The 121896-nt window shown below is 32.9% G+C and overlaps 1 protein-coding gene and 2 long non-coding RNA genes across 9 annotated transcripts; 2 read left to right on the top strand and 1 right to left on the bottom strand.

Annotated features, from left to right (window-relative positions):
* Window positions 1-934: 934 nt before the first annotated feature.
* On the bottom strand, window positions 935-98532 carry LOC143239893 (protein TANC2-like). 3 transcript variants are annotated; one of them, XM_076481513.1, is made up of 27 exons: window positions 98416-98515; window positions 91777-91835; window positions 80524-80645; window positions 52913-53089; window positions 50965-51126; window positions 39717-39848; window positions 39072-39305; window positions 27430-27588; window positions 27159-27251; window positions 25920-26041; window positions 25057-25183; window positions 22506-22755; window positions 20928-21159; window positions 20270-20472; window positions 19595-19781; window positions 18892-19148; window positions 16370-16610; window positions 15575-15811; window positions 15237-15416; window positions 13994-14321; window positions 12447-12622; window positions 10445-10577; window positions 10104-10195; window positions 9090-9239; window positions 8208-8308; window positions 6880-7059; window positions 935-6316 (listed from the first exon to the last, which is right to left on the bottom strand). In XM_076481513.1, exons 3-27 carry the CDS (start codon window positions 80573-80575, stop codon window positions 6205-6207), a joined length of 4317 nt encoding a protein of 1438 aa, XP_076337628.1. In that variant the 5' UTR covers window positions 80576-80645; window positions 91777-91835; window positions 98416-98515; the 3' UTR covers window positions 935-6204. The 3 variants fall into 3 exon arrangements, with proteins under 3 accessions (XP_076337628.1, XP_076337627.1, XP_076337629.1); XM_076481512.1 differs by lacking the exon at window positions 91777-91835 and having other exon boundaries at window positions 98416-98532; XM_076481514.1 differs by lacking the exon at window positions 91777-91835 and having other exon boundaries at window positions 6208-6316; window positions 6874-7059; window positions 98416-98532.
* On the top strand, window positions 3789-58886 carry LOC143239895 (uncharacterized). Of its 5 annotated transcripts, none has more exons than XR_013021430.1 (6): window positions 3789-3929; window positions 7265-7395; window positions 10467-10586; window positions 10953-10996; window positions 24267-24352; window positions 58425-58886. It is a non-coding gene; the product is annotated as an uncharacterized LOC143239895 (long non-coding RNA). The 5 variants fall into 5 exon arrangements; XR_013021428.1 differs by lacking the exon at window positions 58425-58886 and adding an exon at window positions 29143-36670; XR_013021431.1 differs by lacking the exon at window positions 58425-58886 and adding an exon at window positions 26474-27204.
* Window positions 67998-76907, top strand: LOC143239897 (uncharacterized). Its single transcript, XR_013021433.1, has 3 exons — window positions 67998-68150; window positions 70083-70191; window positions 76200-76907. It is a non-coding gene; the product is annotated as an uncharacterized LOC143239897 (long non-coding RNA).
* Window positions 98533-121896: the final 23364 nt, after the last annotated feature.

Here is a 121896-nt window from a genome sequence, read left to right as displayed (position 1 = left end):
AATTAACCGTCACATTATAACGCCCCCATGACTGAAAGGGCGAGCATGTTTGATGTGATGGGGATTCGAACCCGCGGCCCTCAGATTACGAGTCGAACGCCTTAACCCACTTGGCCATCCTGGGCCGTAATGCAAATACACTCTCTTAAACGTTTAATCACCATGATAGAGGAATTTTATTTACTTATTTGAAAAGCAATTAATCAACGAATGAATTTTTTTCTTCAATTCTTAAATTTTAATATTAATTGTTGTGTCTCTAAATAGTATTAGTTGTACCACGATAGCTAAGATACAGATATTTCAAAAATATATTCAATTTATAAAAGAGCGACTGCAATTTCTTTAATGTCATAATTAGAGAACTATAATGGATACTATGTGTAAATGGACACGAAAAGATTAACGTGTAAGATATTTTGATTGATAAAGATTCAATGTAAAAATAAATTTAGAAAATAGTTATGTTGAAAGGCTAAGTATAGTTTGTTTGTTTGTTTTGAATTTCACGCAAGGCTATTGGAGGATTATCTGCGCTAGCCGTCTCTAATTTAGCAGGAAGGCAGCTAGTCATCACCACCCACTGCCAACTCTTAGGCTACTCTTTTACAACGAATAGTGGGACTGATCGTAACATTATAATGTCCACACGGCTGAAAGAGCGAGCATGTTTGGTGTGACGGGGATTCAAATCCCCGACCCGCGGATTACGAGGCGAGCGCCTTAACCACTTAACCATGCTGGGCCGTAAAGCTAACTAACACAAGCAATTTAGCATACCTATGGTTGTTCTGCAGATAAAAACTAAATTTTATTAATTTTAAGTCAATTTTAAAACAATGTTTTTGTAAAGCAGCTCTGAGTGAGTGTATAACACAGACACCAAAGAAAATGACAGTACGTAGAATTTTTTTTCAATAAGTCAAAAGTGAGGTTTAAAGATTTTATTTGTTTAATTCAGAAATTAACTGCAACATCCGTAAATATTATAAACAAAACTATATAATACAACATCATAAAATATATCGTAAAAACCTTCAAAATATGATAAAGTAAGAGCATAAACACTGTACAGATTTTTACTGAATGTTTTATCGTAAAGTCACACAACAGGTTATTTGCACTTTGTCCACCCTAGAGAAATGAACTACAAATTTTAGCGTTGTAAGTACGTAAACTTACTTCTGATCCACTGGGGAACAATTGAATAAATAACCAAACTATTTTTAGCATTTCACTGTTACTCATTGTACTACAATATTTAAAAAAAATCAACAATAATTTATAAAAGACGCAAACGTACTAAAAATCGAGCACAGATTTTGTTTAACTGTTATTTTACAAAAATTGTAAAGAACTAATGCGCAAACCATCACCTTTTGCTCAACTTTTGTTTATATGTACATGTTAAATAAAAATTGAACTATTTATACATACGAATTGCCATTAAGCGAAAGCGTAGAATACTCTATACCAGCTTTCAGAAAAATACAAAGTAAAATTTACAATCAAGTAACCTGTTAACAGACTACAGTCATTTCAACAAGCGTAATTTTATTATGTGAAAACTAATTCTTTAAAAAAATGGTTTAGTTTATTCAACGTTTCCTTTCGTCAACCTCTACAGGAACGCAGCATTCAACCTTTTCAGCTCACGGTACTACCAGCCAAAATAAAAGTTAATTATTACTAAATTACATTAATTAATTAATTAATTATTTTTTCTGGAGAACGTAATTGTATAATCAGGTCTAATATTTACTGCCCATTTTGAGTCACTACGAAGTGAAATTTAATTAGAATTAAATTGTCATAAATAAGTTGATATACATGTGATCACTTGCGTTTGTATAAACTTTAACGTTCTAATCAAATAAGCAGTATATCACTCAGTGGAATAGTAATCAATTTGTTTAATACTGGTGGAAAAAAATTATAGCATCAATCATTTTTTTCTACAAAATCATTGTCTGATTTGAGGTCTTAATGTTTGTAGGTTCAAATGGGTTTCATGGATGATACAATACATTTTAATTATTACATACGTAGCTTTATAGTTGTGTAAGAATTGCATTAATTTTGTTTTTGGATATAAATATAGAGATTTTTACTGACAGTCAGTTTAGAAGCCTATCTCTTGCAATGTCCCTGTGATATTATCATGGCAAGATGCGAGTTAATTTCATGGGAAGAAAAAATAGTCATGGTTTGTTTGAGCATAGAGGAACTTTTGATAAGGCAGACTGTTAGAAGAACTAAATTTAACCAGTTTAATGTGAGTTGGTGGGTAAAGAGATATAGAAAGGTTGGTTATGGGGTCAGGAAAGGAGTAGGAAGAAAGCTTTTACTGTAGCTGACGATCGTGTTCTGAAATGCACGAGCTTGAAGAATCATCAGTTGTCATTTTCGGACCTAAAAGGACATGGCAGAAAACTTCAAAGGCTACTATCCTCGCGCTCGCTGTCTGATCTTGCCCGTGTTCAGCCGGTTTCCCTGCATGACAGCCAAGAAAAAAACAACAAACCTCTTCACAAACAAGATGAAGAAAATGAGGCTCATTTAGGTGATATTTTCAGGTGTGATGGTAAGAGTTTCATCCAGCGTATTTAAAGCATCGGCAGGGTCAGGTAATATGGGGATGTATATCCAGGAACGATAAAAGGCATTGTAAATGTAGACAGGCACATCAAAATTCTCGAGCTCCAGTTAAAACCATTAATTTAGTATCGTTTAGGTGGAACTGATAAGTACACATTCCAGGATGACTCTGCTCCATCCCACATGATTAAAAAAATTGGTAATATTCATACACTACGCAGCAGACATAAAATAAACAGAAAATTTTACTTTACGAGTATAGAAAGAAACATGTTAGATTCTAGTTCACTGCTTTAGGAAAAGGGCTATCTTTGAAAGGAGAAGATCAAAATACTACCGTGGCCAAGCATAGCCCTAAGTTCAACCTCATGGAAACCTGCTAGGAGGTAATGTGTAACAAAGTGCAAGAAAAGAAAGCAAGAATCACCTTGGAACTGCAGGAAGCTCTAATATGAGCGTTGAATCATGAACTCATCCCCAAATCCAATAAATACGTGGAAAAAATTGACTGATGCAATAATTTTTTTATAATATTCAACTTTTCCTCTCACTTTCTCTTGACTTCACTGGGTTCAACAAATATTTGAAATGCCTCGTTTCGTTAAAAATTGTCTTTTGTCGTATCGTCAAACATGGTAAATGAAAAGTTTGTTTTTTTAATTTCGCGCAAAGCTACACAAGGGCTATCTACGCTAAACGTCCCGAATTTAGTAGTGTAAGACTAGAGGGAAACAGCCAGTCATCATCACCCACCGCCAATTCTTGGGCTACTCTTTTATCAACGAATAGTGGTAACATTATAACGCCCCCACGACTGAAAGGGCGAGCCTGTTTGGTGCGACGGGGATTCGAACCCGCAGCTCTCAGATTACAACTCAAACGCCTTAACCTACCTAACGATGCTGGTTCATGAAAAGTGCAACTGTCACTTTGATTTAACATTATGTGAAGTAAGAACTGATAAATATTACGTTTTTTATGCAAAGATATAAAATCCTTTTATTCATCATAGAATAAAAATCTGCTTAAAATTTTTTATACATTCTTATTTACTTAGCAAATATTTATTTCAGCCAATTAAGAAAACAAATAATTTAACATTTGAATATTCGGTTTTTCATTCGGTATTAAATTGGAACCTTCCAAAAATGGTATCTCACTTATATGTTTTTATCTAATTTGACAAATAGTTGTTATTCATTTTCAAGTAAGGTAAGATATCACTAAAATATGAGTATTAGTTTTAACTATTAAGACAAATTATTTGACTAAGCCCTATGACTTCGAGCTAGTTGGTGTGTGTTTTAAACTTCACGTATTAAAGACATTAGGTAAATACTCCTATTTCTCCTTGTAATACGGTAACTTTGTTCATGTATTTTCTTTATTTACTAGTTATTCACGATTTATAAGAAAACTAAGCTATAAAAAGTGAGAACGCTTAAACAAATTAAAATAATATCGGTTTACTTCAGTTTGTCGTTTGAGTGCAGTATTAAGCCTATTATTATATCTTTGTATTTGCCTGTTAAGCGGGTCAACTCATTGAATATATCAACATATTTCTATGTTGTTTAGTCTTCTAAGATTTCGATCGACATCGAAGTTTAATAAAAAAGACAAAGACAGGTGGAGTTGGTTAATTTGTGTAACTGAAATTTCTGTAAAATTTCTGAATGTGCAAGTCAATGTCGATAGTTTGTTGTTTTTTAAGAGAAAATCGTTTTGTGAATGAGAAACAGATTGAAATAGGATTTCAGGTGTTTTATATGCTAGTGCTAACTTCTATAAATATAGGACAGAAAGGGCATTTGTAATAATAATTTAGATAAAAGAATTAAAACAATTCACTTGTAACTTTATATTTCATTTTTCTTCCATTGTCAATTTAGATTTTAAGTATAATTGTTTAGCTGTTCGTAATTGAATAAATTACTAAGTCAGGTAATAAGTGTGGGTTACAGTAACTTCCTACTAGAAAGATATACTATCCATATGTTTTTCTCTTTTGACATGAACATCAAAACTAACATAGTCACAAATATTATACGTAGAAATTTTTAAGTATTAATTATTTCTTAAGTTACAGATCTGGAATCAGAAACCCAAAACATTAATAAATTAACCCTTTTTTTACAGTGTGTCTATTATGTAGCAGGGTAAACACTTGTTGTCTCCATTACCCTCTTACAAACTAAATAGATTATCTTTTGTAACTTTTGTTTTATAAGCAAAACTAACTTTCTTTGTTCATTATTTCACTCACATCTTTAGTCCTAGTACCCTTAAAAGACTCAGAATTTAGTTTTGAATACAGAGAAAATGTTAAATGAACTGTATGCATAACTTTTAACATATCTAGCCTACTATTTAAAAGCTATCAAACAGATTAGTTATGTAGTAGAACTAGCACTAAAAGACTACACATAATTGTCTTGACTCTACAGAGATATTTTCATCTACAATATTTATATTTAAATTCAGCTGATCACAACATATGTTTAAAGACAACATGAAAAGAGCAGGACTATTCTAATACTTAGTCTTGAGGACTTGTTAAATATATAGTTATCATAATGTTCCTGCTGTTAATATTTTGTTAAAATTTTTTAACAGTTTTTTCTTGACGCTTTCTCGCTTATTTAAATAGCAACACTAAACTCTTATCATTCTAATACTTATTATGAACTTAACTTCATAAATATCAGAAGTCACTTATAAAACACAGAAAACACTTAGAAAACACAGAATAGTGAATTAGCTTAAAGTCAACACTAAACATTACACTACTTGACCATAGTATTGTCTGTTTAGTGATTCTTTCCACTGTAACATTCAAAAACAATACTTTCTGTTGCAATAATATTATCACGTACAACATTTCGTAGATGGTATTGTCCCAACATGATATCTTCTGATTAACAAATTTTATTCTTCTAACAATTGTGAACTGTTCCATATTATGGGGTTCATTTTACTATTGTAATTCAAATTTTACAGGAATATGTTTTAATCTTCAGACATCAGAAACTGCCATGCCTTTATTGTTAATTTGGCCAACACAAGATATATAACACTACATAGTATTAATCAGGCATTGTTTTTCTGTGGCAACACTGTAGTCCATGGTCACTTTCACCAACATTAAAACACATCTTAAAAAACATATCAGACATTGTCACTATGATGACACTCAAGTTCGTGGTGAATTTCACCAACAGAAGACTTTCATTACACAGTAGCTTCACATATCAAATATTGCCACAGTGTGACAGCACTGTACCATGTGGTTCTTTTCACTGTTATAAGAGACATCTTATAGCATTATGCTTTATCTCTAGGTGTCAAACATTGTTACCTTATGTCACAAGTCCAGATATTAAAAGTTTTTTGTGATATTACATTAGACTAGTCATTCAATTTGATAAGGAAGACAACAAACACTTATACCTCAGATTCTGTAATTGTACAAGTTGACAATGAGCTCTACACACACACACACAGATAAAATGATACATTTAAAGGTACATTGTTTGACTTCAGACTCATCATTACTTTCGATGATACAAACAAGTCTTTGATTTTTAACATTTCACCATTTCTGATCTATGGAACCTTTGAGTTGCTGTTGATGGGTGCTTCTGATTCCTTTATTAAACCATAGAACTGGTCAACAGTGTCTGTAGAAAAACTGGAGGATTTGGTTCTGTCCAGGATACTATGAGTGAAGGAAAAAAATCACTTTTTCATAATGAAATTTCATTTATTGATATAATGGGCTCATTCTATAAAATACTGAAATTAAACCAAATTTTGTGAAGAAATTCAAACAACTTAATAATGGCTACATGTTTTTATCATTATGTTACTGATTTTTTTATTTTCAATAAGAATAAAATTGAAAATATAATCTATGATATATAGTCTTGTATCACAGATTATATTTTCAATTCTACCTTTGGTGAAAAAAAAATTCTGTAGTATACTCATTAAACAATTTTTCAGCTGTATAATATTGAATAAGAAGTTATAAACAATGCCATAATATTGTTCACAAACCTAAATTAATTGCTTATTATATTCTATTATATTATAAAAGATTCCCAAATTCCATAAGCAATAAGCTTCAATACAATAAGTATTTCAAGTGCTGCAGTAAAATTATAACTCTTAATGTTTCTTGTTTGCTATTTGATTGCATTCAGACAGATATCTCAATAACATACATCTTTATGTCACTGATATATTACTTAATTAACTTCTAAAAGGTCATACAATTACCCTTCAGCATCCTCTGATACCTCACCAGTTGCATTACTCATCATCTCACTTTCTTGAGAGGTTGACTTTTGGCCATTATTGATTTCCTCTTTCAATTTGAGTAGAATTTTCCTAGCTTCCTGATTGACAGATACGAGACTAAGGGCCTCAGTAATATCTTGGAGGGCTGACTCACACTGTCTGGAATTGAAATGGGAAATAACTGATAAAAGTGATAACTATTATTATAGTTCATGCAACTTTTGTTTTAATTATTAGTTTAGACTTTAATTCACAAAAGGTACTTGGGTACCGTAATATATGTAACATTATTATTTAGTTAAAATGATAGAACTTAAATAATATGATATAACTGTTTATTTCTGTTTTTTGCATGTTTGTTAAGTACCACGCTACAGAGTGGACTATCTGTGCTCTGTCCACACCAGGTATCAAAACCCAGTTTCTAGCATTTTAAGTTTGAAGACATACTACTGTGTCACTGGAAGTATAAATTATTTACAGATCAGAATTAAGGTAAGGATTAATAACACAATATTTATTTACTCATCACTGGATAAAAAACTGGTGGATCAGCAAGCTAGTTGTATTGTTCCCAAAGCATGTGAAGTAACTGGAGCATTAATGGTGAAGACAAGATTAGGAATTTCAAAAAAACTTAAGACTGAAAGTAACAAAATGTATAATGATATGTCAACTACACAATATTGTATTTTCACCCAGTGCCAGTGATGCCTGTTGTCCAATACCAGAGATCATTAGGGTAGTTGGTGTACAGCAAACACAGTAAAGATTAAGACTTTATATTATCAACTTCTATGAACAACAACTATTTTTATGGAGTGAATTTGATTAAGCTGTTGAAGTGTAATTGCTTTGGGTATTATATGAATCATTGACTAATTAGAATTAAAGCAAAGATTAATAATGCACTATTATGTATTTATTCTATCATTATTGATTTGCCATCCTATAATGCCAAGAATACAAAGATTTTTACATAATTTTAGGTTCAAAATATAACTTTAAATAGTTCTCGACTACATATCTTAATAACAAGTTAGTGTTCTGATCAGAATTTTTCTCTGAAGAAAGCTTTATTTTAAGGTTATGAATGAGACAGTAAAATGCAGGTTATAATACTAACATCTGAGCAAAGAATGTTATTTACAAAAGACATTCCTAGGAAAATATTTATTCTTATAATCTCTGTTGAAGATCAAAAATCAATAATTGAAAGTGCCTGTGCTTTGTTTGCACTTTCTTTCACAGCTGTAAATATCTGTGATCAGAAATAACTAATATGCCCTAATATTTTGAAAACATACCCTGTCTCATGCTTGGCACATGCTCTTATGTAATAGACATCTGTTGACTTGGGTTTCAAAATAATAGCTTCATTCGCTGCTTCAATGGCTGCATCAAACTCCTAAAAAACCCAAAATATTGTTTTATGGCTCATCCTTTCTTGATACAGAAAGTGAAGTTAGCATTGCACTCTTTAATAATACTTTCTTAGAGATATTTATATTTCATTCAAGAAAGTATTCAATTGATAAAATCATGAAATTCCTCACAAATAACTAAGAATTTTGATTACAAAAATACTATGAATTACTTAAGACAATCAATAATGGTATGTTAAGTAAATGCATAGTTTTTACTGAAGACTATTTGAAAAGTCTTAAGAAAGTGTTTCATTGAATTTTTTTATATGATCTGAAGAGAAAAGAGAGAGAAAAAAACACATTACACAAATGAAGTATCATGAATTGGGATCTTTTAAAGTGTTTTATGGTAAAACATATCATTTACAGTTATTATAATTTTCCATCCTGGATGAAATGCAGGCCTTAACCATCCTAAGATCATCTAAACTAACACTAATTTTCTGAAAAGGATTTTCCTTTGAAACAAGTAAAACAGCAGAAGCAGTTAAATTTAGGCTGGTTACAATGCAGGAAAAACTGTCCAAAATATATCATGTTTTTCTACATGTAAGATACTGCCTGTTTTAATATGAGTGAGGTAGTGGAAAGTCATTTACAAGCTATAAACATGCCCTGTAGTATTCTTCAAATACTTTAGGGTTTGTTCGTTTTTTATGTATGCAGTATTTTAGAAAAAATATAAAATTTATTTAAAGTGAGTAAAACATAATATGATTTGAAAGAGAAAAACATTAAGTTGAAAAGGGATTTGACACTTACATTCATTTTTCGTTTACATTTCGAGAGGAACATATACAAGTGGAATTTGATATGCAGAAAAGCCTGTATATGATCTTTCATGGTGTTTTCATTGGGAAATTTCTTCAAGGCATACTGATAGCGATGGGCAGCTTCCTTTAAGCGACCTTTCTACAGAATGGAGAAATTAAAAGAAACATGGAACAACCAGGTTATACAAATTCAGCTATTGTAAACAGTCCTGCCATATTTTAATGCAAATTTGGAACATTATTGTGCATTTACTTGATTCTGTATTGTTGTTGGCTTTTACAAATGTGACAGTAAATTATATCAGTAAATGTAATAAATATATTTTCTGCAATTTGTAATTTCACTGGAATGAGTAGCATTTAATTTAAACGAGACTGGTTGAGCTACAGCCAGAAGTTTAACAATGAAGAAACACCTATCACACCTGTTTTCTACATAGGAACATTAGAATTAAAATATCGTAAGTGGCAGCTTAGGATCAATATACGTTTCTAAGCAATCTAACACAGTGTGTCAGGACTGATCTTACCTCTCTGCTTTATTGGGTATAAGATAGTAATTATGTTTGTAATAATTTTTGAAGAATTTTTGGGGCACAGTCCATGTAATATCAACAAATTATTTATTTTTCCCTTTATTGTAGTCCTGAAATAGTGGTCAACATTTGCCAGAAAGTACCTCTAGTTTGTTATGCAATCATGAGAATAAATATACATATCAGCATTTTAATTTCTGTGTACTAAAACTGCAAAAATGTGTTAATTAATTTACACAGTGGCATCTACCCAGTGGGTCAGTGGTAAAGTTTTATCCTGAAATGGACAAAGTGTTTGTAAATTGTTATGTAGCTTTAAGCTGAAACTAAAATGAGAACTTCTACAATAGCAAGTTTAAGATGTAATGAACAAAACATTTTTAATCTTTCTCAATTAGAATCTTGCCACTCGTTAATATATTCACATTTGAATAATCAGTTCAAACTGAAGGGAAAATATCTCTAACCTTATAAAGTGTTGTACCATCTTCGAGAAGTTTCTTTAGCAACACTAACAGCATGTTTGGCTTTCCATCAGTCATAGCCCATGTCTGAGGACCTATAAAGGAATGAGTAATAGGACATTTCAAAAAGTGAAATAGAAAAAACTACTTTAATATATCTGAAATCCCACACCAAAAATGAATTTCTCAATTGTTATTTGAAGCATGAGTCATATTCTTCAAGAATGCTTATTTCTTTCTGTTTATATTACTTGAAATTTCATATATTGACCTACAAGAAAATTTCCCAAATGAAGAAATAGTTTATAGTTTCTTGTTCTATTTAACTTATATTAATATTTTACCAATTTTTGCTCCTCTCTGAAGAAAACATTGAACTGCAGCCAAATTTTGACATCCAATGGCTCTGTCTAAAGGTCTCATACCAGTCAAGTCTACATGTTCTACAACTGCACCTTGGTCCATTAATAACTTAATCTGAAAGAAGTGAGTAATAGTGAATGTTTTGGGAATAATATATCAGAATTTAAATGTATAAAATTATAAAAAAAGAAATAGATTGCCTGAAATGATAACAACTATTCTCTTTGATCAAACTTTAAAAAAGTAACACTTTAGAAACAAAATCTTAATTATTTTTAGTTGAGTTACACCAGAAGTAGAAATATCCCAATAAATAATAATAATAAAGCTTTTTAGTTATTAAGTTGATTTTAAATAAGATCTGATTTAAGAAATCCATCCAGTATACTCCAGTTACCATCACTAATCTAAGAAATAAGATGAGCTTGACAACATTTTCTGATAATCACACCAAATTTCATAGATGTTAAACTAATGTTTTCTTTTCAGAATCGTTACTGAGAAAACTTTGTATTGCATCTATAAAGAGAAATGTAAGTGATTTGTTTGTTTGTCTTAAAGCAAAGTTACATTGGACTACCTGCTGCATCTCCCACAGGGAATTAAAACAAATTTTAGCATTGAAAGATTGTATAATTACTGCTGTCACACTGGGGTGTGAGGAACACATATAAAGTTAGTAAAATAAGCCAATATATCAGTTTTGTTTTATTCTTTTCTGAATCTTTGAAAGATTTTGAAATGAAAGTTCAGGACTTAAAATTTTTTTTTAATCTTAGGCTTAATCTGGTGACTACAATGTCATTCATGAAGTTTGATTCTCATATTTCAATTGTACTTTTTTATTATTCTCATTCATGTTCAGTGCAATCCGTTCCAACCAGAAGCCAGGAAATAGTTTTGAAGTCAAAATAACATGTTTCTGCATTATTGATGAAAATATTTCATAAAATGTGTTAGCAGCCTCCTACGGTATAAATGTGAATTAACTAATATCATACAATATTTCAATAGCATATCCTTGTGGATTACTTATTTGATATGGTTTGTTTCTTTGTTCTTGTCAAACACTCACACAAAGCAGTACAATGGCTATCTATACTAGCTGTTCCTAATTCTGAACTGATTGTTTGTAGTTAAGCATAAAGCTACACAATGAGCTATCTGTACTCTGCTCACCACATGTATCGAAATCTGGTTTCTAGAGGTGAAAATCCCCAGACATACTGCTGTGCTACTGGAAGGCTTGAATTCATAAGAGGAAAAGCAACTAGTTAACCAACATCCATGGCTTATTTCTGGGCCATTTGAATCAAACAGTCATCACCCTTGTAGCAACAGGGTAAAAACCATACATTCTAGAATATACATTTTGCATGCTGACCCATATAATAAAGGAACAAAACATTTCTCTTTGAAATGTTTTTCTTACAAACTTTTTATCACAAAAAAATGTACTAGAGCTTATTATAATATTATGTATTAATAATAGTATAATATTATCACAGTTTATTTATGTTCAGATTTGAGTGAAGCATAGCCTGTGGTGATTACATCATATCAAATTATAAAGCTAAAGATTCATGGTTTGTATTCCGTTATTATAAAAAATTTACTTCTCACTTTGGAGTCATGAGTATGTTATAATAAAGATTGTTAAATTTTGCTTAAAAATTAGAAGTAGCAAAAGAGTTGGCAGTGGATGATGCTGATAGCTGATTTTCCTGTATTCTACTAGTTCAAAGTTATTGATTGTTAGTGCAAACAGCTTTTGTGTGGCTTCGTGTGAATATTACAACAACGATGTAGATCTAAATGATCTGGTCAGTCATGAAATTTAGAGCACATCTCATCAAGACTTTTGTCAAAATCGTCAAAACTAGCATGAATGATGAGTCATTGTATTATGTATTGACCAAGTTGTGGGAATATTAAGGAAAAAATATTATTTCCAACACGTTTATAGCCATTCTGATGACTTACAATATTTGGGTTACCACTGGAAGCAGCCATATCTAAAGGGGTTCGTCCATTTGTGTCAGCATGGTTGATATCAGCTCCATAGTTGAGGAGACACTGGGTTGCCTGTAACTGTCCTTTGTAACATGCCCAGGATAGTGCTGTTAAATTATCTTTATCTTTGTTTTCAGGCTGAGCACCTAATAATAAAAAGATATTTTATACTAAATTTACAATTCAACAAATTAGGCAAACTTAAACTTGATACAGACACATGTTTATTTTAATAACAGGAACTGTTGAATCCCATTCTAATTAAAGTTTTGTATGTTTGTCCACTGATTGATATCACAGTTTTAGAATTAGCATGACCAAACTTGGCATTTAGATTCTGGGTGTGACCTTATATAATAAAAAAAAAAAAAAAAATTACCCAGGGATGGTGGAGGTATATGATTAAATTTTCAAGGTCATTTAATTAGAAATGTCTGTTCTTGGGCCAACCTCGGGATCTTGAGAGCACCATGTTTGAAACTATTTTCATATTCTCCACTACTATGGAAACAAAATAATAATTCCTGAGATGAAAATAAGAGGTCAATGCTGAACCTGACTATTTCTGGTTCAAAGCATGAATTGAATCCCGAGGAAGAAGAAATAACTTATCAGGACCACACTTAGTACATATATAGGTACAATGGGTGGGTGTCCTAATGAGTTTTTGTGTTGGATACAGACCAGCTTTGGATAGCAACAGAAGATTGTTTGTAATTAAGTACAAAGCTACACAATGGGCTATCTGTGCTCTACCCACCACGAGTATTGAAACCTAATTTCTGGCATTGCAAGTCCACAGACATACCGCTGTGCCACTGGGAGGAAAGCAATAGAAATAAAGGGAATAATGGAAAAGTATGATCATGAGGGGACCTTTATATCCAACAGAAGAGTGCAGTAATTTTGTGATAATTTCTATTAATGTTTAGTGTAAATTATATGTTCTTTTCGTGTGTTAACTTTCATTTTTGATTAGGTAGCTAACAGAAACATGTAACATGTTGGATAAGAGAGTTGGAGTAGTAAAGTTTATAGTAAGAGGAAGCTGAAATTTGCCATATTTATAACAACAGTATAGTAATTCATCAATATGTGGTAATATCTATTTCACATGCTTTTATGCATGTAATTATAAGCAACTGTGTATGTAGTATAAAAGTCACTAGTGCATTAATTTTGTTCTAAGTTGTTGAAAATATCTATTGCAGAATGTTCTGCATGTTTCCTGTACCTTTACATGCTACCAAAAAAAAGTATATTAAAATCATAAATTCCTTTTATAACAAAACCATTAAGATTAAAATAATGTCATTAAGAGTGTAATGACAGTCATTCAGAGTAAAAACTCTGCTAATAATAGGATTGTTGAGAGTTAATTATAATCATCCAGAATACAAACGCTGCTAATAATGAAATTGTTAAGACTTGAATGATGTTATTAAGTGTGTGTGTAAAACAACAGTCATCCATGTGAAAACTCTGCTAATTAGTGACGACAATGTTTTTTATTGTACCTTTAGCTAGTAAGAGTTCTAGAAGGCCTAGATGTCCTTCTCTTGCAGCCAACATGAGAGCAGTTCTGCCCTCACTGTCAGCTTGTTCTATGTCTGCTTTGTGGCTTAATAAGAGTTCTGCTATTTCCCAGTAACCTTCAATGACAGCACATGCTAGCGGTGGCTCTCCCTGTTGGTTGGAAATTGAAACATTTGCACCTCTTCTAAATAGTAAGTTGCAGACCTCTTTATGCCCACCTGCACATGCAGCTGTCAGTGCTGTGTAACCCATACCATCATCTGGTACATTGATTTTAACTTCTGGCAAGTCCAAAAGGTATTCACAAACCTGTGGCAGGAAACAAGTGATGCACTTAGTGTTAGGTGAGAACAAAAGAATCAAGTTCATATTTTACAGTAAAGTAACATTATATTTGTTTTGGAAATTGTTCATTATAAATTATCAATGAAAGCATACTAGAAGTGAATATTAAATTAAAATAATAACTTTTTCAAAACATATATAAAATACATTAAACTTTTAAAGCCTAGAAACTGGTGAAACATTTTGGTATCAGCAGATCATCTCACTTAACACAAAATTTAAAATTGCAAATCTCTACATCGCACTACGATCAAAGTTACCCAGCTCTTTGATAAAAGAAAAGGTTTCCTACTATGCTCTGTATATATCAGCTTACAAGTGCAATAAATACCCATTTTACATTTATCATGCTTGTTTCCAACTATTCAAGTGTATGACATTATTAATTCAGTATTCTTATGATAATTAATTTATACATTTGATCAGCTGATCATTGAGTCATTCTTAAGCACAGTCAATTACTTGTCCTTTGTATATGGTACAGTCTTTTGTTTATAACCCAATGGTTCTGTTAATCAGCCCTGAGGCCAATTCATTTATCATCTTTCTTTTCAAGCACTGATAGGCTACTTACTCATTTTTTCCTGTGTTTGTTGAACGAAATGGATTTTTCATGTTTGCTGTTTAGTCTTGTCTATAGCTAATTGACTAGCATTTTTTAATCCATCAGTCTCTTTCTCTTGAGCAGCTTCTCATTTTTACTTGTTATCTTTGTGTTGATTTATTGACCCCATGACAATAATACATTTTGAAGAATCATAGGACACAGTACTTTGAAGAAGGAACTTTTAAACGTTCTTCACTCAAAAGAATGAAACTTATTGGCTAGTCAGAACATCTAAGACTAAAAATGTAATAATGACATGGTTAATAACTTACCACTGAATGACCATTATAAGCTGCTGCAACAAGAGATTGCTGAGCTGCTTTTACTAGTCCGGGACCATCTTCACTGTCTACTGGCCAGTGACACTGAACTAGGTAACAGACCACTCTTAGATGTCCATGAGAAGCTGCATAGACCAGTGAACACTTACCATTTTTGTCAGTTTGATTCAGCTGTGAATTTAAAATGAAAAAAGTTGTTTATGACATAGTTTCCAGTAAAAATACAAGGCAATTTTTTTAAAGAGCAAACATCTCTACTAAACATAACCATGAAATAGAAAAAAAAAAGTTTGATACTGTATCATAATCAATTGTTTGGAATCACTTACTTTAGCACCTTTGGCAAGTAATAATTGAATGATTTCAAAATGACCCCTCTGAGTGGCTAAACAAAGTGAACTTTGTCCAAAATCGTTAACGACTGAAGGATTGGCTCCAAACTCCAGTAGCATTGCTACCATTTCCAATATCCCTTCATATGCACAAACCACAAGAAGTGGGGCATTTCCCATTTGGTCCGTTGTGCCATGTGGACTTGCCCCAGCCAAAAGCAATAATCGATTAACCTGAAATATGAAAAATGTCATTGAAGTTACCATTTTAACTTTCATGACATGGGCATAAGTAAACGAACCAGTGAAGTTGACTTATCATACACACAGAGAAAAAAGGAATAAAAGTCAACGCAAAGACTAGAAACAACAACACATGTAGCAGACGTTTATTGTACTAAACTCTACAAGGACTGATAATTAAGTAGCCTTGACTATTTGTTTGACATGAAAAATATATTAATGTTTCACATTCCATTTTTAGCTAAATTTGAAACAAAGAAAAAATTAATTATAAAAACATAAAATAGTAATGACTGACAATGTCTAGACTTCTCTATTCTTTTTCATTGGCACGATGCTCTTTTCTAAAAAGATGTAATGTATAAAGTTGCCGGAAGAGGGCATTAAAGTATTGGACACTGGTGAATTACAAACATTTAGAATATATTTTAGTTTCATAACTTTACATATGTTACGTTACTAGAAAAAATAAGAAAGTGTACGGATCTTAAAACAAATAGAAAAAGAGCTTTAATACTGTAAGAGTTTGAATTAAAATGAAATCAATACCTTTACATTTGGACTGTAAACGTTGCGTAATGATGTAAGAGCAGCTGTAACATCTCCAGTACTTTGTTGTATCCAATGGGCCTGAAGATCACGTGGAGCTATCACTTGTTCTAAATATTCCTTATCGATTGACTTATAGACATGAGCCATGAGCATATGATGACCCAGCTCAAGACAGAATTCAGAGGTTACTGGTGCTTTAAACCGGCAAAGCCGGAAACTAATCATTGCATGACCATTCCTATTGAAGATAATAACTCATTGGTATTAACTGTTTTATACGATAAACACTAATTCTTGTTAGGTGTTTTATAAAATAAATACTAATCCAATTAGATGTATTCTTGGAGTCATATAAAACAATAATTTCTGAACAGCTTGAAATGCCCTGACAAGACTGTGTGTGTGACACTAATAGCTGAAAAAAGAATTATTATTATTAAAAGTAATAACACCACCAGTTTTAACTGAAAATCTTATGTTCAATTTTTATACTTTATTACTATGAGTACAAACTGGCTCTGAAATAATAAATTACATTCAGCAGCCGGGCATGGCAACATGAGTTAAGGCGTTCGACTCGCAATCTGAGGGTTGCGGGGGCGTTATAATGGAATGGTCAATTTCACTATTCGGTGGTAAAAGAGTAACCCAAGAGTTGGCGGTGGGTGGTGATGACTAGCTGCCTTTCCTCTAGTCTTACACTACTAAATTAGGTACGGCTAGCGCAGATAGCCCTTGAGTAGCTTTGCGCGAAATTCAAACCAAACCAATACATTCAGCAAAATACAGGGTGTTCGGAAAGTCACTGTGCAGTTTTGAAAGCAGCGATAACAGTATTCATTCAGTCTATTTCAAGCCAGCAACTGATAGCGGTGTTTAGAAACAAAATAAGAAGGATCCATCCCTGTATTGATGCCAACGGGGGTCACTTTCAACATTGTTTATAATTGTCATTCATATTTACCTCCTGTATTCTATATTGAAACATGTCTGTTAATAAATATACAAGTGCACAGTGACTTTCCGAACACCCTGTTAATGGCATCACTAACATCTTTTGTTTTACGTGTTACACAGAATTTAATGACGTAGAAAAGAACAAGCCTTTGTCAAAAATATTTTAGTTAAATTTAAAATGAAACGTTTCAGACGATATAGCCTGATAATCTGTCACTATAGTTGTTTGTTCGTCCAAGCTTAATAAAAACGTTTCGGATGATAAAACCCGTTATTATAATTTTTTTAAAATCTAGACTGAATAATAAAATTGAGTTAATGAACATTTAAATTATATTAAGAACTAGTTAAAGTACCTATCCATTGGACGAATGAAATAAAAACTGGTTTGTAACAATGGATAGGAAATAGTACTTTCTTTTATTAATATAATAAACATTAAAAGTGCAAGAGAGATTCATAAAGTTACTAATACCGAAATTAAAAACATTGTTTTCAAGAATTCTATGAATATAAAGTTAGATGGAGTTCAACCTTCCCCCATTTGTGCTGATTGATCAGGAAATGTGTAAACGTATAAGGAACAGATAAACACACATATTGCTGTTTACTTATATTGATTATGACAATTTTAATAATTTAATTTGATGTTTTTGTGATAAGAAAAGTTTGCTTGATTTTTAATTTCGCTCAAAGCTACATGAGGGCTATTTGCGCTAGCTACCCCTAATTTAGCAGTGTAAAACGAGTCTAGGGAAGGCAGCTATTCACCACCACCCACCGCCAACTTTTGGATATTCTTATACCACTGACCGTCACATTATTACCTCCTCACGGATGAAAAGCATCCGTGGTTTGGTGCGACGGGGATTCGAGCCCAAGACCCTCAGATTACGAGTCGAGGGCCCTACCCACCTGGCCCATAGGAAAATGGGAGGGAAAAATCTGATAAGATGAAATATTTAAATCGGTTGTTGTGTTTTCTTATAGCAAAGCCACATTGGGCGATCTACTAAGCCCACCTAGGGGTTGTGTTTTGTAGCACAAAACTACACAGTGTGTTAATTGCGCTCTTTAAACGACTGGGAACTTAACCATTGTAAGTCCATAATTTTATCGCTGGCCGACGGTAAAACTGAAATTAAGGTCACATTTAGGTTATTTTGAATTGACATAATTAGAGAAGCAACAGATTTTGTAAACATTTTACCCAGTTTAAAAATGCTAAGGTGCTTTAGTATTCACAAATATTAGAAAAATCAACAGAAAACTATTGTGTTTTTTTCTGATGTTGGACGATTTATATTGGAATACAAGGAAAATATACTTCCTCATAGAGCAAACGTTTGCTTATTAAAAACTTTTATTCTTATCAGAGGCCTCCTGAGGGGACAGCGATAAGTGCAGAGTTACAACATTAAAATATGGAGGTCAATTCTCCGTGGTGTACACAACAGATAGCCCATTGTGGTTTGCCATAAAAACAAGCATACAAATAATTCTACCAAAAATATTTTAACATACACTAGTCTGTGATATGACTCGGTAGGTGGCCAACTTACTTAATATCGCATAAATACTTTGGGCTTTCATTTTCTTCTCTCTTCAGTAGCCATTCTCTTAAAGCTGGGTGTGAAAACATCAGACACTGGTCTTGACGTCTGACTAAAAAGTGATTAGTTATCAGTATGTCCAGTTGCTGACAGAAATCGTCCCATGTATAAGCTTTGTCAATAAATCCAGCGTTCACACTATTGAATAACTGAGATGGGTTAAGAGGACAAAGAGATGCCAGAACAACTTGTAGCAGGGGTTTTACCTACGTTATAAAAAAGAAATGAAAGAATTAAACAAGCTATGCTGAAGAAAAAAGTAATAAAGTATGTACCACATTCGGTTTTGTTAAGTTAGTGAAAATGTAGATGAAATTTAAAAGGTTTCACAAAAGGCTATGTCTTAAAAACATTACTTAAGAACTTCTATAACGCAGAATTTTTATTTTTGTTGTTAAGCGCAAAGTTACACAATTGTTTAACTTGCAAGTTTTCGGATTTACCTCTGAGCCACCGGGAGGTATAAGGGGGTTAAAATTTTTTAAAATTATTTTTAAACAAATTGACATTCAATAGCTGTTAGAAGCTCATATTTTATCTTTCAAAAATAATTATATTTTGGTGAGGGAAGCATTGACATAAATTCTAATTTCAATGAATCGTGACAAGTTAGTAGAACTGATATTGAAGCTGAAAGTGGCATTTAACTTACCCTTTCGTACGCCTTGATGGTTGTAAATCTGAGGTTAAATGATAATAGGTACACCTCATTCAAACTGACTGGCACCACATTATAGCTACTGCTTTTGACCACCAGATGGCCATTCTCAATAAGATCTAATGTCAATTTCAAATACAACATACAACCTTTGCTAAGAGACATCAGGTGATTCGCAAATCTATAAGAAAGAAGTGAAGAAACACACGTGTCAAAGAAGAAAACAACGCCCGAATTTGCAAACCAGTTGTAATGTTAGTAACTGTCACCGACTTCATCGTGTAAAATATTAAACACAGGCACGAATGTTAAAAACTTAAGTTTGGTAAATAACGTAACGTCCGTGAATGCATTAAACCTGTACAGACATCTAAACAATGTATGTGACGAAACAAGAGACGAAAACAACTTCAAAATTAGTTGCAGTTCTAACAACGAACAACACATCTCTTTCTTAACCTGAAGATTACTTAAGAAGGCCGAAACGTTGTTTTGTACTTTATTTTAATTAAAGTTCTGATACCCGTACCAGCCGTATTTAGAATACAATATAACTGCAAAGGGGGTTCTTGTGAAACTTTAGCTGTGAAGAAATTGAAACTAAAGCTCGACACTAATTCATCAGCAATCGAAACCTCTATAAGTATTGCAAAAAAATTTAAAACTCACCTTGTATGAGATGCAGCCTCCCCTTGTCCTTTATTTATAGTAATATTTTCTCGGATGGAAGGGCTGCACCCTAACCTATACAGAACATAGTCGTATACATCACGTTTGAGGTTATCGTTGCCCGAGAGTTTGTCCAATGAGATACGTTGAAAAGGCAGAAGTTTCGTAACTTCTTGAAAGGCTGTGCGTACAGTGACAATTACCTGGAAGAATCCAAGAACATGATTTAGTATAGAAAGAAGAGTTGAGTGTAAATATTGTAAAGATTAAACAAGATGGCGCGTTAGTTATAAGGAAAAAATGTACAAAGAAAACAACGTATAACTTCGAGAAAATTCTTGAAATCCAACATAGTTGTTTACTTAACAGAATAAACAATTACTTTACTGATAAAAATAAAATAGAAACCCTATATATAACTCCAGCGCTTTCGAAAGGTGGACCTTTCTTCTTCAGGGGCAAGCTGAGAGTTGTAGGGTTTCTATTTCATTTTTATCAATAATTTTACCAATGTTGCTGAGATAAGATACACAAGCTATACTAACCAGTAGCAATCAGAAAAAAACAGTTACACACGCTGAAACATACGTATGTGTGTGCGTGCTGTCAAGCGTACTACTCGCTCGAAGGATTGTGAGAAAAATAAATTTGTTCTTACCTTCAACCATGACGGAAAGTAGTTTATATGTCTAGCCAGAAAAGACGCAATTGTGTCACCAAAGTCCGGTTTGTGAAACTCGGCTTCGTTTAGCCCATCGATTATTAGAAGGCAGGTCGTGTTGGGAATCTTTCCAAATTTCCTCAACGTGTTCAGCGGCTCTAGGATGCCATGTACAAAGGCTGAGGTAGCATTGGTAATACAGGAGGCCATGCTTAACATCTGCTGGTACCTTAAAAGAAAGCAATGTTTCATTTTCCACGATAACCCTATGTACAATATTGTAACAATAAGCCTATATACTACAAGATACGTTTAATAAATTGAACATATGCTGTGAATAAGTTTTACTCTCTTAGTTCCACCCTCAAAAAAAGAACAAAAACGACGACATCAACTGTGTTTCTACCATATCTCTTAACCCTCTTCATCAACTTACATTACCATTCTTCATCACTAGCTTATTCTCAGAGAAGTGTTTGTGATAGTAAACCTTTGGTTCCTCAAACCGATGGTTAAACTTAATAGTTTCGACGATGTTCTTGGTAGCTTCTGTTCTTGGCCAGATTTTGAAATGCTGATATATTTAGCTGCACGCAACGTGGTTCAAAATACAAATCTCAAGATTTTGAAAATAACTTGATAACCTAATGTCACTTTAATCCTAAAAGATGCTAACAGGAGATGCTAAAAAAATTAATTACTAAAACATGACTTTAACTAACGTTTTTCCACAATTTAATTATAATTTTTTTTGTGTACTTTATATACATAAAGTAGTATATATAATTTTAGTGTTAAACTCATAGACTGCCAATTTTGACCAGACCTATTCATCCACTAATGTCTAATTATCAGTTTTAAGTTAAAAAAGGGGGAGGGTTAAGTAAATGTTGTTTCTGGAGTACTTTAGGCAGTGTACACAGGTTGAAGAGTTGATTTTAGTGGACTGAAAAGGGCCTCAGTATAGAAACCAAAACGTAGTTCTGTTCTTAAAAACAGGCAATACTTAAGGCAATGGACACAGAGTGAAGAACTGGTTTTAGTGAACTGAGAAAGGGGTAAATATATAAACCAAAATGTAGTTTTATTTTTAAAAAAACAGGTAATACTTGAGGCAGTGGACACAGAGTAAAGAACTGGTTTTAGTGAACTGAGAAAGGGGTAAATATAGAAACCAAAATGTAGTTTTATTTTTAAAAAAACAGGCAATACTTGAGGCAGTGGACACAGAGTGAAGAACTGGTTTTAGTGAATTGAGAAAGGGGTAAATATAAAAACCGAAACGTAGGGCTATTCTAGAAACAGACGAGAACATTCCATTAAAGCCAAATTTTTACTAAGTTAAAGATAGCTCACAAACAAACTGAACGTTATGGTATGGAATGCAACCTTGAGGTCATTAATATGAAATTTTGAAACTCATACTTGGCAAAGTAAGTGCTATCCTCAATTCAATACAAAGAGTTCCATAAACCGCGCCTTGCCTGTTTACAGATGAAGAAAACTTTAGCTTTTGTGCACGTGTCAGACCTGTTGGGCTTACAGGGCTGTAGAATAACATTACAAATTACAAACCTCGGTTCTTGAATTAAAAGTTCTCGGTAGGCTACTAGTTGTGGCGCTTGGCAAAGCTGAGCAGCTATGCTATGAACGAAATCGGGAACTAAGCAAGTAACGTTGTTGTCAACTTGGCAGAAATGATACGCCACCACATGTCCACCTAGAACGTGAGCTATCTCCTGTGTTAAATTGAGTCGAGACTGGTACAGGTAGGTACCACCTCCACTGCTGATTGACGTGTAGTTACTGTCACTGAAGATTATATCTGAATAAAGAGCGATAAATACAATAAAATTATCTCGTCATCTCAGAATTGGATTTTCTGAAAGTAAGCTATTGTAGAAGATTGACACTATTATGTGCACTCCTACCGAAAGTCAACAGTACATTTCTGTGGCTAACGATTATAATGAACACACAGTATTATGATTGAAAAGTTTATTACTCTGTTTGTTTCACTATGAATTATGTGAAATTATTTTATTTCAATACAATAACGTATAATGAGCACACGGTCCTTAAGAAAGTAAATGACCTGTAAAATAATATTAACACGTGAGTCTACTTGCAGTCGATTGAAATTAAAACATAAAACTTGTTTGGAAACAAATATAGATCATTAGAACTTTTTCTTTAATCAACTCAGCATTAAGACTGGTAATTATTTCCAATTTAATTTCTGCTTTTAAAACTCCAAACTCTGAAACAAAGGTGTGCAAGGATAGCCATAATTAAGTCTAATTTGTTCGAGAGCTTCGAAGATAGAGTGTGCTTTAACGACTTTTCATTTGTTTGTGTGTATACAGTATACACATTTTTTGAAGTACTTTTCTTATAGAAACAGAACATAAGTTCTTATTATGTCAATCGTCAACAAATATGAAAAATATTTATAATGTTCACAAACACAGACTCATCGGTGTTAGAAGTGACGGTGGGAGCAAATTGGTAATAACAATACAAGCGAAGAACTCTTCGGCTTATAATGGCCAGGTGGCTAAGGCATTCGACTTGTGATCTGAGAGTCGCGGGTTCGAATCCCCATCACACCAAACATGCTCGCCCTTTCAGCCGTGTAGGCGTTATAATGTTACGGTCAATCCCACTATTCGTTGGTAAAAGAGTAGCCCAAAAGTTGGCGGTGGATGGTGATGACTAGCTGCCTTCCCTCTAGTCTTACACTGCTAAATTAGGGACGGCTAGACCTTGAGTAGCTTTATGCGAAATTCAAAAACAAACAAACAAACAATAACTCTTCCCATTATATTTCAAAGTAACTTTTCGGCTACAGCCAATCGATTTTACGAGATAAGTTTGGTTTTGTTTCTGTATAGCTACATTTCATAAGCTGACGTTTGAAATCTTATACATGTACTGCGAATCGCGTTGTTTGTCCACTATTTAAAAAGTGACACACTTTTAAACTAACGGGAGAACAAACATGAATAATGTTCGTGCCAAATTTTGCTTCTCAAATAGGATATTCTACACTAAATTGTAGTTAATTAATCACACTATCATTCGCATTTCAAAACCTGACGTAATTTAACAAACAAAAACGTTAGTGTCGAGCGGCTTTTAGCATGAGTAAAATGCTCAACAATTACTTTTCATGGTGTGTATGTGTGTGTATGTGTTGGGGGTGTATAAGTAGCTCAGAGCTTTGGTTCTGAGAGAAACCATAAGTGAAAAAAAATAACCATTTTAAAGTCCAAGAAGTAATTTAAATTGATAGATTTAATCTTTTTTAACTTAATCTTTTTTTTTTTCCTTTAGGGATGGATACTTTTGCTTGTTAAAGATATATCGAAGTCTTTAAACTAGGATTTCAAGATAGATGTTAATTTTCCTGCAGAAATGAAGTAAGTAAAATAAAAGTTTATTATATAAACACTTAAGGTCCACTTATTTAAACGCTTTTAAATCATTACCCTCATGTAGTATTAATCAATCTACGTACGCGAATGGTTATATGATTCGACCAGTATCAGATTATCATATCTGTAAAACATACATATATTACTAAGGAAGATGGAGCCACATCCAATTCAATTAGAATTGACTATGAGATCGATAAAACTGATAGCACGTATTTAATAGATTAAACTTAACATTACAAGATTCGGGGTTATGTATTAATGACGTCCCCACTTCATAAGGTAAGGAAATAATGAACTGAGTTGAAACTGTCGATACGGATGGAGGGGGGCAGGCCTATGACCAGTCGTTTGTTTGTATATTTAATAAAGTGTCGTTTTTCTTCGTATTTTAACATTTTATGATATCTACCACTCTTTAATAAATACATAAATACATAATAGTAATTCATATAAGTGCATTTGCTAATGTAAACGTAAATTTTCTTTTACAAATACTGTGTAATGAGAAAAGGAAAGTAGAAATGTAATACTGTGTTATTACTCATTCAACAGGAAGTGTGGTATTATCTCGAATGGATAGTGGGGATATGGAGGAAAAAGTGGCTTATAAATTAGACATCATAACTGGACATTCCATACGTGAAATTTTAAATCATAAATACGTAGTGTAACTATTCGGAACAAACCATGATATATATGTTCGTCTTTCTTAGGACCGAATATACTGTGGTCAACAAGCTGTAATGCTATAGCTGTTTTCCCACTCCCTGGTCCGCCCGATATAACAATTCCAGCACGTTCGAAATTCAGCATCTGAAATTAAAAAATAAATAAAATAAAACTTCGGATATACAGGATGTATCACTAAATACATTCTAAACAGAAGTACATTTTAATAAGTCAAATTTAATTATTGTCTTGTTTTAAGCGTGAATAAGATTTACGAGTAACGTTCAAGAACCTAGTTTATTTAATTAACAACTACTATTTTTGGGCATGTTCATTGTTATAGTTTCAAACACATAACCCAACAAAACATCAAATTTTTGTATTCACTACTAGGTTGAGCATATGTGCAATATTCTGCAAGTTTATGTACACCTGCTTTGTGGAACGTGTAATTAATCTCTTACGTAATTCACTATTATACTGTTACAATTTACTCTAAGTAAAGTTCTAGACGGTAGTTACATCCACTCACTATATAGCGTGTGAAAATAAATATAAACGTAAAAACGCAATTTATCACACTGCTCTAAAGTTTACTTATAGTGAATTCATTAACCCAATGATCCAAACGCTCTGACCTGAAACAAAATAACAGTTGATCCTTACACTTCTTGATGATATAAACACCTGGCAATATTAACAGTAATATATCATTGACAGTGGACTATTACTGTGGCAAAGTATTTATGGATATGTTTTATCTTTTGTTTTTGTCTCTCAACATAAGACATTAATATGTATTATATTTGTGCTGCTTTATCTGTTTCTAATATGATAAAATCTCATATTTTATTACCAACTAATTTAAATTAAAACCTACTTGTTCAATTTCCCTTAGTAACCAATGTCTTCCAATAAATATAGGGTCAGGATCACTTTGTGGCACTTCAAAGAAGAGAGGTTGTAAGTTGATTATAGTGCCTTTGTAGCCTTGGTTGAGGCCTGTTTAAATAGTCAGTGTGTCATTAAGTTGTTTATTATATGTTAACAGAATTTTTTTCTGGTATAAAATACGACCAAAGAACTACTTTGGAACACGAAGCTGATAATGAGAAATGCCAACGACAATTAAAAAAAAAAATTATGGACCATTTCATTCAAAAATGGAGATGTTCACGATATTTTTGGAATTAGAACTTGCAAGTATTATCAAATATATGTATATAAATTCGTTTCGTATAAAATGTCTGACTGACTTCAATTTAAAGTATCTTATAGTTTAGGATATTTATATAAATAGTAAGTATGTTCTTAATTAAGAAGTATGCATATTATTAATAGACTAGATAGGTTGTGTGACCTCTTACTAAAGTAAGGAACTTATTTAAACTAAACATCTCCATTCCATGTTGAGTATTTTTTATGTACATTCAGGGCAGAGTCTGGCTTGGAGGCTAGCGTGCCAAACTACTTATTGGAAGGGCCAAGGTTTGAGCCACTACATACCACTCAATACCGTTTTCAACTTCAGTTGTGATAACAGTAGAACTGAGAGGCCAATTACGCTACTAGGTTAAGAGTACAGTGATATAGATCGCTAGTGCTGCCAGCTCTCTCACTGGTCAGCAGTTCTAAATAAGCGATGGTTGGCCTGAATACGTCTTTTTACCTAGTTGTTAAGCCCACATGCCGAATAAAGTGCCTTTTAGGTTGAAAACAGAAAGTGTCAACTATATTCAATTTAAATAAAGGCACCTAGCTGTGGGTGGGAAGGGGCTAGATAAGTGGCATTAGGGTCAGATTCGTAAGCCAACCATCTATGTTACTCATATGTGAGGATAAACATACACAGACTTTTGTCAAACAATGATTTATAAATTAAAAGCTAGTTTTATTCCTTAACCTAAACTTTATATATTTTTGGTACATTTTTTAGTGCAAACTTACACAATGGTCCATCTATGCTCTGTTCACTGCAGGGAATTGAACCCAGTCATGGTAGAGAACTTTGTACACCCAGATACACATAAAAATGAGATATTTTTAAGGTTAAATATGAGGTATATCCTGCTTGGTGAATGATTACAAATTTCTAACACACGTAATACTAACTGATTACCTTGGATATTCGAGTCAGCTGAGCAGCTGTCAATGATGTCACATCTTCGCATTGGTGATTTTTTTCTTGCAAAATTACCACAATCTCTTGCTTCTGGAAAAGACAAAACTGCTTAAGGAAAATTATATTTATATTAAAATATAGTGAAAAAGGCCTAGCAACTTATCAATATACCTAATATCAAGATACACATATATATTAAATTTGTTTTAAATTAAGTAAAAAAATAACGAAAGTAGATTAATTAATAACGAAATATTAAATTACTTACTTTTACAAAACTGTTGGGTAGAGCTATGACTCAGTGGAATAGGGGGTGAGCTAGGGCAGGTGCTTGTGCTCAGGAGAGACCCTAGACTATCATAACTTGGGTCACGACCGCTTGTTCGGTAACCACTTAAGCTGCTTAGACCTTCCGCCTCAGAAGATCCTAAAGCAAGTGAACAGTAAATCTATAGAAATGTTTGTTGTTTTTCAGAATTGCAGTGTACACTGGAGGAATGTACATATATTTTAAAATACAGTTAGGATAAAACAAAGAAAGACTTTCATAAAGAGAACTTTGATTTCAATCGACGTTTCATCGTTGCAAAACAACAGTAATATATATAGTAGAAGTGGCTGATATGGGTATTAAAAACTTTTATTGAAGAACACTAAACAACTAATAACGTTTTTAACCTGATAATGGCCCACAGCCGAGAGATGAGCTAACAGGTCACATGTTGTCCCATCTTCTAAACTGAACTAAAACTTCAAGTGGGTTTATAATCTTGAATATCACAAGCAGTTTAATAATTTAACGAATATTTTCATATCAAAAATGTTTATGTCCTAACATTGAAGAGGCGGCAAAGTCGAAACCTCGATTAACATAAAAGTTCTATTATGATTATCTGAGTGCAAAGTTTGTTTGTTTTTTCTAACTTTATTATCAACATTTTCGGAAACAAGGCGAATTTAACAAACATCATAATAACTTATGTACTTGGAATTTTAACACATCTTTTTGCATTTATGCAAATAAAAGTTAGAATTGTTATAATCTTAGTTTAATAATAATTATTGCTGAAATAATATTGTTCGAGCTATAAATAAACAGAATTGCATTCTTTGTGTTTCTTCGCTTGATGTCAAACAATAATCCCAAACGAGAAAAGGCTTTTGCCCAAAGGTAATTTATCAACGTCACAAGCACTTTCACAAGCCGAGACAAACGAGTAATCAATTCAGATTGCCCAGGAGGAGAAATCCGCGCTGCTTACCTGTTCACAATTGAGCAGGTTTTATTTCTAGAGGGACGTTTAATGTACACAGTTACTTTCCTTCTTATTATTAACCAGAACGAGAATTGTGAAAAAAAAATGTTACTGCTACACGCAATACTGTGACACGTTATTGAGAGTAATAAATCTTAGTTTAGAATCATGAGCTATGTCTCTAATATTTCTCTATATCATAGCTACGAAAAAAAAAGTTACAGGAAAGGCAACTATATAACATTTTTTATTTTTGACGACGTATGTGTTTTTTACTTATATTTTTGTTCCCTCACTGAGGACAGCGGTAAGTCTACAGATTCGGAACGTTAAAATCAGTGGTTTGATTTCCACTCAGCGGACACAGCAGACAGCCCGATATGGCTTCGATACATGAAAATACACACAGTTATATTTTCTGAACAGTGTAATCCGGAATGCGAACTCACGGCTCAACATTGTGATGTCTTTGTTGTGTGTTTTACGTAAATTCAAATGTTCGCCCAACTTACTCGTCAGTTCATTGGGCTGAGTTCGAACTGCGAGATTTAAATCATGATACTTTGATTTCTACTACCCAGAATTCACAGAAATCAGCTGTCTGATAATGGTTATTCTTTAAATTATTTGTAACTGTAGAAACTGACAGGGTGAAAGTCTAACCGATTTAGGGCAGTACTTAAAATCACATACTTTTTAGTTATTTCTGTTATCTCTCTCTATAGATAAAATCAGGGGTTCGATTCCTCTCGGTGGACTCAGCAGATAAACAGATAACTCGATGTGGCTTTGCTATGAGGAAACACACACTCTCTCTCTGTAGAAACATGGATACTTAAGGATTTTTTTCTCTCATTGTATAACCATATAATGTTTCTATCCTCTCTCTCTCCGGGGAATTCTATGAATTTTTTTTTTTTTTCGTTCCTCCCACTGACTCAGTGATAAATCTGAAGGCTAAAAACTGAGTTTAGAAACCGTGGTGGATATAGCACGGACAGCTTATTGTGTAGCTTTGTGCTTATCGACAAAGAAACACATTTTTTTTCTCTCTCTCTTTCCCTCTAAAAGCACGTTTTTTCTTTTTTTGTGTGTGTAGAACCATATGAAATCATTCATCTTTCCCTCCCACTGTACAGCTACATAAATTATTGTTTCATCTTCCCCTCTGCTTCTCTGATACTCCACAATTATCGTATCACCAATATTTCTTTTAGATTGCATAACATATCTTAATAAGTGCCTTATAACACGCTCTTTAATTAAATTATTGCGTAAAAACGCTATGAACACAAATCTTATGAAATCATGTACAAAGTTTATAATTACGTTATTCTGTACATTTTCAACGTAATAAGGTTAAATTTCTTAAGGCTAACACTCTTGAAAGAATAAATTATTTGCTGTAACTAGTGCTCAAGTTTTATTCTGCCATTTGTTTCAAGTCCTCCGAAGGGGACTTACTTTTTCTTCCCTGCTGGCGCTAATATGAATTGTTATAAAAGCTCCGGGTACACCATTCGAAGAGTAATTATTAGCGAAAACCAATGCTGAAAAACATAGCGGTTCAACTGCTTTCGTTCTGGATAATGTTATAACGGTTACCTAAAACATAACTGCGTTTTTAAGTTCGTAACTAATTTCCTTGGTTACTACCCTTGATATATGGAAACAGTAGGGCTGTTTATATAAAACCATAACTGAAATATGATTACTAGATTAAATTAATACAAAATAAAACACTTTAATAACATTTTGGACTGGTGATCATTCGTTGTACATTCTTCATTAAGAACACACTTATAATTAACATTAAATAATCAAAAACTTCATGTAATTGCATAACATTTATGATTTTACACAGTATGTTTTTAATATTATTTTATATACACGCACCATAAACCTAAACTTTCAAGATATTTGTGTATACACGTAAAGCACCATAGGCAGAAACTCGAAACGTTGTGCGGTAACTTGAATTTCTTATTGGTTTTTTTCCCTCAGCTTTTCAGCATTTTTAAAAATATTAATATGCTATTATTGAATATCGCTTTGAAAATTCATATTATGTTGACGAAGTTTGAGTTTCTTATAATTTAATGTTTCACTTGTTGTTGTTGTTTTGAATTAAGCACAAAGCTATACAATGGGCTATCTGTGCTCTGCCCACCACGGGTATTGAAACCCGGTTTTTAGCGTTGAAAATCCGCAGACATACCGCTGAGCCACTGGGAGGCCCTTTCACTTTCATTTTCCATAATACTATTAATTGTTTCGCAAAAGAAACTTTTATGATCTACACAGTTAATATTGGTCAAATTTTGATGCATGATTTACACGTGTTACTTCCTTTAATATGATTGGCTCTTTGTTGTTTGTATTTTTGGTGAACAGTCAATATATATGCATTTCTAGATCGGCTATGATTCTTATTATTAAAGATTTTATTGTTAAGATCTATATAAATGTACCCCCTTGTAACAGCTTAGCATCGACATGTATAGTAACTAATCTTGAGTTCAAGACAAAAGCAAAATTGTCAGTGACAGTTATAATCAACATCAGTATGTTATATAATTTCAACTTAATTATTAAAATCATCTAAAACCAAGCTCCGAGTTTTTAGTGCTAGTTAAAATAACTTCGATATATTAAGCATATCAAAAGAATTAGAATAATGTTGAAATGAAAAGGTAGAAGTTTACTCCTGCTTAGAAGTAATCCATTCTAATGGATGCTTATTAAATCATGGAATGTACAGCCAACATTTATGTAGCTTATTACCACTCAGACGGCAAAGACAAATGTCTGTGCAAAGGTCATACGTAACTGTAAACAGATCAGAATTATATGTCAAAAATGATCAATACAAATGCCGTGTCACTATCGAAGACAAGTTGAAAAATTAGTGTTAGTTTAAGGAATTTCAGTAAAACTGTGTGAAGTATGGATATTCATCTCAATATTACATTTAATGTAATTTTCAAGCCTTTTGCTTTCACTATATCACTTTTTTTTTAAAAACAAGACTACTGTTGATCTGTACTTGTTTCTGTGTCAATTGAAAGGCATAACAGTTCTGAATGACCATACACTCAGAAAACTAAGTTAGAAGCGTTTATGTTATTTTGTACAGTTGCAGTGTTTTCTCTTGTGTCTGATGTAGTCTAATATGGGGGAAATTATGAATGATAGGTTTGCAAAACAATAAGATATTACTCATTATGTATTTATTCGTATCTGTGTTACTGATGCATCATTGTGTGTCTCAGTTTTGTTTTTTAGCTTTTACAGCCTCTTATTTTCAATAATACAAATTATTATCGAATTAACAATAGCCTCGTACCTGAGAATTCAGAGTTCAGTTATTTCTTGTGATAATAAAAAAAATCCAAATCACTGAGTTCAGAATCAAGAAAATCATCACTAAACGAAAGGGAGTTGAATATAGCGTGTATTAATGTAATATATGAAACGAACAGATTTTTTGCTGAGTCAATGAGAGATGGTTATTGTTGTTTTTGTACTTTTCGAAAACGCATTTCAACGTTCTAACAACAATACGGGTTGTATTAGATCATATATCAGTAATCAGAAAATGTGTTTCTATGTTTACCTATTCTACAAAGTTACCTATGCTAACTATGTATCTCTTACAATGATATAGTTGTGCGTACTTCATCTTTCAGCAAGACATTTTTAGTATGCATAAAATATAGATTTCTCTAACCTCCATTTCCACCTCTCCAATAGGTCATCGATAAGTTTGAGGGCTTATAACGCTGAAAGTAAGGTTTCGATACTCGCTTTGGGTACTTCGCAGGTAGCTTTTTTTTTTAATATCTTTGTGCTTACTAACATATAAATAAAGTTCATTCCCAAACAAAGTTGTACATTTAAATATTTGTTTACTGTAAAATAAAGGTTATATTTAATGTTATCCTATCAAACATTACTCGACTTTTCAGCCGTCGGGGCGTTATATTGTATGACCAATCCTACTATTTATTGGTGGTGATGATTAGCTGCCTTACTTCCACTAGTCTGCCACTACTAAATTAAGGACTGCTAGTGCAGATAGCCCTCGTGTAGCTTTGCGCGAAATTAAAAAACAAACAAGCATCAAACCTTGTTATATTACCTTCAATAATTTTCATGTTGTGTACTTTAAATGTTGTATCATCCAGTTTTTACCAGTGTGTTACAGTAAAACTTTTCAAATTTAGTAATAAATGTAAAATGTAGCTATATTAATAATGAGCAGTAGTTCTTTTGTGATGTTAGTATGTACGCTGGTTTACAATGTGTGCATATGAAAGATCGAATCGAGAGTGACATGGCAATAGAACGTTATCACTATGGTGGTAAGATGACTTTTTCTAGTGAATGTTTTACCCATTTGATAAGACAGTCAAAAATTCATTGGTAAAACGCCAGTTTCTGTGTATTTTATGATAATGTGTAAAGACTGGAAGTATAAGAGTTACCTTTTATGGGAAACATGAACGGAACCAGATGGGAGTGCCTGCATAAACTAAAACACGTTTTAAGGTAAACTAAACGCACGTTTCAGATCTTTTAGAAAACTTAGGGAACAAAAATTTAGCTCAGAAAAACGTAGAATAATTTATTGTGTTTTACCACGAATTAGTCCTGAGAAAAACGCAGACTCGTTCATTTTTCTGAATGTCTTTAAATTTGCAGACTAAAGTATCGGTATTATTGTAACGACACAGTATTAAACAAATGTGCATTTCGTTAAGTAAGCTAGCATCAGTTAATACATTTCATAAGTTGTCAAGGGACTAATTAGTGTCAGCTTAATTTCTAAATGATAAAAGGTACTTATTTGAGCCATTTTTAATACTTCATAGTTTTTGAAAATAAGTAATCATAAACACACTATTCTGTTGAAATATATTTTGTTATGATAAATGCCCGTTTGTTAAAGTACAGTTAAAATGCCTAATACGTGTAATATAAATCACACTAGTTACAGGGACCTTGTGCTGTCAATTGGCTTCAGAGCTGGTATATTGAATTGTGAATTTGTTTTGAATTTCGCGCACAGCTGCTCGAGAGGTTTCTGCATAAGCGGTTTCTAAGTTAGTAGCGATAATACTAAAGGGAATGAAGCAAGTGAAAACCCAGTGGGATTCCTTTTTTATCAACGAATAATGGGGTTGACCGTTACATTATAATGCCCTTATCTTCCATTGAAAGGGCGAACAGGTTCGGTGACAGGGATTCAAACGCGCGACGTACACATTGTGCTGCTGTCTGCCTGCAAATATATTGCATATTCTTCGAATGTTTAATTGGTATTCCTATACCTATACGTTTTTAGTGTTTAAGGATGGACTGAAACAACACCGAAACGGGGTTACTCATCTATATAAATCATCAGTAATCATAGGTATTATCTGATTAAAATAATACTAATACAGATGCAAGTAAAATATCAAGTACACAGTAATTATGTCAGAATTAAGTATAAAATATAGAGCCAGCGTTTCAAGAACTTATTACCTTGAAAAGACGGTTTTTTTGGAATTAAGCTCAAAGCTACACAATGGGCTATTTGTGCTCCTCCACCAAGGGTATTGAAACCCGGTTTCTAACAGTGGGAGTCCTCAGATATACCGCTGTGCAACTTGTTGGCTTCTTCAGACAAGGATAAACAGATCAATCACTACATTTAGGAAAATCTTCATTTTTAAATCAGGTACAGCAGATATAATGTTTTTGTTTCTTTGAAGTTAGGCACAAAGCCACACAATGGGCTACATATACTCTGCTCATCAGGAGTGTCGAAGCCCGATTTATAGATTATAGCTTGACAAGTATACAGACATATCGTTGTGCCGTTGAAGGGCGTAGTTGTAAATATTATATTTAAAAAGACCATGGTCAAGAATTCCCGGTTATTTCTGCACCAATTTCGTTCAATGTTCTGTTGAACCTCATTGGTCCATCAGTTGTACGATACCTTTGCTACAAAAACTTACTTCCAGTATTAGTATCATTATTACTAGCGATAGTAGTTGTAGGCCTAAGCTGTCAATACTACGAACCACAGGCTTTTTTCTTTTTATTTCTATTGAAATTATTCCACAAGCTCCTTGGGATGTGATTTGTTTAAATAATGAAGACGAATTATAGTTTAAACTTATCAAATATGTTTGTTTTTACTTCTCTCTTATCTAAACAGACACATTCGACATGATTATACATGCAACCAATAATTAGTCAGTTTATATTTTTATTCAACTTTTGTCCTAGGCTTCGCTTGTCAAGAACGCTTCTTATACAGCCAGTCAACCGTACCGTCTGGATGATACCTCCGAACTGTTAAATAGCATTCTTTTAACTTTTTTGTTTTGAGAATATTAATGTATGATGTCAAAATCAAACGCTTAGTTTTGTTTCTTATTGTATTTTATCTTTGCAAGGCAATTTCATTATTAATCAAATCCATTAATACTACACAACATGAGAATCGATTCCAGGTTTAACAACACGTTTTTACATAGAATTTTATCAAGAGATCTGATCAACAGTTATTACAGCCAATTACTGCAACACAATTCTGAAGTTTCCTGCGCATGACAAGTTTTGCTAAACGTTAGAAGAAAAAAGTAGTCTTTAAACATAGCGGTCTTCATGTCAGAACATATGAGATTTAAATGTCTTATCTAAGTTACTATGCTAATTTAATGTATTGGTTCTGGTATTTTTTGAAACATTATTTCACTGTTTGTTCCCTTCCAGTGGCGCCATGATAAGCCTGTGAACTTATAACGTTAAAAACTGGGTTTCGATACTCGAAGGAGTCACAGCACAGGCAGCCCGCCAATTGTGTATCTTTGCGCTTAGCTACAAACAAACACTATTTGTGTTTGAACATTCGTATAAAGTTACTCAAAGACTATCTGCACTAACCGTCCCTAATCATAAACTGACAGACTAGAGACAAGGTCGCCAGTAAACATCACCCTTCGCCAATTCTTGAGTTACACTTTTCTGACCGAATTATGGGATTTTACTGTTATTCTTATAACACACCCACGGTCCCAAGGTTTCAACTGCGATTCTATATTTATTTCAACCCATTTTATTTCACATCAAGTTTTTATGGACGCAGTTTGTCGGAACTCCTTGAATGTGTACTTGTGAAACATAACAGTCATGTATTAGAGGAGTTTCAAGATTCCTTTTGCTGCTTTTATTTCCACTGCCGATATGCTGAAACTCTACCCTATTCGCTCATCAAGTGTGATAAAGTTACACACACAGGTTATATTTTATTTTACTCTCTTCATTTATCGTACATGAAAACTTTAAACAAATAAACTAAGTTAGCAAAACTGTCAAGCTTGAAATTAATATGACACAGTGCTAAGCCTGACGTGACAGGCCAAAGTCAAAGGGCATGTAAAAGGATTTAATGTTAGATCGGTTATGTTGTATATGAAAATAATATGTAGGATGATTATTTTGTTTGTTGAATTTTGTGCAAAGCTACTCGAGGGCTATCTGTGTCAGACGTCCGTAATGTAGAAATGATAAACTATAGGTAAGGCAACTAGTCAACACTATCCGCCACAAACTCGTGAGTTATACTTTTACTGATGAAAAGTGAGATTGACCGTACATTATAACAAACTTTTATCACATTTGAGTTTGTGTTTGATTGTTGTTAAGCATAAAGCTACACAATGGGGGGGAGCTTAAGCAAATAATTAAATTCGTAATTGTGTTAGAGCTACAGAAATCACTTAAATAAGATAACTTTTGTACATCTATAGTTATGAGGGTATTTTTAAAATTGAAATACACAACGGTAAGTCTGTAGATTTATGGTAGAAACCTGGTTTTGATACTCGTGGTGGACAGCACAGAAAAACTAATGTGTAACTTTGTGCTTAGCTACAAACAAACACAATCTGAAATATATTATTTCTAGATACTATTTGTAGATTAAAAAAAATTAGAAAACTACAACAACCAATAAAGAAATAAATGACTTAAATAACTTATGTTGATCCTAGTTTTCTAAAGTTGTGAGCAAGTTTATATGCAGAATAAAACGTGCATTTAGTGATTTAGTAATAGTGATAAAATGAAACGTTCTATCCAAATTGTTTTTTAAACGCATCTCGGAAGGCGCTAAGAAAATGTTCCCATACCTAAGTTTACTGTAATTATATTTTTATATAATTGTGTGATTAAAGTTAATGATAAAAACAAAAATTATTTTTTCGGGTCAATTTATTTAAACACGAAAAGGGCGCTCACATTTTCAACCGCGATAACTAAAGAATGTTTTAGTTTTGATTAGTATTTGCATACAAATGTCGCATTTAATTCACGTTTAGATTTAAAAAAAACTTGTTGAGGAATTTTAATTACTGACTTCTTTACGCATTTTGCTTCTAAGTTAGAAAAAAGTAACCGTTACTTTTAGGAATGAGACATTTCTTAAAAGCACGTTATTATAATATTAAAGAAATTAATAGATGTTGAACTGGTTTAATATGACATTGTGATAGGAATAGCTTATCTGAAAAAATGAGGAAAATATTAATGGCCGTAAAAAAATAACAAGAAAGAGTTTATTAAACATTTTGTTCTTTGTCCAAAGCGAAACTATGTTTAATTCTCCCTAACAATTAAAGAATATTAGCACTATTGGACTTTCAGCACACTTTATTTTAAAGTTATCGAACACGGGTATTATTTCCTGCTGCCTTTGTGATTCAATAAAAAATACTGGTGATCTAAAAACTTAATAAGAGATTTGAAACCTTATTTTTACTTAAACTATGTAAAAATAAAAACAGTGTAAGAAAACAACTAAAACAACAGCAATAAAGAAAACTTTCAAGGAAATTTGTGAATGTAATAAACCTTTGTCATTTGCAGCTCTGTTTCTTTTGTTAGTAAAGTTACGAAACTACCTCCATAACATTTCTGAATGACGATTCATATCAATTATTTAACTCTTGAGTAGTCGCCCCTTCCCAATGGCACAGTGGTATATCCGTAGACTTACAACGTTAAAAGCCGGGTTTTGATACCTGTGGTGGAAAGAGCACAGATAGTCCCCATTGGGTAGCTTTTTGTGTAACTTCACACAACGTTCAAACACCGCTCTCAGTAATCCTGTCATGAACGTAATGAAATATTTTTTGTATTATTTATTTTATTGGGAAGACGGCTAAAAGAATCTCATTTTAAATGTTGTGTTTCTATTAATAACAAACGTGAATATCAAGAAACAGAGTTCTGACTTGAGAAATTTCATTACCTATGAAACCATAAACTTCAACCTATGCTAAATTAAATGCTTTTGTTGTTATTTTTAAACACGTCAGTGTTGTCTCACATTTGCACTAGGCGTGGTTCAAAATCAGACCATCGTGTTATATCATTTCAAACCTATGTGCTTCTGATAAGAAACGAAAGAGAGCATGGCTAGCTTTTAAAAATATTTGCTTAAACGAACTACTGATAGATAAATGTAAAACTTTTCTGTTAATGCGGTATTTAGGAAAGTTCATTTACATATGAGGTGTAACATGATTGACAGTTTTCTCCAATTTTTTACTTCTCGGAATTTGTAAGAGTAAATTGTGCAAGTTTGGAAAAAAACAATAACAAACGTCTCGCCAAAAAACTTTAAAAAATTAAACACAACGACATCTACCTTTTCTTAGTTTATCTCGAATGAATTTTATAATAGCGGTATAATTTTCTCTCCCTTCCACTACAAAAAAATTAAAATTTAAAAGATTGATTTCAATCAATTAAAAGTTAAGCATTTTATAAATGAGATTAACACACAACTGCTTTAGTTAATTCTTTCATATATTTATACTGTTTTGTTTTACAAAATATCTATATTAAAGGAAGAAACAAAATTACAGAGGTAGGTGATCTCATTATGATTGGCAATAAGGGAACAAACAACTGGGTACTTTGTTTACACAAACAATAAGTGAAACAACTAGGTACTTTGTTAACAGAAACAATAAGTGGAATAATTGGATACTTAAAACACCACTTGTACATCACTAGACCTGAATGTATTTTAAAATTGAAATATCTAGTGTTATTTTTAGATTTCTAAAATATGAAGGAATGAAAAGAATAACGAAGAAACAAGTTAATAAAATGACTTATGTTAGATTTAGTTTCTTAAGTTTGCAAGAACGATTTGTTTTAGTTTATTGTAAGACACAAAGCTTCACAATGGGTTATCTGTACTGAATCCACCACAGGTATCGAAACTTGGTTTTTAGCAGCGTACATTCTTAGACTTATCACTGAATAACTGAAGTGGGGCTGTAAGAAGGGTTGTAAATAAACTAGGACGTATGTTTAATGATTTACTAATAGTATAACTATAAACTACTTTATCCAATATTGTTTGTTAAATCTCGGGTGAATTGAGAATGATTGCTACTTGATGGAACAACTGGGTGTTTTGTTTACAACTTATACCGAGAGGTGCAAGTTCAAATTGTGTTCATATTTGTTATAACATGAACAATAACAGTAGAAATATTCGCATGGCTGTAAAAGTTAATTTAAGAAACGTCCTGGAGAAGTGAAAACTTATTTACACAAGTGGAAGTTGAAATTGACATACCTGTAAGTGTTGAAGCTGGACTGGTGTCAGTGGAACAGGCGATGTTGGCTTCACTACTCGTCAGTGACGAAATGCTTGCATATGATTCGTGGCTACTATGGTTAGTTGATTCAGGAGGTGTAACCTTTATGTTAGTTTGTGTACTGTCACCAGGAAGCAAACCAAAACGTATGAACAAGTCTTTCTTTGCAGTGTTTTCGCTTCCTTTCACTGCATATGCTGAATTTTCTTCATCTGAAGATAACACAAAATAGCAAGACTTATGATTTCAAAGGATTGTGCGGTTTTATTATATTAAGAAAAGTAAAAAATTCAAACACTTTCATTTTAATTTGAAATAAATATGACATATCTTCATCTTGACATTATTTAGAGATGAATTAACGGTTAGCTTTTGCACACATAAAACATTACAAACTTTCGTATCTTCACATAAAGAACACTTGAGAGAAAATGAGCCTCACATTTATCAAATAACACGGTGTTTTTAAAATATATTAGGATCGTGGCCTGAAAAGTGGGTTAGCTAAGGATAATAAATGCATTCATTTCACTACTGTGCACTAAAGTAAAAATAATATGTTTATCTTAATAAAAGTACTAAGTTATTTAGAAGAAATGTGTAAAATGTGTTAAAACACACACCTGATAGTGATCTATGAACATCAACCTGAACATTAAATGTCTTCTCTCCATTATGCTGTTTGTGCCATGGAACAGGAAGACAGTCGAAGTTACGTACATTGGTCATGGAAATACCTTGACATGGATGGACACCTGAGGAAGTGTGAAACTCATTTTTACTATTATCTCGTGTCGTTTAAAATTAAATACAGGTATTTTTAGTAGTTATTTGAACGCAGGATCATATAAATAAATCAAAATTAACAATTAAAATTCATTCTGAGCGTTAAAACCAAACTCTTTGTTTTACTTTTTCCACCGTTAAAAATTTGTTTTACTGATGCTGAGTGAAGTGAAATGTTGTGTTTGTTTTTGAATTTCGCGCAAAGCTACACGAGAGCTATCTGCGCTAGCCGGCCCTAATTTAGCAGTGTAAGACTAGAGGGAAGGCAGCCAGTCATTACCACCTACCGTCAACTCTTTGAGCTACTCTTTAACCAACGAATAGTGGGATTGACCGCACATTATAACGCCCCCACGGCTGAAAGTACGAGCACGTTTGGTGTGATGGGGATCCGAACCCGCCACCCTCGGATTATGAGTCGAGTGCCTTAACCACCTGGCCATATTGGGCCTAAGTGAAATGTTACCGTTATCGTTCGTGTTAGATGCACAGAATTAGGAGATTGATTCCACTCACGATAAAATCATTCCAGAATAATATAATTACTTGCTAACTTAAGATTTTTTTGTGAACACAGGGATAATTAATGTTATAATTATTTCTTTGTCGACTCTAATGCACAGCATTTCTTCTTCCTTTAAGGACGATTAATATTTGGCATTGGACACCATTAAGGAAGTGGAAAAAATCGATTTTGGATATAAAATTGTTCAATAAACTCTTTCCTCAGACTGCCAAATTTGAAAGACCGTAAATCAAAATTCTAAAAAATTCCGAAATACTGCAATTTTTGTTGCATTAATTTTACAAATTTGTCTCATAAGGCGATTCTTTAGTAGCAAAGAAATCGGCCCCAATAGTAGTCTTGTAAATTATTTTTGATGTAAGAGCACTGATAAGTGGTTTTCCTGTAGGTTATACGCACTGCTAAAGCACCATCGATACAAAAATAATGGAAACCGAAAAAGCAAAAACAAGATATTAGGAATGTGTTCAACGATTTTGTTGAAGAAGGGCTTATTTGAGGACACATTCCAAGCCATACTATCCACGAAATGTAAATGCAATGTCTATTTAACATAAAACATCAAAAAGGTTAAGCCAGAATGCTCATGAACACTTCGTTCTTTGTCTTAGTTTCTATATAATATTAAAACCATTTTGATTTTTAAAATAACTTTTACATTTTTTGTGCTTGTAATAAAATTTAGAAATGTGCTATACAAAAGCCATTTATTGTACAAAATTTGATAGGACTTAAATGTAACTGTAGCCAAACCGGAGGGAAAAAAAGTTATTAAAAATAACGAAATATGCATTTTATCTTTCTGGCTACAAATGGTAATTTTTTTTATTCCTACTGGAGTTAGCATGACTGTAAAACCATAGAATTAAACTGCTTTTAAGTACAATGTATTTTAGATATAAAAGCACACACATACATATCCAAATACGAATGAGTAAGAAAAACATGTATAGTCACAAAATTACCGAGAAGCCAAAAACCTTATTTCGTGTCTGTAATATTTCAAAGTGCATTGAACCGAAAATGACACTTTAAGAAGAAAAACAATAATAAAAAAGCTAAAGCTTATGATTGTTTTATGGTCCCTTACTCTCTAACTTCAAGAGTATATCCTTGACCTCTTAATACCTTAATGTTAACTATTCAAACCAGTCGTAAAATTTAACTCTTCGGCTTGCATTTTAAATCCTTCCATTAAGATATAAGCCGTTCAGCTGATCACATTTTTTTCTCACCTAGTCATTTCATCTTATAAACAACAATATTAAATACAGCCTTAAAATTTTAATTAGATGAATAAAAAACAGATGTATGACGAAAAGTGGCGGTTCAGTAGGTGAGGGCAAGAATTCTTATTTTCAATAATACTAATATACTTATACTTGTATCTTATGTTTTTAGCGTAATTTTTTTGAAAACTGCATATATATTTGTACCAAAACATATCTTGGTATGAGACACTAGTCTGGTCCGGCATGGCCAGATGGTTAAGGCACTCGACTCGTAATTTAAAGGTCGCGGGTTCAAATCCCTGACATACCCAACATGCTCACTCTTTCAGCTGTGGGGGCGTTATAATGAGACAGTCAATCCAACTGTTCGTTGGTAAAAGAGTAGCCCAAGAGTTGGCGGTTGGTGGTGATGACTATCTTCCTTCTTTCTAGTCTTACACTGCAAAATTAAAAATGGCTAGCGCAGATAGCTCTCATCCATCTTTTCGCGAAATTCAAAGACTATAGTTTTGCCTCTTGGTTCATTTTTTTTTCTTTTAATCTGCACAGTATCTCTATACTTGTGACGGAGACAACCGAGAGGACACGAGCTTTGTTATTGGGTTTAACAAAGATTTTGAAGCTGGTTGCGCAGGTAATGGAGCCAACCAGAATTTGGGTTTAAACACAACCAGTAAAACTCCTTTAAGGAAAGTTAGCATTCGTAAGGAGAACGTAAGGTCACAGTGATCAGATTTGGTGGAAGTTTACTCATATCTAAGAGTATTCAACGTTTTTAAAAGTTTAAATAATTAAAACCAAATTATATTAAATGATGTGCAGCTACTTGGTTAAAAGAATGCAACAAGTTATTTTAATGTAGATTTTTTTAGAACTTTCAAACAATATTTAGGCTTTGTCTGACGTGGCGAGAACTAGTGGTTATTAACATGTTTACAGCTATGAAAGACCGATGCCTCGAGTTCTCGTATAAACATATCAAAACGCCTAAACTAAAACAAGTGCCTTTTTTATTTTTATATATTTTAGGGTGCTGGGTTATAATATTGCTAGTCTTTTTCTAAATATTGTCCCCCGCTCGTACAGCAGTAAGTATACGGATTTACAACGCTAAAATCATGAGCTCGATTCTCCACGGTGGACTCAGCAGATAGCCCGATGTGACTTTGTTATAAGAAAACACACACACACTCCTAAATATTAACTGGGACAAGTCGTACCCTAACTGTAGCATATGACTTCCTGTTATAAACAGGTCAGTGACAAAAGCAGTCCACCTGACTCATGCAACAGTATTTAACATAAACAAGAAGGACTTGTCTGAAAAACAAACATATGTCACGTGTACCTACTTCACTTCCACGACATAGACATATCCGCTTAACTGCAGCACCTATAAAACTATTATTCATGTTATTCTGTACGAAGATATACAGGTTATATTTCCAGACGCAGCACCTGTGGATTTCTATGTGACCGGATTATGAAGGTAAACAGAGAGAGAACGTAGTACTTCAGTTAGGACAGTTTTTTACCGGAGCTTTTCGCATGGAAACATGTTACAAGGTTATTGTAAAAAACTGTGGTCACTAGATAGAGCGTATTCGAGTTTGCCGACCTGAATTGTAACAACGTGGTGAGTTTCCAAAATCGTTCTAATATAACATACTCTATCTGTCTATTTTGTTTGTATAAAATGTATTATTTTACACTGATCCTTTCTTGAAATGTAGAGTTTAATCATTGTATGTGTGTATGTAAGACAATATTTGAACATTTGAACGACTGGAGTCACGTTACTTGATACCTGATTTAGTTACAGTATCAACTTCCACTCTTAACTGAAGTATTTTACCTCAAGTTATTTCAAAATAACCGAGTTTAATTTTGGACAAGTTACGACTTGATATGCATTCTGTTGCTGCAAAATCGCATTTCGTACTTTGGTATAGTGAGTACGTAATACTGGTTGGTTTTTGGAATTTCGCACAAAGCTACTCGAGGGCTATCTGTGCCAGCCGTCCCTAATTTAGCAGTGTAAGACTAGAGGGAAGGCAGCTAGTTGTCACCATTCACCGTCAACTTTTGGGTTACTCTTTTGCTAATGAATAGTGGGATTGACCATCATATTATAACGCCCCCTACAGCTGAAAGGGCGAGCATGTTTGGTGTGACGGGGATTCGAACCCGCGATCCTCAGATTACGGGTCGAGTGCCTTAACTACCTGGCTATGCCAGGTCTCGTTATACTGTGGACTATGTCTTCTTTCCAGTCCTTCAATGGAAAGTTAGGGACAACTACTACAGATAACTCTTTTGTAGCTTTGCCCGAATATCTGAAACAAAAAAATTAGATTCGAAGCACACAAAAAAGATGTTGTAACTCTGGTATATAATCGTTTAACTTGCAAGAGAATAACCCTCTGTGCCACTAGGGGGTTACTTACCATAAAAAAGTTATTATCAAACTACAGTAGGTATTTACGTTTCAGCGAATTATTATTATTCTAAAACTTTCTCAGTCTACTTACTTTCAAGTTTATTTCTTACACTGAAAAAAACAACACGAAAATACTGTTTTTTAGATAACAGGGTCTCAACGAAAGCCAATAGAACTCAAGGAATGTACAGTAAGTTTTATATAAGATGTTGTTTTAGAAAAACAAAAACAACTTTCATTTAAGCAATTAGACCAAGAAATAATTTGGTCAGAGACTCAGAAGGCTTCCTTGAGCTCTAAAGGTATAGAGTTGATGTTCTAGTGTCTAGATGACGAAATTGAAGTGCCTCCCAGTGGTACAGCCATATGTCCGCAGACTTAAAAAACTTATATAAAAACATGCAACACTAAATGTATTAAATGTTTCCTCATATTATTAACTTTTAAAATTACAGCTGAAAAATTAAGAAATGATATGCAGTACAATCATACATACGTTATCTAGTCATACTGAATGAACAAAGAAAATTTTAATAAAATACAATTTAATGCGCAATTTCTGACAACAATGAATAGCGAATTAAGAGTTGAAATATAGTACGTTTCTATATATATCATTTAGAGTGATAGTGAATGTCCTATAAAAAATTAAATATAATTCTTTATACCGTTTATGTGCTTCTTCTGTGGAAGTATTGGCCAGTAAGAAAGCAGTTGTAATAATGCAGTGAAAATAATCACACCGTAGTTTTGTGTTGTTTTCCGCGCTAAGAATTTGTTCAGCCTCATTATAAAACGTAAAGAAAACATTGAAATGTTATGTACTTTTAATTATGTGCTTTTGAATTGAAAAATATTTTGAAATTCCATTTTCTTGTTTTGAGAGCGCATTTGTAGTTTTTCTGTCAATGTGGCTGTTGTTTGTATTAAAATTCATTGAAATGTTTCCAAGAATCACATCACTGGAGACACGAGAATAAGTCTTTATAAGCACTCATGCTTCCGTTTGTTGTTGTTTACATTTAAACATGCTAACGGCTCTAAAGATTAGAAAAAGGATTATAGCATTATATGACATATGTTTAGATTGGTATAGAAGACGCACACAAAAATATGTTTACGTTTGTATTTTTAACAATGAACATTTTCACAGACAAATCATTCTTACATGAAAATATTAATATGCGATCGGGTCACACGATCATATTAGTAAGAAAATATAATTCAGTTTTCGACCACAATTAAGAGTTAAAGGAATATTTCGATAAATCTTTCTACGTGTTCATAACTATGAAATTGTGCAAAATATATTTTATCTAATGTGTATCACATTACAGATATGACTGATTTATCGTAGACATAGCCATGTTTAGTATGTTTACAAGTAACAAGTTTTGTGTGTGTTTGTTTTAAAGATGCGAAGCTGGTCATGTTTGTCTCGTACTGAAAAAAAAATTGAGTCATTTTAACGAAGGAGTGCGCTTCACACATGCTGTCTTTAGTGACGGATTATACTATTCAAACCGGACATTTAACGATAAGGTAAACATGTGCTGTTTTTAATATGACATTTCATAAACAGGAACGTTATATGTGGACTGCCTTTAACTAACGTCTCACATTTAGCAAAGATATGCGTTACACGTTTTGTTTTCAATGCTATATTTAATAAAGATTAAGGTAGATTAAAATTATTGATTTTATTTTAAAAAAGTAAATTAGAGCGTACTGTTTGAAAGAAAATATATTTAGTACGAAATATGAGCTATAGTATGCTAATGAAAAGATAAACTTAAATACATATGAGTTGTCAAACAGTAACTGGAATTAGTGCTTAAAATTTGATATTTTAGTTCCTCTGACAACCAATAGATTGCGCTTCGTGAAAGTTCCAAATTTATGGCACTTCGTTAGGTCTCAAAATGTTGTTGATGATTTAAATAATAACAACAATAAACCTAATTAGATTTTTTAACGTTAGTAAGTTTTTAAAGTAAAATATACTGGTATTTCCTTTCTGGAATTTTAAAAATTCATTGAAAGTCTCATGTCACAACTAATTCTTCATCACTAGTAAAATAAAAAAAAACAATAGTTTTACACTAATATATTAAGATGTACAACCCCAGATACAAAACTGAAACAATAACCTTCCACGATGGTTACACAAGTGTATTTTTTGTTCAAAGAGGCATTTCACTATTGGGTTAAAATTGGAAGGTCAAGTGTCGCACTCTAGTTCCACAGTCTATGTATGTTGTCTAGGTGTTGTGCTAAAATAACACTTTCAAACTTACTACTTAAGTAGATTGATGTACCATATACAATGGAGATATGAATTGACAATGCTAACGTCCGTCTATTTTCTGTCATTTAAATGAAGCTAAACACATACCAAAGTTCGCACATTCATGACAGAATATTTGTACGACTTATTGGTTCTATTCCACTGAAACAAATTTGTTTTTTTCCTTCTTCTTAAACACGTGTGTTTACTTACATTTATAAAAACTGAAATATTTTATCTAACTTCAACTGATATTTTTTAGCGTTCTTGACGATAGAATTTAAGTTAAAGAATTTAGTTATTTAACGATAACTTTTCTCTGTTTATATGTATACATACTACATTAACTGATTTTAGAAACAATGCGATATACGTTCACTGAGAATAACTGGCATACAAACCTTTTTCGCAGATTTTCAATTTAAGAAAGAAAAAATGAAACAGAAAACTATACTTGCTTTAAGTACTATTATGAATAAAACGTATATAGAATCAAATATGGGGTATTATAAACACATTCATATAAACATAATCTGCGCTTCACCAGTTTTAAAATTATGTAGGTAAACGTTAGTGGTTAGTTGAGCTTTTATTGTTATTATTATTTATTAATTAATCATTATTATTATCAAACTTGGTAGTCGTTTGGGTTTTGAAGACCTTTGAAGGGGAAACCTCAAAGACAAACCCGGTTTCCCTTTCTTTCGTATTAATCTTTCGCCTTTTACTAAATATTATAGATTTCCCTTCAACTCGTGTTAACGCGTACTATAAATTCATGATATTACCAAAAAGCGAAAACTATCAATATAAAATATCCAACTTTTAACAGATCTTATGGTGTGATCGTCATTTCAAGCTAGCGAACGATAACCACAATTAATTATATTTTTCATAACATGGCGATATTAGACTTGCTATATTTTAAACATTACAGTCTTTATTTAATCTCTTAGGATTTCGCAAGAAGGAAAATGTATAATAATATTTCGACAACACTATGTCCGCATTATTTATTACCTTGTTTCGCTCAATAAACAGAACTCCGCAAGACAGTTGGGATACAACAACCACGGTAAATGTCGGAAGGCTATTTGTATCAAATCTTTGTTGCATGAACACAATCGTAATGGTGTGATAGTTGTTTTGTTTAAGCTGATGAAATATAATTATAATTAATCATATTTGTCATAATTATTAAGCTTTTTTATATTTTTTATACTACATTCTTTATTAAGTCCCTAAATATTTTTCAGTTTCCTTTTGTTTTTCTTGAACAAAATGATAACAGACTGAATAAAGGATTTGTGTTGAAATTCTAATAACCATAATACTAACAAATTTCGAACAAAAGTTACTAGTTTTGAAGAAAAAACAAAGGAAAAGTGTGTATGATGAGTTCATTTAACTTTTGAAGCCAGTTGGTTCCACTTGTTATTCGTAATGGTCAGGCCCGGCATGGCCAGATGGTTAAGGCACTCTACTGGTAATATGAGGTTGGCGGGTTCGAATCCCCGTCACACCAAACATGCACACCCTTCAGTCGTGGGGCGTATAATGTTACGGTCGATTCCACTATTCGTTGGTAAAATTGCAGCCCAATAAGTGGCGGTGGGTGATGATGACTAACTATTTTCCTTTAGTCTTACACTGCTAAATTAGGGACGGTTAGCGCAGATATCCCTCGTGGAGTTTTGCAGGGAATTCAAAAACAAACCAAACCATAATGGTCATTCTTGACAAAATGGTTAGCCAATAGGAATGCGAATTATTAGATTTTAGACTTTTAGGCCCCCTAGTGTGCCGACGAACGTATTCCGCATTTTAATCTTCAAAATTACAGGCAATACTGATCTCCAATTAAGAGTACGCGGAGACTTTTGTGAGCTGGTTTCTCTTTCTAGTCAGCAGCTTAAAACCAAAGAAAGCTGTCTCTGAACCTCGAGATCTTTAACTTGGTCATTCAGCCCACGTATGACATGAGTTCCAACATATTTTTTTATCTTGAAATATTATAGTCATAAAATAAAAACAAAGACAACAATAGGTGCCATCCCCTATAACGCTAAATTCATAAGTCATATCAACCAACACCAGTAGCTCATTGTATAGGTTTGAGCTAAAGCAAACATAACCTTATCTAATAATCTCATAAATCTGAAATTTATGAAACATATTTTTCATTCCAAGACAACCGAGGTAAGTTACTAAGATGGCACGTCTTCAAAGGACAATTTTTAAAACGAAATAAATTCTGTTAACGTGGTTTAATTTTTCGAGAATGTTTGTTTGGCTGTTTTTAAGTACAAAGCTACTCAATGAGCGAATTGTACTGTGCCCGCTGCTCATAAGGAAACCCAGTTTTAAGCGTTATATATAAGCTTATAGTTGGTCTCCATTATGTGTGTATGTGTGGGGGGTTCTTTTGAGAATTTAGAATACGAGATCGTTTGCTAAGTTATAATTAATAAAACTAATGAAAAGTTATTAGTTAAACAAATGAAATGTAGAAAGTTCTAATCCATGACAAATCAACATAAGTACAGATTAATCTAATTCTTGTTAAACATAAAATGATAATAAGAACCAGATATCAACTGATTTAAATTTGTGCACGTGTGTCAAGTTAATACGATCCATAACTAAGTGGGAATTACCGATAAGGCTTAATTAATGTGACAGATAAGTAAAAAGGTCAATGGCTACTCCGTCCTCTTGCAGATAGCATAAACTGATTCCATTCCTCTCGCCAGTCAAGGACCTTGTAATGTTACTTTCGATATGTGTCTGTGCATAACATGCTTTATGATAAAGTCGTGTGTGTAGATGAAGCAAGAATCGTAAAGAAAAGGCTAGAATGCAAATACGCTAAACGTCGTGACTATCAAAGAATGGTTAGATGAACATAAATAGTTTTCAAGACGTTCGCATTTGCAACTAGCTTATAAACAGGTCGCTGGTTTAAATCACGTGCACATGAATAAACTTCTAGGAACTGTAATATGTTTATGAATGTATATTTACTTAACATTTCTAGCATAAACGTAGATGTTCTAGATTAATTTAGAAATAAAGCTAATAAAAATTACGTTAAAGTAGCGCTTTTAAGAATTTCGTTCATCCAAGTTGTGCATGAAATTTCTACATGAACTAAAAAGTCAACCTAAATTTGTAACGTAACTTGTAGATGTTCTTAGTAGTCCCGAATGTTGTTAGTACTAGACGTTTTGTCTCTGACAGCACTGTACGCTTCAATAGGTGTCTCGCTCTCTCGTGTGAAATGCTCTAAATATTTGCATATACAACAAAAATTGACCATGCTATATATATATATTTAGAAAGGATGATCGGATTAAATAATTAATACATCTTATTAAAATATCTTAAACATACTTTGGATTTAACAAATAAAATTGCACCTCACCAAGTTAATACAGTTATTATCGTAACGCTTGTTGTCTAGCGGTGGGCTAAAATAAATAGGGTCTGAATTACTACTGTGTCGGTCATATCTTAATCGCCATGAAGAGCCATAGTATTTGAAGAAAAAAAAAGAGTTCATCGGCACTGGATATGGTAGTTATTGTTCACATATTATATAATTTCTTTTTTATTTTCACTCAAAAATTCTTGCAGGCATTTATCATGACAGTCCCTTAGAAGTTTTAACTGGGTAATACAGACACTTTAATAAATATCTTATAACAATCTAAAACCAGTTCAAAACTTGCCTATCTTAAAATGCAGTAAAAATATGTACATGTTTTTGACAACGAATTATTGAGAATGAGTTCTGATGAGCAATCTTACACCATTTTTGGGATTTGAGTTGGAGTGTGAAGAAAAGCGTGAGACATTTTACACTACTTTTATTATCAACAGAGTAAATTGTTGAAGGTTATGAAATGGCATGGAAAAGGTTTTTGTAACATGAAAAGAAATTTTTCGATTTTTTTAAGAGTAACAATGGCATCCTGAGTTGACACTGAGCATGGCTACTTAGTATTGCTGTATTATTTGATCAATGATGGATAACGATTCTTTAAACATGATACTAAAACAATTTTCAACATTCTTGTTGTCCAAAACTGTATCCAAGGGCATGACCATGACTTCATATTGTTTAACCAATAATAATAAATTCATTTGAGCATTTTTTCATTGAGCTTGAACGTTACATTTGCTACCATTTTCATCTTCGAACTGCTGAAAACAGTTTCTTTCTATGGTCTTGGATGAATCAGCTACAATCAAAGAAAACATGTTCAAACATCTTTGGGTGTCTTTTCCATTTTAAGATGAAGCTTTCGTTTCTGAGAAAGGTGAGAATTCAGGGCAATGCTAATTGATGGTTCTTATAGAGTGGTCAGTTAGTACATATTAGTCAATTAAGCATAATATATTATACAGTATGTATGATGGATAATCTCCCATAACAGCTATGATTTGCAGGCTATCATAAAAGTTGTGACAAATTATCGTTAAATTAAATATTGCTATAAATTTCTCTTGATATGTATGTATTCGAGTTATATCGTGTGCCAAGTAAATAAATAACAGAATATGACAATTATATCCCAAACATTGGCATGAAACTTACTTTCGGGCACAATTTTATCTTTACTGGCGAAGGTTGCCTTTCCTGGGTCACTTCTTGTTTGCATAAAAGTTGTAAAGTGGCCATTAGTCTTAAGCCTTGGTCGAACAGATGCTGATGGTTGGCCATCGTAAAGATGTGGTTCAGTGTTTGAACCCAAATAACCTGGGTAAGATGAATAAAAATGTATTACACATAGTGGATTAATTTTCCGACTGTATAATTATTACACACGTTCACTTCTTCGTTTAAGAAAATATTCAAATACATGCATAGCTTACATTATAATTTTAATATTAATTTTACATATCACATTGTAAGTTAAGCTTGTTGTTAAGGTAATTCAGAAAATATTTCGAAATTCATTAATAAAGCTCGAAGTTCATTTTAGATGGCAATTATACAGATTATTGCAGTGAATTACGCTAACTCACAATACTGAATGCACTTGAGTATAAAAATAGAATAGGTTCTTAAAAAATGCAGTAAAAACTCACGATTACTAAATAGTTCAGTGGTTGAAATGATTAATAAAACAGGATATATAAATAAGAATATTAAAGTTGAATGTTAACTGTTGAATAAATAGCAGTATTGTTCTTAGGACTGCATAAGTATTGAAGTGTTTGTATATTTATTTCATTCACGACAAGGAGATTCGAAATGTATTATCAACGACACTTTAACACGTTAGTCCAGAAATAAAATCTACTGTTATCTTGCAAATCTTTACAAAAAGGAGTGAGATCATAAATTCAGTCTGGAATGAACGTGTTAACATTTTGTTGTATTCCTATTGTATCAGTTGTGCTATATAGTGAAGGTAAAGTAAGACATTAATTACATTTGTTTTAAAAATATTTTATTCTTATCATAAAAGATTAAAGTGACCTCCACAACCGTACAAAAGGCAGTAGTATGTAAAGCAATAGTTTTTATAATTTTATATATTGTATTTAAAAATAAAATTCCTAAATACAAGGGGGTGTATAAAGACCTAAAACGACACCTATCAGAATTCGGTGAAGAAGTATTCAAATGTAGTGTCAGGTATAACAGATCGATTATGATCTGTTACATTCTTACTACTACATAATAATTCCAAAGACAGCGGCCACTAACATGTCCTATTTGGTATTCATAATACATTTTCTTTGTCAGGGCTATTGGTTACGGTAGCTAACACGTCTAAGATTATTTACAGCTTTAAAACTACACGTAAGCTCTTTTTTATCGTTTTGGTGTGCGATAAACTATTTAAACAGTTAACAACAGACATTTTTTTAAAGATAAATCTTACAGATAAAAAAGTGTAAATGTTGTCTGTAAGCAAACTGTATGTAATTCGTATTCAAGCTTAAATAAGATAATTTCATCCCAATGCCAATCATCATATTATTTTAAACCAATTTCCCTGTATTTAGGATCATTACTGTACAGAGGTTTCAGTTTCGATTTTGATATGATTCTCTCATTCTATCTTCCAAAATCTAAAGAAACTGTTGAAAATCAAAAATCATCTTCTACCTGCGTTGAGACGTAGATTTGAATTATATGTCGATTTACTATCTTTCGTAAAAAATGCTTACTGGGTTTTGATAGAAACTTTTATACAAAACCCAAATATTCCTCTCACGTTTTAGAAATTTATAAACATTTAAAGTACGCAAGAAATAATCTTTTTAACTTACTGTCATTTAATACTACATTTCTCTTAATTACTTAAAACATTGGAATGAGATGTTTTATTTACTTTAACATTTTATGTTAATAAGTTACAAGTTAGTTCTAATGTTAAAACTTGATCTGTATATACCCAACAGATTGAACAAATTAAAATATACACTTACAATTATCAGGGAGTGATATGAAAGTCCCAAGTACCTCTGAATAACAAATGTAGTAAACTATGATTACTTAGTACAAGATAAGCAATCTATAAGATGGTTACCTTTCATTCTACATGTTGGACATCGGTCAGAGTTGAAGATACAAGAGTAGCAACGTTCATGGCCGCAAGTGTCAATGAGACGCCGTTTTTTCCCTTTGTCAAAGAACATGTGACATGAAGGACATCTGGGGATACTAAGATCTACAGTCATAATCATTTTCTTAACTGACTGTATATCTAAGAAGAAGAAAAAAAATTATGCAAACTGAATGTTGAAGAAAATAAGTTGTATAAATAATTGATGAAAAATAATATTTTTGCTAGCTTATTTTAGTGAAACGGTTGCCAAATTAATAGATAATTTAGTGAACATCAATACCAGTTACTTGATTTTGTTAACTTTCTTTTGTAAAAGGTCATTTACCCCAACATTTTTGTAAACATCTAGTAACTCCGAAAGGCGTCTTTTTTGCAAGAATATTGCCCAACAAAATCTACATGGTCATAAAAGCGAGAAACGTCTGCTTGCTAGACACGGTTGACAGAAGAGATAGCGCAAAATAAATGATGGCGAATTTGAACTACTTAGCAACACTAGAGTTAGATATGTAGGAATGCACATGTAATGACCTAACACTAGTCGATTCAATGCTTTGTAATGCTCCATCTTTATTGAAGACAACTGTTACCAAAATCCTTTCTAATCTAATGACCTACGATATCTTTCTTACTTTTCAGTGAAGTAGAACTCACGATAAACACGCCATGTTTAAAACAGTAAAGACACTACTTTTATCAACTACCAGGAGAACAAAACTTGAATAAAATCTTCAATTGTTTAGCTAAGCATTCATCGTGAACAAAAATTACAGAAACTAAGATAGAAAAGAAGTGTTCAGTTTTTTTGTTTATTGAAACTAAGTATTTCTGAGAATTATTATAATGAAGCAATAGAAAAATAAACGTAAACAGTTTTGTAAATTTTAAAATATTACTATTAGGCCATGTTGTCGATATAAATACACCACCATAAAGCTCATGTGTGTAAAAAATAGCTTAAAGTAGCTGTCCTATTTGTGACAATTCAATTTTAAATACAAAGTATGCTCCATATATATATTAAACACATATATTTAGTAATATTCGCTTTTGACTGAAAACGCCATGCAAAATGCACGAGCCAGTAGGACAACCTTACCTTTGACAACCGTACCCTTTTACTTGCTTCCAGCTGTTACCAGTCTCGCACACGACGCAGCTTGTGACGATATTAAACTTTCTATCACATACAGGAAATACCGCTTTAAATAAATGAAAAGAATAATTTACCTAAGTAAATAAAAACAGTTAATGAAACCCAATAAAAGTCCGCGTGGAAGCAGGTCCAGCGAATTCATGCTGGGGATAAGTCGTTCAAACTGACATCATAAATGTTTGATCCAGGACGTTGCGAACCTGAAGGGTTTCTTATGTAGCAAGCATATGTTTAAACATTTAATACACATCTACCATCACTACAAAATTGATGGAAATCACACACGCATTACATGTCTGAGACATACTGATGTAATATCTTTTGGATCCACATACTGTTCAGATTGTCTTAAAATAAGTTTGGATAAACACTACTAACCATAACCAGTTTGTTATAACAAAGCATAAATATGCTACAAAGGGCGTAGAACATGTGAAATAGATCCATCACGAGGTCATCAGTTGATTAATATTATTATTTTGTTGATTTTTAGGAAACATCAGTAAAGGGAACAACAAGGTTCTTTTTGCTGTCTTATTTACAAATTCATCGCCGTACTGGGAAACAATGATTCGTTATAAAGTACCTCGTTCACTACTGGCAATAATTTGTTGTCAAACTAATAATTATTTCCGTCTTAAGTCACATTTAACGCTTCATTGACAACAGAATGAAGCGCTAAGCTTGTTTTTTGTTTTTTTAATGAGTTTTACAAGCAACTAAATCATAGATTTTGTATATTACACAGTTCCAAAGCATTTCTTTATAAAAACTTTATAAGTTACACCTAAACTTTTATTTCACAATTCTGTGTGTATGTTTTCTTATAACTGGCGAACTGTTGGGCCGATTATCACCAAATCTTACGTGTACCCTTAGGGATCCCAGGGAGAGACAGAGGATGCCGAAGTTCTGAAATGATATCCTCATGTTATCCCACATGTCTATCCGTTAAACGAGTTATAATTTTGTGTGTGTAGATGCTGTTACTATTATTTTTAAATAAGACATTTAATATGGAATAATGATAATAAAAAACAACTTCATATTTTCCATTTCATTTCCATTTCATAAGCATACATTCACATATAAAACAAGCTATATTAATTACAGGATTAAGCAGTCAATCTCTTCTTCTCTTAAAATTGTACAAATACACACGTTTCAAAACATATCACGTAATGTACAAAAGACCCTAGCAACAGTTTGTGTTGAGAAAACGATCACATGTTAGTAACATAGGCACTTGTAAACCTGGCTTCTTTAGACAGAACTGAACTGTTCACACTGGAATCTGTATTCACACTTTAGAAGAGAAAATGGTTTATTTCTTACTTTGCAATGAAACTCTTAACCAATAGAAAATTCACGAACTATTAACAATATCAGTGTGATTCATGAAGCTATTAAAAGAAATGGTAAATTAGAATTACTTGAAACACGAAATTAGAAGAAAATCTTTTATTATAATGATTTTTCACTATCTGAGTGACTATATATTAAATAAATTGATAAGAATCTAATAATATTGGTATACAATGTTGTGTAAGTACAAGCTTAATCTGAATTTTTGAGAAATGATCAAATTTAGAAATATAAGCAGTTTACTCAAGGATAATCTGTATATTAAAGTTGTAGTGAAAACGCTCGAAAATGGACAGCTTTAAACGTGAACAGCTTGTGATGATTGTTATATAAAGTAAGTTTTCCTATATCATTAACTAAGCTAAATGTGTCTAACTTATAACTTCTACAGATCTTAAAAATTGTATCTAACTTGTCAGTTATGGTATATGTGATTTAACAATAAATTGAAAGCCATTCTTTTCTTTTTTTTTCTCTCTCTGTCACGTTTGATCTTTCATGAGTTTGTTATAATTAAGAACAAAGTTGCTCAATGAGCTATCCGTTCTGTGCCTACCGTGGTTGTCGAAACATATTGCTGTGCCACTGGGGGAGGGGAGAGAGGGTAACAACTAATATTTTTAATTTGTATGAGTGATGTATTTGTTTTAAAGCAAATCTACATTGGGTTGTCTAACGTTTCCACCACAGGAAATTGAAACCCAGATTTAACGTTGTAAGTCTTAGACGTCCTGCTGTTCCTTTAGTGAGAGAAAGTAAATCTGAGTTAATATTTGGATTGGTGTTGGGTATACGAAGTTTGTTTACATTTCATAGTGTTTTTTTTTTCAAGTTTTGGAAATTAGGCAGACTTGTTTTCTTGTAAAAAATTCAATGTTATAAAGAAAAATAGTTATTTTATGGAAACAATCTCCATATTAAAATAAAACAAAAAACTAGAACTCGGTATGTTAGGGGTGAACCTCTTTGCTCAACTATAGATCTGCGGACTCTAAAAAAAACTCGCTCATATTCTGTGGATATGGGAGGGTTATAAATGTGTCAGTTCTACTATTTAGTCACACAAAAGTAGCGCATGAGTTTAAAATTAGGAAATGGTAGCGCAGATAATCCTTAGGTAGCATGGCGTGAATATTCGAAAAACAACCAGAAAATAGAAACAGAGTGTGTGTAATATGATATTGCACACTCTGTTTCAATTAACTGCAGAATTTTGCAATGAACAGTCAGTTGCCACCAAGAAATTGGAGAATAGAAAAGTTAAAAAAGAGGTAGGAGACCAAAATGTACATTACAAGGTTCGGGCAGAATACTAGCCAGGATATCCAAACAAAACAAATGTATTATTGTTCCGGAACTTATGTAGTATTGGATTGAGATTTTTGGTTTCAATATGTGAAATAATACAACAAGAATGTAGCTGAAAGCAAAAGGTTTTGTGGGGAGAGTTGCAGCTAAGAAACTTCTTATGAGCTTCAGAAACATAAAAAAGAAGCTTCGTGAATGGGGTCGATGGAAGAGGACACTATCACTGATGAGTCTAAAATCTAGCTATTCAGCAATTTTCACAAAGGTTTGTACATAGGAGAATGAATGAGAAGTACAAAGCGCAATGTCTAGTCAGAACGGTGGAGACTCGATAATGGTTTATGGGTTGTCTCTATGTTACAAGTATCGGAGATATTGTAAAAAAAAACAAAAACAAAATAATGAATAAGGAGGGTCATCACTCCATCCTAGTACACTATGCCATCCATAGCAGGATAAAAGTATTTGCCAATAGGATATGACCCAAAACACGCTTCTCTCACAGTAAGTTTATGGAGAGGAAGGAGCGATCTAGAAACATTCAGCTGATGGAGTGGCCAACCAGAGTCCAATCGTGAACTCGATGGAAAACTCGATCACTATTTGGAAGGTTAGTGTGCAGAGTGGATGACCAGAATCGCTGACACGGCTGTGGAAAGTGGTCTTAAAAGTCTGTTTGTTTGCATTGTTGACTTCTGTGCAAAGATACTTGAGAGCTACCTTCACTAGCAGTCCTTAATTTAGCAGTAACAGATAAGAGAGAAAGCAGTTAGTCAACACCACTCACTGTCAACTTTTGGGTTACTCTTTAATAACGGATAATGGGATTTACCGTCAAATTATAACACTTCAAGGCTTAAAAGTTTCACAAAATATGAAATCGCAAATATGCGTGTATCTCTAAATGGATCAGACAGATATTTATGCCAAATTTTGTGAAGATCCATTAACAAGGGGTGCAGAAGTAGTAAGAAACTCAAAACACGTTCATTACAACCGCAAAGTGGAAAAACAAAAATTTCTATGATTTTCCCCCATACATCTAACGAACATTCATAACAAAAAGTAGTGAACATTATCTACTGGAGGTGAGGTAATGATAAAAAACGCAAAAACATTCATAAAAAATGCAAAATGTAAAGGTAAAAAAGGTGTGTAACCTCGCATGGACCTAATGAACCTCCAAACCAGTTTTGATAAAGATTCATCCACATTCTGCGAAGTAGTGACATGAACATACGACTATTTATATTTGTTTTTTAAGTGTCATTCATGCAGTGTTCATTGTGCTGTACATTTCACGATTGTTAAATTAAGTTTTTACAAAACAGATCATTTTGTTAAGGTTGACGGGCTTGAAATAAGATGAAAGCATCAGTTTCTTGAAAGCCTTAAGTTTTTGTTTTTTGGGGGGAATAATTCGAAACTGTCTCGAATAAGAAACGAACATGCTAATTACAGTACGAATTACAATATTTTGTATCGGTAATTGCATTCTTTTTTTTTTTACTATCTACATATTCTAGATTGTGTGTATCTTTGAAGTGAATAATTTTGGAGTTGTACGTACATGTAAGAAATTGATTTTCGATTTTTTTTAACGGATTGTTCTCACTTCTTCATTTATCTTGTTTTCTTTTATAGATTTTTCTAGACACTAAGTTTCCTTGATGCAATCCAGATGGCGTGACTTTAGTGCAAGAATGCATTTTTTTTAATGGTTAGATGTACATCAAACTTTCGATTGTTTGTTTTTTAACAATATATAGCATTCAGAACATATAATCATTTCTTTCTTTGAAATGTTACAGTATAAACGCCATGAAGAATAGATAAAACTGATGAATACAAGTTATAGTTTTGAACCTCATTTCTCCAAATCGCTAATATGTCGCACCTTAACAGCAGAAAAGAAAGAATCGTGTTTGTGTTCCTTCATATAGAAAAGCCACATCGGGCTATCTGCTGAGTTTACCGAGAAGAATCGAACCCCTGATTTTTGCGTTGTAGATCCGTAGACTTACCGTTGTACCAGTGGAGACGAAAAGAAAGGACAAAAATGGTTCTCTCTCTTATTTTATTAGGATTTTTATCGTGCATTTAGTCTGGTTGTAGTAATTTTTTATATTCTCATTAAATAAATCACGATAACTACCTAGGTGTTTATTTATTCAATAATTTTAATATTCTGATTAGTCGTTCTACTATATAACTCCTATTTTGCACCGAATTGCACTGAATTTGCTAGCAATAATACATATTCTGGTCAAGTACAGTTTCTCAGTATTGGGAATTTTTTCGTGTGTTGAATTATCATTTTATTTTACTGATTTGAGGTTGTTCACCTATCAAAAAATAAATTCACATTTTGGCTTAAAAATGAAAATATAAAACAAATATGTACAAGTATCAGAGACCGAATTAATTTTCACTGGCCATGAGCGAATCTATCTACACTTTATTGGTTTTTGAAAGTGAATAAATAGTTCACAGCACCTGACATGTCGTAATTCGTGACAAACATTCATGGCCCAGTTAAATATGTATGTAAAAACTGCTGGTATTGGTTGAAAAAAAATTTATGTAGAGGAGCGAACATCTAAGCACGTCCTCTACATTCCTACACTCAGTTACACAACCCCCTTCAAACATGTGGTCAGCTATCGGTCAGTTACCTCTTTCTTTCTTTGTGACCCTGACGATGATCGAAGAAGGTCGAAACGTTGTTCGCTTCTCTACATAAAAAAAAAAAAAACTCATACCAGCCGTTTTTACATATATATTTTTTTCCACACGTGGGTTTTCTCGTCATCACGGATCATAACCCAGTCACTGCACATCGGAACAATTGCGTAATGTTGCTTTATAATTCGAATAAGTCGTAAGTTTGGTTTGTTTTGAATTTCGCCCAGAGCTACACGAGGGCTATCTGCGCTAGCCGTCCCTAAGTTAATACTGTAAGACTAGAGGACAGGCAGCTAGTCACCATCACCCATGGCCAACTCTTGGACTACTCTTTTACTAATGACCGTCACATTATAACGCCCCCACGGCTGAAAGGGCAAGCATAATTGGTATGACGGGGATTCGAACCCGCGATCCTCAGAGTACTAATCAAGTGCCTTAACCACGTGGTCAAATTAAAAAAATAGTATTTTAGTTGTGACCCCATTATTAATAAGTTAACTAATAAACAACTTTAGAAATGAGTTAGAATAAATTTGAGAAGTTTAATAATATTATATTAAGTTAAAAAGAAGAACGTAACTAGCGAGTAACTATACTTTCAAATTATTTTTAAACAATTTGAATAAATTCGTGATTTCAAGTTGATTATACAATGTATCTGTGTAGTTGTTCGCAAACTTTCAAGACCTTGAAGTGAAAGATACTAAATTACTACTTGTTAAAAACCACCAAGCAATGTTGGTAATAAGTGCAGATTCTGGAAAAAGGCCAATTTTGTCTGTGAAATATTCAAAAATTTTAGAAGAAAAATTAATGACAAAAATGAGTCATCAAAATTGCTCATATAATAAAAAATATAGTTTTCAAAGGAAAGTTTGCTAGATATGATTAAGCAACACAGAGTGAAGTTATCACAGAAAAACACCAAAAACATTGGAAGTAAGTTACTTAAAGGTAAGTACTTAGAACCATTGCGATTAGAAGTCAACAGTAACCACATGACATTAATAGAAATGAGATATTTTGAGTTAAAATGTTTCATTTTGTGTGTTACTGTAGGTTCGATAGAATGAAGTTTGTACAGGGAAGCCCGTAAGTCCCTACCCATCCATATATCTTATGTATCTAGTGTATCTGTGTGCTGTCACCAGTATTCTTGCGCCCATGTACCCACGTACTTGTCACAATACGCTCTTCAGGTGTAAATGGTCTTACATCGGCCATATTTCTCTGAAGAAAAAAGAAACAAATTTATAATACATGCGTAATTGAATATAACATAATAACATATGGATGGGTAGGGACTTACGGGCCACTCTGTATTAACCTACATTCGCAGAATAATTAATACGAGAATCTAAAAAACTGTTAACTCGATTTACAAACTAAATCATATACTTCAAGCAGTTGTATGTGTGTGTGTATTGTAACAAAACTGTAGAAATTTCAAGTTTTAAGTACTGTTGACAGAAGCTTCTCGTTAAATTAATGTTTTAAGCTGGCTAGCCCTAATATTTTTTCCCTTTTTTTTGGTCTGACTATAAATATTGGTCACTTTGTAAACTTAAAGAGAACTTAAACTATAAAGCATCTCACAGCACTTCGTCTCCAGAAAAAAAAGTTAAGTATTTCATGAGTTTCATTAAGTTATGAAACTATTGATGTTTAGTTACTTATATATTGGTATTATTTCGCTATAATTGTACGTATACTTTGCACTACTTATTATTGATAATTACGAAACTTTGTTTCAAACATCTAATTATTGTTTGTGGCAGTTTTGTTTTCCTGTGTTGTAAGTGTCCAGCTATTTTTACTTAAATCAGTGATGACGAGAAAACCCACTTGTAGAGAAAAATATATATGTAAAAACGGCTGGTTTGTGAACCTGACGATGACCAAAGAAGGTCGAAACGTATTTCGCTCCTCTACATAAAAAAATTTTCTCATCGCAAACCAGCCGTTTTTACATATATATTTTTACTTAAAGCCTAATTTTCCCGCTATGGAAAGTGATTATTTTGAAAATTCGTTTCAATCCTGCATACAATTCAAAGAGTTCGTGGAAATCAGCTTACACGAAAACTTAAGAAAGTACCAACCCAACAACTATTACCAGCGTACTAAATCATAAGTGTAGGGTTTAAAGGGCTTCTCTATATATAGTAACGACGTTGTTCCGAACTTGAGTTTTTGTTAACGTGATTCCGGGAAGTTTAAAGCGCTGAAATGCCTCGGGTCAAAACCACTTGAGTCAACTGTGGAGATTACTAGCTGGTGTTGTACAGATGTCGGTTGTCAACTAAAGGGTCAACGAAGGGGAGGAAACGGGCTCTGCCATTTTGCACAGGGAGTGTCGTGAAACGATGAATCCACGTTTCAGTTTATAATTCTTACTAGTTCAGGGACCAGAATGAAACTAATTCCCACACTCCAGTTTACGTACCGTAGTTTATATATATGCGCTTACCATACTGTGATACTTCAAGTTCAAAAACATAACGAGAAACAGTAAAGCCAGAATCTACAAACAGATCACACTATAAATAATTGAAACACACGACCATTAACCGTATCAATAAAATTCAGGCAGTGATGGACCAGAGTATAATTTTGTATTAAGCCTTCAAACGGTGGTCATGATTTGTACAAAACGTGTTACAATTAAGTGATTATGTTGTAAATATTTATATTTATTTGCTGGTAGAAACAGCAGATCGCGCAAAATGTTCCAATCTTGCAGAATAGCTTACAAAAGATTTTAAGTAAAACAACAACAATAAAACATCTGACAGACTATATTAAAGATTCTAAACTGAAAACATGCACATTCGTAAAATAAATTGATAACTAGAATAAAAGTATTAAGAATAAAAACAACGGGAAGCATTTTCTGTGTTATTATATTAACATGTTTGTTTTATTGAATTAACTTTAAGTTTTAAAATCCTAACCATTGCATATAACCGTGAAATTAATTATTGATTGTGACCTATTTTGTCATAAGCAACTACGCTGTATCTCGTGGTACACAAACTGTGTACCACAACAAGACCGTCTGGGAAATTCTTCAATGTAAAAATATCCATGATCTTACATATTTATATTTCTGGGTGTTTTTTTTTTTTGTTGTTTAGTGTTATAATAACTGTAGAATTTTCAAATAAATTATAACTCATTCTATAGTTATGAGTTCAGAAACAGGAATGTTGTACAGAGTATTTGTTCAGCAACGAGAATGTCTTGTAGAGTATTTGGAAACTTGGAAAATTATTACAGTTTTATAACACATGTTCGAAAATTAAAAATCAAGTTAAGAATACCGTTTAATTATTGCATATTTCTCATGGTTACATAATTTTGTTTGTTATCAGCTTTCTGAATGTTCTGAGTCAAAACTATTATATGTGTCTGTTAATCTTCTCATGGGTCACATTAAATATCATATCTAAGAACATGATGAAAACAATAAAAACATGAGAATTTAAACAATATAATAAACATAAGAATCTCAAAGATCCCGTATGGTAAATAAAATAGTTTTTATGTTGAATTAGTAGCATGATATGTAAAGTAAAAACACTGACGTGTGGTTTCAATTCAAAGTATTTTATGTGAGTATATATTCATCGGAAATAACGGCTCAGTGTCACACAAACGACACGGGTGTTACAAATGTAACTGCTATACAGTGCCACACCTGCTATCAATAACATCTGGAATTCTTTGCTTTGTTTTCACATTCTATGCTGTGGAAGATTCAAGGTACGAACGGAAGTGGTGTGTTGGATTTAGAGATATCGCAGACGGTCAAAGTACACCTTTTTGTTAGACGTAAAGTATTGCTCTTTGAATGCATTGTTATCCTCTACGAGTGCACGTTAGATTAGCACGACTGCTGGCGCGTTTCCACCATTTGGAATTCATATTATAAAAGTTTTGAAGAATAAATTAATTACACATCGGTCTACAAACAAATGTCTATTATGAATCCTTACACACTAAATCTTTAACTAATACACATATATCTGTCAATTAATTAATGTATAATGGGATTTTATAAGTTTAATAGCTGTGTGTAAAAACTTTCTTTGGTACTCTAGTATAACAAAAAGATAAAATCCAATCTATATTTGGCATTTACCTCAAGCCTCTCCAAACCAGATGAGTCTCTAATGAGTATTTGTTTTTCTCTTTCATCATTATTGTTTTCAGGCTGATCGGAACTCTGGTTGCAAAACCAATTAATTGCTATTCTAAATTTTCAGATTTTGAAACCGTAATTAATTTGAAACAACCAAGAATAAATTTACAGGGTTGTTTTTATGGGTGTGTAAGATTATATTTTGAATGTTTCAAACTTAAGCACTATAGTTCACAATAAGGAGCAAACATTTCGACAAAATTTTATAACCATTATGAGGTACATTTCGAAGAGATAGAATATTTAAATAGGTAGTGTAGGTTTGCATTTTCTTCCAGAAAACATTGAATTTCTTTATTACACAATTTGAGAAGCTGTTTTCAATTGTTTGAAACTCTTAACATATCCGAATTAATTGCTGCAGTATTCGTCCTAAATTGTTGTAACCAAAATATAATGCATTTCATTCGACGTGAAGCAAAATAAATTATTGGAAAATAAACTGTTTTAGAACTGACAGTTGATTTAAAGGTCATCTTAAATTATCGGAACTAATAAATTATTTTATCAATACTTTAGGTCAGAAATATATTCCAGGTCAAGATCTTGGCTGATCATCAGACACCTTATAACTTCAAAGAATGTTTAAGCTCTAGAAAACACTATAATCAAACCATACAAGCACAGTAGTTATTCTCCACGTGCTTCAACACTTCCAACAACTCAAAAGGCTAAATGTGCAGCTATTTGACAACAAGTAAAGATTTAGACCATGAAAACACCTGTTACTGGCGCCATGCCAGTGTCACCTGCAGAAAACTACCGTAATAACAGTTAATAAATTAAGGCCGATAACAGCCACTAATTTGACATTTCGGCCTTCGTTTGCTTAACCACCATAGTCGGGTGTGTCCCGTATTTTGAGCAGACTATGAGATGACGGTTAGGATATGAAGGAGCGGCGATATTACGAGGTGCGAGGAAGCTGATTATTCATTCATCATATAACATACCATTTCTATGCTAATTATATATTTCTCTGAATGAGTGGGCGCACGCCTTTGGTGAAAGTAACATTTTTATTAAACAGGAATGAAACACAACGTACTATATAGGAACTTTGTTTTTGTAGCTATACACTCTACGTTGGTTAGGCGTATTCACTTTTGACGAGAAATAAATAGAAGTTAAAAATTGAGTAAAAAAACGAACAAACAACGACAGATGCAGCGGGCGTTCCAAAACTTAAGGATTCTTAGTGATGTTAACGTTTTGAAGTTTCGTAAAACCACAAAAGTATTCCCGTGTTCTTCAAGAAATAACTTCATGTGCTTCCCGATTATACCATAAAATAATAAAAATTATTTTATAACAAACTGCATTTCTTTGTACCTAGTCTCTTCTTTTTTTTTAATGGGAGTTGTACTGTAACAAGTAAAATTATACGACGACTAGTAAGTAAGCAGAACTAAGTAGGACTTGGTTTGGTTTGAATTTCGTGCAAGACTACACGATGGATATCTGATCTAGCTGCTCCGAATTTAGCAGTGATAGACTAGAGCAAAAACAGCTAATCATCGTCACCCATTGTCAGCTCTTGGGTTATTCTTTTACCAATAAATAGTGGGGATTGGTTGTTACGCTACAACGCCCTCACGGCTGGGAGGGCGAGCATGTTCGGTGATGGAGATTCGAACCCACAACCCACAGATTGCGAGTCGAGCACCCTAACCACTTGAACATTAAATAAGAACCTAATTAGTATAGAAAACATTGATGAAAGTCTTTAAAAAGTTTGCCAAAGATTTTATGTCATATCACGAAGACAAGCAGCTCAAATATTTAAGTGCACCTAAATAATCCTGACCGAATAAAATGAATACAACTAAGATTATATATATCACGAAGACAAGCATCTCAAATGTTTAAGTGCACCTAAATAATCCTGACAGAATAAAATCGATAAAACTAAGATTATATATATCATGAAGACAAGCAGCTCAAATGATTAAAGATTTGGGTCACTTGCAAAGTTTAAAATCATTCCGAAACAATCAAGACGACACAGAACTTACTTTCTTTAGTTATACTGTTCATATAAATATCTTGTTTAATACTATTTAACTTTGTGACAAAGATGTGTAACAGGTATTAAATCCTGACATGCCATTTATGAAGCCTATACTTGTCATTACTGAAATTTCACATGAACCATGTATGAATCCTTGATGTGCTATCAATGAACTCACCATGGACAATGTAAGAAACTTTTGCCTGCCATCATTACATGAACCATGTACGAAACTTTGATTCGCCACCACTAAATTACCAAATAAATCATGTACGCAACCATAACATGTGTTCACTAAATTATAATATGAACCATTCATACAAAACATTGACGTACCACCACTAAATCACCATACGTACCGTATATTAATGTTTGACATGCTACCATTATATTATCACACATACCTTTTACCAAGTTCTACACGTTAGCTGCGAATTTTCTAATAATAAGGTGTTACACTGTAAGTCTGTAAGTAAACATCGGTAAGTAACTACGAACCACCCATTTTGTAGCATCTCTATCTTTGTAAACATCACAGCAATAAAATGGGAGGGGATATGTGTCAAACATTTTTCTAAGACGAACTAACACATTTTTGTAATTTCAACCTCTAGTGAGACAGTACATTTAGCAATCCGTGTAATGAAGAATCGGAAAACGAATATTCCAAAGACAATTAGTGTAGTTTTTCTGCCAAGGGCTACAAGTGTAGCTAAACCAGAATGAATAATAGTGATACAATTGTGTTTGGAAAATGCGTTGGGATAATTACGCCCTCTATATATCAAGATATTAGGGAACTACAGACAATTTTTTTTGAACTTGTTTTAACTCATTAGTTTTTAGGTGGAAAGTGGCCTTTCACTGTCTTCTAAATTAGTACTCGAGCAAAGTGAGTCCCTTGTTCAAAGAAAGCGGGAATGTTTGGGTAAAAACCATAAAATTAGCTCTAACAATAAAAATGTCTCATTTTCTGTATTGTTCTAAAGAATCTGAAATACTGTGTATTTGTATTAGAAATTGATTTGTCCTTATTCTAGTCTTTGTGTAAGTCTATTATATTGAAAGTCTGAGGGAAACTGCAAATAAGAAAAAACACTTGTCTGGCAACGTAAGGAAAAAATTGCTATTGGTGTCAGATAATAAACAATAAATATTATTGTTTATTTACTTTACAGATTTAGGTTATGGCAAAACAAAAGGTTTCTACATTAGTAAAGAATTTTCTGAATTTTCAGGACAGCGATAATAAGAAGCTTCAAACTGCAATTGTTCTTTCCATTTTACTTGTATTTAAGTACAAATCAGAAGCGTTCTTCTAATATATATACTAAAAGCATCAAGCTAGTTCCATGATGACTTTTTTCTGATAAGGAAGAGAAGATCTTGGAATTTATATTTCAAACTTTTTATATAGAAAATAATGTAATTTTCAGGTGCATCAGTGTGGTTATTACCTCTATTCTAGTCCAGATTATTTACTTATTATCGTTGTTAATTAAGAATTTTAAAGCTTTCCTTTACAAATGTCTTGACTTTCCACAAACTGAAAAAATCACATGCTTGAACTTTGTTTTTTGCAATTCAACTTAAACTGCCCGGTATGGCCAGGTGGTTGAGACGCTGGACTCATAATCCGACGGTCGCGGGTTCGAATCCCCGTCGCACTAAACATGTTTGCCCTTTTAGCCTTGGGGTGTTATAACGCGACGGTCAATCCCACTATTTGTTGATAAAAGAGTTGGCGGTGAGTGGTGATAACTAGCTGCCTTCCCTCTAGTCTTACACTGTTAAATTAGGGACGGATAGCGCAGATAGCATCATGTAGCTTTGCGCAAAATTCAAAACAAACAAAACGAACCTCAACTACACAAAATATTACGATTTATGATTGGTCGAATATTAGCTAATAACTTCTATCATGACAATCATTTTAATATCTGAACATTTTGAATTAAGTATGTTTCTGAAACCGTAAATCCACCGGAGTTTTATTTTTGTTTATAATAACAACAAAAGGAAGTAATTCTTGGATTTGTACATCGCTAGTTAAAACAATAACAGAATTACTAGACTTTCAGGAATGTAGTTTGCTAAAAGCGGAAGAATTCCGTTCAAATACATCGACTGATATGTTTAGTTGCTTTAATTTCTTTTAATTGTTTTCTATAATGGTAAAATGGCATACGTGGTCATTATTACAACCACTGAAATCATGATTAAAAGATGAAAGCAAGTTAGGTAACATTGAAAATTGACAGTTTTAGACTCAGTCACACTTCTTCTACCTTATCACAACCAGATGATCCAAACCAGGCGGAGTTATAAAAAGAGAAGTTAGTATATCAGCTTATCAGAAGGACATGCTTGTATTCATGTGAAGACCATGAACTCCATACCTAAAGAAAGTACTAGATGTAAAAATAAAGAATGGAGTAAATTACGAATATGGGATGGATATTGGAAGGTGAGTAAAGAATCCGCTTAAGTAACGATAAAAATAGCGCAACAGAAGTAGTTAACTGAAAAGCCACTTTAGTTGAAGTACACACTTTTACACGTTCAAGGTTGTCAGTATCCTCATGTACTTCAGTTTAGTTTAAACTTGTATCAAGAACTTACACAGAAAATGACGTGTCTTGTTAAAAAGAAAAAAAGGGAGAACCTCGGCTGTTATTAATAGTGAGTAAAGTAAGCAAATAATTTCAAATTCAAAAGAGTGTGTGTTTTCTTATAGCAAAGCCACATTGAGCTATCTGCTGAGCCCACCGAGGGGAAGCGAACTCTTGATTTTAGTATTGCAAATCCGTAGACTTACCGCTGTACAAGCGGGGGGCAAATTCAAAAGAAAAGTCGTGAATATTATCATTTGAAAATGTACAATAAGGGTGTGATTGACACGAGAACCAAATATAAAGAAAGAAACAGAAGCAGCTATATATAACTCGTGTCGGGCGTAGCCCATTGGTTAGTACGCCCGGAATATGGATCCGAATATTAATAATTTGTGATCAATTGTCGCCAGAAAATGCTCCAAACTTTTGAGCTGCAGTTCAGCTAAGTGAATGACGGTGAAAAGACACTATTAAATTCCAAGTGTTTCCCAAGATTTAGCAGTGGATGGAGTCGACTGTGCTTTTCCTGTAATCCATCTTTTCAATACGTATTGATGGAAGTCATAAATAACTTCGTAATATTTTACCTGCGGGTTTTAAAGTAGGTGTTGTAAGCTCATCATTATGATTCTTGTTAAACGTATAATTAATGCTATCTCAGTCTTAATCAAAATGTCTATATTTGCTTTTTTTTCGCACACGTTACTCAGTGAAGTAAACTTTGATGCTTTACTTAATGAACAGATAACAACTTCAATCGAGTTTAACTGTAGTAAAACGTTGATAAAATATTATCGCACACGTTACTTAGTGAAGTAAACTTTGATGCTTTACTTAATGAACAGATAAAAACTTCAATCGAGTTTAACTGTAGTAAAACGTTGATAAAATATTATCGCACACGTTACTTAGTGAAGTAAACTTTGATGCTTTACTTAATGAACAGATAAAAACTTCAATCGAGTTTAACTGTAGTAAAACGTTGATAAAATATTATCGCACACGTTACTCAGTGAAGTAAACTTTGATGCTTTACTTAATGAACAGATAAAACTTCAATCGAGTTTAACTGTAGTAAAACGTTGATAAAATATTAAGTACACAAATAATTATATATACTAGTATAGGATGATATTAGGAGAAAAAAATATCATATTCAACGTAGTTTAACATTCCGCTAATGTTTCTTATAATCCGAGAAAAGGTGTATATCTGTTCTGATTAATATTAACACTTTGAAACTGACTACTTCACATCAAAACAGTGGTAGCACACCGCTTTATCTACCTCACACCAACTTGCTGAAAATGTCAGACAACAGTTTATACAAGTCAGCCCACATGACCTTAAATAACCACACCATAAAAAGGCAATAAAACACATTGGGCGATGTAGCAAACCACCTTCATACTGTCCAAGAAAAACAAAATTTTAGAAGCTCCAAACTAATTCTGTTATTCAATCAATCCACCCTTTCTTCACATCCGCTTATGATGGTGTATCCGACAGGTACGTTCGCGTTACAAGCTACCAAGTGACGTCACGAAAAGTAAAATGACGGAAGTATAAAGGCCAAACAACCAAGAATATAAAATAAACAACGAATACACTGTTTTCTGTTTTAAAAAACTTGGAGCACTTCTTCCACAATTTTAAGCTGACAAACGAATGATTATATACAACAGTTTTGTTTTATTTCAAATATTCTCTTAATGTAGTTTCGTTTATTTATAACCAATTGCATTGTATTGCAATACCGATAAAACCTTTTCTTTTTTTCTTAGATTATAAACTAGGACATAAACAGTAAGGAACCGCACATACGAAGAAACGTCGACTTGTTATTCAAGAAATCAACGAAGCTACAATAATATAAAATCAACTATAGTTTGGGTTAGTACATGTATATGAAGTGTCAGGCTGGCTACAGGGTAAGATGGTTTCGAAGATCTATATGATCTATAAATATAAATCCCAATAAAATATGATAAGTTATTATTTATCGTTATTAGAAACATATACAAAAAGTGGCAGGCAGTTTTTTGTCATCCTTTTGTTTTGGTCTTAGAAGGGTTCAACTTATACATAACAGAAGATCCAACAACAGGTAATGCAGGTTTAAAAGTATTTTCCAAAAGATGCGCTGAACAATAGGATGGATTTTCGTCATTAGCGTATCTAAAGTTTCAAGGAAAATTGAGAAACGTACAATAGTCGAACGGGCAGCAACTGTTTAACTAGTTCACCTTCTATGGCACCGAATTTAGCAGTTGCTGCCAATTTCGCCTTTGTTTGCTCATCATGAAGATCTGCCTTTTTCATCTATAATGGAATTTGAGAAAAGTTAGGATTACGTTTTTTATTATAACTTATCAAATGCACTAAAGGTGCACGAATACCACAACTAGAAATGTGATGTTAATAATATTTATATTATTGGCAATACACAACTAAATAATTGCTTGGAACATTCGTATGTTAACAGTTCGTGATTAAGAAACTTCGTATATGTGGACTCAGTAATATTTTATTGATGTATCTGTTTAAGTAACCATAAGAATATTTGGTATTATAAAGTTAAATAATCACTCTCTATAATTATATATAACCACAACAGGACACTTGAAGACTTATTCGAAGTTGTTAGAATTATCTTTCTCCAGGTCAGTTACATGTGGTATAAATGAGACCATCCGTGTATTACACTGGTATAATAACAGTGATATAGCAAAGCAATATGTTTTACGGTACTGAAGTTTCCATGAGCCGATGTTGTCTTCTGGGCTACATCGAAAGAACGCGAGAGTTTGCGTTGCTGAAAAGTCGCTGGTTGGTAGATGCTACGAGAAGTTTAAGCAATAGTACGTGTTCACAGAAAGAATATATATTTATGTAAGGCCGCAGTATGAAATAAACTAAGATATGAGACATTCGAAGGTCGAACTTACGTAATGGGCTCGAACGATTTATTACAAGTTAAACTGGATGTGATGTTTTGCGTCAAAGTTAGGCCAAACTCGCATTCATATTTGTAACCTCCTGCTATTTATGTGAGCTGGGTTTAATATAAGTACACAAAACTAACTAAAAATATTCAGTAAAGTAAATTAGATATTATGACTTTGATTTCCCCAAAATAGGTAAACGATTATCGACTTTATCAAGCCAATATTTAATATAAATATGACAATCAAAATTCTATACTGGGATTATAAACGGCATTTATTCTTTTATAGGTTCTTGTTTTTTGTTTTTTATTAATTTCGCACAAAGGTACTCGAGGGCTATCTGTGTTAGCCGTCCCTAATTTTGCAGTGTAAGACTAGAGGGAAGGCAGCTAGTCATCACCACCTACCGCCAACTCTTGGGCTACTCTTTTACCAACGAATAGTGGGATTGACCGTCACATTATAACGCTCCCACGGCTGAAAGGGCGAGCATGTTTGGCGCGACGGGGATGCGAACCCGCGACCCTCGGATTCCGAGTCGCACGCTTTAACGCGCTTGGCCACGCCGGGCCTCTTACAGGTTCTTATAAGTGTGAAGTTTAAATTGACACCATGAAAGATAATTAGATTTAATACTTGAGTATGAAAAAATAAAGGTGTGAGAGTTTTGGACTTGCAACTATTTAAACATTATGTATATAAAAAACAGACTAATTAGATAATAAGATAGTATTTGAAACTTACCAAGGAATAACGAAAATATAATTGCCACTGTAACATAATACGGCACGTGACACTTTCTATAGAGAACAATAGATATACGTTGTGATGTAATGTTCCAGCAAAAGTAACAAAAACTGTAAAGTTCAAACTGGGTTTTAAAACTTGGCCAGTCCTGATGAGTTGTAGACGTCAAACAGCCTAAGGAGTTCTGTAGTTTTGATCTGTACAAGTCAAAGAACTCAATGAGTTTTGTAGTTTTGGGTTGTACAAGTCAAACAGCCTAATGAGTTTTGTAGTTTTGCAAAATATCTTGTCGGCGGCAACGTATTGGACAATTAAAATATTATGAGATTAAACAGTTTTATCAGACTTGGTATATCAATCTAAAGGTTTTTCCTAGCTTATATTAAGAAGATTTTTTAGGGGGGAGAAAATTTGAGTAAATATTGAGTTAAGTAAATAGTACATCTAGAAATATATATTATCTTCGTGTGTGGGTGTATCATTAAATTTACGTTTTCTCGATTAAATAAAAAAAACTGTTCTATGACCTCTCTATCACGAATAAACATCGAAATTTCACAGAATGTAAATAGAAGTTTGAAAGCGTTTTCTGCAGAACCTAAGAATCTATCGACAAGTTCATGACATAACATAAACACAGAGAGAAGCCATGAATGCGAAGTAGTGAGCTCTTAGAATGTTATCTCATTAGTATAAATAAGCACTCAAGATGAATTGATTGATGGTTGGTTTATTTGCTGAATTGTTTTGTTGCCACAGGACAAGAAATATGTAGCAAATTTTTTTTCTTTTAAATTAATCCTTAGAAGTTTCACATAAAATCCCGACATATTTTACTGCGATAGATCCCACGGAACAATTTTCTGTTAACAGACTTCTTGTATAACAATGCAGAATGTCAGATAATGGTTTTTACTAGATGGCTGTTTTTGTTGAAATATTTCAACACTGAAAACAAAAGGTGCAGGGGCTTAAAAACTAGGATCATTATACTTACGCGTTTATTAGGGTTCACATTACTAACAGCTTCCATCATGGGACTTTTAAAATTGTGTTCAGAAATTTAGTCATGGTTATTTGCATTCTACAAATTTATTCGTGAAGAGAACGTTTACTTTCTCTTTGTACACATAAACACACAAAGACGTTAAAAATTATAATTATGATGAGAAAGGTATTTTGCACGAATTATATACGTATTACACACGTTTCATGTGACCAAGACCAAAAGTATCAAACTTTATCAAAATCTATATTCCAATATAATGAACAAATATCATTATAAATAAATAATAAAATGTGAATTAAGAATCATATGTGAAATACGCTATTTCAGTTACGCTAATTAGGCTGTCTGTATAGCGACAGAACATAGTGCAAAGTTAGTTTGCAATCATGAATAGAAACTGCATGTCAAAATAAATATATATACATATAATTAATTATTTGATCAATAAAAAACGTTTCACAAGTTGTTCATCTAGAAACAAACTGAGATAACTTTACTCAAAAGATATAGAGAACATTTAATTTATGTATCTACACTTTACATCTGAAAGTTCTATAATACCATGCGCAAACAAATACGAGGGCCACACGTGTCCCAGTGAGTAGGGTCTCGAGCTGCGGGTCAAAGGTATGGTCCAAGGTTCTAGCCGCGACATGCAGCTGAGCACGTCTTGTACTCTCAGTTGTAAGCAAGTTATAAAATCGACATTCAGTCTCAATGTCTGGTTAAAAGTAACCATGAAATGCTTTCTCTTTGGTCAGTAGTTCTAAATTAGGAACAGTTATGGTAAGGGCCTTTGGATCTTTGACCATGGTCACTTAGTCCTTGTGCAGCATACATTCCAAATATCACTCACAAACAGCAGCCTAATAATAATATAAAAGTCAACAGCTAATGAATAACAAATATGACAATGATATTGAGTACTGTGCGACTAATTATTCTAAAATCAGTTTATGATTTAATCATAATATACATATTTTTTTTAACCATGAAAATAATTTGTTATTCACATGCATGAATATTTTCGTCCAAAACAAAATACAAGTTCTGCGAGTGAGGGCATCTTTTCTTCCCTGCCAGAACAAGTGTAACTTATTCGATCAGGTCGAAAGTTCTATGCTTGGGTGGTCTACCGTGATTAAAACACGTCCACGTCCGCTTTAGTTCTAGTACCATATAATATTGCTCATAGGATAATAAGGCAGCCACTGCTGCACTTACTTGTAAATCGCAGATTGTATCTTATGTGTCGACCATTTAAAATCCATGTCAAACTCAGAAAGTTGCTATACACAGCTGTAATCAGGGAATGGTTTAAAAAAACCGTTTAACATTTTATTTTATTTAATACATGTTACCGTGGTCGTTTTGCGAGCACTTATTTAAAGAGCTAATTACTAATCAGTGATATATTTAATAATCATATTTGAAGGTGTGTTACTTATCACGAAAAAAATGCAGATGCTTAGACTACACATTAAGGATATTCCAATAACTACTATTAAGTATTGCGATGAAGATGAAGTTGACAGATTTAGCAGTGAAGAGACATGAGCACATAGAAAACTTAAATTAACCAAATACGCAACTTAGGATTTTTGTTATCCGAAAATGTCTTACAAAATGAAACAGATTTGAATATAGTAATGGCTGTAGATTATACCAAATGTTTGACGTCATATGTAAATGAAGACTCTTCGGACCTTTTGCATATTTATCTTAGGTTTTATTTATTATATATAAAAAGGTAAATACAAGTACAAGTTTAAGATTATGTGTACTCTTTCCATCAGAGAAAGAGCTTGAAAAACAATCATTCCCATATATCTGTTGCTGTTAGACGCGTGTCAGTCACGACTTATTAAAAACGATTTACTGTTAGCCGTTATAAATATTTTAATTGGTGTGCGGTCAAAAATAGTTATTTATGTAACTATTTCTTAAGAACTTAGAACAGAATCTCGCCGTGAATCTTAAAATACTTTTATTAACTCAAAAGCTCAAAACTTTTCGTAATTTATATCCCATAATTTCTAAACTATACAGACATCGTGACTTTAGTTTCGAAATTAAAATGTGCAATAAATATCTCGAAGTAACCTGTAGTCAGTTTCCAATATTACTTCAAAATTCAATGAATTTTAAACAAACCTTAATAAAAAACGAAGAATGACTTTTAACGGCGCAGTTTCGCGATATCATTTGAATTTAAATTTAGTTTTGAAACAGAAAAACTATAAAATACACCAAACTTATTCCAGCTTACAAACGCTTCCAAGTATCCAATCTTAAATAGCTTTGATAAAAGTCTATATTTTGCTGAGGTTCAGTAAGATGTACCACACCACAGTTCTGAAGTGTAGCTGTTGTTTAGTTTGTTTGTTTTGAATTTTCGCACAAAGATACTCGAGGCCTATCTGTGCTAGCCGTCCCTAATTTTGCAGTGTAAGACTAGAGGGAAGGCAGCTAGTCATCACCACCCACCGCCAACTCTTGGGCTACTCTTTTACCAACGAAAAGTGGGATTGACCGTCACATTATAACGCCCCCACGGCTGGGAGGGCGAGCATGTTTAACGCGACTCGGATGCGAACCCGCGATCCTCAGATTACGAGCGCATGCCTTAACGCGCTCGGCCATGCCGGGCCTGTTGTTTAGTATTGTAACTCTATCCTCCGCGAGAAATAGTACCTCGAATCTTAGCATTGTAAATCTGTAAACTTTAAAACAGTTAGGGGTCTGAAGTAAGGAACATTATGCACTAAAAACTCACACTTACGCTTCTTTTAAGATTAATAACCCATCTCAGAAGCAAATATAAAGAGTAATTTATAAGTTGAAACACTCTTAAGTTCTGAACTTTAAACTGAAAAAAAATTAGCAAAAGTAAAAATTCGAATAGCTTAAATGTAGATGAAGGAAATAATAAACACACTGATAATTGTTAAAAGTAGGGTTAAGTTACTTCTAAAGTTTTATCACAAACGTTTCTATGAGTATTTTGCAACAATTACTTTTATAACGATGTTGATTCGAATATCTAGTAATGTAAGAATAAAAGTCACATAAATCAGCTATTACAGACTGTAGGGCATTACTGACTGTAAGTGTGGAACTTTTGGAGACGGGAGATGTATTCAGGAACTACTTGACTTAGGTTTAGTTTTTAAGTTGACGATTTATTCTTTGTGTAGAGCCTCAAGGAAGTACTTCACCAGCAAACCATCAACCATCTAACTGAAACCACTCCAGGCAGTTCTGAAGATCGGGCCATCTATAACAAACCTGTTTCCCACAACTCGAGTGAAGAGCAGGAACTGTCGTATGTTATTCAAAATCATTTACTCACACGGAGTTCAGAAGCAGAACTTTCACCTGTGCACTAACAAATTATTGTGCATATTTTAACGTGTTAACAAAGTCAGATAAATTACTGAAAAAAAAAACAATTAAAGGACAAAAAAGAACGATCAGTGTATCTCAATCAACTGTCTGTTCAGTTTCTTAGTTACAAGAGAGAGAAGATCGCTTATAAATTCAATGACGTACAAGTCTCTCAGTAAGCTACCATTTGTATGCAGTGCGCTAACACTAAAGTAATCTGATGTGTCTAGTGTACTTTTAAAAGGTTCATAAACGTCCTCTAGGTGTGTGAGACGTAAAACAGTTTTTTTATACTTTAAATGCAGCTCACAGTGTTAGGGGTGGAAATGGAAATGACACGCATGGAAATATATATATTCTTTTTTTTACAAATGGGTAGAATATTAGTGAAATTACCGTCAATATAAATGATATGTCTAAAATTGTATTCTTGTTTCACATAGAACGCATGACAAACAATAACAGTTTATTTCAAAGTGATAAATAGATTTCTTTAAATATATATCACAACTTCTAGTGTTACTTAACATGATTGACTGACTGTTCGCTCTCTGGTAAGTAGTCAATTTTCAGCAACAAGAATTGGGTTTAAACATAAAACACTATTGACAAGTACACATATGCAATTATTGTCTACACGATTTTCTCATCATTAGTTAAGTCAGAGCACATTGTTTAAGGTTGGTATTTTAAACATTTAACTTGCCCGTACATAATCCAAAGATTTATATATATTAATAATCCACAATAAGAGCCGAAATATTTAAATAATCTAAAAAGCCAAAGTTTAGCAAGTTTATCAGATGAATGCTCAAGTACAGTATATACAAGTTTAGTAGATGCAGGCTCAAGTACTTTAGATACAAGTTTAGCAGATGGAGGCTCAAATACTTTAGATACAATTTTAGATACAAGTTTAGCAGATATAGGCTTAAGCATTATACAAACAAATTTAACAGCTGAAGGCTCAAATAGTATACATATAAGTTTAGCAACCGAAATTTTTAAGTATTCTACGTACACGTTTAGCAGTTGAAATCTCTAAGTACTTTATAAAAGCATTTAACAGCTAAACTCTGTGATATTCAAGCTTGTTTTGTTTTTGTTTTTTTAATTTTGCGCATAGCTACACAAGGGCTATCTGCGCTAGCCGTCCCTAATTTACCAGTGTAAGACTAGAGGGAAGGCAGCTAATCGTCAACTCTTGGGCTAGTCTTCTATCAACGAATAGTGGGATTGACCGTCACATTATAACGCCCCCACGGCGAGCATGTTTGTTACTATAGGGATTCGAACCCACGACCCTCAGATTACGAGTCGAACGCCTTAACCCTCCTGGCCATGCCGGGCCATAGACGTTTAGCATACCAGCTTAGCAATAATAATTTTAATATTTTCAAAAATGAGAAAGTAAGTTAATTTGAATGCTTAATTTTAATATAAATCTTTTATATCAATAAATGCAATCGAATAACTTGTTTATGGGATATTAAAACATTGATCAACTGTGTTATTTGGATAATATATAATGATGTGTGTATATTTATACATGTGAATATTTTATTTCTTTAGAATTTTGGAATCTATGAACTTATCATAGATTTAATGATTAGAAAAAATAAACATGCCTGAATTGTTAAAATAAAAAGGAGGTAAGCATGAACATGTTTTTACACTCTCGTCTTCAGTCTGTATCCAGATATAACCATGGGAATCACAGAGCAGTGAGAGTAAATAACCACTGGAATGATTTGTAAACAATCTAACATTCGGTGTTATTAGCAGAGAGTGGATAATCCTTTCAGAATATGCTAACAACATAAGCGAACAACTGGAATGCATCTTAACGTAAAGAAAAGTTGTGGTGTCAACAAAGAACAGAGGGACACCGGAAGTAACCATCTGCGTTGATGGAATAAAGCGTTATCAATAATTATCTTTCATTACTTAGAATGGGTTATTAAATTACAGGGGAAGATAAGTTCAATATTGAGATTATAAGTCGTTTAAGGATAACTAGATCAACATTCAATAAAACTAAATAAATAGACAAATAAAAAAACTATATAAATTTTATTTTAAAAATTAATAAAACTAAACAAATAGACAAATAAAAACTAAATAAATTTTATTTAAAAATTAATAAAATGTTTAATCTAGATATTAAATATTTTAATAATCAACAGTAGAAACTGAAATATTTAAGTAATTTAAAAAACAAAATTTAACAAGTTTATCAGCTGAAGTCTTATATACTCAACATACAATGTTTAGCAGATAAAGGCTTAAATAACCTAGATTCAAGTTTAGCAGATGTAGGCTACTATTATACAAACAAATTTAGCAGCTGAAGGCTCAGATGATATACATAGAAGTTTAGCAACCGAAGTCTAAGTCTTATGCATCACAAACATGATTTACCAGTAAATGCATGAGAAATAGAAATTTGATGTTTTTAAGGCATGGATAAGGAGAAGATTTTTGATAAAATAAACAATGAAGTATGAAGAAGAGCCAGCCAGAAGAGGAACTTGATAATAGCAACTGAACGAAGAAAAAAAATCAACATGCCTTAGACATGTAATGAGTTACAAAACTTAGTGCTGGTAGATTAGATTCAAGGGAAAAGAACGTGTGGCAGACATACTTAAATGGATGGACGATGTCGTTACAATGATAAAAAAAGACACCTATCATCATGAGAAACACGACTTTCTGAGATAAGCGAACAAAATTGATATTCAAACTCCAAATCGGGAAAGAAACTTCTTATGATGAATAAATGGTTGGGTAATGGTTTAAAGAAACTCACAATACCCGTAGCTTCACACAAGATTCTTATTAAATTAAATAAATGAATGTTTTTTTTTTTTTATTTTACTGAAGTTCTACAGTAATATTGACGAAGTGCTTAACGGGGAAGTGCCCTTCATTTTAGGGGATGAGGATTAGACAGCACCGAGTGGTTAGTGTACGAAACTATGGGGAATTATGGCCGAGACAGTAATACTAGTAATCAGTTACGAGTAGCTGTCCTCTCTATTGAGCAGTTTAAAATTAAGAATAGCTATTCCTGAAATTTATTGTATGTTATCTGATGGTTTAGTCCGTATATTGCATAAAATGATGCTCAGGTTAAAAGTAATAAACATGTTAAACTATTTAACACATCTGAACACAACGAATCACCGTTATTTCCTTAAAGTCAAAATTTAAATCTTAATTTTTTGTGCGTGGTAAAGACTACAGAACAATGGGTTCAAATATGATAATTTTAATTACATGTTTCAGATACTTCTAAATTATAAAAAAAATTGCTTATAAGCGTAACATATACTTAATTTCACGTATTATGCACTGTTGGCGAAGACAGTTCATCAAAGAAATGAGGAAGTGACTGGTAGTTTATTGTAAGATAGTACCTTATACATTCAGAGATATCAACAACAAAACAAAAATCAGCTGGCTTTATACAGCCATAAGAGATTACAACTTGTTGCTATCGCCAGCATAGATTCAGAAAACTTTAAAATATACAAATAGCGGTATTTATTTCATTAATGAAATAACACAATATAAAGTGTCTTCGAACGATGGTCTGTTAATCAACAAAAACAGAATTAAGTTCGTGGGAGACGAAAATATTTTCTTCCAGAGATTATGGTGCATTTAGCTATTTCCTCTCTGTTTGTTTGTTTGTTTTTGAATTTCGCATAAAGCTACTCAAGGTCTATCTGTGCTAGCCGTCCCTAATTTAGCAGTGTAAGACTAGAGGGAAGGGAACTCTTCGGCTACTCTTTTGCCAACGAATAGTGGGATTGACCGTAACATTCTAACACCCCCACGGCTGAAAGGGCAAGCATGTTTGGCGCGACGGGGATGCGAACCCGCGACCCTATTTCCTCTCTGTTGAAGCACAATATTGTCGGTAGAACATTTTCATTGGAGATTTCTTTGGTTTTTTCGTGTTTTCGGCGCAATGGTGTATAATGAGCTGTCCATGTCGTGTTCTTCGCAGAAATCAAACTCTGAACTTGAGTGTGACCGACACCCTAACTAATCGCTTAGCCGCCCGCGTAATCTCATTAGATTAATAAACTGCCGTTACACAAATACTGAACAAACATCACTTACCGTTATACCATTGATGGTTGTCCTCTTCTGCTTCGTTTATTGTTGTCGTCATGGCACGGCAGTGTTCAATACATTATTCTCTTGATGGATGAGAGGACGTCTTTAGCAGTTATTTCATAGAACTATAGAGATATACGTATATTTCGTTACTATAAACACAAACTCAAACATTATAAATACGATACATTTTTACTAAACTTTAAATAAAGTGACCAGGATCCTTATGAAATCTCCCAAAGTTCAGAATTACGTAGAGAAAATAATTAGTTTTCAAATATACGACAAGCTCCCCCAGTGGAACAGTGATATGCCTGCAGACTTACAAGGCCAGAATCTAGGTTTTGATACCCTTTCGGCATAGCAGGAATAGTCCATTGAAGTTACTTTGTGCTTAACTTCAAAATAAACAAACAATATATATAACAAAAAATAGCGGAGTATTTTTTAATCATTTAAATATTCCAAATATTGCTAGGTTTACATTTCACGAAACGTTTATTTCTAAAAAATCGAAATTATCGATTTTGTTTCAAGTTAAAGTGCTAGTCTGAACTTGCTGGTGATGTTACAGTGTTAAAGCCTGTCTTATGTAGGTCAATTATCTATTGCACGAACACTTATCGTATTCAAATCAACTCAACAAACACGGGCAGATACAGATTATTTTGAAGCAATAACAGCGTTATTTAAAATAAAATTATTTCATTGAAAAGCTATCGATAACATCTTCATTCTACAGAACGAGTCATAATTGGAAACATTTTTTAAACATACAGACAAAAGGAATCATTCAGTTCTTCAAGTCTTTCCTTGAAAGACCAATCCTTGAGGAGAGTAGATTCCTACCTATTCTTTATTTTTCGGGAAACCAATGATTCTCCTCTTGAATTTTTGTAAAGTGCTGGTGGCAACTCATTCCATAAGCCAATCACCCTGGCAAAAACTAAAACATGTTTCAACTGGAGATCAGTTTATCATTCTCCAATCGTAAAATTGTGTTCTTTCATCCTGTGGCCTTCATAATGCAGTACAAAGAAATTAGAATACTTTATTCCATCGATCCACAAATAATCTTGTAAACTTCTGTATTTATTGAAAGAAAATAACCCAATACTTTTATTTAATCCTCTAAGATTCTTACCATCTCTATAAATAGTTTTAATAAGTTAGGCAGTTTAAGAGATTCTATACAATATGCATACATAACTGTATTTTAAGCGTAAGACTGCAAAACGGAATTGAATTCAAACTTTGCGTTATAAGGACTTAACGTCGAGTCAAGTCATAATAAATTCCCAAATGTATGCCTGATCGTAACACATGTTACAAGTAATGCTTTTATAAAACGCAAGATGGTGAATTTTCTTTTTTTTAAAAAAAAATTTACTGACTAAATGTTCTTTCTTGTTGTTTTTTTTGACAAGTAAAATAATGTGCCAAATTCTTCCACACAAAAAAACGACAACCACTACGCCGCAGTAAAAAACTGTAAATATTTCCGTGGGCACTAAGATAAGATCGTTTTTGATTGAGTAGTTCTAGTTTGTTATCATTTGAATTTTATCTATAACATGATATGGGACGAGAACCTTGATTTTAAGTTACTCTGCCACCAACAGCTTTAAAAACAGTAAAGAAAAATAATGAAGAAGTTAGGGGTAAGCAATTTCATTTCGTGCCAAGTATGGATTTACACATTATTTACTCCATGTGTATTTATTCTAATACCAATCGCAACGTGTTAAATGTTATGAAATTATTTTTTTTTCTTTTGTCTCTTTGGTTCGTGATACAATGTAAAATTTCTAAAATATGTACATATACATTATATATATATATGTCTAAGTTTTTACTTTTGACCGAATAATTATCAATCTAAGTGGGTGATAAAATTAAACAGTGAAACACTGATGAACATTTTAAATAACTGAGTACGTTAACTGTTGACCAAGGTCTTACTGCGCAATCTCATAGAACTTCGTTTTTCGAAACAGGACCTGTGAAGAACAACGCCAATTTAAGTTTCAGTAATTATAATCCTCCGATGGAGTAACGATAAGTCCAAAGACTTACAATGCTATAATCAGGTGTTGGATTTACTTACAATGCTATAATCAGGTGTTGGATTTACTTACAATGCTATAATCAGGTGTTGGATTTACTGCGGTGACACAACATTATCCCAATGCGGCTTTACTCTGCTTTAAAGTTCAAATGTTAAAAACAATTTACGTAAAATCATTTAGTAAGTGTGTTTTTGTTGAAAAACTATTGGTCAATATAATAAAATCTAAGATACACTGTGTACGAGAGTGGTATTTCTGTATACCCTTCCTGGTTGATTATGTAAAAGCTAATCTATGTTGTACACGAGGGTGGTAGTTCTTTCTACACTTACTGTATACAAAGATGTCTGATACTGCTAACGTAATTCTCAATGCTAAGCTCTAAAATTATTATACATTGAATATTGTAGTATTTGTTACAATCTCTGACTGTTTCTTAAATTTTGATTTTTTTTGTTTATTTTTGAATTTCGCGCAAAACTACACGAGGGCTATCTTCACTAGCTGTCCTTAATTTAGCACTGCAAGGCTAAATGGAAGGCAGCTAGTCATCATCACCCACCGCCAACTCTTGGGGTACTCTGTTACCAACGAATAGTGAGGTTCACCGTCATATTATAACGCCCCCACGCCTGAAGGGGCATGCATGTTTGGTGTGACGGTGATTCGACCCCGCGACTCTCAGATTATAAGTCGAGCGACTTAACCACCTGGCCATGCTGGGCCCTTTGGTTTATTACACGAAAATGAATAATATACTGCATGAAATCTTTAATTGTCATCTTGATAGTATTTTGTATTTTGACTGTACGTATAGAATTTCTAAGCAAGTACATTTGCATTCATGCAAAATGCATTGTTATATAATATCAACGCGATGATAAAATCAACAATGCAGAATGTCTTCATATTAAGTAATAATATACAGTGATAAGCAAAGAACACCAGTCTATAAACGTAAACGCAATAATTTGATAACACTGTACAAGAAATTCTACGAGTGGATTTGTACAACACGGAAATACAACAGTATAATTGTCCCAAACTTATGTCACTGTTTATTATTTACATTTAATAACAATTACTTGCTTTTGTTACTAATAAAATATTAGGCCATGTGTATGTTTATTTCTAAAACAGAAATAATTTTCACATTCAAATTATAGTTCCCAAACGTGCAATGTTACAATAAATAATTCCACGATTCGTTTTTCCATGTGTAATGGTTGATTCTTGTATACGTTTTGATACTATAACACGCTTTGTTGGTTCATTAAACAAGTTGACAATCATTGAAATACTTTGATGGGGTAGACTTCTGTTTTTATAGTTAGATACATGAGTTTTTGTAGCTTGCTATTTCTACCGAAACTGTTCTTTAACAAACAAAAAAATGATTAAATCAAGTATTTGGTGTTCACGTGCATAATGTCCCTGACTTCATCCTTGCTGTTGGTGTCATTCGGTTACCAAAGTATATTATTCTTATTTCATATTACAATATATTAATAATGGATAACATCAAAGTCTTCTGTCATGATTTGCAGCGAGGGTTAAGGTTAACAGGATGTAATTATACCCTATTTCTCTAGAGCCATTTATCTACCTGACTGAATACGGAGATTCCAAAGGCTTTTAGTTGAATGCCGGGTAATTAAAATTTATTCTTTAAATACAATGGCCATTTTGACTGCATTTTCAAGAACACCATCCGTTTTTTTAAGCTCCATCCGTTAATGCTGTAGCATTCACAATATAATATACATTTTTTGTACTGAGTTTTGAATTAATTTGAATAATATAATACAAATTCGTAAAAAGTACTGTTGCCGAAGAAATGCCATGGTAAATCTATCGTAATTATCCGTGAAATATTCTTCAAGTACTTACGTTACGCCTATTTTGAAGACAACCATTCTACTTTTCAATATCTATGTATAATGTGACATAAGTTCTATACGAGTATGGCTGCATAGAACGATTAACGATTACAATGACAGTTTACGATGAAGGCGTCATATGATTATAATTTGGACAAACTTAAGTTTTAGTTTACAACAAGCCTTGTTAAATGCATACTGTAAACAGTCTATAAATTAAATTCAGTGCGTGGATTTCAGTCAAAAATCGAATGAATACAATCTTGTCTGTGTGAGCATTTTAATTTGAGTGTGTTAAATAGAGTTCTATAGCGAAACATTATCTTATTGGTGCAGCGATATGTCCGGGGACTTATAACGCTAGAAACCGAGTTTCGATACCGGTGGTGAGTAGAGCAAATATAACCCATTGTGAAGCTTTGTGCTTAATTAGTAACAAACAAATGTAGTTAAAATTTTCGTGCTAATACTTTAAAACACAATTCCTCTGGAATTGTCTACATGTTCATTGTATGAATTTTATTAATTTTATTCATTAGGACTTCTTTCGTCACTGAATAAGTTTATCAAAAGGGGGTCAAAGGCCACGTGGAGGGTTACCTGCTTTAACCACCCGCATCACTGTACTATAGAGTACTGTATGTCACTGATTCAGTAGACACTAAAATGATGTTATATAAAGGGACGTTAAACGTTGCAGTTTGTACTGTCATGAAGTCAGTAAAACGTGCACATGCTATTTATCACGAAAAGAACTATGCTTTCCGACGGCAACAGCACAACATGACATTTGAATTTCAAAAGCAAGAAATAAAAATATTTATTATTAATTTTGTTTTATCTATTCTCTAAACAGAACATTTTTGGAAACCATGCGCATGTACATCTAGTACTAACGTATAAACATGTTGCATATAATAATGTAATCTGTGATCCAATATGAAGGACAGGACATGAGGCTAACTGAACGTTGAGATTTAGCTCAGTCTTCATGTTACTATTCCCAAACTAACCTGTTTGTCTGAAAACGAGGACTATTTTCTAAGTTAAGAAAACATACAGAACTTCCTTAGACAATAATCTTCTTTTACTAAGAAATTAAACTTAACTTCTTTCACTGAAGAAAAAAATGTATAGATGTTAGAAAATATCATGTTATTTAATTGGAATTTGACAAAAATCAAAATAAAAACCAACAACTTAAATTTTCCTAATGCTCTCCAGCCTACCCATCTTCTCCTTTTACAGGAAATATTCATTCATCGGCACCTTTGAAATTCACACCCCAAGTGGTTGAGCCAAAAATAAAATTTTCAAATTTTCGTTCCTCACGCCCTCGATTCTAATGATCGAATTCGTCATGTATCTCTAATACTACAATGATTGACAGACTGATTAAGGTAAAATTCAATACAAAAACGTAGTATTTAATGGATACTGAAACAAGTATAATGAAATACGCGCAATAGATTTATAATACTAGTCAACGTTACACAACACACGATTTTCCTTCTTATCTTGAAAGTTTGATAAACGAGAAATGGCGTACTTCTATTTCAAAATGAGGGTTTTAAGATACCAACTTTCCTCAAGAAAAAAACAACTAGTTTTACAAACATGAAGAATAACACAGTTCCTTACTGATACACACGGTTATGACCTATTATTTTGTTGATTTAAACCCTCTATATACTTCTCTTTTTTTTCGACAGAATTTCTTTGTCCAACGTGCATCACGTGCTACTATATATTTTTAAATTTCTAATATAATTAAATTTATTGGCAACTAGTAAACAGAACTGCACGTAACGAGTGAGCACAAGTATTTAAATAATCGAAATTTGATCGCATATGACAAATGAAAGTTCGTGTGTGATTGCATACAATGCGTATTCTGAAGAAGTAATGCTTCAGCTATGCAGTGATTTGGCTTATAAGCGTTACGTTTTCAAATTTTGGGCTATAACCATGAATATATTGACGATAAAGAAGCGAATAAACAATAGTAATAAATAAATGGAAAGCTATTTTCAGTGTGGGACCTAACAATTAAATCTAAACATATTAGTTTGTGTTATCAGCGAACGTCATGATACTGCTGGTAGTAACGCATTACTAACGAGCATTTCGCTTGACTCCCAGTCACCCCTGAATCAGTGAAGCATGCAACCAGATGTCAACCTGTAAATTCATTGTGAAGATGGGAAGTGCGCAGCCTAACGTCTCTCATGGCAACAGTAATCACGAATATCACATCGGTCAGTTGGAGTTTCTTCACTTCATTACCTCAGTTTGTTGTTGTTGCTGGGGGATCAGTATAGCAGCAACATATACATGAGTACAAAATTACACGATAACCAAGCATTAGAAATAATACATTTTCTTACGAAAATGACATAATTTTATACATAAATTATGTAAGAATGACATAATTTCTAAGTACATTATTATCATAAAACTGTTCCCCAGTAGGTCAGTAGCAAGTTTTTGGACTTACGACTCTAAAATAGAAGGTTTGACACCCTGTGAAAAGATAATTGTGTAGCTTTGCACTAATAAAATAAAACGCTACGAAATAAATCTAGAGTTTTTTGTTTTTATTTTTTAACTGGTTATAGACTCTCGAATTCCTTATAAATTAGAGCTATATCTCCTGAGAGGTTTAAAGAAACATTTTAGTACAAGAATAAACTAAACATATTAAATGGACAAATTTAAAACTAATGATGGTTTACGTAATAATGTAGTACTGCTAATAAAAATATGATACAATTTTAGACAGAGTGTAGGTAGAGATATGCTCAAAGTTAAGGTTCGTATGGCTCTCATTTTCTTAGCATTTTATACAGTTATTAAACTCGTAAATAAACAGAAATCCATATGCTGAAAACAAATATTTTCATAGATTAATCATACATGAGTGTAGTTAACAACCGTATACATTTGTACATGTTAACGTATTACGTTACACCAGTACGAGCACTGTTGACTGGTCACTAATTACTAAAATATCACGTGCTAGTTTAAAGCATTACGTGAGTGTGAAAGTTGCTTCTTTGTTCCAGAACCCCGGATTTTAGCCTTGTAAGTACGTAAACCTACAGCTGACCCAAAATGATTCACTGGTCTAAATAAAAAAACAAACAAAATGCTATGCGAAGAAACCATATCCATTACAGGTGATTTGTAAATGATATAAATATGGTAAATGATATAAGTCACGTTTTATAAACATTATTACAAATATTTTTATCTTTAAATGTGACTTATGCATATAATTAGGTAAAAAGTATCGGTGTTCAATCCCTGTGATAGGCGCAGTGCAGATATTATATTGTGCTACTTTTCGCTTAATAATAAAAAAATATATAATTTAAGAAATATTTTAAAAATTATATCAATCTTAGTACATTAAAAGTTCCTAATAATATACTAATCAATACATATTTCAGCAACTATCAATAAAATAAGTGCCCAATGCATGGGTGTATGCGCAATCTAAGCAGAAATAACGACTTGAATAACTTTATTTCAAAAACATTAATAGAATAAATACACATGTAAACAGTTTTAATATAATTTGTAGCTACCTGACTCCACGTTTATACTTAATATTGTATATTTTTTATAATAATTCTTTCTTGTCGCCAAAACGCGACAGTATGAACGACTTACAGGGTTTGTCTGTGTTACGTCTTGGAGTACTTGATAAGCCTTTACAGATGCATCTAAATAGAGTCTTTACAACAGTTAAATGATTCACAATTATATCCAATTTCTGCTTTTGATCATTTCTTACGGTTATGAGAAATAGAGTACAGTTTATGGTTAGGGAATATTTTTCTTATAATATGCAAAAGATTTCGAAATTTTATTGAATTGGCTGTAACCTTCTAGCACTTACTTATTTCGTGTGCTATAAATAACATTTAGCATTGATAGAGCAGTAAGAGTTTTATTATTATAAATATAAGTGAATAGCAATGTCTACATTTTAAAACGCGTGTTTGTCTTTTACAATGATTATCACAGCAATAATGTTCGTTGCTTTGATCGTTTCATGAGAGCATACCGAGTGAATTAATGAGACTCATACCAAACTTATGACACAAAAAGGTTTATTGAACCAGTTTGGAATTCACATTTGACCAAGATTGCTAAGCCAGCAAAATTACTACAACCACCAGAACAGCTAAACCACCAGAATTACTAAGCCCATGAACTTTAACAACTTCTCACATATAATACTACAAATAACTCCACCAATTAAATAAAACTGTTCTCAACTGGTCGTAGTATGAAGAAATTTATCATATAGCATGAGCAAACATGTTCCATGTCACATCCGTAAGGTGAAGAACAGAGAAGTTATAAACTCGACTTCCAAGCCAAACAACTACCACTTCGCTTTAAATTTTACAGGATAGAAAAGTGTATGTAAAAAAAAAAAGTTATGTTAAACTACCATCAATATATAATTTTTGTGTTTTGGATAACTTTAGCCGTCCCTCACTTCATTTCAATAGTTCTAGTTTAGTCAGAGGATTATTTTTTTTTTAAAATATGCTATTAAACGATTATGCTTATTGATATGAACTGAATAAAACAAACATCATACCTGCATGTAATAAATCGTAAACATAATTAACATGTTTTTTATTTATAAATAATAAAACATTCAATGTACAATGAACGTACTTGCCATAACACCCTAATTTCTAAACTATGGACGTCAGCCACTGCACACAGGTGTATATATTTTCAGCATAAACAAAAAAGCAAGAATCAGTAGTGAGATGTGACTAATTTTTGGCAATGCTTTAAATATAAATTCACATTAATTCAGTTGATAAGTTGTTGAGATTTTTTTTTCAAGAAGCGGAAACTTATTAGACAGATTTAATATCTAATTGAGTTGTTTATGGTTTGGTTTACAAAACTACACGAGAGCCACTTTCTCTAGCCGTCCCTAACTGAAAGATTAGAGGGAATATAGCTAGTCAACCCACCGCCAGCATTTGGATTACTCCTTTACCAACGAATAATGGGATTGATCGTCACATTATAATGCTCATATGGCCCAAATTGCCAGTATGTTTGTTTGGTACAATCTGTGGCTCCCAGTTTGCGAGTTGAGTGCCGTAATCACTTGCTTATACCAGACATCAACAAGGTACAATGTAGTGGTTCGTCAGACATCTAAACGATGGCGCTACAGCACTTATAAAAAAAAAAATGTTTGTTTGTTTTTGAATTTCGCGCAGAGCCACACAAAGGGTATCTGCGTTACCTGTCCCTAATTTAGTAGTGTACGATTAGAAGGAAGGCAGCTAGTCATCACCACCCACCGCCACTGTTTGGCTACTCTTTTACCAACAAATAGTGGAATCAATCGTCAAATTATAATGCCCCACGAATAAAAGGGCAAGCATGTGTGACGGAAATTCGAACCCGCGACCTTGAGATTATTAGTCGAGCGCCTTAATCACCTGGCCATGCCGGGCCATATAAAAAAAACGATATTCGTATTGTATTTAATCTTTAGAAATATCAAAACCTGACGGACTAAAATTAAATCTCAATTGCTTTTCCTCCTATTTAAGATATAAATGAAAATAAATAGGAAAATATGTGTAGTATGAATAACTTAAGAAGAGACAAAAACATTATTTCTATTACTTTGTTCATTGAGCACTTTGTGTCAGGAGTTCATAGTTCTTTAGTCACGTAAACGGTCTCGTTTCTTTTGTATTTCTCGATATAAGTCCATTTCCAGACATCTTTGTTCTATAAATATCTTATTCCCAAATCGATACTAACTGTCGCAAACGATTAGATCAATTTTTACACGCTTTTTGAGGTCGTTATTACATAGCCTAGAATGTACTGAAAAAAACTGTGACTTTGACAGGCTTAGTTTATGTTGGATTCGTCAAGATATATGTTGAAAACGACTTAGAAACACCCTGCAGTAAAAGTGTAATGTTTTGCAACAGCAGTTTATCCAGAGCACCGTAAGTAATGTGGTGACAGGTGAGTTCTGTATTGAATACCTTAACATTTAGAACACTAAAGCATGAATTGAACACAAAATATAATATGGAATACATACGCCAAGGGCGATGAACAACATAAACTGTTGGCAGAGTAGGACGATGAGGCACTAAAAGTGGAGTATTACTAGAGTTCCAACTTTCCTTTTAAAGAGTTGTTAATTTAAGCTTTATGTGAAAGTAAGTGTAATAATTTTCTTGAAGAACAACACAAAATACGAGTATATGTTGAGAATAGTTAAACTTATATAATTGTCCGAAGCTTCTATTCTCGAATTTTTCGAGTTTCGTGCACAACTTTCAAAAGTATGCAATAAATAGTGATGTTCTTTAGAGAGAAAAATAAACAAAACCAGCTTTATCACTTTTACAGAGAATCTCCCAGTATTAATTTCAATACGAGACTGATGTGATATTCCAATATGAAATAAAGACTATTTACACTTATTCTTAGGGGCCCGGCATGGCCAAGCGTGTTAAGGCGTTCGACTCCTAAGCCGAGGGTCGCGGGTTCGAATCCCGGTTGCACCAAATATGCTCATCCTTTCAGCCGTGAGGGCGTTATAAGTGACGGTCAATCCCACTATTCGTTGGTAAAAGAGTAGCCCAAGAGTTGGCGGTGGGTAGTGATGACTAGCTGCCTTTCCTCTAGTCTTACATTGCTAAATTAGGGACGGCTAGCACAGATAGCCCTCGAGTAGCTTTGTGCGAAATTCAAACAAACAAACTTATTCTTAGTGAAAATGTAGAGGACTCTTCGCGTTTATTCTCACTGAAATGATTAGAAAGATATTATATTTAAATTTCAAAATTATATTATTAAATTAAACTTTCGTTTATGGAAGGATTGGTTTGGTTTGTTTTTTTGAATTTCGCGCACAGCTACACGACGAACATGAATGTGTGGGTATTGATTTCAATTATTTCTGGGAGGATTGGGTGATTGCGGATGTTTGTTGTGACAAAAGCCAAAGGGGAAGAAAGGTTTTTAAAATGTAGAAGCATTTCTTAGTGTTTTCTCTACCTCCACATACTGAACAAGTGCAATGACACAATGATACACGTATTGCATGGTTTACTACTCAATTATATGAATTTCTAATAAGAACTATTTTATGCAGTTTGTAATTTTGGTCAAGAATGTCTATTTTGTTCCTCATTCGGTAAGATAAGACATATATGATAATCGTTTTCACCAATTTTGCCCCAAACAGAATGTTACGTACGCAAAGAACGTTACTACTGTATACTTACGAACACGTGCGAGCGTCACATGGTAACCTTTCCAAGACACATAACTTTCCCCCTTATTTCTAGAAAAAAAAAAAAAAATCATATAAAAACTTTGAAATATATTTGCTCTTTTTAATTTCCTTCCCCATCCCTCAATTCCTATATTAATTAATTAATTATTATTTGTGCATGATAACTCAAGCAAAGAAATTGTAACTTAGATCTGAATCGAAGTAATTATTTTTAGAGTAACATGATATGACTTATCAACTTAAATGTTTCTCATGAATTTGCAGTGAAGGACCTTTTAACTGCGTTAAATTAATCGTGATATAATTAATGTTAATATTCTTCTCTTCAGTTTAGGACAAATTTGTTCACTCAACTGTTCAACTTGTTTCACTGGAGATAGAGTTAAAACGAATTATTTGCGTAATCCTTGATGACGAAAACCCACTTGAAATAGAAAGTATCTCAGAACGGCTGGTATGGGTATTAACACTTCTATTGATAAAAGATACATATCAGCGTAATCATTGAATCAAAGGCACCAACCATAATGGATACTCAACTGATAAGTTACTAAATCCACTACATATTTTACGTATATGACAATACACCGTGAATTTCATATAATCAGTACAATTTGCATTCATTTTGAAAGTCTTAAAATAAAATTTGTATTATTTTTCGACCCATTGCACCCTCCTCCCCCCAAAAAAACAAAACAAAACAAACACAAACGTTTGTTTGCAAGAAGCTAAGTTTCTACTACACAAGTGAACGAGTTTTTACAAAAAGTAATATTCAAACGAGACGCACTTGTTTATATGTGAAAAAAAACGTTTGAGACAAAAAACGCGGAACAACAGAACAGACACACACAAACGAGTTATTAGTGTAACAAGTAAATATATTATTTTAATGTCTTAAACTTAATTATACGTTAATAGTAGATACTTAATTAAGTATTGCTGCATATTTTCAAACAAAAGTTAAATGATACGGACATGTAAGGGCACAGGTTGGTCCTATAGTAGAGCTCTAAATTTGCCGCTGATGCGCGGTTTGAAATTGTGCTATTTCGAAAAATATTCACGAACTTTAGAGTGTACGTGGTTACAAGAGTGGCAGTCAATCCCTTAGCCTAGATGATAGTTAGTAGTATGTTGCTGCTTACTGTCTTCCTTACCTCTGGTGAGATGGCCCGGCATGGACAGGTGGCTAAGGCACTCGACTCATAATCTGAGAGTCGCGGCTTCGAATCTCCGTCACACCAAACAAGCTTACCCTTTCAGCTATGGGGACGTTATAAAGTTACGGTCAATCCCACTATTCATTGGTAAAAGAGTAGCTCAAGAGTTGGCAGTGGGTAGCGATGACTAGCTGCTTTCCCTTTAGTCTTACACTGCTAAATTTGGGACGGCTAGTGCAGATAGCCCTCGTGTAGCTTTGCGCGAAATCCGAAACAAACAAACCTCTGGTCAGTAGTTCGAGATAAGATGTGACAGCAGACAGTGTTGGTAGTTTTGTCATAAATACAAAATAATTTTATATATATATATCAGGGTTACTTTGTGTAGGTTCACAAATCTCAGTATTTATGTTATATGGTATTTCTAAGATGAAGTAGGTTAATTCTGTCGAATATATACTAATCTATAATTTTTCAGTTTTCGTTTAGATAGTTAGTAATTTCTAAAATGTGCCCGCTATCATAACTATCCAGTTTTGATTGTAACAAGCGTTTTTTTCCAAAATACACACCCTAATATAATTATGTAATTATATTAAGTTACATTACATCTTTTATTTATCCAATAAAAAAATAGTTGCAGTGTTTCTATACGATTTTAACGTTCTCATTTCCATTCAGCAACATGCAGTATGTTTCAAACAGCACATATGTTCGAAAGTTAATCAGACAGAACACTGCTAGAGACATAAATTTAAGTCATTGCTGCTATATGAAAAATTAACACATCCCAAAGGCATAGGTATATCCACTGTAGTCACGTGTCTTATAGAACGTGATATGTACATATAAAAGAAAATGAATTCACGTTATAATTAGATTGCATAAAATCATTTGCAAATTACCTGTAAAATATTGTTTAATTTCCGTGCGCTGATGATATTATGAACTCACTATTTCAATGGTTGAAACATCGTAAAAAATGATACATACCAAGAAATAATCCACTCAAGAGCTTTATCTTTGGAGATGTGTTCAAAGTGTACAGTGGATTTCCTTTTCTCACAACAGTTCTTTGTACTGTTGATTAAATTTATACGTAGGGATATAAACATATACTTCCTGGCTTTCCTCTTAATTTCAAATTACAGAATAAACTTCGACACAATTTGGAAATTATAGATTATGAACATAGGTGGAGAGCAGTGGTTTGAAACATCAACCAATAATGTTTGTTTGTTTTAGAATTTCGCGCAAAGCTACTCGAGGGCTATCTACGCTAGCCGTCCATAATTTAGCAGTGTAAGACTAGAGGGAAGGCAGCTTGTCATTACCACCAACTACTAACTCTTCGGCTACTCTTTTACCAACAAATAATGGGATTGACCGTCACATTATAACGCCCCCACGGCTGAAAAGGCGAGCATGTTTGGTGCGACGGGGATGCGAACCCGCGACCCTCAGATTACGAGTCGCACGCCTTAAGCCACCTGGCCATGCCGGGCCTTAACCAATAGTATTTTGTTCCTTAGAGTAAATAGAGATGTATCGTTATTTTCGACCTTTGTAGTTGACATTTCACTGCAGCAGTGTTTTTAGGTCAAGAGAAAATTCTTAGTATATTTTATCTACGATATCAATAATACATCTAATTTCAAAAGTTTCATCTCATACTGTAGAGTTTCAAATTAATATTATTGCAAAACTGTTGCTTTTATTGTAACAATAAAAATAATTAGCTAAATAAAGCTATTAATTTTAGTTGACTTTTTTATTCTGATTTGTTGTTAATACTTTTGATATTTTTATCCAAATCTTTTATGACATAATTATTTAACACTTTTTTTTTTTTTAGTGTTAGCGTAAATGAGAATTCTAACTCGAGGCTAAGAATATTTTTCAGAGAATGACCTTTAAAAACATAGAGGATGCTAGAAGTGACATGACCGTGGAAGGGGTCTTTCCTGGGAACGTCACTCCACTGAACTAATAAACGATTCGGCTAAAGCAATTCAGGATTACAGAGAGTCTCTGTAGGTCTTGGAGTGTCTAGAACGCGTTCATATCAGGTTTCTATGCTTTTTCCAGTTATTCGTTTGCTGTAATTAAATAGAGGGCGTTCATGTGAGGCGTTAGCATGTGGAAGAAGTTGTGACGAGCTCTTCTCCCCCAACTTTTCGGTAGATAACTTCAATAGAAAGAAAGACATCACTTCCGCTTTTTAAGTACTGCAAAAGAAAAATATCCCATCTCGCGGCTTCTCTGAATTCCGTGCTGTTCGAAGCGCATGGAAGAGGCAAAAGACTCGTGTTTAGCTCCCTAAGAAACAGGTTGGATTGTTAGAATTTACCATCAAACGTTCTCCATGCCGTATAGCTTGAGGCATTGAGTCTAGGCTTAACTCCATGCCAATAAGAAGGTCAACGGTCTACTCCCTTTTCGTTCCTCTTTGTGTATGTGGTTTCCTTCCCATAATAATTACAGATAGAAACTACATGTAATAAGGGTCGCTCAAGTTAGGTTCAGAAATCACTGATGCACTTCAGACTGTGCTGAAAGATTGGTCAGAAATTTTAATATCTACGAGTTAGTATTATATAGCTTGGATTAATGATGATATTATTTTGGATGGTCATTCCTATTCATAAAATATGTGCTCGTAAAGGTGTGCAATAACTGTTTTATAAAGAAGCATATATATATATATATATATATTATTCATAAGAAAAACATTCATGTGCTTATTTGAAAATTACATTACATTTCAATATGAATAATTCTTAGTAAAAATAACATTGAACAATTTTTTTGTTCACCTGAAATTACCATTCGTCTTGTCAACAAAATATAAAAACTGGAAAATTCCCTAGTTGAATAATAATTGAGATACCCGAGTTAATATTCTCTGTTTTCTGCAAACAAACAGCTGAATAACAATTGATCTATCCGAGTTCAATTTGTTAGTTTACGCCCACAAATAGATAACAACTGAGATATTGAATTAGTTTTGTTACTTTACTACTCACAATCAACCAACAAATATTTCAGGAACAGATGAAAACAACATTATTGTATTACAACATTATTGCATTACAACATTATTGTATTCCTTTATTAAATTATCAATTAATTTTGTGACAGTCATTCCTCAAAAGTCATTAAACTGTCAGTTCTATTCCGAACTATCTACTGTGAAAATGAAACATTGTAATTAAATTTCTGGTTAAAAACTTCAGCTTAATGCTAGCTGGTACGGAATAACATCATTGTGGTCATTTTAAACATCTGACAACTAGAACAAAGTAATATGTTTACCCGTGAACAATTGTGATTTTTTTTACACTTCTTGTTTTGGGATTACTTTGGTAAACATTTTAAAGGAGTAAATCATATTTATATAACTAGAAGCAAATTAGTTAGTATCTTTTGAGTTATAAAAGTAATAACTTTAGTTCATTATGAACATTAGTCGTTTCCAAAAGATAATCAGATAATTTCGTACGAAAAACAATTATGTTTGTTATTTCTAGTTTAGTAATACATTTTCTTTGACCAGCATTACACGCTATCTTACAATGTAAATATCAGATGAAAGATTTAACTGTAATTATTTGTAAAACTTTCTAAACTGGAAGCATTTAAATAGGCTACATGCTAAATCCGAACCCATCGGCAAAACACTGGCAGCTAGATTGTTACAGTAATTGGAAGTTAGAGATGTGTCCTTCGGCAACTAGCCACTGTTAAATGTTTTTAAGAAGAATGATGCGTGAAAATGAATGGTTACTAATCACAAATGCTGTTTGATAAAAAGACAAGGTGAGCACGAACATTTAGGCCTAAAGCTGATTATTATTATGTTTGTTTGTGTTCTGGAATGGGGCTTTGTAAATCATCACTAACGTATGATCAAAGCAAGCTAGCTACACAGAAAGAAAGGAATCTTATGAAGTAATTTACCTAATTTTATAGAACTAAATAACAAGGAGTCTTTAATTTTATAATTATTTTAAACTTGTTGCTTCGTTATGTAGACACCCTTGGTGTTGGCGATATTGAAAATGATTTTGGTTAATGGAGATGTGCCTCTTTGAACCATATTATTTAAGTACACGTTATCACTTTTGATTTCTATATAACCCTCAAGAAGTGAGACATTTAAATAATAAAATATCAGCAATAGACATTATGTAGACTCCAGTTTACATTTCAAGTTTGTTTTTTCTGTTTTCTACCTCATCACTTAACTATTTGATACCAGTCAACAGTGAAATACGTTCATTCAGTAACTGTACAGTTGTCAACACAATCATTCCTTCTTCAGTCAACTTGTTGATTAAGCTGTGCCTCAAATAACAAAATTATCAAGTAGGGTTTTAATAAATAAACCTTAAGAGCGTTTTTTTTTTCTTTTTGAGCAACTTCACTTACATGTCACAACAGAAACATACATTTAAATAAAGTTATTTTTGGATAATCATAATCTCGTTGAGAACTTCGTAGTTTAAAATGAGTACTTACACAAATGAAAAGATAGAAATTCCTCAAAATATTTATTTATGAAAATTTCAGAAAACTATCTTTCACAACACAGAAGTTACTAGTGATGATTGAACTAATTAGTGGTTTAAGAAAGTGTTTACAGACTTAATCTATCTCTAAAGAATCTTCACAACAGAAAAATGACTTATATTTACGAACATTTTAGTTTTCAGATATTAATATTAAGTAAACAATTAGTGACAAATACATATAATAATTTTTTTTTCTTCCAGTTCCTTATATCTAGTGTATCATTGCAACCAATTTTAGTACGCCTTTTGTTTACTTCAACACCCAACACCTTGACTTGGTGTTAAATAAACCATGGTGGTTCTATACAAGTGGAATCAATAGAGATTACTGGTAGGAAGAAACAGTGGACAACAAATGGTCAAAGTACCAACAGAAGAAAAAATGACTATTTCTAAAGCTGCATACCATTATGTTTTCGATAAACATAAATAATAAAATACGTCCATCTTTTTTTAAATTATAATAAATGCTAAAAAGTGATTTATTTGGAATACTTTACGTTTTAGTAATTTCAGTTATTACTTTTATTAGAAATGAAAACAAACCTTCCAAGTCACTATTCAACTAAAACGATTTGAAATGTTTGAAAGTCATAACTTCAATAATTACATCTAATAAAATAGGTTGTGATAAAAATATTACGAGTACACGTTTTCACACTGAAATTTAATGATGTTTACAAAATTTGTAAGAATCTAGACAAAAACATATAAATATTTACAGCAGCATTTAGACCTGTTACACCTTTGATGTATAAAGATATTAACTAACGTCTTAGCAAAAATCGAATATTTCTTAATTATATGTATGTGCCTTTTTGACGACGAAGGTAAATAGTAGTAAACAAAATACTGCATAAAAATACTATTAACAAACTACAAACTGCCTACCTTAATCAAATTATCAGTCCATTTTAAACGAAATCCTGTGAATGGGATAATGAAGTTTTTCGTCAATTTCAACTCACACAACGATAACATTACCTTCGTCTCTCGGTACTGAGTGGTGAAATGTTGTCTCATTCATTCTGGTTAGTTTACGTAGTACATGGACGTGCGCATGTCTGTGACGAAACTACGGTGCCTTGTAAGTGGATCGTTCCCTTGTGTGATGCGTCAAAATGTCTCTGTATTGTAACAAACCTGCTCGCACTTGAGCGTCTTACAACAACAAAGTGAGAAAAAAAAGATAAAATTTTTTAGCTGAAATCTGACCTCAAAATTTTTATATTGCAGAAAAAGTGATTCCAATGAATACATACAAACACTAACAGTTTTTGAAACGCTTGTTGGTCTTATAAAGATTCATTATGTGTTTGTATACGAGTGTCTGTGCATGTGTCTGTTAGCACTTTACCCATAGTTGCGTGGCTCGATTACCGCAATTTTTTGTATGGTAACTGGAAACTGTCTGATGTTGAAGTCGGATATTGTTTTAGACTTTTTTTTGTCCGAGAAGGGGAATAAAAAAGTAATAAAATACAGGATATTTACACCTTTTTTATGGACTTTTTGCTTCCATCACACAGAGTTGGCTACACTGATAACTCTACTTTTTTGTTGTAACTGGAAACTGTCCAAAAAGGTACTGGGGTATTTTTTAAAGAGTTTTGCCTGAAGAGAATGATAAAAAATGGAACGCGTTTCTCCCTTTTATTTACACATTTTTAGCTAAATCAGTTAATCATTATCATCCAACGAGCAGAATATGCAATTAGTATTTAATAACGTAAGAAAAGAAAGAAGACATAGAAACATTGCCTATTATGTCCTGTTTTCATTTTCTTATTGTTTTTTTTTCTCACGCCAGAGCAAGAAACTGATCATTTAAAATATTTTCACCATGTCGTAAATTTGTGTTTTTTTGTGTGTCTTTGGTACAATAGTGTAAAATTGGATATATGTATTTAGAAAAATTTGTATTGTTTTGATACATGTCTTAATGATAATTTTTACCTACTATACATTATTTGGTAAGATCAAGAATGCAAGTAGATACAACATTCAAGGCTTATAATTTAATTATCTATTTTTGCATTTGTGATGTTAGAGTTTTAATCCTTCAATTTTGTAACTTTTTTGTAATTTTGTAACAATGTAACTTGCTTCATTTGTCTCATAATTTGAAGTTTTAAATTTGAAGAATGGTAGCTTTGAAATAACAACAACAAAATCACAACGAATAGATGAATTTGATAGAGAACAATAACTTACAAGTATTATTAAATTAAAAACATAACATAAACATATGTTAAGAATTACGATTTCTAAAACAAAGATAGCATTTTTTAGCACATTATGCAATAATCTCTCTTTAACTCATTTTTAAGTTTGAAATATTTTTGTATAAAGTTATAAATCTTGAAGTATGAAACGCCATTAGACAATGAAGTTTTCTCTTTTTTATAAACTTTTGTTGCTTGTTTTGAATTTCTCACAAAGCTGTACGATGGCTATCTGCGCTAGCCGTCCCTAATTTAGCAGTGTAAGATTAGAACAAAGGCAGCTAGTCACCACCACCCATTGCCAACTCTTGGGCTACTCTTTTACGAACGAATATTGAGATTGACCGTCACATTATAACGCACCCACGGCTGAAAGGGCGAGCATACTTGGTGTGATGGAGATTCGAACCCGCAACCTTCATATTACGAGTCGTGAACCGTAACCACCAGTCCATGTCGGGCCTTACTCCTGTTGCAACACGACTTCACAAATGTCTGCAATTTATAAGATTCTTTAGAATTAACGTTAGATAAATAACATTGTGGTATGAAACATTATTTCAAAACATAATTAAGTCTGAAAACTGTTGTTTTTCTTACATTAAATCTTAAAAACAATTGATATATGTTATAGAACGAGAACTAATGTCTACTGGTCTTAATGAAAACTTTGAGATACGAGTTTGTTTAATTTTGATAACTGTGGTAATATTCAAGGAAAAAGCGTTTTATATTTACTAAAAGGTATAAGTTTTAAATTTAATTTAATAACTTTGAAGAGAGAAAGGTTTATTTGTTTGTTTGTTCACTTGAATAACATCAACAGACCGAATTGTCCACCAAATCCTGAAAGTGTGAATCATGTTTGGTAGTACCCCTGGATCCTCAGCCTGATACGTTGGCCATAAGGTACTCTTGGGTTATAGCGAAAGATACAAAGGAATTTTGAGTAGAACATGAATGTAATATTATTTATTTATTATTTTAATATAAGCAACTTGGTCGCTTAAGGTGGCTCTTGTTAAATTAGACACGTAACATCCATAAACCACATTCAAAACATCAGACTTAAAGTGCCAATTGAACTACAGGCCTTTTCAAGTATCTTTTATCTCTCTCTTCCAAATATTGGATGAAAAACATAAAACACACCTTGACCGTAATATTTGTGTAATTCTAACCTGAAAGGCACTGGATACATATGAAATACTAACATAATGTGTTAAGTTTATGTTTTTTTGATGTACTGAACAGCTGTTCAACATGTACAGAATGTGTTAATAATATGTGTGTAAGAATGCAATATGTACAGTATTTTAGTATTCTTGTTCACGTGAGTTTAATACTGTGTTTCTTTACTGTACTAGGGCCCGGCATGGCCAAGCGCGTAAGGCGCGCGACTCGTAATCCGAGGGGCGCGGGTTCGCGCCTGCGTCGCGCTAAACATGCTCGCCCTCCCAGCCGTGGGGGTATATAATGTGACGGTCAATCCCACTATTCGTTGGTAAAAGAGTAGCCCAAGAGTTGGCGGTGGGTGGTGATGACTAGCTGCCTTCCCTCTAGTCTTAACACTGCTAAATTAGGAACGGCTAGAACAGATAGCCCTCGAGTAGCTTTGTGCGAAATTCCAAAAGCAAACAAACTTTACTGTACTAAATTGCTATACGTGTGTTTTCTTCACATATCACATCTGTGATTTGCACACATAACGTTATATGTTTTTCTTTTTTGAGTAGACACTAAAGAATATTTTGTATGTTTTATCAGAGAATTACAAATTATGATGTTATAATAAGCAATATCATTAATATTTATATTTTCTGATTAATTAATAACTCACCAACTTAATAAATTGCGATTAGCTAATATCATCACTTATTTTAAATGACACGCTAGTTACAAATTATAATTAGATACTATACTGATATATTAGTGTCAGGCATTTTAAATACAAAAAATTCTTCCCACGCCAAATTTTGTTTCGGCTTACGTGCGGTTCGTACTAATGAATTAACGTTTTGCTCCTGGTTCCATCTAGCCACTAACTGTTTGCTCATGAAATCAGAGACTCACAAACCAATTGTGATCAAATTAATATATATTGCAACAGTACTTCTTTAAACACAAGATTTCTATTAATAAATAAATTTATAATATTATTCGACGGAATAACGTTAGACATTTTTTTAAAAAAAACTTAAAATGTTTTATAAAACCAAAAGTTCGTGAGTATGCGTATTTAAACAGTAACGCTCGCTCGCATTTTCAGAACAAACAAACACTGACTGTTATTATAATAACTAATACCAATTTGATTATGGGTTATTCTGCACCTTATGAACACTCTCTTCTTGAGGGCTGATGGTTGATCATGTCTGTGTAAATGAATTAATGTCACTTAAATTGCGAATGTCTCAAATAACCTATAGTTTTAGTCTCCTTGTAAAATTTGTTTTCACCAACATTTTAAACAAATATCTAATTGATACTGTAATTATATGGATGGCGTTATGGCTGAAAGAAGCAAATTCCTGTTTGACGTTTGAAAGACTGTTAATTAAAGTGGCATGGACTATAAATACATGCATATATATATATATATATAAACTAATAGCTTTTTGTTCACCGCATGTCCGTGACGAAACTGTGGTGCCTTGTTGTAAGTGGGTCATTCACTTATGTGATGCGTCAAAATGTCTCTGTGTTGTTTATAATTCTATTGTAACGGTTTTAAAGACTCTTAATTAAAGTGACATAGACTATATATATATAAACTATTAGCTTTTTGTTCACCGCATGTCCGTGACGAAACTGTGGTGCCTTGTTGTAAGTGGATCATTCACTTATGTGATGCGTCAAAATGTCTCTGTGTTGTTTATAATTCTATTGTAACGGTTTTAAAGACTCTTAATTAAAGTGGCATAGAATGTGTGTATATATATATATAATCTAATAGCTTTTTGTTTAAATTTATTACTCAGATGTGTAACATCTTACCTTCAACATAATCAGTCATGTTCTGATGTAACATACGCAGAGAGGAGAATATACAGAAAAAAGTCCTATAAAATAACAGTAAAAGTTGAAGCCGTCCATTCACGAATACGAACCACACTAGGGAGCATGATTAGTAAAGGTGGGACATGCTAAGGGCTGTGCAACTACGGGTTTAGAGATAATCCAAGCTGAAAGATCAGACAAGAAACAATCAGAGGTCGATCTATTTATTTAACATCAGATACACGATGGAAAGATGAGTTTACTTGAGTTGAAACGAAAAAAAAAAAATCGAAACAGTAAATAAGCAGACTTAATAGCTGTCGTAACACAAAATGGAGATTAAAAGGTTTTATGTAAAATTATTCTAAACAAAGAAATTTGCTCCATATTTATTTAAAAAATCACTAATTTAAATTGAGCCACTTCAAGATACAAAGTTATTATTCCAATAAACCCGTTCATTTTTTGTTCACCCATAATGACTAGTCACTCCTTCACTTATCCATTCATTTTTCATACAGTCTTCTCATACCTGTAAATATTAAATCAGGATGTACCGTTACAAATTATCATATAAGATGCTTCTTTCTGTTCGTTTTAAATGTGGTGCATTTATGTCATTACACATAACTTTGAAACACATACAATTTCTATTTTCGATACAACAGACTGTAAACATTAGGAACAAGCCTACAAAATCCATTACCTAACCAAGTAATTACTTGAAACCCGAGTCTGTGCAAGGACAATTGGCATTTAGTGTAGATGAAAAACTAAAATGAAAATCTCTAATACAAAGTTTCTTTACGTTGGGCCCGGCATGGCCAAGCGTGTTAAGGCGTTCGACTCGTAATCCGAGGGGTGCGGGTTCGAATCCCGGTCGCACCAAACATGTTCTCCCTTTCAGCCGTGGGGGCGTTATAATGTGACGGTAAATCCCATTATTCGTTGGTAAAAGAGTAGCCCAAGAGTTGGGGTTGGTGGTGATGACTAGCTGCCTTCCCTCTTGTCTTACACTGCTAAATTAGGGACGGCTAGCGAAGGTAGTCCTCGAGTAGCTTTGCGCGAAATTCAAAACAAACGATTTTTTACGTTGAAAGTAAAAACTTCAATAAATCATTTTGTAAATTTATTTACAATTTATTTTATAAACTTTAAAAGGCTGTCATAGTGACACTAGAATATGGTTTGATTTATTTATTCTTAAACACAAAGGACTATCTCTTATTTGCCTATCGGGGATATCGAAAGACAATTTTTAGCGTTCCAAGCTCGCTAACTTACTAATGAGCCAGCAAAGAAGACTTATACTTCGTTAAAGAAACTTATTAATGCTTAAAAATACGGTTTTCTCAAAGAAAATTAGAAGATATATTTTTTACTACCCCTTTTCTCTATACCTATTACATATAACCTTTCATAAATGTTTATTTAGTTAGCAAAGAGTTTCGTATTGTTTTCATAAAAATATACTTCATATAAATGCCTTTATAAGCCCCTTCCTAGTGGCACAGCGGTAGTCTGTGAACTTACAACGCTAGAAGCCGAGTTTCGATATCCGTGGTGGGCAGAGCACAGATAGCCCATTATGTAGTTAATTCAAAACAGCAACAACAACAGCCTTTTTAAAGCTAGATGCATAAAATAACTGTAAAATAGGAACAATCACAGGATATAAAACAATATTTAATTGTTTGTTTATTGTTGAGCGCAAAGCTACACAATTTATAAGGTGTATTTTGCCCACTGCAGGAATCAAAACCAGATTTTTAGCGTTATAACTCTTCAGACTCACCTCCGAGTCACGGGAGGACATAAAAGAAGACCTGATACAAAGACTAAATGAAAACTTATAGTTTCTTAAATTATTCACATTTCAACTATGCTCGATTAAAAGTATTTAAGAAAGAAGTATTTTTAAATTAGGATAATACATTGTTAATCGTATATGATTAGATACATTTCCATCCAAGTATCTCCAATTTTCGGACTTTGTTCTTACTGCAGGGGTTCTTCTTTTAAAATTTATTGTGTCAGAAAGGACGGCTCCTGAGTTACTTAATGTTGAAGAAATGACGTAAGTTACAACCGTAATAACACGAGGAACGAAAGGATGTGGTTGTCAGTCGTGTAGCTAGCGAACGAATTGAGAATTGAATTTAAATTTATTGACAAGAAAACAACTTTTTATTTTACAAAATGAAAGTCTGGAGAGAAAACCTGTCGGAACGTTATACATTTAAAACAGTTTTTATCATTACCTATTCAAGCCGTTTCCAAACGTTTAGATTGAGAAGTGCGAAGATAATTTACTGTAGGTAAAAGTAGGCTATATGAAATGAATATGCGGGAATCAAAATTCACAGTGATTTACTTACAAGCTCGTAACTTACAGGTGAAATAGCAATGTAACTGATTTTCAAAAAAAGCATACTTAAACTCCAGTTATAAGTTATAATTGGAATGATAGATTGTATTTGTATTTTGAATTTCGTGCAAAGCTACTCGAGGGCTATCTGGGTTAGCCGTTCCTAATTTTGCAGTGTAAGACTAGACGGAAGGCGGCTAGTCATCACCACCCACCGCCAACTCTTGGGCTACTCTTTTACCAATGAATAGTGGGATTGACCGTAACATTATAACGCCCTCACGGCTCAAAGGGTAAGCATGTTTGTGCGATGGTGATTTGATCCAGCAACTTTCAGATTAAGAGTTGAACGCCTTAACCCACCTAGCTATGCCGGGCTGGAATGATAGAAGACAGATTATTGTCAACGTTGAAGAAATGTGGAAGGCCTACTTTGTTATTCGTGATTTTGAAAAGAAATAAATTTGTATATAAGAAATAGGAAGTTTACAAATCCTACTTTATCTAGTACTTCAACTTACAGCCAGCTATAAGTTGATGACTACTATGTTCCTCAAAAAAAATGAGAAAAAATAATCTGTTTTTACATTTATGAAGTACAGTAGTAGAAGAGTACACCGAACAATAAGGGCCTGGCATGGCCAAGCGCGTAAGGCGTGCGACTCGTAATCCGAGGGTCGCGGGTTCGCCCTCCCAGCCGTGGGGGGTATAATGTGACGGTCAATCCCACTATTGTGGGTTTACTCATGTAAGAGTACGACTAAAAGTAAGTATTGAAATCTAGTTTGTAAAAAAATTACAAGACACAGGTGTGATAACTTCTTACTCAGGTGTAAGAGGTGTTTACTCAACATTAAACAGGTAAATAAGATTAAATCAAAGCTATAAATATAAAGAAAAGTCATGTGATTTGCAGGTGATTTAATTTTGAATTCTAATAATGATATAGGTCACCGCATGCAGGAACGTTAACACTGTTATCAAAGTAACTGACGTATCTTGATACAGATATGGATCTTTGTGCTCTTTTTTCGATAGCCAATAAAGGGAAGTGTATTACAAATGAAAAAAAAAACAAATTGAACTATGTTTATACAGTTATTTATGAGAAATAACCGAATTTTTTTCTTAGCGTAAAGGACCTTATATATATTTTTCGAACAAAATCTAAGGTAAACAATGCCTGTGGTTTGTATTTATATTTGTTTCAATTATTGATTTCTACCCCGAATTTATCTCAGTTTCATGTCCTTGTATTTGCTTCCAGTTGAAACCTAGGTATGTGTCTCATGTTCAGTTTATATTCATGTTCTGTCCACTGTCTTTGCTACAGCTTCGGAACCATTGTTTTGAGGCCGCTTCCAGTTTAAATAATATTACGTGTTTGATGATCATCTTCCATTGAACTGTTGACTAATGCCTGACGTCCACTCGTAGTTGACGCCTCGATTAATGACTCAACTTCAGTTATTCGTCCAAACTACTGGGCCCAGCATGGCTAGATGATTAGAACACTCGACTCGTAACATGAGGGTCGCAGGTTTGAATCTCTGTCCCACTGAATGTGCTCGGCCTTTTAACCATGGGGTGTTATAATGTGACATTCAATCTCACTATTCGTTGGTAAAAAAGTAGTCCAAATGTTGGCGGTGGGTGGTGATGACTATCTGCCTTTCCTCTAGTCTTACACTACTAAATTAGGGATAGCTAACGCAGATAGCCCTCGTGTAGCTTGTGCGAAATTCAAAACACGCGAAACCCAACCAATGTTAATAGTAACGTTCAACTAAGATTCCGATCTCTATCTTTTTTCACTTCCAGTTGAAGTTTTGATCATTCATTTATGTTTGAATTATCTTTCACGACCCAACTCAGGTTCGGACTTGTGTTCAGACCAAATCGGACAATGGTCTTAGTTTTATGTTTGTTTTGACCTTTTATTTTACAGTATTTACAAGTGAGGTTTTTACTACCGTGTTACCATCGTGTTATTTAAAACCCGATTTCTACCTTCTGTTTACTTATAACTGACTTTCTGACCACTTTCTGAATGCTGCTAATAGCCAATGGAGGTTCTTTCAGTTAAGGTTTTGATCTCCGTTTAGCGCTAATCTCGTTGTGAAATCCTTAATACTTACTCACAATAAATAAGTAAAACTATTTCTTTTTCCTCTCTAACTTTAAATAGTCCACGTATTATACCTTCACATGATTAGATTTGTTTTTTCAGACACAAATACATTTACAGGTGGTCTTCTACGTTGGTGGCGCGTGATTTCGTACAGGAGGAACATTTTGTGTCCAAACGACTTCCTTTTTCACCCTAAAAAACTTTTTTTCGGCAAGTGAACTTTGAATTTACAATTATACACCCTATGAGGTCGTCTGTTGTAAATTGGATTTGGCTCCGGAAATCTCAGCAGTACTAAAACATTCTAAACAACTTTCACCGTCGAACTTGAAGAAGGTAAGAGTTCTGCGTGCAGTTTCTTTACTCTCTTCAAGGAAAGTTAAATTTAACCACATATGTTTTCCGCAATTAAGAGCAAACTTGGAGTTTAGCTAACATTCTACAATATTTATAAAAGCTTTAATAGGCCTGGCATGGCCAAGCGTGTTAAGGCGTGCGACTCGTAATCTGAGGGTCGCGGGTTCGCATCCCCGTCGCTCCAAACATGCTCGCCCTTTCAGCCGTGGGGGCGTTATAATGTGACCGTCAATCCCACTATTCATTTGTAAAAGAGTAGTCCAAGAGTTGGCGGTGGGTGGTGATGACTAGCTGCCTTCCCTCTAGTCTTACGTTGCTAAATTAGGGACGGCTAGCGGAGATAGCCCTCGAGCAGCTTTGTGCAAAATTCAAAAACAAACTCCTATGCTAGGCCCTAATTGTTTTGTAACTCTCTATTTGGTCAGCTCGCTATCTATTTTTTAAACTACTGTCTAGAAATATTAATGAAATTAAATTATGAGCGTTACAAACGCATTATAATAACATTTTCAGCTTTATTGAATGAAAACAGCTTACAAAAATATTTTTTAAATCCTTTTCACGTTTGCAGTAACAACACATAATACAAAATCATAACACTTAAATGTTAAGAATATAAATAAAAATGCTAATTTCTGTACTGTTTTTGTCTTTGTTTCTGTGACATTAAATAAGTTAAACGTATTTTAACGGTTTTTGTTGTATATTAACCCTGAAGTATGCTTGTGTGTTTTTACAGCAAAGCCACGTCGGGGTATCTGCTGTGTCTATCGAGGGGAATCGATCCCCTGATTTTAGAGTTATAAATCCATAGGGGGAAATTTGCTTTAATTATATATATATATATATATATGTATGTTTTATTTATCTGAAATATGAAGATCGTTTTTCTTATCTCTTATCCGAATACATTTTAACACATCATTTCTGTTATGTACGATATTTGAATCATTCACAGCAGGGTGTTTCGTTTCATTGTTCAAAGGAAAAGCAAAGTTTACTTTTATTATAAGTGGTAAAATGGTGTTGCTTAACAATGATAAATCAGAAAGCACAAAGGAAATTACTCGAGTTTATAATACTTATTTAGAACAAATCCGAGTGCTCTAACTTTAAAGTAGATTGATGAAAAACAAGAAAACTTTTACAGCAAAAAATAAATACCGGTGTTTGAAATCGTAATGCTTATCTGGTATAACATGGGGAAAGCTTTGATTATTACAGGAATAATTATATATTTATAATTATTATAAATGTTATATTATTTGAATATAACAAAAATATTTCTTATTTTAGTTTTCAATATTTAATACTTATGAGTCGTGTCTTCATCTATAAATTCCACTATTCTTATTTTGAGTCAATATTTAAGTTCAAATTTGTTTTGTTTTTATTTCGCCCAAAGCTATACGAGAGCTGTCTTCGCTAGCCGTCCCTAATTTAGCAGTTTAAGACTAAAGGGAAGACAGCTAATAACCACCACCCAACGCCAACTCTTGGGATACTCTTTTACCAACAAATAGTGAGATTGAGCCTCACATTATAACTCCCCATCGCTGAAATGGCGAGCATATTCAGTGGGACAGAAATTCGAATCCGCGACCCTTGGATTGCAAGTTAAGCGCCTTAACCACCTGGCCATGCCGGTCGTTTTAGTTCAGTTAAAGAACATGTGTGTGGAGACCCCAAGAATATCACAAATGATGTTCTTCTGTTCATATTTGCTTCATTGACGTATTCAGGAAGGTAATCACGAACCATATCGCTAATTTTAGTAATCGTATTGACTTGAACAAAAACCAATCCGTTAGGAAAATTTATAAAGTTTACTATAAACCCCGGATACTTATAAAATTTAAATCCAGCGTAGAACCAAATAAAAGTTCTGACCTTAACAGATCCCTTCGTACTTTTATATCTGCCCCCCACTAGTACAGCGGTATGTCTACGGATTTACAAAGCTAAAATCAGCGGTTCGATTCCCCGCGGTGGGCTCAGCAGATAGCCTATGTGGCTTTGCTATAAGAAAAACACACACACGCACACTATTGTAGTCTGAGTTCTATGAAAAAAACAACAACTTAAAACACATCGTCTCATTCCTGCCGTAAACGTACAGTTTACCTTCTTTATTTGTTTGTATTTTTAATTTCGCGCAAAGCTACACGATGGCTATCCGCGCTGCAGTTTACCCTAAACATCTGAAGTTATAACTTTTAACATGGGACTTTGTCAGATGGTTATTTGTTATAAAAACAACTGTCTCTCGCTCTTGTCGGTAAGGCCCAGCATGGCCAGGTGGGTCGCGGGTTCAAATTCCGGTCGCGCTAAACATGCTCGCCCTCCCAGCCGTGGGGTCGTTATAATGTGACGGTCAATCCTACTATTCGTCAGTAAAAGAGTAGCCCAAGAGTTGGCGGTTGGTGGTGATGACTAGCTGTCTTTCCTTTAGTCTTACACTGCAAAATTAGGGATGGCTAGCGCAGATAGCCCTCTAGTAGCTTTGCGCGAAATTTAGAAACAAACAAACAATTATTGTCGGTAAAATAAACATCTGACGTACACGAATAAAATAATCATTAATAAATTATAGAAGTCTTTTAAAATAAAATTATGTGAATCCAACGTAACATTTCTTGTTCCGATTTTATACTTTCGTATCGCTTATTCAACACCTATTTGTTACAATATATTAAACAAAAGCGTAAACACGTTACAGTTCCTTGCAACACATCTTCTCGTGTTTCAATACGTAGATGATACATTTTCCGTTTAACTGTATAAACGAATAACTTTCAAATATTTTTTCCACAACACAAATTAGGTTTTCCACAACACAAATATTATCGAGTTTAAAGTTGATTAAGAAAACGGCAATTCATTGCCATTTATTAAAATATTTGTAATTAGAATAGATCTAAAGTTAATGAGAAGGAATTCACTTTTTAGAAATAAAGTAAAAACTGTTATACGCTCAGGATCTATACTTTCTATTTACTCGAAACGGAAAAATCCTCTAAGTAATTTGTATTTTTTTTTCGTGAGACGTCTATTGTGACTTTCTTGTTTGTAATAGCCTACAAAATATTGTGCCTCATGAAACTACATAAAAAAATATAAAACGTCCTTATTATTTGTCATGTAGTTACCTTACTTGAAACGTTTAATTAAAAATGTTCGTCTAAGTAAAACGAACATGTTTCTTCAAAGACTATGACCAACAGAGAACAATGGAAGATAACAGGTTTTAGTCATCTGTGCAACACAAACTGAGTTTTTCAGAAAATATTAGTTAAAAACAATACTTTTAAAGACATTCATAAATATTCTCTCACCATTACAAATAATGTAAATAAATTTACACCAGCAAGTAAAGATTTTTTTTTGGTTATCGGTGTTCTGCCTGTCATGAGTATCGAAACCTATTTTTCAGCTGTGTAGGTCCGCAGACATACCGCTGGGCCACTAGAAGGACAGGATTTAAAGGAATAAGGTGTTAACAGCGTACCTCGCTAAGTCGTGAAAATGTTTACGTGGATGAAATTAGAAGAAATGCAGATGAAAAACAGTGGATATAAAAGATGCGTAAAAAACAACAATTTTTGTCCTATGTAGCGGGTATTTCTGTCATCAAATTGATTGAAAAACGACCAAAATAATATGTGAATCAGAAAATTATACACAAAAAAAGAAAGAATTTCATTAAAAATAAGAGTGGGAGTTCATTTATCACAAGCTTGCGAAATTTAACATACCTGATAGTTATTTTACATTGAATATTACCTATGCCCTATGGAAATTCCGGCGTCATTTAAGCCGAAACGGAGATATAAATGTATACAAGTCATCTGATATGATTTAATTTGTTTCAAATAAATGGTTTTCAGAGCTTATAGCATCTTTAAATTGCTTGGATTTCTGAAATTTTGTGCTTTTGTTTTCTGTTTTGTTTGCCTTAAATTTAGAATATATATGAAGTTTATATTATGAAATATATTTCGAGGGTGAATTTTATATGTTTAAAGACAACTAAAATACAGAGACGTTAGGAGGACAAAATGTGTTTAATAAATGACAATATAGAAATCAAGATTGATTCTTAATAAAGGTTTTAAAAAATCACTTGAAAACATTGTACTTCACTCGGAAGTAACCTAAAAGTTGAATGTAAGTTTCGAAAGTTATTACGAGGAGTCACATCTATCCCACTTTCTATAAAAAGAAGGAAGCAGACGTGATTAATATGCTTCTTTACAACTACAAAAATAGAAAATAAAGCTAAAGTCAAGCACCGAAATAAGTTTTTGAAAAAGAAAATTAAGGCAAAATTTTAAAATCAGATAATACACAGACTGCTGCTGTTGAACAGTCGAAGTTTGCCACGCCAAACATGGTCGCCCTTTCAGCCATGGGGGATTTGTATAGGGACGGTCAATTCTACTATTCGTTAGTAAAAGATTAACTCAAGAGTTGGCAGTGTGTGGTGATAACTAATTACCTTTCTTCCAGCCATGGGGATGTTGTATAGGATGTTGTCAATGCCACTGTTCGTTGGTAAAAGAGTAACCCAAGATTTGGCAGTGTGTGGTGGTAACTAATTACCTTCCATCTAGCCTTAAACTGATAAATTATGAACGGCTAGTGCAGACAGTCGCCATGTAGGCTTGAGTGAAATTCATAACAAACCAAAATAAACAAGTTATTTGTCGGAGTGCTATTAACCTGTTCTTCGAAAGAACACTGTGTATGGTACAAATATCACCATATGTTTTTATTATTACTATTAAGAGTAACCTCTTGCTATGAGCTATAACGACAGGTTTACCAACTTTAGTTTCAAAGAAATGGATTTCAAACAAACAAATGCAAAATGAAAACAAAATTTTATATATTCTTAAGGAAACGTAGACTTAGGATAATTGACGTTTTAAAATCGAATCTTGAGTTAAATTCAAATTCATTTCACTGTATATCTCGTGATTAGTTTTTTTTAATATAAACTAAAAATGTATACAATAGAACAAATGCTTCAAAAACAAGAATTATCCCATTAACTTAACATATTTAAAAAGGTGGATTGAACTTGCTTGGAACCTGTTAGTTACTATTTTTATTTTAGTTATATAAATGTATATTTATAAGAAGTTCTAAATGTCACAGTTGAACGCAAAATACGATATGCTACAGTAAATCGATGGTATACAGAGTTTATACGTTTTTAAGATGCGTACTGGAAATGATCTAGCTACGATTATATGATATTCAAGTAGGGTTCTTGCCATTCAATAAAATATCAAAAAACACTCAGCAGCTCAAAAAGTAAGTGCCACAAAACCCTTTTAGTTGAATTTGGAATTACCATTCACTTGTACAGACTATTGATAATTTAGATATTTCATCTAGTAACGTTAGCCATCCTAACTATGGTAAATGAGCAACTCTAATTCGAAGGATACTTCTTGCAGTGAAATTCTGATTAACCGCTCAGGAAATAAATGTCACAAAGTCCTTTTAAAGCCTTTATGTTTGAACTCAACAGACTGCACTAACAAACTGATGGCTCTTCCTAACCGTTGACATGAAAACTCATGTGCATACATTAATGCAGATCTCAACCACTCCACATACTTTTGTAGAAATTGTGGGATGTCTGCTCTAGGTGGATAACAATAAAAAACACATCTGCGTGAAGCTAAGACTATTAGTCAAATATGAGTATATTCGGTAAATAACCTACCGATATCTGTTTAATTGCACTATACCCATCGTTATAAAGGGTGAGTGTTCCTTCTAGTCGGTTCAGTTGAGGCTAACGAGCTTAGCAAGCATCACTTTACAGTTTGTTTCCCCAGTCCACCATGCCACCATATTGAGTGTGATAAGATGAAATGCACATTATACGACACTCAACATTTATTTGACTAAGAGAACAGTTGGCTGTTGAAGTTAGCTTCTTGATCCATTTGGATATCTTCACATGCTCCGAACTTGACTACCAAGGGCTTCACCTGTGTTGACTACTGAATAAGTAAGTCTCAGCTCACTTTGTGTAGTAGTTGATGACCACAGTACACATAATTGATATGATCCAGCTATGAGAATAGCTTGGCAATATCCTGAGATATTCTCTGCTGGGGAGAATGAACAATTCTTTGCAGGCCAGTTAACCTGTGTCGAGAAACGCATTATTACTTTTTACTTGCAATATTGAGCAACTTTACTACTTATTGTAGTCAATGGTAGAAACATAAAATCATTATAACTGTTTTGCACTTTGATATGGATTTAAGAATAAAATACTTACTTAATTCTTCATTTTTAATATACTCTGTTGCTGAAATATGCCCTAAACTTTCGTATCCATCTCGTGCCAAAATTATAAGATTTGTTTTCACGTGTCAGTTACTCATTTATCATGTTAAACTAAAATAATTAAAAAGTACATAACATTATGTACAATAGTGACAGAATGTGTGTTTACATACTCCAAGAAAACTGTAAGTGCAGCTAATTGAAACTATTACCCATTGAACATCTTCGCACAGCATGAACTATATTAGCTAAGAAGGTTACAAATGAAAGAATTAATTGTGAAAAACACATTATGTAGCTCTAGTGGTAATAATTTTCAATCTTAGAAAGAAAACCCATATAAATGTGAACAAATATAATTTAGATAATTATAAATTTACTGCTTGCGTACGATGTTAAGCTCTAGTTGTGTTCATGTTTAATAAATTATGCTACGTAAAGAAAACAGTTTAAACAAGATATATTCTTACTTTAATTACCACAAAAATCATAACTCTCCATTAAACAAGAGTGGCATACTTCTAGAATGAGTTGAAAGTGAGATTGAGCAAAATTCAAGTTTTAATCTACCTAATTAAAGTTCTAAAATCTTTAACGCCCTATCAGGATGTGAAAAACAATATTGCATTACACATTAATATTTTTTTTTCATAATAGCAACGCGAATGTAGTAGTTTCTAAATCTTTCACATAAGCTGTAATCTTAAACCAGTAGGCCAGTCATGAATGAATACATACTACAATTTTCTTAGTCTATTCTTTTATACTGGTGATAAAAAAATACGAAAACATACTGCAAGTAAACAATAGGCCAATCACGAATGAATATGCTAAAATTTCCGTTGTCTATTATATCAATAATTATTTTGATAATTAAAAATATGAAAACTCTCCATGTTACAATATACAATCAGAAATCTCAGTGGAAAAGTCTTTACAGATCTCTTCTTTAAATGTAGAGATTAACTTATACTTTTTGTCTAAACTTGTTGGTTCAAACACAATCACAGGTTGTGAAAAGACTATATAAAAATGGAAATGATTAGTCTAAAGTGTATTGACGTTTTTATTGCCACTAAGCTGTGGGCGTTTTGTTTGCTTGATTATATCTTTTATTATGTTACTGTTTAGAAGTGAATTAGTGTTGGTTTGATTATTTTTATTCATGAATTAAAGCACTATCAAGAGGCCTTTTACTATTGCTGTGGATTTTCTCAGTAATTTTTCGATTCTTTTAGCCACAATCCTGTGTAAGTTTTCCACTTTTCTTTCATTTTTTCCTGAAAAAATTATTATTAGTATTTTTTATGAATCAAAAGCATTTTTTCAATCACTAATAAAATTCGCTGTCTAAATAAACAAAGTTTTCATTTTTATAGTAAGTGATGTTTTCTGAGGGTCGCGGGTTCGAATCCCCGTCACATCAAACATGCTCGCCCTTTCAGCTGTGGAGGCGTTATAATGTGACGGTCAATCCCACTATTCGTTGGTAAAAGGTTAGCTCAATAGTTGGCGGTGGGTGGTGATGACTAGCTGCCTTCCCACTAGTCTTACACTACAAATTAGTAACGGCTAGCGCAGATAGCTCTCTTGCGCGAAATTCAAAACAAACCAAAACCAAACTTTGTTAGTTTTACATTGAAACACTAAAGACGGTCGAGTCAGGTTCCAACAAAATGGCGGCCAATAAGCAATACTCATTACATACATATCTGATTTCCGCCAGCCTAAACATTAAGTCAGTTACTTACATATTTCAGTTTGTTTGTTTGTTTTAGGCTTCCACAAAAAGTGATACACAGTCTTTAGTCCTCATTATATTGGTGTTCGCCTTTTTGGTATCAATTGAACATGTACATGTATATGCCTAGTGCAGCTACTTTCTGTTGCTAAGACTGTTTACTTGTATGCCATAGATGTAATCTACAGTGCCATTATTATTAAGCTATTAGTTTCTCCTACTCTTTAAGACTTTCGTTAAGAGCAGCATGTTATTGTTTATTTTTCTGCAGCCATGAACTCTCGGAATCTCTTTCTTGATAGATTATGATAAGGCCAAAAGCTCGTCTTTGAGGTATGCGAAGGGTTTTATGTTCATCATATTTTGCACAAGTAGATATGATATAGCTTTGCTTGTTTCAGTGAAGGCTGTTTAAAACGTTGCCAAAGCAAGCAAAATCGTAATGTCTCCAATAACCAATAAAACTTTCTACTTGACTTCCAATGATCATTATTCGAGTTAGTTACTCTTCTTTATGGCCACTCTACTCTGTTGATCTTCTACTTTAATTAAGCCTGCAGTTTCGGTGACACCAGAATTTTTAAATTGTTTGATCCATAATTCAATTCTCTAGCAATCAATACGACTTCAATAATAAATAGTAATCATATTAACATCAGTGCCCACAGTTATCCTTGATAGACATACTCGAGATCAGTGGTGGAATGAATACAAGTGAACCAGTCTTGGTCAAATGACTCTATTCTGATAAGCCCAGAGTCTCAGTTAATGCAGCACATTTATGTACATCGTCAAATGGGCAGTTTAGGACATTATTCATCTCACAGGTATCTAGGACTCATGTCTTCCAGCTATATTTTGAAATTTAGAGTACAAGGAGCTCAAGCATATTGTGTGCTTAATGTTTATTCGGCCAGCATTTTCTTTTATTATATCCTTCTTTGGGTAACAACTGGTAGCGTAAGATACCATTTTAATTAGTAATGAGAAACAGTCAAGACGAACGTGATGTTAAAAGGTCTAACTTTAATGTAACTTCATGAACTAGTTATTCAGGATATTCTCCCTATTAGTGAAGATCATTTACAGATGTACCTCAAAGTGAAGACATAAGAGTTCACCTGCTAAAGTGTCTGAGTTCTTACTGATACTTTGTATTATCAAGATGGCTGGAAGACCCATGCCAGCCGTCTTGAGAATACATTTTTACTTCAAGTGGATTTCTCGTCATTGCGAATTACTAATACTTTATTTCCATTTCTTGAAAGCACTTGAAGAACTAATAAGTTTCAATCAGAATAAGCTACCTACTAAGGGAGAAACTAAAAATCAATCATATGATGAACATAGCTGATTTAACATACGTTTCTTACGTTCTCATTTATAAAGATTAAGATGCATTATTTCATTAAATTGAGTACTTTCTTTGTTAACGATATTTTCTGCTGTAATGACAGAGTTTTCTGAAATTAAACTGTTACAATAATTCAGTTACTATACTGTTTATTTTTTGGTTATCTACTAATTAAATGCAGGAATACACAATGCAGGAAATAGTAATCAATCAAATATAAACAGTTTTGAGTAAGTGCGTACTTATAAAATCTAATACAAAGCTATACAGCAAATGATTGTTTTGAATAATGATAAAAAAACGTATTTCATGGAAACAGAAATTTATTTCCTAACTTGAATCAGAACTCAACTCAGTACAGTTATTAAAGAATATTTAAAACAAAAATAATTTAAAAAATACTAATGACGAAAGTATACCGTAGTGAAATTAATAATTAGGTCGATGTTTGATACTTACAAAATATATTCTTAATTAAATTATATCAACCAATGGCCATAATAATTATTCCTCTCTGATCGTTTGTGGCTACAAAAACTTTCAGTCAAAAAGGCATGAAAGTTAGTGCAATCGATCTTTTTTATATAAAAACATTGACGTAAAGCGATTTAAGAAATTTGAATGTACAGAAAATGAAGATATACCATTTTAAAATATTTTTAAAACTTTAATGATATGAGACGAGGTGATTCGGCAAACGCTTGTAGAAATTGTCATGTTTAGTGACATCAGAAATACTTACAAACTATTTGATGTTTTGACACAGGTACTTATCTGTTGTTTTTTTTTGTTTAGGTCATAATATTTCACTATAATACTAACAAAATAATCGGTAAAAGGCCTGCAAACCTTTGTGTGACACCAAAACCGGAGATCCTTTTTTTATATAGCTGTTATCAACAAGAACTGTAAAACTTTATGTTCAGATGCAAAAAAAAAAAAAAACTACAAGTTTTTAAGCATACATTCCAAGTAAAATTGTCTCACTTTTCAAAGAGCTTGAAACAACTTTAAAATAAAACCCAGAACTTTAACATTACAGCAATTGTCAAGTCTGATGGGTTTTTTTAACATCGTTCTATTTTCTTTTAAGCACTAAGTTGATAATGTGTGCACTTATGAATATATTATGTTTATCAATTCTAGTCAAATTCAAAACTTGAATTTAAGTTACTTTCTTTTATTCATTTTTTTTTTTTTTAGTTTTGCTACTGGGAAAAAGTGGACTTGTGATTATATTTGTGACTTGTGCTTATTGTCGAAAAAAGTCCCCACTTTCGTTATCTGTGTAGGTTTGCAAATAAAAAATAAGTAATCACTTCATTTTCCTCTATTTTCTATATGAATTATTACGCTAGTGATTCCGACATAATTCTATAAAGTAAGCTGTTGACAAATGTTTTTGAATGTGTAATATGTAATGCAACAAGTAGATTTCATGATCTAGGTTAGGCTTAAAACAATATGTTGATATTTTAAAGGTTGCCATTAATGGCTCGTTAGGCTAGCCAGCCAGTCTGCTCTTTTCTACATACTTTCTCCTAGAATGATATAGGTGGCCGGCTTTTACCTTGTTACACGTCTAGCCAATGCGGGTGATGACCCGTCCACTACTCATTCAACCCACCCAAATAAGGAAAAGCCTTGTCTAATACGCTTCCCAAGAACAGATGATGGTTGATTGTGACTTCCAGCACGGCTAGAGGGCGGGTATTGTGCTGCACAGTTCGAAAAATATTGCACACACTCAAATAAAAGCAATAACAGATATCAACAAAAGCAAATTAAAGTTTGCAAGGACAACAAGATTTTACGAGAAATTAGATAAAAGCTAAGAAAGAATTAAAAAGTGATAAAATAAGTATAATTTGTTACGACTTACCTGGGCATCAAACTGAACTAAAACAATTGAAATAAAGAGAAAGTTCTCGTATATTTTTCTTTGCAAAATACAGTATTTTAAAATTCAATATTCAATTTTAACAGTATAACTTTTACCCAATCATAAGTATTGTCATTTCGATGGTTTAGACTGCAAAAGACAGCAAATGAAAGAAAAACAACAACAACAAGGTATAATCATATTGGTAATACTAAAATAAATATGAGATTTACATTTTTTTAAGTAAGTAAAAAAAATAGTTTGCTCAAAATTTATGGATAAAGGTATATCTCAATTGTGCGAAATCTTTATTCAGGATATCAGTTCCAGATATTGAAGACTCATTAATGTTCAGATGTGCTCGAACATAATGAATTTTCAATATCTGGAAAACTAAAGTAAATGCATAAAAAATATTTGTATTTGCAAAACACTAAGAAGTTCAAATGTATAGTAGAATTATTCAAATACTCCGTCCACGGTAATTTTATGAAACACAAGCCTTCAGTTCTGATTGTATTTAGATATTTTTAATCCATTATTTTTTACTGTTTTCATTTTAGCAAGAAAAAGGATAATTTTTATGGCTTCTTATTATTTATCTATTTCCTAATCACAATAATTAAAAACACCTATCATGACAATGTGCACCTGGAGATAGCTTTATTATTATATTGTCTATCCCGTTGGGACAGTGGTAGGTCTTAGGATTTACAACGCTAACATTAGGGGTTCGATCCCTTCGATGGACTCAGAAGATAGCCTGATGTGGCTTTGCTATAAGAAAACACACATACACATTCTTATATAAAATATATAATTTGTCTTACAACTTTTCATCATGTGCATTGAAGAAGCAGAAGATGATATAACACTTAATTAGAATCTTGATTTAAAAAAAAATCGGTAATGCAAGCTGGATGTGGTAAATAAAACTTGATTAAAATTTAAAGAAATATAAATTTAAAAAACTTTAATAAAAATTTAGATTATAGCACAGTTTTGAGTGATTACTAATATATCCTAAATAAACTGTCCGTTCAGAAGAGGCGGGAGAGAATATGAGACAAGTTTCGTTCTTGTTAATTCTTGAATTATATCTTTTAAGTAAATACATACTTAAGTCTTACAATTTATATAAATGATTAATTTGTATAATACAATATAAAAAAGTCGTATAATACATAATTAGTTAAATTACTTATGAATTTTTTTTGCCACAACATACATGCTCATTGAATGGCTCTGAATTTTTTTTTCTATTTTTCTTCTTTTAAGTACAGACTTTTATCTTATAGCTCCGTCATCTGTTGACCGATTTGAGATCTAATTACACTTTTGGACTCAAACGGTCAAACCCTTTCGATGAATGTATCTAGCTACGCTAAATATTTCATAGGCTAATTTACTCTAATCCTGTCTGAAACAATTTCAGTTTGTGGGGAGGTTGGTAGAGATCCTGATTAGTAATAAAACCAAATCAGGTACAGCGCTCCCCACTCTTAATATTGCTGGTGCACAAAATCTAACTAATAAAAAAGGGGGTATCATAGATTAATTTAATCTAATCTTGCTTGAAAGAATTTCAAGTGTCGTGAGTACTGAGGATTCCCTCTTGTATAATGTTTCAAATGAATCTTTTGTCTTCTCAGTTTACTACCAGTTACTGCACAATATTAAAATCAAACAAGTATATATTCTAAGTGTAAGCTACTAAAATTTCGTAAAAATAAACTATTTATGGCTATTTTACCAAGCTTAACTACCCCTGCGGACAAGCTCAAAATTTTTTTTCACTTTTGGGTATAGGATAACATCTCTAAACCCTTCTCGTCTAAGTCCTGGGTTAGCCTTATGGTTGGGACAAAATCTTTGGATTTTGGGTTCGAAACACATCCTCAAACATGCTCGCTCTTTCAGCAGTGGTGAAATTATAATATGACCGTTAATCTCAATATTCGATTAAAGTGGCTTAATAGTTGAAGGTAGGTGACGTTGACTGGCAGCTTTCTTTGTATATCTCAGTGACAAAAATCATAAAAATAAATGTTAGTGAATGTATGTATATATGTAGGATAGAAAACCCATTTGTTTTTGTATGAAAAACCTGAAATTAATCCACATGAAATAAAAACAGCTGAAAATAAAAATGAATATATAACATATTTCATTTCACAGTTCGTTCAACACCTTTTAATTTTACAAACCAGTTCAGCCTTTACAAGGTCAGCGATTTGGTTATACATTTTATGAGCTCTAGTAGATGGTAAAAATATTGTGTATAGATATTTTTCATATGTGACACCTACAGATACGAATATATACATATACACACATATGTGGTAGGTGTTGATACGTAACAACGTAATACGTAATAAATGTATTATTACACGTAAATGTTTGTATAGATTACGATATTTTTGGTAATTGCCAAGTTATTGTTAATATGTTAATATTGACTGTTGTTATACGACTGATACCTATTTATATGTGACTGATAGGTAATTAGATGTTCTATGAACTCAACTGGTATTACATTTTTGCGAACAGTTAAACTAAAACTTTCCCTTATTTACGTGTACAAAATCTAGCTTAGATTTATTCTCTCTTTCTTTCTGCAGACAACGTTATCTTTCTGACCCAAACAACATTTCCAGTATTATTTAGTGGTAGTTTGAAAAATTAACTTGCTCTTAAGGCAGCAGAATTCACCCTTGTTACCAATAATAAACTCAGAAAGACTGGTAATTTCATTCATTTCACATTAAAGGTACTTAATTTACGGTTGCAGTAAAAACACAAACAAAACATGAATGTTAAAATGTGTTCTTTGGTGCAACAAATAAATAAAAGTATTATAAATACGTATTTGAATAATTTAATTCTTTATGTGTATCGATTCTATGATACCGGATACTCTTAGTTCAATTAGTTGTGAATTTATTTTGCCAGAAGACTAGATCTAAAAAGAAAATAAGTTGTAGCTCACAATAAAACTAAAG

Source organism: Tachypleus tridentatus, chromosome 13 (genome assembly GCF_004210375.1).
Source record: "Tachypleus tridentatus isolate NWPU-2018 chromosome 13, ASM421037v1, whole genome shotgun sequence".
Classification (NCBI taxonomy): Eukaryota; Metazoa; Arthropoda; class Merostomata; order Xiphosura; family Limulidae; genus Tachypleus; species Tachypleus tridentatus.
The sequence above is the reverse complement of the archived record's forward strand: the minus strand, read 5'-3'. Positions and strand labels throughout refer to the sequence as shown.

What these genes read in the sequence shown, in the direction of transcription:
- LOC143239893 (XM_076481512.1), bottom strand. Translation starts at nt 80,575, where the DNA reads ATGACGACAACAATAAACGAAGCAGAAGAGGACAACCATCAATGGTAT. An exon ending in AAGTATTTATGCGATATTAA is followed by an intron (nt 16,611 to 18,891) that starts GTAAGTTGGCCA and finishes TATCTTCAATAG; the next exon opens with GAATGGTCATGCAATGATTA. An exon ending in AGAACTCTTACTAGCTAAAG is followed by an intron (nt 12,623 to 13,993) that starts GTACAATAAAAA and finishes TTTTATTATTAG; the next exon opens with GTGCTCAGCCTGAAAACAAA.